We start from the raw sequence: 124,651 nt of genomic DNA, 5'->3' as shown, positions 1-124,651 counted from the left end.
ACTGTTTTGATGGTATAAGAAAGTGTAATTGTTAATTATATAAGAAAGTGTACTTGAGGGAATGTGGAAGTGTATCTGAGCATAGAAACAGAGGAAGCATTTACAGAGGAAAAAGGGTTAAAGCAAGTTTACCTGCACTGACATGAGAGCAACACCCTGCACCGCTGCCCTCTGAGCTGAGCAGAGCAGAGCAGAGACACAGTCCCCGTGTATCAGGTAGTGTTATTCTGCTTACCAAATGAATGAGTTCACTACAGAAGAGGCAAATCTTCCCCTCTGCTCCATCTGTGGCATACTCTGGAGTTCAAGGCATTGCAAAGCTATGGCACATCTACTTTCTTTCAATGATGACCCCTTAGTGTGCTCTGGGCTCTCATTTCAATTGCATCTATAGAAGTCTAGGGTCATGCCAGCTGACAGGAAGCTGGCAAATGTTGTCTCATTGTAAGGAAGAGCAAGAAAGATGACATGGGAAATTATGGACCTGTCAGTCTCACTCCAGTGCCTGGTAAAATTATGGAGAAAATGATGGTGGGAGTTATGGAAAAACAGCTGAAGGACAATTCTGTCATTGGTCGCAGCCAACACAAGTTTGTGAGGCGAAGGTCCTGTTTAATTTAAGCTCATTCTGTGACACAGTTATCCGTTTAGTTGACCAAGGGAAGCCAGTTGATGTAATCCTTGAGGATTTCAGTGGAAATTTTGATACTGTTTCTCACAACAACCTTCTGGACAGAATGTTCTGCATACGGCTAGACCGAAACACAATGTGGTGGGTGAGCAGTTGGCCAGTAGGTCAGTCCCAAAGGATTATAGTCAGTGGGTTCCATCAGGCTGGTAGATGGTCACTGTCGGGGTCCCCAGGGTTCCATTTTGGGGCCACTTTCCTTTCATGTTTATGCAGATGACTTGAATGCAGGACTAGAAGACGTTCTGAGCAAGTTTGCTGATGAGACCAGATGAGGAGGTGCTGTTGCCTCCACTGAGGGTGGAGAGGACTTGCACAGAGATATGTGGACAAGTCAGAGAAGTGGGTACCAGTTGGTACTAAGCACCAAGTGCATAAAGTCTAACAAGTGCCTGATTGTGCACCTGGGTAGGGGCAACGCTGGACATACACACTGACTGGATATGGGACACTGGAGAGGAGTCTGACTGGAAAGGATTGGGGTGCTGGTCAGCATCACACTGAATGTGAGTCAGCAGTGTGCCAAGGCAGCCAGGAAAGCCAACAGTCCCCTGGAGTGCATGAAGCAACTTATTGCCAGCTGGGTGAGGGAAAGGATCATCCCTCTCTGCTCTGCATTGCTACTGCCTCACTAGCAGCACTAGGTGCACTTCTGGGCACCGCAGAACATAAAGGACATCAAACTCTGGGAGAATGTGCAAACGAGGGCACTGGAACTGAGAGATCTGAAGTTCAGAGTTTCACAGAGATTGACTGCTTGTTCACACTGGGCCCTTCTCACATCCCTTCTCACATCCTGCAATGAAACATAGGTCTCACATGGGACATGAACATCACAGCGTCTTTGCACCACATGTAGAGCCTGGGATCTTCTGTCCCCACGTCTTTCATTTAACATCATACAGACCTCCAACCCATTTCTTTAGGAGAGCTGAAAAAACTTGGAGGATGAGGCACATCAAAGAGGCAGCAGGGAAGAGTAGTGCTGGGCACCGGGCTATAGTCACAGGGCATTGGCACTGGCACCGCTGTCTGTGTCTCTGAATCTGAAGACATTTGTGTCCAGCGAACACAGTTCTGGAAAACATTGTAGTTTCAGTAAAAGAAAAAAAAAGACATCAAATCACCTCAAAGATTCATATTTACAACTTAAAATGGAACAAGACTCATGGGAATTTTTCATGTTGAGAAGGGTTAACACATTTTCATTGATTTCCATCTTTGTCTTCAATTATTTGTTTCAGTTTTATTGACATTTATGATCAACTATTAAGCTTACAGCCTCAAAATAAATAAAAAGAGATACATTTGCATCTTGCACATGGCCTGATGCCCCTTTGACCTTCACAGTTCCCACAAGTCCTTCAATGCCGGTGAGTATGAGATCCAGCAGAGCACCTCTCCTCTTTGGTTCCTCCACTGCTTGGTCAAGAAGCTGCCATCTGTGCTCTCCACAGATCTGCTGGATGCCACATGCCCTGCTGTGCTGTCCCTGCTGCAGATAATGGAGTGACAAAGGCCACCAAATGGGACAAGGGACAGACAACATCAGATTCCCATCTGTCTGCAGAGGGCTCCTTCCATTGACTGTCCCTGATCAGGAAGCCAGGTACAGACACTGTTGGTCTCCTCTGTTGGCCATTTCCATTAGCTCTGACCTGACTGCTCTGCCATCCCCAGGCAGAGCTCAGTGCACTCTCACAGAGGGCAGTCGCCCTTCTTTATCTCCTCGCCCATCCATCCTAAAGACTCGGTATCCCCCTTGTGCTACAGTGCAGTTGTGGAAGCCATTAAACTTTGTCCCCATGGTCCAAACAGGAGCTCAGGCCAGCAGCTCTACCAAGATTTCTAGCTTCTTGTGTGTTGGTGTTTGCATTAGTGCAAAAGCACAGAAGTAAACATCCTAATTGAAAAGCATCACTGGACATAGCCTGACTGGATAGCTCATCTATGGTATCAGTGTGCAGAAGGTGGCACACAAACATTAGACAGATCGTTGGTCTTGGAGCTGACGTAGCAGCATGGACACACCATGGGCATGGATTTCCAGAAGGCCCTGTGCTGCTTTTGAAGCTGCATGTGAATTCATTAGACAGCCAGTGCTATCCCCTGTCTGGCCCTCAGCTGATGCCCAGGAAGGAGCTGTCTATCTCAGGGACTTCCCACATGGTTTACAAGCTCTGGCACACATCAGGAGCAGCCCAGGCACCTTGGGCATCACCCAGTGTCTGTGTGTGAGCAGCTGCCTCCCCGCTGAAGGACCGAGGACTCAGAGCAGGAGCTCACATGCAGGCAACTCCTTGTGCACTTCTGAACTGAACCAGAGGAATCCCAGCTCCTGTGGGTGTGTAGGGAGCTGAATCCCATTTCAGCTCCAGGATTTCTGTCAAGGGATGAGACTCCTGCACTGCCTCAGCTGGATCACTGTCCTGCACAGGGAAAGTCCAAACCTCGCCTTCCTTGTCTGGGTGCCCTTTGTGCTTCATCAAATGAACTCTGGGAGCACTCCCCATATGTCTCCAATCAGTCACTGACCACTGGACATGTGGTGGTTAATTGAGCGAATTTCAACTCACAGTCATGATGCTGTTGTCTTTTAGTAGCTATTGGCCATGAGGACCCAGGGACATCTCAGGGGAGATGAGTGGGAAGGATAAAAATGACATAATCTGTTGCTGAGCTGGGACAGGCTCCTGGGACACAGAGAGCTCATAAATGAGGGCAGAGCTGCAGAGAGACAGCTGTGCCCAGGAGCAGCTCTTGTGCACAGCACAGCCTGCAGGTGACAGAAGAAGAGAAGAGAAAGGGGAGAGAGCTTCCAGGATGTGTGTGGTGTGAGTGGGCTGTGAGCTTGCTGCAGGAGCATTGCTCACAGACCATGACACGGTAAGTCTCACTGCAGACCGTGAGCTGCTTTTCATAGAGGGACAACTTAATTTGGGACATCCTATAGGAGATCTGACTGCAGGCACTGCATGTTTCTTTACTGTGGAAAAAGCTTTCTGCTCCAGCTGAGGGCTTCCATACTGCAGAGTCAGAGCACAGCCCTGAGGGCTGCGTGTCCCAGCATGGCTCCAGGCGGGTGCCCAGGGCTGTCCTGCAGAGCAGGGTCCCTGCTGTGCCCCAGGGGCTGTGTGCCGGGTATGGGACTCTGCCGCCTGCCAGGCTCAGCACTCAGCCTGCCCGGGGAGCTGCCCAGGGCGCTGCGGGGAGACGGGTGGGGGGAAGGAGCCCCCCGGCAGGGCTTGTGCTGCCACAGCTGCTGCCTGGGGCAGGGGATCACAGCTCCACTGCACAACAGGATGTTTGTGAGGGCACTTTGCAAGAGGAGAGCCAAGGCAGGGGGTTTCCATTTCCTGTTCTGAGGCAAAGAGGTTTGGAGTCAGAAATCTAAAAGGGGCAATAAGAGTTCTGAGAATTTTTCGTCAATCAATTGCTTGTTTTGTGAACAGTCACACATGATGTGCTTTCAGTCTCCCCTTTCTCGAAAGATGGAATTATCATCATTTTCTGTAGGCATGAATAATTCACTTATCCTACAAACAGGCAGCATTTTCTAACTGAAACTGAATGCCACAGAAGCTGGGGTAAAGGGCTCTAAGAGCACTTGGGGTAAAGATATGAGACATGAAACAGATGAAAATATCCAGGGAGAAGGGATAAGAAAATAAGAGTAAGGTTAGAGCTCCATATGCTGCTTCTGCTTAAGGAATGTTGAAATACATGAAATTAAATGCAAGTAATGGTGCTAAATGTACACTGTCGTAAGAGAATAAAAACATTTCATAGTATAGCAGGAGGAGTGTCTCTGAGAATAGTCTGGACTTGTCATTATCTTCTGCACTCTGAGCAGGACTCCAAGCAAAACTACAGCAGATGTCCAACAGCAGCTCCATCAGCGAGTTCCTCCTGCTGCCGTTGGCAGACACGCGGCAGCTGCAGCTCCTGCACTTCTGGCTCTTCCTGGGCATCTACCTGGCTGCCCTCCTGGGCAACGGCCTCATCAGCACAGCCGTAGCCTGCGACCGCCGCCTGCACACCCCCATGTACTTCTTCCTCCTCAACCTGGCCCTCCTCAACCTGGGCTGCATCTCCACCACTCTCCCCAAAGCCATGGCCAACGCCCTCTGGGACACCAGGGCCATCTCCTACACAGGATGTGCTGCACAGCCATTTGTCTTCTTCATGTCAGCAGAGTATTCCCTTCTCACCATCATGTCCAATGACCGCTACGTTGCCATCTGCAAGCCCCTGCACTATGGGACCTTGATGGACAGCAGAGCTTGTGCCACCATGGCAGCAGCTGCCTGGGGCACTGGGGTTCTCTATTCCCTGCTGCACACTGCCAGTACGTTTTCACTGCCTCTCTGCCATGGGAATGTTGTGAATCAGTTTTTCTGTGAAATCCCCCAGATCCTCAAGCTCTGCTGCTCAGAATCAAATCTCATGGAAGTTGTGTTTCTCATTTTTAGTGCCAGTTTAGTCTTTGGATGCTTTGTTTTCATAGCTGTGTCCTATGTGCAGATCTTCATGACTGTGCTGCGGATGCCCTCTGAGCAGGGACGGCACAAAGCCTTCTCCACGTGCCTCCCTCACCTGGCTGTGGTCTCCTTATTTGTCAGCACTGGCATTTTTTCCTACCTGAAGCCCCCCTCCATCTCCTCCCCATCCATGGACCTGGTGGTGGCACTTTTGTACTCAGTAGTGCCTTCATCACTGAACCCTCTTATCTACAGTATGAGGAACAGAGAGATCAAGCAGGCTCTCTGGAAGGTGTTGCAATAAGCACTATTCCAGCTTCAATAATGTGCACATCTTCCTCACATAGTTCCCAGTGATGGTTCTTTATGTTTTATTGATACATCATTGTTTGATTGTGAATGGTACAGCAATCTGTAGGAAAAAAAATTTGCAAATTATTTCACTTCTTTCCTACCCACTTTCTTTTTTCTCACTCCAAGAGCTCATGTAAACAGATCTCCTGAATAGGTTAAAAGATACCTAAAAAGCTTTCAAAATTTACTATTCCTTAGCCCTTCTCTCTTGCTACCTTGTTTGGGTCTTAGGGAGGTACAGCCGCAGACAGCAGAACATAGTGCTCTTTTAAATCCTGCTCTATTTACACTACCACAATGCTCTGAAGTCCTCTCATTTGTGCAGGCCTGAAGGTCCTATGTATCTCAAAACAGTCCAGTTGTCTCTACAGCAGCACTCCGGGGCTGCAGTCAGTAGCCAGCAATATGAACGACTGTGTCAGAGCTGGTCTCCTTGCTGGTACTGCCATAACAACAGGGCCCCTTCAGAGAAGGACCAGAGAACTGGAGGCCTCTTCCAATGCTGGTGTAAGGAATATATTTCAGGAGCTGCTCCCTGAAAATGCTTCGAGATGTTTTGGTGCTCTTTACTGCGTGACTAGGTCAGATTGAAGAGTCCAAAGGAGATCTGTAAGGGACTCAGGGCAGTGCTGTGGTTTAAAGTTTATGGGTTGAGATAAAAAGAAAATGATAATAATTATGACAAATGTATTTATATATACATAATATATTTAGAATATTTTCTCATATATACAACATATGAATTAGCAAACATATATGCACAGATAATAATACGTATGCAAAGCTGTTTGCAAGTCCAGGACTTGTTGCAGGGGTTTTAACAGCCACAGGGTTCACTGTAGGAGCTTAAGCAGCTGTCGGGGTATTGCAGGAACTGGAACAAGTGCAGAGCTCATTGCCAAAGCTGCAATCACCACAGGACCTGTGACTGAATTGGAGCAGCCATTGGGCTCTTTGGAGGGGTTGGAGTGACCACAGGGCTGAACCTCCTGGCACAGTTCACCTCCCTTTGGAGGAATTTGTTTCATTTCCTTATCACAATACTTGGAACAGCTACAGGACCTGTATCAGGAGTGACTGCAGAGCTCATTATGAGGGGTGGAGTGACAGCGGGAGCTGTCCAGAGCATGGAGCAACTGCAGAACATGTAGCAAAAACATGCATCTACTGCCTATGAATATGTAGATGAGTTCCCGTAGATTTGTTGAATATGTATGAGCTTGGTTTTGAAATATATAATGATTCTGCATGCTTGTGTGCAAGACAGGAGGAGTGATTCCCCTTTGTACCCTGCTCTGAATAAACACATCCCTGCTTTATAACCTAACTCTGGGTTTCAGAGTTTGATTCCACAAGTCAGTTTGGTGACCCAGATGGGACCTGCTCTGTTCGGCTGCTGGACCAGCTGAGAGGGGGAACACTTTCGGCTCACCCCAAGATTTCTCTGCCCAACTGGAACGAAAGCAGTGTGCAAACTGCAGTGGGACACTGGTGGAGAAATCCTACCAAGCTAAGTGAGAGGGAACCTTCTCTGATTTCAAAGTTTACCCTAGCAGATCCACTGGTGAAACTGTAGCTAGGGAAGCAGGATAAGGTGGTTTATTTCCTGGTGGATATGGGTGCTTCTTACTATGCATAAATGGCTTTTTAACAGCAGCAGAAACTATTGCCCCAAAGTGAAAAGTCTTGCTTTCTTAAGAATTTACAATTTATTCTAGGTAAACAGGTAGGAATACACAAAGGTTTGTAGATGCCACATTCACCAAAGCCTTTGCTAGGGCAAGAATTACTAGAAAAAATGGAAGTTGAAATAAAGTCTAAAGGAAAACTGGAGTCTGAAGTAAAAGAAGAACAGTTAATAGAACTGCTTAGTTTTGCACTGATCACTACCCCTGCAGGGACTGGGATTTCAGATGAAGTAAGTGATCATGTTCACCCTGGGGTGTTTGTTGTGCAAACTCAAGGAAGGGCTAAGGCTGCAGCACCAATGGCATTCAGAATAAAGCAGGGAGCTCAGCCAGTTTGGATTAAACAGTTCTTCCTCATATTCAAAGACAGGAAAGAAATCCAGCCAATAATTGATCATTTTCAGAAACTCTGGATGTTGGTGGAGTGAGTCAAAAATACAACTCACCCATCCTCATGATTAGAAAAATGTACAGGAACTACCAGATACTACAAGATTCAAGGGTTATCAACAGAATTGTGGAGGATTTATATCCATTGGTAGCATATCCCTATACACCGCTTACAAAATCATCAGGGGAATTGGCATGGTCCCTCTTGTACCATCCCATGGCACCCAGACTGTGTTGCTGCAAGGGTTGGACTGAGGCACCAGCTCTGTCAGCCTCATCTCAAGTTTGTTGTATGACAGCAGCGTCTCCCGGTGGTGGGTGATGAGGTCGTAGAGGCTGTCAAATTCTCAGCTGTCAGTCAGAAAGAAACTGTGGATGCTGGTGTCCTGCCGCCTGTGGATGTGACAATGCTGCACTTTCCTATTACGCCAGATGGACAGAATGCATTCCCCAATGAGTTTTTAGTTCTTCCTGACAAGAAAGGAGACATCAGGTGCCCCCATCTCAGTGCAGTACTCTGTCAGCAGCCACTCAGCAATGTGCCGCCCACCGCACCCTGCTCCCAGCCTGCCATGGAACCATTCCCATGGGAGATGCAGCTCTATGTTCAAGCTCACCTTCTTTTTGCACAGCTCATCTCCCCCAGACATCTCCCCCTGTTGTCCTGACCAGTACAATATAGAGTGGGTTCCATGCACAAGTGATGGGGTCTTAAACCATTTGGCAATCCACCTTCTGCTCATCTGCCACCATTTGTCTCCTGTATCAGGAGAAAGCCGCTTAGGGAAACAGAGCCTGTAAATTGCTATCTTTACTGCTCTCTCCAATGCCTGAGGTGGATGCCAAAACCCCTCCTGCATTCCCCATGGCCTTGGGTAACCATACAGTTTGCCTCTCAAGACAGGGTGTAAGAGCTACCAGGACTACAGGGAATATCTCCCTATGCAGTGAGACCTTGAATGTCATGGAAGATTCAGCAGGAAACTATTTGAGATTGGGAATCTGTAGAGCAGATCTCTGGTGCTGTTGCGGCCTGTGGGAAGATCTTACAGTCCACTCTCCCATCTTACTGGGGAGGTACCTGTGTGCTTGCTCAACGAGCTCTACCATTCACCCTGGCATTCACGAAGGGGATGTCACACACCCCCAGAAGGAACAAAAGGAGCTTAGGGTTCTCATTTGATAATGCTGTATATAGATATAGATTTGATGGGAATGCTCAGAGGTGTCTGTGATAAATTTAAGGCAAGAAATCCAATTGCTGCAGGGTTTGAATCACTGTTCTGGTGGGTGACAATTAACAACAACGTGGACTGGATTAACTACATCTCTTAAAACAACAGAAGAGAGAATCTGGTCTCCAGGCAATATGGGAACATACTAAACTACTTCATCAAGTATCGATAGATGATACTTTATTTGGATTTACCAAATTGTGTGAAAAACTCACTGCTTGGCTACCACAGTTTGCATGGCTGAAGCAGCTCTTTGTTGCTTTGTATTACTGCAGTCATCTTGCTTGTTTTAATGTATGTTGAAATGAGGTGTGCATTACGGCAGTGTAAAACCAGTGGGAATAGCTGTGAAGAATAGAAAAAGCACAAGCTAAGACAGAAAGTGGAGAGCGGAAGTTATTTGAAATCTTCCCTTTCCCAGAATGTAGTAATCTAGCAAAAGTATTTGCAAAGTCTAAGAAAAGGGGGATTGAGTTTGAACAAGGGGACAATCTAAGGCTTAACTATTGCAGAGGGGCTTGGGTAAGCAGGATGTCAGATCAGATAAGAAAAGAATATTTTGAAACTCCATTGTCAGCGTTATGGGGAACACTGGGCAAGGGACCAGCTGGAAACTGTTGCAGGCTGAAGTCACCACACAATTTGATGAACAGCTGTGCGCTTCCTGCTGGATTGTGGGCTTCTGAGAACATCCGACCCCAACAGCTCCAGAAATGTCTCACAAGAAGGAGGACAGACAGAGTAACTGCACGTCCTTTATTCTTTTAAGGTTCACAGAGAGCCTGGTTCATTATGCACAGTGTATTTGGGCTACAATACAAAGGTAAAGGCTGAATAAGAATTGGTTTTAATAATGAGGTTTTAGTGAAAAACATTACAGTATTTAAAAACATCATAATAAGCAGAATAAATTACACATACTAAGTGGCATGAAACAAACAAACAATGAGAGAGAGAGCGATTCTGTAAAAAGCTGCATTACAAGTCATAAATTCCAAAAGACAGGCAATTCACTGCATTTGAAAAACATCTGGTAATCACTTTCCTCACAGCATCCTTGACCTCCCTGTTCCTCATGCTGTAGATGAGGGGGTTTACTGCTGGTGGCACAGCTGAGTACAGAACTGCCACCATCAGGTCCATGGATGGAGAGGAGACAGAGGGTGGCTTCAGGTAGGCATAAAACCCAGTGATGGTAAGTAGGGAGACCACAGCCAGGTGAGGGAGGCACGTGGAGAAGGCTTTGTGCCTTCCCTGCTCAGAGGGCATCCGCAGCACGACCATGAAGATTTGCACATAGGACACAAATATGAAAACAAAGCACCCAAAAACTAAACCGATACTAAAATTGAGGAACACAACTTCCCTGAGATTTGATTCTGAGCAGGAGAGCTTGAGGATCTGGGGGATTTCACAGAAAAACTGGTTGACAACATTGCCTTGGCAGAGAGGCAGTGAAAACGTATTGACAGTGTGCAGCAGGGAAAAGAGAACCCCAGTGCCCCAGGCAGCTGCTGCCATGGTGGCACAAGCTCTGCTGTCCATCAAGGTCCCGTAGTGCAGGGGCTTGCAGATGGCAACGTAGCGGTCATAGGACATGACGGTGAGAAGGGAATACTCTGCTGAGAGGAAGAAGGAGAAGAAAAAGAGCTGTGCAGCACATCCTGTGTAGGAGATGGCCCTGGTGTCCCAGAGGGCGTTGGCCATGGCTTTGGGGAGAGTGGTGGAGATGCAGCCCAGGTCGAGGAGGGCCAGGTTGAGGAGGAAGAAGTACATGGGGGTGTGCAGGCGGCGGTCGCAGGCTACGGCTGTGCTGATGAGGCCGTTGCCCAGGAGGGCAGCCAGGTAGATGCCCAGCAAGAGCCAGAAGTGCAGGAGCTGCAGCTGCCGCGTGTCTGCCAACGGCAGCAGGAGGAACTCGCTGATGGAGCTGCTGTTGGGCATCTGCTGTTGCTGGGCTTGGAGTCCTGTTCAGAGTGCAGAAGATAATGACAAGTCCAGACCATTCTCAGAGACACTCCTCCCGCTGTACTGTGAAATGTTTTCATTTACCTTTGGGTAATTTTCATTTAACTCCATAACTTGAATTTATATTCATGAGCTTCACCATCCCTAAAGAAATAGAAGATTAAGGAGCTCTTACTTTTTCTCATTTCATAATCATATCCTGAGCTTCTGAATATTTTCCTCTTTGGAGCTGTTTACATGTCTCATATCTTCACTCCAACTGTTCTTAGTGCCCCCAACCCCAGCCTCTTTGCACTTCAATATGTTTTAGTCAAATATGCCTGTTTGCAGGATAAGTGCACTATTCAAGTCTGCAGAAAACAAGAAAAACATGAACTGATTCTTTCCTTTTAGAAACGAGAGGCTGAAAGCACAACCTGTTTGGCTGTTCACAAAACAAGCAATTGATTAAAGAAATATTTGGGAGTAACATAGCTGTGTTTTAAATTTTACAGCCTCTATAAGATTTCCACCTCCAGTCCTTTCTGCCTTCGCTCAGATCAAGATATGGAAAATCCCTTCCTTGGCTCTCCTCTTGCAAAGGGCCTTCACAAACATTCAGTAGTGCAGTGGAGCTGTGATCCCCTGCCCCAGGCAGCAGCTGTGGCAGCACAAGCCCTGCCGGGGGGCTCCTTCCCCCCACACGTCTTCCCGCAGCGCCCTGGGCAGCTCCCCGGGCAGGCTGAGTGCAGACACTCAGGGCTGTGCTCTGACACTGCAGTATGGAAGCCCTCGGGTGGAGCAGAAGGCTTTTTCCACAGTAAAGAAACATGCAGTGCCTGCAGCAAGATCTTCTACGGGATGTCCCTGGTTTGGTTAACCCTCTATGAAAAGCAGCTGCATGGTCAGCAGTGAGACTTACCGTGTCATGGTCTGTGAGCAATGTTCCTGCTGTGTGCTCACAGCCTGCTCACACTGTACACATCCTGGAAACTCTCTCCCCTTTCTTTCCTCTCCTTCTGTCACCTGCAGGCTGTGCTGTGCACCAGAGCTGCTCCTGGGCACAACTGTCTGTCTGCAGCACTGCCCACTTGTATGAGCTCCCTGTGTCCCAGGAGCCCGGCCCAGCTCAGCAGCAGAGGATGTCATACTTTATCCTTCCCACTTGTCTCCTCTGAGATGTCCCTGTGTCCTCTTGGCCAACAGATCCTGAAAAACAGCCACATCATGATTGTATTTTGAAATCTGATGAATTAAACACCAAATGTACAGTGGTCAGTGACTGATTCCAGACCTGATAACTGAGATCCTGTGATGAAACAAAATGGGCATACAGGCAAGGACAGAGTGAGGTGGACTTCCCCTGTGCAGGGCAGTGATTTAACTGAGGCAGTGCAGGAGTCTCATCCCTAATGGGAAACCCTGGGGCTGAAATGGGATTCAACTCCCCATGGACACACAGTATCATTAGGATTCCTCTGGTTCAGTTCAGAAGTGCACAAGGACTTGCCTGCATGTGAGCTCCTGCTCTGAGTCCTCGGTCCTTCAGCAGGGAGGCAGTTGCTCACACACAGACTCTGGGTGATGCCCAAGGTGCCTGGGCTGCTCCTGGATGTGTTCCAGTGCTTATAAACTGTGTGGGAAATCCCTGAGACAGACACCTCCTTCCTGGGCATCAGCTGCGGAGCAGAAAGGGAACAGAGGTATTATCGACCATCCTGAATGACAACAGACCCCAGCGTTTAGGGCACTTCATGGTGCCTTTGTCTCCACCTCCACTGAGAATGCAGAGTTACACAGCTGACTAAATGGATGAGCTCACAAAAGAAGAGCCAGATCTTTCTCTGTTCTCCATCTGCGGCATATTCTGGAGCTCAAGGGAATACAAAGATAACATACATCTTTATTCTTCAACAGATATAACCTCAGTTTTCAGTAGGCTCTCAAGTGAATGGCTTCAGAAGCAGCCTAGTGTCTCTGGGCTCTCCCACACACTCACATGCAACTGTAAATGCAGCACAGGGCCTTCAGGAAAGCCATGCCCATGGTGTGTCTGTGCTGCTGTGTCAACTTCAAGACCCACAATGGATCTAATGTCTGTGTGCCACCTTCTTCACAGTAATACCATAGATGAGCTATCCAGTCAGGCTATGTCCAGTGATGCTTTCCAATGAGTATGTTTACTTCTGTATTATTGCACTAATGAGAACAACAAGACTTGAGGAGCTAGAAATCTTTGTAGAGTTACATGCCTCCTGAGCTCTTGTTTGGACCACAGTGGCACAGTTGAATGGCTTCCACAACTGCACTGTAGCACAAGGGGGATACAGATTCTTTATGATGGGTTGGCGAGGAGATAAGGAAGGGCGACTGTCCTCTGTGAGAGTGCACAGAGCTCTGTCTGAGGATGGTAGAGCAGCCAGGTCAGAGCTAATGGAAATGGCCAACAGAGGAGACCAACAGTGTCTGTTCCTGTCTTCCTGATCAGGGAGAGCAAGTAGAAAGTGCCCTCTGCAAACACATGGGAGTACTCATGTTGTCAGGCCATTGTCCTATTTGGGAGCCTTTTTCACTCCATTATCTGCAGCAGGGACAGCACAGCAGGGCATGTGCCATCTAGCAGATCCATAGAGAGCACAGATGGCAGCTTCTTGACCAAGCAGTGGAGGAACCAAAGAGGAGAGGTGCTCTGCTGGATCTCATACTCTCTGGCAATGAAGGTCTAGTGGGAATTGTGAAGGTGAGAGGGGCATCAGGCCACGTGCAAAAGACAAATTGATCTAATTTTTTTTATTTGTTTGTTTGTTTGTTTGTTTGTTTTGAGGCTGTAAGATTAAAAGATGAACATACATGTCAATAAAACTGAAACAAAGAACCGAGGACAAAGAAATCAATGAAAATGTGTTAAGCCTTTTTATCATGAGAAATTCTCATGAGTCTTGATCCATTTTTAGTTGTAAATATGATAATTTGTAGGTATTTTGTGTCTTTTTTTTTCTTTGGTTTTTTTTTTTTTTCCCTATAATTCAAATGCCTTCAGGTACAGAGACACAGACAGTGGTGCCATTGCCATTGCCCTGCGACTAAAGCCTGGTGTCTGCCGCTGCTCTTCCCTGCTGCCTATTTGATGTCCCTCATTTTTCAGGTGTCTGGAGCTGTCCTGAATAAATGGCCGTGGTTAAGGGCATGTTTTCAGCAGACCATTTGGACTCACGCTCCTCCCACTGCCTGCATATTTCCCCATCCTTGTTCAGTCAGATACCTCCCAATTATCTGTCTGATTTCTGACTTTCAAGGAGATTACTTGAATTTGCTCTGTCTCTCCAAAGTCTGATTGACTGTGTTGTCAAATCCTTCACCATAATTCTATCTATCCCTTCCTATCTTTTCTTTTTCTCTTTCTTTCTCTCTTTCTCTTTCTATTTTTCCCTTTCTTTTTCTTTTTCCTTTTCTTTTTCTCTTTCTCTTTCTTTTTCCTTTTCCTCTTCCTTTCTCTTTTTCTTTTTTTCTGTTTCTTTTACTTTTTTTTTCTTTTTCTTTATCTTCTTTTTTCTTTTCCTTCTTTTGCTTCTTTTTCTCATTGTCTTTCTTTTTAATTTTTTTAAAGCACAATGTCTAAAAGATGTTCATTAATGTCAGTAAAAGTTAAAAATATGAGTTGAAGACAAAGATATAAATAAATGAGAATGTGTTAAGCATTCTCAATGTGTGAAATACTCACAAGTCCTGTTCAGTTTTAAGTTGATACCTCTCAACTACCTGGCTTATCTACCCCAGGGAGATTACTGGAATTTGCTCCATCTCCCAGAGTCTGATGGCCTCTGTTGTCAACTCCTTCACTGTGATTCAATCTATCCTATGCTACCTCAGTCTAAATCATTTCTTTTAAAAACATTCCATATGAAATACAAACTTCAATAGATGCCGCTTGAACATGGCATGCAGTTGATCACTGTGTTTTACTGTTCATTCAATTGCATCACCTTTCCTTCCGTTTGCTGGCCAGATAAAAAAGAGAAATCTTTCCTTTTCCATGTGCAGCTGGTTCTCTGAGGAAAGCCAGTGGGAGTTGGTGCAAAGCAGTTTTAACACTGAGGAGATGAATGCAGAGGAGAAGAGTGATGTGAAGAAAAGTGATGCAAGTCCCATAGGTCCATTGTGAGCAGAAATTGTGTGGGGAGGTTGAGAAGGACCTTTGTCAACACAGTAACAGTACAGAACTCATTGGGACATCCTGGATTGGTATCAGTTGCACAGTGCTGCTTTAAACCCAGCTATAAATAAAGAGACAATAAATTTATAATGGATTCTTTCTCTTTAAGCTCTCTCCAGATATCCCTCCTTTTTGCTGAACAAGTTCTGATAACCTGAAGAAGATAACAAGATGGCATAAGGCACAGGAGATTATTTAGGTTATAATGGGCCCCAGGGCACATTTGATGCTGAGTTCATCAGCCTCCAGTGCAGAGAGAAGTTTGCACAAAGTGCTCAACAAGACAAAGTCAGAAGTAAGAGTGAAGTTTCTTGGAGTATTAATGGGCCCACTGAGGAACATTAACAACAAGCTTCCCAAGGGACTTGTTAGAGAAGATAACTGGAAGCCATGACTACAGGCAGGCAAAGGCACTGGCATGCTAAGAAACCTCTCCTTTGCCTTACGAAGCAGACAGGTCAAGCCCTGATTACAAGACCAGTGGTAGAGAGGTCCTGTATCTCATGTTGGCTCCGGGCATTTCCTGGGGCAATGGGTTGGAGGTCTGTATGATGTTAAATGAAAGACATGGGGACAGAAGATCCCAGGCTCTACATGTGGTGCAAGGACGCTGTGAGTATCATGTCCCATATGAGACCTATGTTTCATTGCAGGATGTGAGAAGGGATGTGAGAAGGGCCCAGTGTGAACAAGCAGTCAATCCCTGTGAAACTCTGAACTTCAGATCTCTCAGTTCCAGTGCCCTCCTTTGCACATTCTCCCAGAGTTTGAAGTCCTTTATGTTCTGCGGTGCCCAGAAGTGCACCTAGTGCTGCTAGTGAGGCAGTAGCAATGCAGAGCAGAGAGGGACGATCCTTTCCCTCACCCAGCTGGCAATAAGTTGCTTCATGCACTCCAGGGGACTGTTGTCTTTCCTGGCTGCCTTGTCACACTGCTGACTCACATTCAGTGTGATGCTGACCAGCACCCCAATCCTTTCCAGTCAGACTCCTCTCCAGTGTCCCATATCCAGTCAGTGTGTATGTCCTGCATTGCCCCTACCCAGGTGCACAATCAGGCACTTGTTCTTGTTATACTTTATGCACTTGGTGCTTAGTACCAACTGGTACCCACTTCTCTGACTTGTCCACATATCTCTGTGCAAGTCCTCTCCACCCTCAGTGGAGGCAACAGCACCTCCTCATCTGGTCTTATCAGCAAACTTGCTCAGAACATCTTCTAGTCCTGCATTCAAGTCATCTGCATAAACACGAAAGGAAAGTGGCCCCCAAATGGAACCCTGGGGACCCCGACAGGGATCATCTACCAGCCTGATGGAACCCACTGACTATAATCCATTGGGACTGACCTACTGGCCAACTGCTCACCCACCACATTGTGTTTCTGTCTAGCCATATGCAGAACATTCTGTCCAGAAGGTTGTTGTGAGAAACAGTGTCAAAATCTCCACTGAAATCCTCAAGGATTACATCAACTGGCTTCCCTTGGTCAACTAAACGAATAACTGTGTCACAGAATGAGCTTAAATTAAACAGGACCTTTGCCTCACAAACTTGTGTTGGCTGCCACCAATGACAGAATTGTCCTTCAGCTGTTTTTCCATAACTCCCACCATCATTTTCTCCATAATTTTACCAGGCTCTGGACTGGCAGGTCCATAATTGCCCGTGTCATCTTTCTTGCTCTTCCTTACAATGAGACAACATTTGCCAGCTTCCTGTCAGCTGGTATGACCCTAGACTTCTATAGATGCAATTGAAATGAGAGCCCAGAGCACACTAAGGTGTCATCATTGAAAGAAAGTAGACGTGCCATAGCTTTGCAATGCCTTGAACTCCAGAGTATGCCACAGATGGAGCAGAGGGGAAGATTTACCTCTTCTGTAGTGAACTCATTCATTTGGTAAGCAGAATAACACTACCTGATACATGGGGACTGTGTCTCTGCTCTGCTCTGCTCAGCTCAGAGGGCAGCGGTGCAGGGTGTTGCTCTCATGTCAGTGCAGGTAAACTTGCTTTAACCCTTTTTCCTCTGTAAATGCTTCCTCTGTTTCTATGCTCAGATACACTTCCACATTCCCTCAAGTACACTTTCATATATCATTAACAATTACACTTTCTTATACCATCAAAACAGTTTGTCAAACAGTACAGTTCTTCAGTGCACATAAACTCCCTTAATACAGTCTGTATTCTTCAGCTATAAACACTGTGCCACAGAACCAGCACTGACTGAACCACCTCCCTCACACACTTCCTCACAAGCAGTACATAGTATTACATAAATGGGTTGACACTCATTGGTGGTGGAATGTACACCTCTCCTGAGGACAATCTTACTAATCTACAGAGTACAAACTCCCGTCTTCTTACATACAAGCAGAAAGTACATATGAGTGGACAGACAACACAGTCTTTCACTTTGTCCGTGTCTGGCCATTTCCCTCACAGGAGGAAGGAAACACGGGTCGGGACTCGGCACTCACCCTGCAGCTGTTCTGTGTCTCACTCACACCACACTCACTCTGACATTTAGATCAAAAACCATGGTTTATTCATACTACACAACGCTGACAATGTTTTCTAGCTGGAATCTTAATAACACTCATACTCTGGTCGACCAGTTGCAAACGTTAATGTTTTTCCGAGAGTCGGCTTGACACACGGTACCAAACACTTAAAGCAGATGATAATATTGAACATACAACCTATAAGCCCCATGATTACACCTTGGAGAACCCAGGCTACCATTTGACAGGCTATCCACTATATCCCATACCCGTAGGAGACACCAACCTAGGTCCCTCCTATTGCCAACCACATAGGAGAGAGTATTTGTTCTTGTTTCCATTCATATGATATACAGTTCCCTTTCATAGGAACTCACCCAAGGAGTCTTCCTACCCCAGCTGGCAACCAAAGCCATGAGCTCACCTCCCTGTGAGCAGCACGTATGGCTGTAAACTGTGTAGGATGTCTCCTCAAGACATATGGGCTCCACTTACCATACACATACCTGGTCCACCTATGGGTGGTCCTTGTCTGTCCCTGCAGTGATCAGGTGAGGAAGGGAGTCCTTCAGAGAAATCTCAGGGTGCGCCAAAAGTGTCTCCCTCTCAGCTGGTCCTGCAGCGAACAGAGCTGGTCCCACCTGGGCCGCCAAATTGACTACAGGAATTGAACTCTATAACCTCTATAACTGATACAGTCTCCCATGACATACTTATACCAAAGTTGAGGAAGTATGGGATAGCTGAGTGGACAGTGAAGTGGGTCGAGAATTGGCTGACTGGCAGAGTACAGAGGGTTGTCGTTGGCGATGCAGTGTCTGGCTGCAGGGCTGTAACTAGCGGCGTCCCCCAGGGGTCTGTGCTGGGTCCGGTCTTGTTCAACATCTTCATCAATGACCACCCTCAGCAAGTTTGCTAAAGACACGAAGTTGGGAGGATTGGCTGACACTTCTGAAGGCTGTGATGCCATTCAGCGAGACCTGGACAGGCTGGAGAGCTGGGCAGTAAGAAACCGGATGAGGTTTAACAAAAGCAAGTGTAGAGTCTTGCACCTGGGTAGAAATAATTGCATGCACCGGTACAGGCTGGGGGAAGACCTGCTGGAGAGGAGCTCTGCTGAGAGGGACCTGGGCGTCCTGGTGGATGACAGATTGACCATGAGCCAGCAGTGTGCCCTTGTAGCCAAAAAAGCCAATGGCATCCTGGGGTGCATTAAAAAGAGCGTGTCCAGCAGGTCAAAAGAGGTGATCCTCCCCCTCTACTCTGCCCTGGTGAGGCCTCATCTGGAATATTGTGTCCATTTCTGGGCTCCCCAGTACAAAAAAGACAGGGATCTCTTGGAAAGAGTTTAGCGGAGGGCCACAAAGATGGTGAAGGGCCTGGAGCATCTCCCCTATGAGGAGAGACTAAGTGAACTGGGTCTGTTTAGCATTGAAAAAAGAAGGCTGAGAGGGGACTTGATCCAGGTTTATAAATACCTGAAGTGTGGGAGCCATAGTGGTGAGTTTGGTCTCTTTTCAGTAGTGCGTGGGGACAGGACTAAGAGTAACGGGCTGAAACTTCAGCATAGGAAGTTCCGCATTAATGTGTGCAAGAACTTCTTTACGGTGAGGGTGACAGAGCACTGGAACAGGCTGCCCAGGGTGGTTGTGGAATCTCCTTCTCTGGAGATATTCAAGACCCGCCTGGATGCCGAGCTGTGCAACGTGGTGTAGGGAGCCTGCTTTGGCAGGGGGACTGGACTCAATGGTCTCTGGAGGTCCCTTCCAACCCCTACAATTCTGTGATTCTGTGAATATCATGGGGTGGTTTGGATGGGGAAAGACTACCCCTTTGAATGACCTTTTGTCAGGGCATGTCCTGGGATTCCTAGGATCCTCAAAATGCAGCATTGCTTCTGTCACTGAAAAATGGGGCCCTGTGTGGGACGGAGGGAGGGTCCATGAGTCCCTGGCCCACCTGACTGAGTATTTCCATGGTCTTAGCAAAGACATACTTACAACTTGAGAATGAGAGTTAGCTGTGTTCATGGTGGCATGGCCACTGCTGATGGCCTTGAACTGTCTGAACATAACTGAAGAGGCTCAGGCTGATGCAAATCAGCTATTGAATGATAGTGTTGAAAAACTGGAAAGACAGGTGGCAGTTTTGATGGGGAAAAAACCTAATTCAATCATTCTCCTATGGAAGATCAGGAACATCTCTCTGGAAGACCATGGGGACCCTGTACAAGGGAATCTGTATAAAATGGACTCTGTAAATGAAGGCACTAAAAGGTCAGATTTTGAGGTTCCATTTGGACTAGATCTATTTGAGATCTGACTGATTGTAACCCAAAAATGAAAAAAAAAAAATTACAGGATAGGCTGGTGGGAGTGCCCTGACCAGTGTCCAACCCCCCAAACCCTGCTGCCCATAATACAGCAGCTGAACTGATGGATATAGTACAGTGGTTTAGACAGGAACCAAGAGAGCATGCCAGCATAGCTGCTCTGGTTATGGGACATGGGGGCAGAAAGCGCTGTGGTGAATGGACTGGAAATTTCAAAACTGATATCCATTACTACTCACCCTGCCTTCAGGCAAAGACTGTATGCTCAGTCCAACATAATGAGGATAGATGTGTGTCATATAACATGACCAAATAAGAATGACATACCATTAAATATCAGCCTGTGGTCCTCTATGGAGGACTAACAAAATTATATTAGAGAATTAGGCATGAAAGAGGCAATCTATGAAGATGATTTTGAGAGCCCAGTCAATAAATTTTTCATCAGGAACGAGGGATCTCATCCTACAGCCATCACCTTTACATCAGGATGGGTCTATGTTATCCATACTGAACCCCCCAGTGGCCCTCAGATGCTGTAATACAACAGGCTGCCCAATTGATGGGGAGACAAGAGTGCCGATGGCCAGATGCAGGCTCTGAATGGTGATAACTCCTCAAGGAGTTAGGAGAAATCTGTGCCTGTTGCGTGTTCGAGTGCATGCGCAATGCCATGTGGAGGGCTTATCACAATAAAGATTGGCGGATTTGCTGCGTAGACCGGTCAGAACTCAGATCTGCGTTGTGCTTCCTGCGGCACCAAACGCCCAACAGTGGCAGTTCCGTGTATTGGCCAGCAGGTGGCAGCAGAGACCACGGAAAGAACGTCTGCGGGACAGACCCTGGGGATCCGTTCTCTTTTGATTATAGGGGAAGAACACAAAGATGGAAGAGGAGGGAAGGGGGAAAAAAAAAAAGAAAAAAAGAAAAAACCAAACCACAGCAAACAAATAAAAACTTCTCCAAACGTAGCAAACGTGAATCTCTGTCAATAAATAAATGAGTAATTGAATTGATGTCCCTTCCTCCTCCCCCCCCCCCCCCAACTTCTGAGATGAAAAAAAACACCTGGTATCAATTGGACAGATGCACACAGTGAAGCCAGGGATGGTCTGAAACGCAAAGCAGCTGAGCAGCTTTTAGAAGAAAACAGAGTAGTAACAACTTCTGTACCTACATTCACCACTCTGAGATCCTGTCTGGGTCACCCAAGGCTTGTAAATAACCACTGGGTCGGTTCTGATGTCGAGTGATTTGTTGTCAGTTCTCTCATGGTTCTCCGGTCAGTTCTCCGGTGCCAGGATCTGCCACAGGGCATTCTGACCACGGGCATCATGTTTCTACGCTGCCGCCTGCATTTAACAGGCAATGGGACTGCCCAGCATGTGCAAGGCAGCACCTCTTTCACACCACCAGAATGTTTAAGGCTGTTGGGATTGTTGTTAGCGTCCCATTAACACTGAGGCTAGAGATACCCTTAGGATTGACATTACTATTAGCATTACTTTGATGGTGCCCTATCTGGGTCATTTCCAGGGGATGTCAGGAGTAAGGCACAGTGTCAGGAGAAAAAGAACAGACTCTGTTACTTTATAAACGTGATAATAGAGAGAGTTCATTGGAAAAAATACAACTCTTACATAATGCAAAGCATGCTTCTGATTGGCTGCAGGCATCATCTGGGCTCTGATTAATATTACTTTTCAGGTAAAGATTATTGTTACCATAATGATTTTTTTTTTGATTATGATCAGGGTTAAGGTTCCTTTTGCTACAAACTTCTAGCATCATTTTTGTTGTTGCATTTGGAGTTAGAGACGATTTTAGAATCAGGGTAAGGGTTAGGATTAGAGTTACATTGTGGGTTAATGCTGTTATCCTCACAGCTCCTGTGAGGGTTGGGGTCTGGGTCAGGTGTTTAAAAAATGAAATGCAAAAAGAATTAAAAAATATATTGAAAGCTTCAGATTTCCTTAATCTCTGTGGGAATCATATAATGTGCAACTCAGATCTACCTCTTCGTGCAGTGACTGCCTGTAAATTTGCTAGAGCCTAATATAATATGGCCTTGTGCTTTCCGCTAACTCACCTTCATTTCATTTTCATTAAATTTGCTTGGTAGTCAGATTTTGGTGTGTGGATATTTTAAAACAATCTAACTGACATTGGCAAAAAATTAAAAATAAATAAATTAAAAAAAAAATGCACGACAGCATCAATTGTATCAATTTTTATAGATAAGAAGAGCAGTTTCCCTTAGTTTTCTGTGCCTCTTTACTTTCTTACCCTCTCCCCTTGTGTGAGAAACTCTCAAAGTCAAAGATTTCTAGTTAGGCAAAGCTGGCAGCGATAGCAGCAGTGCTTATTCATTATTGCAATACTGCGCGCACATCCCCCATTGGCAAGGGAGAAACTGCACACCAGTCAGAGAAATCAATTCTGTTCTATGCCCTAAACCCAATGCAGGTGATGCTCTCATGGCTCTCATTGGTTGAGCATCTCAGGCTCACAGACTCCTCGAGACTGTTGCTAGGATTCATTTCCATATAAGGTCAATTACCAACCTCTTGTTTTTAGGTCTGCCTTGTACTTTTCTACGGACAGAGAAGGGCAATGTTTCCAAAAGTCAGTACATTCATTCTGTCCTGTGCTGGGCTCTACCCACCCTGTGTATTTATCTTGTGCTTGTCTCAATTCTACCCATGTCAGAATGCCCCCAGTCTGAACTTAACTCTGTTCAGCAACTTTCTTGGTGCAAAAACTACTTATACAGCTGTTTTACAAGAGGGTTATACATTCAGTTAGGGCCTACACTATGTACTGAAAATACTGGAAACTTCCACTGCAAAAACACAATCTACCTCTCCCATCTGTGCAGCCTTGCAGACCCAGAGCATGCCAGGTTATTTCTGCTTTCATAGCATTTGCATGCTTTAGGGTGAGCAAAAGGTTCTGCTGCTTGATTCTTCTGCAAGAGCTGCCTACCGGCAAATGGTTGCAGGGATGGAGGATGTGACAGAAAGCATTTGTCTCCACAAGAGCAGAGTTACATTCAGTGCAGAGAGTGTGAGAGTCAGGTTGGTGTGGAAAAGCACTGACACGCTGGGGATGATGCAGTGCTCACATGTCTAACACTCACAGACATTACTGTCAGAAGGATGGTGCTGTGTTGTGCTTCTACCTTTGGCAGCCCCTCTTGGTTTCCCTTCTGAATTCTGCTAGGTTGCAGACCAAATCCAGAGGAGCACGACTGCATCTAACTGCCCTGAGAAAAACTACTGTAGCTGAAGAGATGAGGAGGCAGCTGCTCATCTGCAGAACAAGCAGCACTGCCAGACATTGGGCCAGGTGAGCACCTCCTGCTGCAGCGTGATGATGACAGGGCTGGAGATGATCTGCAAAGCCAGCTTAAAAGTGGGAGACATGAGTCAACATGGCAGGAGGACAGAGGTGTTAGGGAGCAGCCAAGGCATCAAAGAGTATCAAAAGGCTTTGAAAAGTATCACAAAGCAACAGCCAGGAAGACTGGGATTATCATGAGCAGCAACCTGAATGCTAGAGATTATTTGCTCCCATACAAAATGGTAGAGATCTTGCTGCAGACATCCCAAAGCCAGGCAAAATGGGAACCCAGAGCTCTGCCTGCACGAACCCCACAGCCATAGCGTTGCAAGCTGAGCTGCCTTGCTGTTTGTTGCATTCATCCCAATCCCTGTGAATGAAGACTCGGAATGCAGTCAAGGCGATGATTGAGCATGAGAGTGACTTTATTCAATAAAAGACAGGAGGGCTTGAGAGGTCAAGGGTGAAGATGGGACTCCTCTTGTCAAGATGAGAGTGGCTCAGAGCTGGTGCTGCTGCCTGGTGCCTGGGACTGGCAGCCTGACTCTAAGTCCCCATCTAAGATGCTCAGCTTCACCTCACTGATGCTGCCCTGCTCCTGCATGGTGGTGCTGCTGCTGGGGCACTCGGGCTGTGCTTGGGACGGGCAGCACTGCAAAGGCACTGGGTCACAATCCAGGCAGGTGACTGCTGTGTTGGCAGGCTCAGGTCAGCATCTTCAGCAGAGCCAGGAGATATGAGAGCATGAACGTGGATGAGCCCCTGGTGTCCATCACTGTTACCATGTGGAAGGCTGTCATCCGAATTGCAGCGATTCGTGCTTAATAAGAACTCTCCATTGATGGAAACACACTGCACATCACTACTTGGTTTGGATCTCTGGGGTTGACAAGGGCTCGAATCACCTAGGAAGGCATAGAAACACAAGGGTTAGTGTCAAACGTTTGCAAGTTGAATCATGAAAGGTTGTTGATACTTGGTAATAGAGTGGCGGCAGGAAGAAACAAATAGGCTTCAAGCAACAGAGCCACTGTCTTGAAAGTGATCCTCATGCAGGTCCAGCTCGTGTGTTGTTTCACTGTAATCTGCTTCTTTGGGTCTACCTAGTGGGCAGCAACAGTCGAGCTGTTACTGATATCATTGAAAAGAACTGGAGACAATCGTTCTATTCCTAAGAGCTTCAAGGTGCCTAGAAGCACAAATAGAAACCAGCAGTATTTCATCACTTCACCAAAAGGAAGGTCAAACACCTGAGCTGTGAAGAGCAGTTACAGAACCTATGCATAAGATCACACCAGACATACTTTGTTCTAACAACAGTTATGGCACATAGTCCATTTCCTTCAATATTCCCAAAATGAAATGATGTGGAGCATTACAGGGAAAGAAACACTGCACACAGGCACTATGACCCTGATTATACTCAAGCAACAGACTTAAAACAAGTCAGAGTTTTAGATTCCAGGATATTTCAGGACCTATCATGTGTGAAATTCAGTTACACAACAGTGCCTAGGTGCCTGCGTTTCAAGCAACTTTCAGATCACAGCCATGTAAAATAAAAACAAATTCAGTGCAGAAATAGCAATCCTGTACCTTAATACTCATGAGATTATCCATTTTTTACAGCACTCTGACTAAGTTCTAAAACTTGCTCATCCCAGTTCACTTCAGCAAGTTCCACCAATTCAAGCAACGCAGTTCTGAGATCCTGTGTATGTTAGGCAGATAGAATTGAACAGTGCAGAAATAGTCTCTGACAGCTTTAAGAGCTCTGTTCTGCTTACAAACTCTCAGTCCAAAACTATTCTCAGTTTTAAGGCAATGAACACCTGAAGCAGTTGGATCATCTGCCACATTCTGCTTCTTGGCATCATGATTAGCACAAAGGGTTTTCTGCTGTCCTGCAGAGATGGACAAAATCCTGCTTACAAATGGACCAAGTTTCAGTGTACAGTAGAGTTTGTACCAGACTAAAAAGCCACGTCATTCAATTCATGTGCTCAGGTTGTTATGCACTCAGAAAGGAAACAGAACCAACTGTTGAATTCTGAAGGCAATCTGTGGGGTCCTACATTACCTCCTGATTCTGGAAGAGGAAATTCTAATAGCAAATGCAGAACTTTGCTCTTCGTAGACATGAGAAGAGATGGCATTTAGCAACATTCCTTTCTGGGAAATCAAATGATGTGTCTCTATTTTTACTACAGATAGTATAGGGAGCAGCCAGTTGAAGAACCAGATACAAAAAAATCCAGCCCATTGGCAGGAAAATACTTCTCCTTAAATTCTGTATGCTATTATGGTATAGAATCAGGCTACAGCGCCACATAGGCCAACCAAGCGTAGAACCAAATCCACAAAATACTGGTAAACAAAGCAGCAAAAACAGGGACAATATTCAACAGACAGGCCTTTCTACCCACAGCTCAGCATGTTCTGCCATCCGAAAAGTAAGGCCTCTTGTCAAGCTCAGCTATTTCCCTTCTCAGTGTATTCTAGCACCACTGATACCCACTAGTATCCTCCTGTAGAGTGCCATCATATTGTCATCATCCAAAGGAAAATCCCACACAGCAGAGCATACAGCACTACACCCATGCTCCAAATATCCGCCTGAAAAACAAAAAGACAAGCTTACAAACCTGAAGCACCTCAAATGGCTTCCTGACAGACTGGATTGTCTGCCCTTGCCAAAGCCCACATATAGCCCATGAAAAGCTGGCTCTTTCCCTCAGGAAAAAAAAACCTTATCGTCCCAGAGAAAGCATATAACCCTAATTCAATTGTTCTTCCACTCAGCTTAGAGCACTATTAAAGCCTGCATCTTCACCTTAGCTCATCACACTGCTGCAGTTCCTTTTACAAGGATTTCACTGGCAAAAATGAAGTCAAAGCCGTCACAAGGGATTTAGCACAGTTACGTGTTACTAGCTACGAGAGCTGTTAGCACAGTCACCTGTCTGGCTTTGCTGCTGTTCTATTTATGTAGAGGCACAACAAGGTTCAGACACCTCACAATGCAATTCTCACTTTGACTGTAAAGAAAAAGGAGGCTTGAAAAACAGTGTGTGGAAAACAAAGAAACAAGAATTAGAACAACAGTGGGGCCATGGCACTTGTAGGAATTGCTTCGCCTTTAACAGCAGAGCGATTCAAGAAGTACGAGGGCATCCCAGACCAGACCAGTTGGGACAGATTAACAACTGCAAGTAGTGGGTTCCAAAATTCCAGACATGAAATCAAAGCTGGAAAAACTCTTCACATTTTCATCTCTCAATTTTTAGTACATTGTGCATTACAACGGAAACAATTCTTCACATACAACTTGGAATCTAGAGACAAGTCTGACAAAACAGACTGCACAAAAATGATGGATAATTAACAGAGCAAATTGCTCTTTCAAAAACTTAGTAATAGAAAGAGATCTCTGAAGTTGCTGTTCTGTAGAGCCCCAAAGCAGTCGCTTGAGACAGTTCAGGATTAGCCAGAGACAAACCAGCCAGCTGTGTGAACTGAGACCAATTGCAATTTTCCAGTCTGTGGCCACTGACAGCTTCTGAGAGCTACCAAGCGATGCAACCTAGCAGAATTCAGAAGGGAAACCAAGAGAGCCTACCTGAGCTCCACTGCCTTTAAATACTCTGTGGAGACATTTGGGTGATTCTGCATGGCTGAAGCAACTCTTTATTGCTTTGTATTACTGCAATCATCTTGCTTGTTTTAATGTACATTGAAATGAGGTGTGTATTATGGCAGTGTAAAACCAGTGGGAATAGCTATGAAGAATACAAAATGAACAAGCTAAGACAGAAAGTGGAGAGCGGAAGTTATTTGAAATCTTCCCTTTCCCAGAATGTAGTAATCAAGCAAAAGTATTTACAAAGTCCAAGAAAAGGGGGATTGAGTTCGAACGAGGGGACAATCTAAGGCTTAACTATTGCAGAGGGGCTTGGGTAAGCAGGATGTCAGGTCAGATGAGAAAAGAATATTTTGAAACTCCATTGTCAGTGTTACGGGGAACACTGGGCAAGGGACCAGCTGGAAACGGTTGCAGGCTGAAGTCAACGCACAGTTTGATGAACAGCCGTGTGCTTCCTGCTGGATTGTGGGCTTCTGAGAACATCCGACCCCGACAGCTCCAGAAATGTCTTACAAGAAGGAGGACAGACAGAGTAACTGCATGTCCTCAATTCTTTTAAGGTTCACGGAGAGCCTAATTCATTATGTACAGTGCGTCTGGGCTACACTAAGAAGTTACAAGCTGAAGAGGAATTGATTTGAATAATGACATTTTAGTAAAGAGCATTACAGTATTTTTTAAAAAAAGAATAAGATTTAATACATTACACTTATAAAAATCGATTGAAACAAAACAAAGAGTTTGCAACAGTAAAAAGCTGCATTACATGTCATGAATTCCAATAGACAGGCAATTCACTGCATTTAAAACACATCTGGTCATAACTTCCCTCACAGCATTCTTGACTTCATGGTTCCTCATGCTGTAGATGAGGGGGTTTACTGCTGGAGGCACCACTGAGTACAGAAGTGCCACCATCAGGTCCATGGATGGGGAGGAAATGGACGGGGGCTTCAGGTAGGCAAAAAAGGCAGTGCTGAGAAACAGGGTGACCACGGCCAGGTGAGGGAGGCATGTGGAGAAGGCTTTGTGCCGTCCCTGCTCAGAGGGCATCCTCAGCACAGCAAGGAAGATCTGCACATAGGACACCACTATGAAAACAAAGCACCCAAAGGCTAAACTGGAACTAAAAATGAGAAACACAACTTCCCTGAGATTTGATTCTGAGCAGGAGAGCTTGAGGATCTGGGGGATTTCACAGAAAAACAGGTTGACAACATTGCCTTGGGAGAGAGGCAGTGAAAATGTACTGGCAGTGTGCAGCAGGGAATAGAGAACCCCAGTGCCCCAGGCAGCTGCTGCCATGGTGGCACAAGCTCTGCAGTCCATCAAGGTCCCGTAGTGCAGGGGCTTGCAGATGGCAACGTAGTGGTCATAGTACATGATGGTGAGAAGGGAATACTCTGCTGAGATGAAGAAGACAAAGAAAAAGAGCTGTGCAGCACATCCTGTGTAGGAGATGGCCCTGGTGTCCCAGAGGGCGTTGGCCATGGCTTTGGGGAGAGTGGTGGAGATGCAGCCCAGGTCGAGGAGGGCCAGGTTGAGGAGGAAGAAGTACATGGGGGTGTGCAGGCGGCGGTCGCAGGCTACGGCTGTGCTGATGAGGCCGTTGCCCAGGAGGGCAGCCAGGTAGATGCCCAGGAAGAGCCAGAAGTGCAGGAGCTGCAGCTGCCGCGTGTCTGCCAACGGCAGCAGGAGGAACTCGCTGATGGAGCTGCTGTTGGACATCTGCTGTAGTTTTGCTTGGAGTCCTGCTCAGAGTGCAGAAGATAATGACAAGTCCAGACTATTCTCAGAGACACTCCTCCTGCTATACTATGAAATGTTTTTATTCTCTTACGACAGTGTACATTTAGCACCATTACTTGCATTTAATTTCATGTATTTCAACATTCCTTAAGCAGAAGCAGCATATGGAGCTCTAACCTTACTCTTATTTTCTTATCCCTTCTCCCTGGATATTTTCATCTGTTTCATGTCTCATATCTTTACCCCAAGTGCTCTTAGAGCCCTTTACCCCAGCTTCTGTGGCATTCAGTTAGAAAATGCTGCCTCTTTGTAGGATAAGTGAATTATTCATGCCTACAGAAAATGATGATAATTCCATCCTTCGAGAAAGGGGAGAGTGAAAGCACATCATGTGTGAGTGTTCACAAAACAAGCAATTGATTGACGAAAAATTCTCAGAACTCTTATTGCCACTTTTAGATTTCTGACTCCAAACCTCTTTGCCTCAGAACAGGAAATGGAAACCCCCTGCCTTGGCTCTCCTCTTGCAAAGTGCCCTCACAAACATCCTGTTGTGCAGTGGAGCTGTGATCCCCTGCCCCAGGCAGCAGCTGTGGCAGCACAAGCCCTGCCGGGGGGCTCCTTCCCCCCACCCGTCTCCCCGCAGCGCCCTGGGCAGCTCCCCGGGCAGGCTGAGTGCTGAGCCTGGCAGGTGGCAGAGTCCCATACCCGGCACACAGCCCCTGGGGCACAGCAGGGACCCTGCTCTGCAGGACAGCCCTGGGCACCACGTTCTGTTTCTGTCTAGCCGTATGCAGGAATTTCTGTCCAGAAGGGTGCTGGAGAAATAGTATCAAAAGCTCTACTGAAATCCTCAAGGATTACATCAACTGCCTTCCCTTGTTCAGCTCAATGGATAAAGGTATCATAAAAAGACCTGAAATTAAATAGTAATTCCTCTCAGGATCTTGTGTTGTCTGTGACCAATGACAGAATTGTCCTTCAGCTGTTTTTCCATAACTCCCACCATCATTTTCTCCATAATTTTACCAGGCACTGGAGTGAGACTGACAGGTCCATAATTGCCCATGTCATCTTTCTTGTTCTTCCTTACAATGTGACAACATTTGCCAGCTTCTTGTCGACAGGTATGACCCTTGATTTATTAGATGCCATTGAAATGCGAGCCCAGAGCATGCTAAAGTGTCATCAGTGCAAGAACGTAGATGTGCCATAGCTTTGCAATGCCTTGAAATCCAGACTATGCCACAGATGGAGCAGAGAGGAAGATCTGCCTCTTCTGTTGTGAGCTCATCCTTTCAGTAAGCTGAATATCACTACATACTCCATGGGGTCAGGTGCAAAAGACACACTGGGTGACCTAAGCACGTGGCTGAGGTGGTATTTAGGATGGCCAAGAATACCTCCCTTCTGGCCCTCAGCTGATGCTCCAGAAGGAGCTGTCTATCTCATAGATTTTCCGTCACAGTTTACAAGCACTAGCACAAAACTAGGATCACCCAAGGCACCTTGGGCATCACCAAGAGTCTGTGTATAAGCAGTGCAGTCACTGTGGAATAAAAACCAAGGATTCAGATGAGGGACTCACACACAGACACCTCACTGTGCACATCTGAGCTCAGCTAGGTGAACTTGCAGCCCCTGTGGTTCTTTGAAAAACTGATCCCAATTCAGCCCCAGGGTTTCCATCTGAGGATGAGATGCCTAACGCTAGAATAAGGATGGGATGGTCTGATGATAACAGGACAAATGGAAATGGATTTAAATTAAAAAGGGGAGACATAGGTTAGATGTGAGGAACCTATTTTTTTACACAGCAACACTGGAAAAAGTTGCCCTTAGAGGCTGTGCATGCCTGATGGATGGGATCCTGGGTTTACTCTGGGTTTACCCTCATGTCAATCCAGGTTTCTACTCATACTTTTCTCTAGGTGAACTCTCACTTTACTCAAGGTTTTACTCACAATTTACCATCAGGGTGTGTGATCGGGAGATGGGCTGGTGGAGTGACTTGCTGGCATCCCCGAGGGAAGGCTGCCAGGCAGATACCCCCAGAAAAGTGGTTGACTCCCTGCCCTGTCACAGTCGGACAGACATGACTGATGAGGAGGGTTGGAAGAGAGTCCCAACTCAACATCACAGGAGCCCCCCCATGCCTGCCTAGCCCTCAACACCTGCTCCCTCTAAGCAACAGGTTTGACACTGAAATCTGAAGGAGATAAGAATGGGGAGGCAATGGAGAATCTGCCTAGGAGGGAGCCTAATGCAAGGCGGTCACTACCAAGCCTTGTGACTTCCTCTGCCATGAAAGAAAGAAGGGTGGCCGTGGTGGGTGACTGCCTTCTCAGAGGAATAGAGGGCCCCATTTGCAGACTGGACCCGAGTTGTCAGGAAGTCTGCTGCCTTCTTGGCTTCAGGTCAGGGACATAACAAGGAAACTCCCAATGCTGGTTAGGTCCACTGATTATTTTCCACTACTCATAGTTTAGGTGGGCAGTGATGAAATTTCTTAGAGAAGCCTACAAACTATGAAAAGAGATTTCAGGAATTTAGGCCATTTAGTTCACAGAGTGTGAGATCAAGTGATATTTTGTTCTGTACCTTCAGGGGCAGTGAGGGACACGGAGCAGGCTTGGAAAGCAAAGCAATGAACAATTGTCTCAGAGGTTGGTACTGAGCCAGAAACTTTGAGTTCTTTGATCACAGGGCAGTTTACTTGGCCCATGGCCTGTTATCCATGAATGGAACCCAACTGTCTCAAAGGGGGAAACAAATCCTAGCACAGAAGGTAGTGGGGCTTATCGAAAGAGCTTTAAACTAGCTACGATGGGGGAGGGGACAAAACAGAGCTCACCAGAGATGACCCTAGGGGAACGCTGCTTGTGTTGGGAGAGAGGCAGATGCCTCAGCTGAAGTGTCTACACCAACACAAGGAGCTTGGTCAACAAGCAGGAGGAGCTGGAAGCAACTGTGCATCTGACAAACCATAACCTAGTTGCTATTACCGACCCATGGTGGGACCACTGCCATGACTGGAGTGCTGTGATGGATGGTTACAAGTTCTTCAGAAGCGATAGATGAGGAAGGAAGGGTGGTGGTGTGTCCCTTTATATTAAAGAGAGTTTTGATGTTGAAGAGCTTGGGCTTCAGAACCATCAAGATGCGTGCATGTTTGTAAGGATCAGGGGAAAGACCTGTAGGTGTGACATCTTGCTAAAAGTCTCCTATAGACTGCCTAATCAATTCTATGAGCAGCTTACTGAAGTTGCACGATCGCCAGCACGCATTCTCTTGGGAGACTTCAACTTCCCTGATATATGCTGGGAATATAATAAAGAGCAGAGGAATCAGTCCAAGAGGTTTATAGATTGCATGCAAGACAGCTTCCTTACGCAGCTGGTATGAAGTCCTACCAGGGGTGGTTCCTTGCTTGACCTGCTCTTCACTAACAATGAAGGACTGGTAGGAGTTGAGAAGGTTGGGGACTGTCTTGGGCAGAGCAACCATGAAATGGTAGAATTCTCTATTCTTGGAGATATCAGAAGGGTGACTAGCAAAACTACTATCCTGAACTTCTAGAGGGCGGACTTTGACCTGTTCAGGACACTTGTAGCACAGGTCCCTTGGGAGTCGCTCCTTATGGGTAAAGGGGTCCAGGAAGCCTGGACACGCCTCAAGATGGAAATCTTAAAGGCACGAGATCAGGCTGTCCCTGAATGCCATAAGGTGAGCCATAGGGGAAGAAGACCAGTGCAGATGAACTGGGAACAATTGTTGAGACTCAGGAAGAAAAAGAGAATCTACGCCCTCTGGAAGAAGGGGCTGGGTACTTGGGGAGATTACAAGGAAGTTGCTAAGGTATGCAGGGAGGAAGTTAGGAAGGCACATTACTTCCCTGTCCCTTAATCCATGCCCAGAGCTTCTCAGCCATGTCACTGCCAACTGTAAGCTCCATGCAGAGTTCAAGTGGGACACAGAGGGCACAGCCTTCTGCTGGGTGGATACAAGTGTTGGTGGAACCAGATGGGACAAAGCCCTCCCACCATGCCCTTCTGGGAAAATGGCCACCCCAAGAATGGCAGTCTGCCTCCTCCATGACCCCATCTGAAATGCTCCTGCACTGATTGATTAAAGGGCTTTAAACCAGGTCCAAAGGGGGAAGGGTGGGGAATTGGATGTGACAGAGAAGGGCTGAGGGATGTTGTTGCTGTTGGAGATTGAATGGAAAGCCTCTGAGTTGTTCTATAGGATTGTGTGAGGATTCCTCAGAGAAAGTCTTGTTGCCAATACCTCGTCCTAAATCTTACTGTGTACCCTCTGGGGGTAACCCCAACCTGCTGCTGCCCTAAAGTGCCTGTAGACCAGTGCAGGTAGCATGGGAAATAAACGGGACAAATCAAGAGAAAACCACAGAGCTTTTCCTTTCATGAAGGCTGCTGCTTCTGAGCAAGGCCCTGAACATCAGTACCACAGTGTAGATGCAAGACCCAGACAGGCTAAATCAAAGCATTCTTCTGGAAGGGGATGCTTTCTGAAGAATCCTTACACTAATGAGAGGACCATAAACATTCACTCAGCGAACTCCAAATCTCTGTGCATTTGCAGGCCTAGGGTCTTGTTTGTCTCACAGAGACATGGTGGGATGGTTCCCACCTCTGAACAGTAGCAAAGTAGGTACAGTCTCTTCATTACGATTAGGCAATGAAGATGAAGAAAGGCTGCTGCTCTCTGTGAGAGTGCACTGAGCTCTGCCTGGGGATGGCAGAGGAGCCACCTGAATACTGGTGGAAAGGTTTCAAAAAGAGCAGCAGATTCTGTTCCTTGCTTCCTGATCAGGAAGAACAAGATGAGGGGGACAGGCAGGAATCTGAGTTACAGCTCAGATGAATTTTTTTTCTTCAGACTGTCTGCTATGGTGCAGTGTTTTGGTTCTAGGAGAAAATCATTGATAACACTCTGATGTTTACAGCTGCTGCTAAGCAGTGTTGTACGGAGCCAAGGCCATGGTCAGTGGAGGGCACATGGAGCTGGGAGGGAACAGAGTGAGGACAGCTGACTGATAGTGGCCAAAGGGACGTTCTCTATCAGCTGACAGCAAGCAGAAATTGTATTGAAAGGGGTGGGAGTTCATCTCAGTCTCTTCACTGCCCAGGGTCCAGCTGAGCATCAGTCTGGTGGTGCTGAGCAAGTGCTTGTGCATCAGTTGTTACATACAACCCAGAAGTTGTACTTTTTTTCCCAGTTCTCATCCCCATCCCACTGGGAATGGGGCAGTGCACAAAGCACTGTGTGCTGCTGAGCCACATGTTGGGTTCAACAACCACCATCATTTTGGTGCCTGATGTGAGGCTCCAAGGGTTGTGGTAACAGCACATCTATCCAGAGTGGACAGGGCTTTGTGGGAGCTGGAGATGTGCAGGCCATGGTGCTGATAGTTTCCCTATTTGTGAAGCTTGCTGAGTCTTCTCATGAAGCTGCATTGCACATCTCCTTGCTTGCTGCTTGTTTTCCCTGCTGCATTATTTGTCAACTCTGGATGCTGGATTAGGGTATTTATTTTGCTATGCTGTTTGACCTTGGTTTGTACCACGATAAAATTGGCAAAGTGACGTTTTGTGCACATTCAGCTCTTTGGACATCTTTGGGTTTTCGAAGTAATATTGCTGGTATGATTAGGAATTACACATTTTACACTGTCGTCTCTGGGAGCCCAGGGGTATTCAAGGACAGACTGGATATTGTGTTGAGGGACATGGTTTAGTGGGAGCTATAGGTAATAGGTGAACGGTTGGAATGGATGGTCTTTTAGGCCTTTTCCAACATTGGTGATTCTATGATTCTAGGACTGAGGTTAAACAATTATTCAGGAATATAACTGAGAGATCTGCCCCAAGGTGAGAAGGCTCTGCATGGCAGATGGTGTGGGATGGTCTGGGCAGCTGCCTGGAGCAGTGGGCACCCCCAGGGCTTTGGAACTTCATCTCCGAGCAACTGCAGGATCCTGAGAAACTGGTAGAATATTGGGCGCAGGTCTGCTGTGGCACTGGTAACCCCCAAGAAACACACATGACTGCAGTGTGCCAGATCCAGAGAGCTGGATCTGCTGACAGTGCTGCAGCCTCTGCAACTCCTGGCACAGACCCTGCAGCAGCTCCAAGGTTTTGCTACACGTCCTGCAGTTGCTCCAAGCTCTGGGACAGATCCCGCTGTCACTCCACCCCTCATAATGAGCTCTGCAGTCAATCCTGCTACAGATCCTGTAGCTGTTCCAAGTATGGTAATAAGAAAATGCAACAAGTGTCACCCAAGGGAGGTGCACTGTGCCAGGAGGTTCAGCCCTGTGGTCACTCCAACCCCTCCAATGAGCCCAGTGGCTGCTCCAACATAGTCACAGGTCCTGTGGTGGTTCCAGCTCTGGCAATGAACTCTGAGGTCACTTCAACTCCTGCAACAGCCCGAAAGCCACTTCAGCTCCTACAGTGAACCTTGTGGCTGTTAAAACCCCTGCAACTTGTCCTGGACTTGTAAACAGATGCGCATAGGGATTAGTTCATATATATTTGCAACTGCATATGTTGTATATGTGTGAAAATACACTAAATATATTATATATGTATAAATACATTTGTCATAATTATTATCCTTTTCTTTTTCTCTTTGTCTCAACCCATAAACCTTAAACCACAGCACTGCCCTGAGACGCTTACGAATCTCCTTGGGACTATTCAATCTGATCTGGTCACACAGTGAAGAGCACCAGAAGATCTCGAGGTTTTCTCAGGGAGCAGCTCCTGAGGTATATTCCTTACACCAGCTTTGGAAGAGGCCTCCCTCCAGTTCTCTGGTCCTGCTCTAAAGGGGCCCTCTTGTTATGGCAGTGCCAGCAAGGAGACCAGCTCTGACAGACCTGTTCATATTGCTGGCTACTGACTGCAGCCCTGGATTGCTGCTGTAGAGGCAACAGGACTGTCGTGAGACACACAAGACCTTCAGGACTGCACAAATGAGAGGGCTTGAGAGCACTGTGGTGGTGTAGAGATCAGAAATGAAAAGAGCACGTTGAGCTGCTATCTGTGGCTGTACCTCCCCAAATCCAGACAAAGTAGGAAGAAAGAAAAGCTAAGTAAAATCTATTTTGAAACATTTTTAGGTATATTTTAACGTATTTGGGGAATCTGGATACATGTTTACATGAGCTCCTAAAGTGACAAAATGGAAATTAGGTAGGAAAGAAGTGAAATAAATTTTTATTTATAAGTCCAATAACAGTTTTTTTGCACGTTGCTATATCTCACATAATCAAACAATCAAAGATGCATAAAACATGAAGAACCACCACTGGGAATCCTATGAGGAAGTTGTGCATTTTATGGAAGTTAGAATAGTGCTTATTGCAACACCTTCCTGAGAGCGTGCTTGATCTCCCTGTTCCTCATGCTGTAGATAATAGGGTTCAGTGTTGGAGGAACCACTGAGTACAGAAGTGCCACTGTCAGATCCAGGAGTGGGGAGGAAATGGAGAGAGGCTTCAGGTGGGCAAAAAAGGCAGTGCTGAGAAACATGGAGACCACGGCCAGGTGAGGGAGGCACGTGGAGAAGGCTTTGTGCCGTCCCTGCTCAGAGGGCATCCTCAGCACAGCCAGGAAGATCTGCACATAGGACAACACTATGAAAACAAAGCAACCAAAGACTAAACTGGAACCAAAAATGAGAAGCACAATTTCCCTGAGATTTGATTCTGAGCAGGAGAGCTTGAGGATCTGTGGGATTTCACAGAAAATCTGGTTGACAACATTGCCTTTGCAGAGAGGCAGTGAAAACGTACTGGCAGTGTGCAGCAGGGAAAAGAGAACCCCAGTGCCCCAGGCAGCTGCTACCATGGTAGCACAAGCTCTGCTGTCCATCAAGGTCCCGTAGTGCAGGGGCTTGCAGATGGCAACGTAGCGGTCATAGCACATGATGGTGAGAAGGGAATACTCTGCTGAGAGGAAGAAGACAAAGAAAAAGAGCTGTGCAGCACATCCTGTGTAGGAGATGGCCCTGGTGTTCCAGAGGGCGTTGGCCAAGGCTTTGGGGAGAGTGGTGGAGATGCAGCCCAGGTCGAGGAGGGCCAGGTTGAGGAGGAAGAAGTACATGGGGGTGTGCAGGCGGCGGTCGCAGGCTACGGCTGTGCTGATGAGGCCGTTGCCCAGGAGGGCAGCCAGGTAGATGCCCAGGAAGAGCCAGAAGTGCAGGAGCTGCAGCTGCCGCGTGTCTGCCAACGGCAGCAGGAGGAACTCGCTGATGGAGCTGCTGTTGAGCATCTGCTGCTGTTGGGCTTGGAGTCCTGTTCAGAGTGCAGAAGGTAATGACAAGTCCAGACCATTCTCAAAGACACTCCTCCTGCTATAATATGAAATGTTTTTATTCTCCTACAACAGTGTACATTTAGCACCATTACTTGCATTTAATTTCATGTATTTCAACATTCCTTAAGCAGAAGCAGCATATGGAGCTCTAACCTTCCTCTTATTTTCTTACCCCTTCTCCCTGAATATTTTCATCTGTTTCATGTCTCATATCTTTACCCCAAGTGCTCTTAGAGCCCTTTACCCTAGCTTCTGTGGCATTCAGTTTCAGTTAGAAAATGCTGCCTCTTTGTAGGATAAGTGAATTATTCATGCCTACAGAAAATGATGATAATTCCATCCTTTGAGAAAGGGGAGACTGAAAGCACATCATGTGTGACTGTTCACAAAACAAGCAATTGATTGACGAAAAATTCTCAGAACTCTTATTGCCCCTTTTAGATTTCTGACTCCAAACCTCTTTGCCTCAGAACAGGAAATGGAAACCCCCCTGCCTTGGCTCTCCTCTTGCAAAGTGCCCTCATAAACATCCTGTTGTGCAGTGGAGCTGTGATCCCCTGCCCCAGGCAGCAGCTGTGGCAGCACAAGCCCTGCTGGGAGGCTCCTTCCCCCCACCCGTCTCCCCGCAGCGCCCTGGGCAGCTCCCCGGGCAGGCTGAGTGCTGAGCCTGGCAGGCGGCAGAGTCCCATACCCGGCACACAGCCCCTGGGGCACAGCAGGGACCCTGCTCTGCAGGACAGCCCTAGGCACCTGCCTGCAGCCCTGGTTGCACAGGCGTGCTGCCGTGCTGGGACACGCAGCCCTCAGAGCTGTGCTTTCATACTGCAGCATGGAAGACAGCTGGAGAAGAAGGCTTTTAACACAGTAAAGAAACATGCGGTGCCAGCAGCCAGATCTGCTATGGGATGTCCCACATTTAGATAACCCTCTCTTAAAATCACACCTATTAAAGCAACTGCATTACCTACTGCAAGATACTTACTGTGTTGTGTTCTGTGAGCAGTGCTCCTTCCGAGAGCTCTCAGCCTGCTCACACAGTGCACATCCTGTAAGCTTTCTCCCCTTTCTCTTTTCTCCTTTTGTCACTTGCAGGCTGTGCTGTGCACAAGAGCTGCTCCTGGGTGCAGCTGTCTCTCTACAGCACCGTTCACTTGTATGAGGTTCCTGTGTCCCAGGAGCCCTGCCCAGCTTAGTACACCAGAGGATATGAGGTTCTCTTCCTCACTGCTTCCCCTGGAGATTTCACTTGGGCTCCAGGGCTGAAACCTCTTGACAGACAGCAGGCTCATCTCTGCTAAATGCACTTGGATGTCAGATCAGTTATTCACCAGTGGACAGACTGATTCCAGAGGCATGGCTTTGAGTTACAGAATCAAACTCTATAACCCAGAGTTACGTTATTAAGTAGGAATATGTTTATTAGGCACTTGGTGTAAGGGGATCACTCTTACCTTGCATACCTGCAAGCAGAAGTGTTATATATTTGAAAGCCAAACTGATACATATCCAACAAATTTCCTGGAACTCCATATTCATTATTTTCCTGAAACTCATTTACATTCTGCCTGCGTGCACCAGGGGGCGGACACATGTGGGACACTTTGGTCACAGGTACTCGGTGCATGTGTCTGTTCTGTGTGCTCTGAGCTGTGGATGTCCAGAATGTAGGGGGTTAGCCTAGCTGGTTTGCCGTTCAATCAACACAGGTCTTTAGCATCGCGGCAACATTTGGTGACCACCATTTGATACAACTGGGTGCACACTCATGTGTTTATAGGCTGCTCATTATGGCTTCATTGAAGCAAGTGGTGAGTATGCTAACAGGGACAGGGCAGAATGTGGACTATCCAGTCCATGAAAAGGAACTGAAGCCGCTAATTCATTGGATGATGAAGAAGGGGTTTGGCTCAACCCCTGGGGAATGCATTAGCAAAAGTAATTTAGAGAAGGTGGGAGGATAACTATTCCAGAACTATTCTTGTGCTGGTAGTAAGGAAGCAGCAAATCTGCTTCCAGCCTTTGGGTCGTTAAAATGTCTTTTTTCCTGGGTGAAGAAATCACAGCAGCTATGCAAAGCAGCGCATGACTGCTTGTCTAATAAGCTTTGTCCCAAGTCTGAGTCTGACAACCTTGCCACCTCCTCAGACGCAGCACTGGACAAGGGGAATCAGATGGAGCCTGCGGCTGGTGAAATACAAAATACTGATGCCGAAGCGACTTTAGATCAGGAACCATCAACAGGGGTGGGAGGAGAGGAGTCAAAGAAGTCGGACAAGAACAGTTCAAGAAGGGCTGTGGTGGTTGCTGTAACCTCAGCCTTAATGGATCCTAAGTCCCCTGTGGCACAAGTTTTGATGAAACTGTGCAGCATTATGTCAAGGAGATCAGTGATTTGTTCAAGACTTCCCCATATTTTAGCCTGAATAGAAGGATACATCTGCTTTTCATTTATTGTTATTGTTATAGGCTTAGCTAGGATAGCAGTGACTCACTGATGCTTTGTATTGTCCTTGTGTTTACAGAATCAGACCAGATTGGACAGCCAGGGAGTCATATACTCCAGACAACGATATTTCAGTTCAAGACTAGATTTCTTAAATCCTGAAATACAATCTTCCATGAACTCTAGGGTAAGACCTCTACAGTGCCTGTCCTTGCTTCTTTCACTTCTGCTCAACCATGTGGCATGGGAATTTGTGAATGGGAATTTCCCCCTAGGGATGGAAAAAATGAAAAAAAAAACCAAAAAAAAAAAAACAACAATCTGAGAACAAGCGACATTTGAATGAACCCTGTGACACTAAACAGCAAAGAGAGAGTTTCAACAAGGAGAAAAACAAGTTGAAATCTCACCGATGGGCTGTGGGAGGTGGGAAGTTCCAACCACGCTGTCTCCTGCAGGGAACCGGCTTAGACCCCAACCCCTTCCTGACCTTACCTCCAGTGCCAATTCCCCCCCCCCCCCCCCCCCACATGCCCATTTAAGGCAGTCCACAGAAAAAGAAAAGAAAGAAAAAATTTGTCTCCTTAACTCCCATTATCCCACATGATGTTCTGATGTGGAATAGTAACCCCAACCAAATTACAAAACCACAACAGCGAGCTTTCCCGGCCTTGCTCACTAACCAACCGAAACCTGCCTTGTCGTATGGATGTGATCCCTCCGGGCAAAAGCTCTGCTGTATGAACCCTCAGGGTCAGGAGGAGAGGCTTGTCAAGTCCGAGCCTTACCCGGCCATGCTGCAGCCTGCTGGCCAGGCCATCCTTGTTGGGCCTCTTGGAGTCCATTTTGAGCTCCCACAGAGCACATGGGAACCCTGCCTTTGGAAGCAACCTCTTCAGGCCTGCCGAACATCTGTCATTGGTCGCAGCCAACACAAGTTCCAAAGGAGATGGTCCTTGTTTAATTATAGGTCCTTTTATGACATAGTTATCCATTTAGCTGAACAAGGGAAGCCAGTTGATGTTATCCTTGAAGATTTCAGTAGAGCTTTTGAGACTATTTCTCACAGTACTCTTCTGTACAGAATGTACTGAAGACGGCTAGACACAAAAATAACGTGGTAGGTGAACAGCTGGCCAATAGTTCAGGCCCAAAGGATTGTACTCGTTGGGTTCCATCAGGCTGGTAGATGGTCACTATCCGGGTTCCCCAGGGCTCCATTTTAGGGCCACCTCTCTTTCATGTTTCTCTGGATGACTTGAATGCAGGACTAGAAGATGTTCTGAGCAATTTTGCTGATGATAGCAGATGAGGAGGTGCTGTTGCCTCCACTGAGGGTGGAGAGGACTTGCAGAGATTTGTGGACAAGTCAGAGAACTGGGTACCAGTTGGTACTAAGCACCAAGTGCATAACGCATAACAAGTGCCTGATTGTGCACCTGAGTAGGGGCAACCATGAACATACACACTGGCTGGATATGGGACACATGAGAGAGGTCTGACTGAAAAGCATTGGAGGTCCTGGTCAGAATCAAATTGAACATGAGTCAGCAGTGTGCCCAGGCAGCCAGGAAAGCCAACAGTCCCCTGGAACGCATCAAGCAACTTATTGCCATCTGAGTGAGGGAATGGATTGTCCCTGTGTGCACTGCACTGCTGCAGCATCACCTGGAGCACTGGGTGCACTTCTGGGCAATGCAGAAAATAAAGTGAATCAAACTATGGGAGGGTGAGCACAGGAGGGCACTGGAACTGAGAGATCTGAAGTTCAGAGTTACATAGGGATTGACTGCTTGTTCAGACTGGGCCCTTCTCACATCCCACATCCTGTGATGAGACAAAGGGCACACACGGGACATGAACTTGACAGCATCCTTGCACCCCATGCAGAGCCTGGGATCTTCTGTCCCCATGTCTTTCATTAAACATCATACAGACTTCTGACTCACTGCCCCAGGAAGGATCCTTAGTCAGCATGAGGTTCTCCATGCAAAGGGTCTGGGAATCAGGGCTTTCTGCTTCATAAGACAAAGGAGGGGTTTCTCAGCATCAGAGCCACCATGCCAAAGCCTTTCGTTGCCTGTTGTCATATCTTCCAATTATCTGCTCTAACAAGTCCCTTGGGAAGCTTGCTTGATAATGGCCCTCATTGGGCCATTAATACTCCAAGAAACTTCACTGTTACTTCTGACTTTGTCTTGCTGAGTTCTTTGTGCAAACTTCTCTCTGCACTGGAGTCTGATGAACTCAGCATCAAATGCGCCCTGGGGCCCATTATAAACTTAAGAGCCTCTTGTGCCTTGTGCCTTCCTGTTCTCTTCTTCGGGTTTTCAGAACTTGTTCAGCAACATGGAGAGAGCTTAAAGAGCAAGAATCCAAAATGCATTTATTGTCTATTTATATTTGGGTTTATACAAGAAGTTAAAGAAGCACTTTGCAACTGATGTCGATCCAGGATGTCCCAGTGAGTTCTATTCTGTTTCTGTGTGGTCAAAGTTCCTCCTCCACCTCCCCACCCCTCTTCTACTCACATTGGCCCCATGGCACTTGCATCACTTTTCCTCACATCACTCTTCTCTTCTGCCATCACCCGCTCAGTATTAAACCTCCTTTGTACCAACTCCCACTGGCTTTCCACAGAGAACCAGCTGCACATCAGCAAGGAAAGAATTCTCTTTATTTATGGCCAACCAACAGAAGGAAAGGTGATGCAATTGAATGAACAGTAAAACACAGAGATCAACTGCATGCCATGTCCAAGCTGCTTCTATTGAGATTTATCTTTCATAGGGAATATTTGCACAAGAAATGAGTTAGACACAGATAGGATGTGATAGATAGAATCACCGTGAAGGAGTTGACAACAGACTTTTGAGGAATGGGGCAAATTCCAGTAATCTCCCTGGGATAGATCAGCCAGGGATTTGGGAGGTATCAACTTAAAATTGAACAGGACTAGTGAGTTTTTCACCCATTGAGACAGGTTAACACATTCTTATTGATTTCTATCTTTGTCTTCAACTCTTTATTCAGTTTTATAGACATAAATGAACATCTTACAGAATTCATGCATTTTTAAAGCATGAAAAAAGAGAGAAAGAGAAAAAGAAAAAAAATGAAAGAGAAAGAGAAGGAGAAGGCAAAGGCAAAGGCAAAGCATAAGGAAAAGAAAAAGGAAAAGGAAGAGGAAGAGGAAGAGGAAGAGGAAGAGGAAGAGGAAGAGGAAGACGAAGAGGAAGAGGAAGAGGAAGAGGAAGAGGAAGAGGAAAAGGAAAGAGAAAGAGGAAGAAATCAACATACTAACAGAAAAAGAAAGAGAAAAATAAAAAATAAAAAGGGATAGATAGAATCACGGTGAATGAGTTGACAACACAGTCCATCAGTCTTTAGCAAGATGAAGCAAATTTTAGTCATCCCCCTAAATGTCAGAAATCAGACAGATAATTGGGAGGTATCTGACTGAACAAACAGCATGGGATGGGGAAATCTGGCAGGCTGTGGCAGGAGCGTGTGTCTAAATGGCCTGCTGAAAACACGCCCTTAACCACGGCCATTTATTTAGGAGAGCTGGAGACACCTGGAGGACGAGGGACATCAAATAGGCATCAGTGAAGAGCAGCAGCAACACCAGGATTTAGTCTCAGGGCATTGGCACTGGCACCTCAGTCTGTGTCGGTGAACCTGAAGGCATTTGTGTCCAGCAAACACAGTTCTGGAAAACATCGTTCTTTCAGAAAAAGAATTAACAAAGAATTAAAAAAGAAAAAGAAAAAAAAAAAAAGGAAAAAAAAAAGACATCAAATCACCTCAAAGATTCATACATACAACTTAAAATGGAACAAGACTCATGAGAATTTCTCATGTTGAGAAGGGTTAACACATTTTCATTGATTTCGCTCTTTGTCTTCAATATTTTATCTCAATTTGATTGACACTAATGAACATCTTTTAAGCTTACGGCCTATAAATAAATAAATAAATAAATAAATAAATAAATAAATAAATAAATAGAGATCCATTTGCGTCTTGTACTTGCCCTGATGCCCCCTTTGACCTTCACAGATCCCACCAGACTTTCATTGACGGAGAGTATGAGATCCAGCAGAGCACCTCTCCTCTTTGGTTCCTCCATGGCTTGGTCAAGAATCTGCCATCTGTGCTTTCCACGGATCTGCTGGATGGCACATGCCCTGCTGTGCTGTCCCTGCAGTTGATACTAGAGTGAAAAAGGCTCCCAAACGGGACTTGAGTATGACAAAATGAGACTCCCATATGTCTGCAGAGGGCACCTTCCATTTGCTCTCCATGATCAAGAAGCCAGGAACAGACACTGATAGTCTCCTCTGTTGGCCATTTCCATTAGCTCTGACCTGGCTATTCTTCCATCCCCAGGCAGAGCTCAGTGCACTCTCACTGAGGGCAGTCACCCTTCTTTGACTCCTCGCTCAACCATTGTAAAATCTCTGTATTCCCCTTCTGTTACAGTGCAGTTGTGGAAGCCATTTAACTGTGTCGCTGTGGTCCAATCAGGAGCTCAGGCCCGCAGCTCATCAATGGTATCAGTGTGCAGAAGGTGGCACAAAGACATTAGACGGGTCTTGGAGTTGACAAAGCAACACGGACACTCCTAGGGCATGGCTTTCCTGAAGGTCCTGTGCTGCTCTTGCAGCTGCATGTGAATTCACCAGACAGCCGGTGCTATCCCCTCTCTGGCCCTCAGCTGATGTTCAGGAAGGAGCTGTCTGTCTCAGGGACTTCTCACACGGTTTACAAGCTCTGGCACACATCAGGAGCAGCCCAGGCACCTTGGGCATCACCCAGTGTCTGTGTGTGAGCAACTGCCTCCCTGCTGAAGAACCGAGGACTCAGAGCAGGAGCTCACATGCAGGCAACTCCTTGTGCACTTCTGAACTGAACCAGAGGAATCCCAGCTCCTGTGGGTGTGTAGGGAGCTGAATCCCATTTCAGCTCCAGGATTTCTGTCAAGGGATGAGACTCCTGCACTGCCTCAGCTGGATCACTGTCCTGCACAGGGAAAGTCCAAACCTCGCCTTCCTTGTCTGGGTGCCCTTATTGTTTCATCAAACAAACTCTGGAAGCACTCCACATATGTCTCCAATCAGTCACTGACCACTGGACATGTGGTGGTTAATTGAGTGGATTTCAAAGCACAGTCATGATGCTGTTGTCTTTCAGGAGCTGTTGGCCATGAGGACCCAGGGATGTGTCAGGGGAAAGAGTGGAAAGGATAAAAATGACATCATCTGCTGCTTGCTGGGCCAGGCTCCTGGGACACAGGGAGCTCATAAAAGTGTGCAGGGCTGCAGAGAGACAGCTGTGCTCAGGAGCAGCTCTTGTGCACAGCACAGCCTGCAGGTGACAGGAGGAGAGGAGAGAAACTGGAGAGAGCTTGCAGGATGTGTATGACGTGAGCGGGCTGTGAGCTCTCTGCAGGAGCATTGCTCACAGACCATGACAGGGTAAGTCTCACTGCAGACCGTGAGCTGCTTTTCATAGAGGGTCAACTTAATTTGGGATATCCCATAGCAGATCTGGATGCAGGCACTGCATGTTCCTTTACTGTGGAAAAAGCCTTCTGCTCCAGCTGAGGGCTTCCACACTGCAGTGTCAGAGCACAGCCCTGAGGCACTGCGTGTCCCAGCACGGCTGCAGGCTGTGCAACCAGGGCTGCAGGCGGGTGCCCAGGGCTGTCCTGCAGAGCAGGGTCCCTGCTGTGCCCCAGGGGCTGTGTGCCGGGTATGGGACTCTGCCGCCTGCCAGGCTCAGCACTCAGCCTGCCCGGGGAGCTGCCCAGGGCGCTGCGGGGAGACGGGTGGGGGGAAGGAGCCCCCGGCAGGGCTTGTGCTGCCACAGCTGCTGCCTGGGGCAGGGGATCACAGCTCCACTGCACAACTGAATGTTTCTGAGGGCACTTTGCAAGAGGAGAGCCAAGGCAGGGGGTTTCCATTTCCTGTTCTGAGGCAAAGAGGTTTGGAGTCAGAAATCTAAATGGGCCAATATGAGTTCTGAGAATTTTTCGTCAATCAATTGCTTGTTTTGTGAACGGTCTCACATGATGTGCTTTCAGTCTTCCCTTTCTCAAAGGATGGAATTATTATCATTTTCTGTAGGCATGAATAATTCACTTATCCTACAAACAGGCAGCATTTTATAACTGAAACTGAATGCCACAGATGCTGGGGTAGGGGGCTCTAAGAGCACTTGGGGTAAAGATATGTGACATGAAACAGATGAAAATATCCAGGGAGAAGGGAAAAGAAAATAAGAGGAAGGTTAGAGCTCCATATGCTGCTTCTGCTTAAGGAATGTTGAAATACATGAAATTAAATGCAAGTAATGGTGCTAAATGTACACTGTTGTAAGAGAATAAAAACATTTCATAGTATAGCAGGAGGAGTGTCTCTGAGAATGGTCTGGACTTGTCATTATCTTCCGCACTCTGAGCAGGACTCCAAGCCCAACAACAGCAGATGCCCAACAGCAGCTCCATAAGCGAGTTCCTCCTGCTGCTGTTGGCAGACACGCAGCACCTGCAGCTCCTGCACTTCTGGCTCTTCCTAGGCATCTACCTGGCTGCCCTCCTGGGCAACGGCCTCATCAGCACAGCCGTAGCCTGCGACCGCCGCCTGCACACCCCCATGTACTTCTTCCTCCTCAACCTGGCCCTCCTCGACCTGGGCTGCATCTCCACCACTCTCCCCAAAGCCATGGCCAGCGCCCTCTGGGACACCAGGGCCATCTCCTATACAGGATGTGCTGCACAGGTCTTTTCCTTTGTCTTCTTCATCTCAGCAGAGTATTCCCTTCTCACCATCATGTCCTATGACCGCTACGTTGCCATCTGCAAGCCCCTGCACTACGGGACCTTGATGGACAGCAGAGCTTGTGCCACCATGGCAGCAGCTGCGTGGGGCACTGGGGTTCTCAATTCCCTGCTGCACACTGCCAGTACGTTTTCACTGCCTCTCTGCCAAGGCAATGTTGTCAACCAGATTTTCTGTGAAATCCCACAGATCCTCAAGCTCTCCTGCTCAGAATCAAATCTCAGGGAAATTGTGTTTATAATTTTTAGTGCAAGTTTATTCTTTGGTTGCTTTGTTTTCATACTGGTGTCTTATGTGCAGATCTTCCTGGCTGTGCTGAGGATGCCCTCTGAGCAAGGACGGCACAAAGCCTTCTCCACATGCCTCCCTCACCTGGCCGTGGTCTCCCTGTTTCTCAGCACTGCTGCTTTTGCCTACCTGAAGCCCCCGTCCATTTCCTCCCCACTCCTGGATCTGACAGTGGCACTTCTGTACTCAGTGGTTCCTCCAACCCTGAACCCTGTTATCTACAGCATGAGGAACAGGGAGATCAAGCACGCTCTCAGGAAGGTGTTGCAATAAGCACTATTCCAGCTTCCATAAAATGCACAACTTCCTCATAGGGTTCCCAGTGATGGTTCTTCATGTTTTATGCAGCTTTGGTTGTTTGAATATGTGAGATATAGCAACGTGCAAAAAAAAATAAATAAATAAAAAATAAAAAATTATTGGACTTATAAATGAAAATGTATTACACTTCTTTCCTACCTGTTTTTCATATTTTCACTCCAAGAGCTCATGTAAACATGTATCCAGATTCCCTGAATACGTTAGAAGATACCTAAAAATTTTTCAAAATAGACATTTGCTTAGCTTTTCTTCCTTCCTACTTTGTCTGGATTTGGGGAGGTACAGCCACAGACAGCAGCTCAACGTGTTCTTTTCATTTCTTATCTCCTTACACCGCCACACTGCTCTCAAGCCCTCTCATTTGTGCAGTCCTGAAGGTCTTGTGTGTCTCATGACAGTCCTGTTGTCTCTACAGCCGCACTCCAGGGGTGCAGTCAGTAGCCGGCAATACGAACGGCTGTGTCAGGGCTGGTCTCCTTGCTGGCACTGCCATAACAAGAGGGCCCCTTTAGAGCAGGACCAGAGAACTGGAGGGAGGCCTCTTCCAAAGCTGGTGTAAGGAATATACCTCAGGAGCTGCTCCCTGAGAAAAACTCGAGATCTTCTGGTGCTCTTCACTGTGTGACCAGATTAGAATGAATAGTCCTAAGGAGATCCGTAAGCATCTCGGTGCAGTGCTGTGGTTTAAGGTTTATGGGTTGAGACAAAGAGAAAAAGAAAAGGATAATAATTATGACAAATGTATTTATACATATATAATATATTTATTTTCACACATATACAACATATGCAGTTGCAAACATATATGAACTAATCCCTATGCGCATCTGTTTACAAGTCCAGGACTAGTTTCAGGGGTTTTAACAGCCAGAGGTTCACTGTAGGAGCTGAATGACTGTCGGGCTGTTGCAGGAGTGTGAGCAGCTGCAGAGCTCATTGCCAGAGCTGGAATCACCACAGGACCTGTGTTTGAAGTTGGAGCAGCCACTGGGCTCATCGGAGGGGCTGGAGTGACCACATGGCTGTACCTGCTGGCACAGTGCATCTCCCTTGGGAAGCATTTGATTCATTTTCTTATTGCAATACTTGGAACAGCTGTGGGGAACTGAATCCCTTTTCAACCACAGGGTTTTACATCTGGAGATGAGATACCCGCACCGACTGCCTCAGATGAATGACAGCCCTGCAAAGGGGAATTCAGAGGGTCTCTTTCCTTGTCTGCATGTTTTTTTTTATTAAGGCCCAGGAGCAGAGCTTTCCAGATGAGACATTTGCATTTCTGCCAGGCAAACACGATCTGTTAGGGCAAACTGATTCAGTAGAACAGTTAATCTCAAAGTCAAAAGTTTGGTATGTGGGCCCATAAACAAGTAAGATGTGTAGTTGAAATAAAGGAAGAACATCCTGCATGCTAAAGGGAACACTGTCTTAGAAGCTGTCCAGGACCAGACTACTTGTATCAAACATGAAAGGGTAAAAAGGACAGAGGAAGGAAGACCTTGAGCCTTTGTGAGAAAGACGTCTGAGTTCATCCCCACAGCCACTGGAGGGAGACCCCCTGCTACAAACTGTGCATGTGCCAGAGGGAGAGGCAGTGTGTAAAATATCTACTGGAAACGATGAATAAGTAGTTGGGTTCCAGAAAATTTATTGAATTTATTGAATTAGTTTGATTTCTCAAGTTACTTTGGCAGCCCAGATGGGACCAGCTCTATTCGGTGGCAGGACCAGCTGAGAGGGAGACAATTTTGGCGCACCCTGAGATTTCTCTGAAGGACTCCCTTTCTCACCTGATCACTGCAGGGACAGACAAGACCACCTGTACGTGGACCAAGTATGTGTATGGTAAGGGGAGCCCATAAGTCCTGAGGAGACATCCTACACAGGCTATAGCCATCCGTGCTGCCCCTAGGGAGGTGAGCTCATGGCTTATGTAGCCAGCTGGGGTAGGGAGACTCCTTGGGGGAGTTCCTGTGAAGGGTACCTGCAAGTCATACGCATGGAATCAAGAGCGAGTTCTCTCTCCCAGGTGGTTGGCAGTAGGACAGACCTAGGTTGGTCTCTCCTACGGGCATGGGATATAGTGGATATCCTGTCAAATGGTAACCTGGGTTCTCCTTGCTGTAATCATGGGGCTTATAGGCTGTATGGCCATTATTATCATCTGCTGTAAGTGTTCAGTACTATGTATCTAATCATTAAAGGTCAAGCTGACTGGGAAGAATCTTAAAGTTTGCAACTGGTCGACCAGGGTATGAGCATTATTAAGATTCCAGCTAAAAGACGTTGTCAGCATTGTGTATTATGAGTAAACCATGGTTTTTGATCTAAATGTCAGAGTGAGTGTGGTGTGAGTGAGACACAGCATAGCTGCGTTGAGTGCTGAGTCCCATTCCGTGGTTCCTTCTTCCTGCGAGGGATATGGCCGGAAACAGATGAAGTGAAAGACTCTGTGTTGTCTGTCCATTCATATGTACTTTCTGCTTGTATGTAAGAAGATGGGAGTTTGTATTCTGTAGATTAGGAAGAGGGTCCTCAGGAGAGGTTTACATTCCACCTGACAAAAGAGTGTCCACCCATTTATGTAATACTATGTACTGCTTGCGAGGAAGTGTGCGAGGGAGGTGGTTCAATCAGTGCTGGTTCTGTGGAGAAGTGTTTATAACTGAACAATAGAGATTGTAAAGGGAAAGTTACATACTATTAAGCGTGTATATGGAAACTAAAAAACAGTATTGTATCACAAGCTATTTTGATGTTATAAGAAAGTGTAATTGTTAATGGCATATGGAAGTGTACTTGAGGGTATGTGGAAGTGTAACCGAGGGTACAAATAGCGGAATAGTGTACAGAGGAAAAAGGGTTAAAGAGAAAGTGAGCTAATCTTCACGGAAATGAGAGCAACCCCCCTGCACCATTCCCCTACGAGCTGAGCAGAGCAGAGCAGAGACACAGTCCCCATGTATCAGGTAGTGTTATTCTGCTTACCAAATAGAAGAGCTCACAACAGAAGAAGCAGATTTTTCTTCCTGCTCCATCTGTGACATACTCTGGAGTTTAAGGCATTGCAAAATGTCACAGGTTAACTGAAAATCTACCTGTGCCCATGACAGGGGGGAAGCTGGCGCGCAGGGCCGCTGGCCCAAAAAGGAAAGGGAAGAAGGGAAAGGGAAAAGAAAACAGCAGCAATGATCTAAGGAGGCTGGCTGCACTCCCCCAACGTGAAATTCCCTTGTGTTACACATCGGACATTCCCATCTTTGTGCATTACTCACCAAGTGCACCCAGGTCCCTGGGCAGAGACAGTACCTCGGAGAGGTTTGCCCTTTCCAGACACTGGAAGGACCCAAACTGCTTTTCCCAACACGCTCTTTATGTGTACTACAGGAACCTTATCTCCCTCCACGGTACGTAGGGAGCTGGATTGGTTAGGACCATTACAATTACTAGATCCTCGAGTTTTGACCAACCAGGTGGCTTCTGCTAAATGGTTTTCTCAATTTTTATATGTTCTGCCACCCATTGCTTTCAACATAGTTTTCAACAACCCGTTGAATCATTCAATCTTACCAGAAGCTGGTGCATGATAGGGAATATGGTAAATCCACTCAATGCCATGATCTTTGGCCCAAGTGGTTACAAGGGAATTCTTGAAATGAGTCCCATTATCTGATTCAGTTCTTTCCAGAATGCCATGACGCCACAGGACTTGTTTCTCAAGACCTAATTTGGTGTTTCGGGAGGTAGCATGGGGTACTGCGTATGTTTCGAGACACCCAGCGGTTGCCTCCACCATGGTGAGTACGTAACGCTTACCATTGTGAGATCGTGGCAAGGTGATATAATCAACCTGCCATGCCTCTCCATATCTATACTTCTGCCATCACCCTTCCCCCCAAAAAGTTTCATCCTCTTGACTTGTTTAATTATGGCGCATGTTTCGCAGTCATGAATAACTTGAGCAATAGCGTCCATAGTTAAGTCCACCCCTCGGTCTCTGGCCCACTTATATGTTGCATCCCTTCCTTGATGACCTGAAGTCTCATGGGCCCACCGAGCTAGGAATAATTCACCCTTGTTCTGCCAGTCCAAGTCTATTTGAGCCACCTCAGTTTTGGCAGATCAACCAACCTGATGGTTATTTTTATGTTCTTCTGTAGCCTTACTTTTAGGCATATGGGCATCTACATGGCGCACCTTTACAACAATGTTCCTTATTCGGGCAGCAATGTCTTTCCACAGTTCAGCAGCCCAAATAAATTTACCCTTTCGTTGCCAATTGTTTTGTTCCCGCTGTTGCAACCACCCCCATAAGGCATTTTCCACCATCCATGAATCAGTATAAAGATGAAGCATTGGCCACCTCTCCTGTTCAGCCACATCTAAAGCCAGCTGAACAGCCTTTACCTCTGCAAATTGACTAGATTATCCTTTACCTTCAGTGGCCTCTGCAACTTGTCGTGTGGGGCTCCATACAGCAGCTTTCCATCTGCAGTGCTTCCCTACAATACGACATGATCCGTCTGTGAATAGGGCAAATTTCTTTTCACTTTCTGGTAGCTCATTGTATGGAAGTGCTTCTTTAGCACGTGATACCTCTTCTGTAGGTGATATTTCAATTTTTTTACCTTCAGGCCAGTCCATGATCACTTCTAGAATTCCAGGACGGCTGAGTTTTCCCATTTGAGCTCATTGAGTAATTAATGAAATCCACTTACTCCAAGTGGCATCAGTAGCATGATGGGTGGAAGGAATTTGTCCTTTAAACATCCAGTTAATTACTGGCAAGCGAGGTGCTAGAAGAAGCTGAACCTCTGTCCCAACTACTTCAGAAGCAGCTCGAACCCCCTCATACACGGCTAAGATCTCCTTCTCAGTTGGAGTGTAGTGCTCTTCAGACCCTTATCCGCTCAACTCCAAAATCCTAGGGGTCGGCCTCGGGTCTCTCCTGAGGCTCTTTGCCACAAACTCCAGGTGGGACCTTCCTCTAAAGCAGCAGTGTAGAGGATGTTCTTCACATCCTGTCCCGTCCGTACTGGCCCCAAGGCCACGGCACGGGCTATCTCTTGTTTTATCTGCTCAAAAGCCTGCTGCTGCTCAGGACCCCATGAGAAATTATTCTTCTTCCGTGTTACCTGATAGAGGGGGCTCACTATGTGGCTGTAGTTTGGGACATGCATTCTCCAAAAGCCCACTACTCCCAGAAAAGATTGGGTCTCTGTCTTGTTGATGGGCGGAGACATAGCAGTGATTTTGTCAATCACATCTGCTGGGATGTGATGACGTCCATCTTGCCATTTTATACCTAAGAACTGGATTTCCTGGGCAGGCCCCTTCGCCTTGCTGCGCTTAATGGCAAAACCAGCTTGCAAAAGAATTTCGATTATCCGTTTCCCTTTCTTGAAAACCTCTGCTGCTGTATAGCCCTACACCACAATATCATCATTATAAGGCAAGTGCTCAGGAGCATTACCCTGTTCCAAGACAGCTTGGATCAACCCATGGAAATTGTTGGGATGTGCTTCCACCCTTGGGGTAAACGGTTCCAGGTATACTGAATACCTCTCCAAGTAAAAGCAAACTGTGGCCTGCATTTTGCAGCCAATGGGATGGAAAAGAAGGCATTAGCAATGTCAATGGTGGCATACCACCTGGCTTCTTTTGACTCCAATTCATACTGGAGTTCTAGCATGTCTGGTACAGCAGCACTCAATGGAGGTGTGATTTCATTTAGGCCACGGTAATCCACTGTCAACCTCCATTCTTCACTGGCTTTATGCACTGGCCATATGGGGCTGTTAAAAGGCGAGTGCGTTTTGCTAATCACTCCCTGATTTTCTAATTGGAGAATTAGCTTGTGAATGGGGAGCAATGAGTCCCTATTGGTGCGGTACTGCCGTCTGTGAACCACTCTGGTGGCAATTGGTACCTCTTGGACTTTTACCTGGAGCAACCCCACAGCAGAAGGATCATCTGACAGACCAGGTAAAGCTGACAGCAGATAAACACCATTTGTGTTAACAGCAGCTATCCCAAAGGCCCATCGATACCCCTTGGGATCCTTAAAATATCCCATCCTAAGGTAATCGATACCCAAAACACTTGGAGCCTCTGGACCAGTCACAATAGGGTGTCTCTGCCAGTTTTTACCAGTGAGGCTTATTTCGGCCTCCAACATAGTCAATTCTTGGGAACCCCCAGTCACTCCATGGATATATATTGGTTGTGTCCCTTGGTGACTTGAGGGCATTAGGGTGCATTGTGCACCAGTGTCCACCAAGGCTTTATATTTCTGTGGTTGAGATGTGCCAGGCCACTTAATCCACACAGTCCAGTATACTCTATTGTCCCTTTCCCCCCCCTGGCTGGGGGCAGGGCCCCTCTATTGTTTACCTCGGTGGCTTGCAGCAACTGGAACTTTCGCCTTTTTGGAAGAGTTCACCTTGGTGGTTGTTTCGCATTGTAATTCTTTCACTCATGCCTGAAGTGCAGAAGTGGATGAATTACACCGGTCTTCACTGATGGCCAGGATTCTAGTCTTTTTCACGTCCCTAAGTCTTGCACCCCCATACCTCTATGTGGGGACCAAGGAGGTAAATCCCTCATCACTGTAAGGGTAGAGCAAGTCCGAGAGTGCCTCCTTAGACTGAATGAGTACAAGTCTATGGGGCCAGATGGCGTGCATCCCAGGGTCCTGAAGGAGCTGGCTGAGGTGGTTGCTGAGCCGCTCTCCATCATATTTGAGAAGTCGTGGCTGTCAGGTGAGGTCCCGGATGATTGGAGGAAGGGTCACGTCACTCCCATTTACAAGAAGGGGAGTAGGGAGGACCCGGGTAACTACAGGCCGGTGAGTCTCACCTCTGTGCCTGGGAAGATTATGGAACAGATCCTCCTGGACAACATGCTCGATCACATAAAGAACGAGCATGTGATCTGAGACAGCCAGCATGGCTTCACCAGGGGAAGGTCATGCTTAACTAATCTTGTGGCCTTCTATGATGGAGTGACGGCGTTGGTGGACAAAGGGAAGGTGACTGATGTCATTTACCTGGACCTGAGCAAGGCCTTTGACATGGTCCCGCACCACATCCTCATCTCCAAATTGGAGGGAAGTGGATTTGATGGGTGGACAACTCGATGGATAAGCAATTGGTTGAAAGGCCGCAGACAGAGGGTGGTGATCAATGGCTCTATGTCCAGGTAGAGGCCGGTAACGAGCGGTGTCCCCCAAGGGTCTGTCTTGGGACTGGTGCTCTTTAACATCTTTATTAATGACATAGATGAGGGAATGGAGTGCACCCTCAGCAAGTTTGCTGATAACACCAAGCTGAGTGGTGTGGTCGATACGGTGGAGGGAACGGATGCCATTTAGAGGGACCTTGACAGGCTGGAAAGCTGGGCTCGGGTGAACCTAATGAGGTTCAACACGGCAAAGTGCAAGGTTTTGCACTTGGGCCGGAAGAACCCCAGGCACCTGTACAGGCTGGGAGGAGTTGTCCTTGAGAGCAGCTCAGCAGAGAAGGACCTGGGGGTCCTGATAGATGAGAAACTTAACATGAGCCAGCAGTGCGCTCTTGCAGCTCAGAAAGCAAATGGGATCCTGGGCTCCATCAGGAGAGGGGTGGTCAGCAGGGATAGGGAGGTGATCGTCCCTCTCTACTCTGCTCTTGTGAGGCCCCATCTGGAGTACTGTGTCCAGGTGTGGAGCCCTCAGTACAAAAAAGACATGGAGATTTTGGAAAGGGTCCAGAGGAGGGCCACAAAGATGATCAGGGGGCTGGAGCACCTCCCCTATGAGGACAGGCTGAGGGAGTTGGATTTGTTCAGCCTGGAGAAGAGAAGGTTGCGGGGTGACCTCATTGCAGCCTTTCAATACCTGAAGGGTAATTGTTTAGTTTGTGGAAGATTGTGGAATTTTAGTTTGTGGAAACTGAAAAATTGTACTGTTTGATACATGGGTTTTGAAGGGAATGGGACAAACTGCTTTGATGGTATAAGAAAGTGTAATTGCTATTGGTATACAGAAGTATAATTGAGGGTGTGTGGAAGTGTAACTGAAGGTACAAATAGTGAAATCGTGTACAAAGGAAAAAGAGTTAAAGAGAAAGTGAGTTTATGTGTGCTGGTATGAGAGCAACCCCCTGTATTGTTTCCCCCCCCTTGCAAGAACTCTTGGAGTGAGAGAGAGCCGGGTACAGAGACTGTTGCTGTAAGCAGCAAAGGGGGGAGGTGGGGAGGAGGGGGCAATGGAAGTGAGAATAGCCTTCATGTGCAGAGATGTAGGAAACCTGAAATCCCAGTGTTAGCACTGGACACCTGGAGAGAAGGAGGTGAAACTGAAATAGGATGTTAGTAGTTTTTGTAATGATGAGAGTTTGGAAAGTGAGAAAGTTTGGGACAGACACAGGCTGGAGGACTAAGGACTGGCAAGGTATAACAGGGATGTCAGGACTGAAAAGAGGTGAACGATATGAAAACAAAACAAAACTGCTTGACAAACAGATAGTAAGGGAATTGGTGATAATAACAGCTGTTACTGTTGTGGTGCCAGAATAGGGCCGTAGGACCCAGAGATCCCCTCAGGGAGAGGTGGGGGGAGTGGGGGCTTGAAGTGCCCAGGGAGGGCTCCGCCCCACTGAAAGGAAAGCAGTGTGCAAACTGCAACGGGAAATTGCATCTAGGGAAGCAGGATAAAGAGATTTATTTTCTGGTGGATATGGGTGCTTCTTACTACTCATAGATGGTTTTGTAACAGTAATAGAAGCTACTGCCCAACAAGAAAAGGTTTACGGTTTTTTTTGGATTAATTAAATATAAACTAAGTAGGAATACAGAAATTCTTGTACCTGCCAGGTTGCTCTGGCAAGAAATTTAATAAAACTGGAGCTAAGGGTCCAACAATATTGACTGTTTAAAAACTGTAAGTCTGACATTAGCACAAATGGGGAAAAACAATGTTGTACCCCAGGAGTCACAGCAATATCAAACATGATGCACTTAGGGGTGTGGGCATCAGGGCCAAACATGAAGCCCTGAATAGAAGTTAAAAGCAAGAGATTGCCCAGTCAGGGTAAAGTGGTACCCTATAAGGATACAGAACTGTAGAAGGATAGAAGACTTTCTGGAGTTTGGACTCCAATTTTGCAAAAATTTTTGATAGCAAGTGCTGTAGTTTGGTACAACACTTGAAGGCAAGTAATAGAATTGTTGAATGCATACACTCAGTGGTGGCAAATCCATGCACTTTATTAACCCAGTTAAGGAATGAATAGGTGGAGTTTACCTTCTGGATTTGAAGGATGTTTCTTCTGCCTGCTTTCTGTATCACGGCTTTACAAGTCGGTGTGCAGGTTTGGAGGAGCTCTCCCCCTTGCACCCGGCGCTGCGCAACGCTGGAATAAACATACCTGCTTTACAACCCATCTCTGGATTATAGAGTTTGATTCCGCAAGTCAGCTAAACATTTGTGGTTGGTTTTTCTTTTCCCTAAACAAAGCAACCTGTTTTCTGCACTTGCTGTGCCTTACGAAAATGCACAGAAATTAGGCAAGCCTGAGACTCACCAAACACCACATGTGACGTTTTGTAAAAGGTCAGTTTTGCAGCAGAGAACCACATATAATTATACCAAGTGTGCAACTACTTTTCCCATGCAGCAGCAGGCAGCAATGAGGCTGTTCTCATAATAAAAATACCATTTGAAAAGTAGTGTAATTAAGTGTATATCATGATGTACCCAGTAGCAACGAGAGCTCTATTAACAGCTTCTGGAACAAGTAGATCACTCCCATCCCCTGCAATGACTTTGCCTCCAATATCGCATGGCTGATAAAATGCAGTCTTCTGGATATGAAATATTTGCAAGTAATTTGCAAACTGCAGCTAATCAGAACCGTCTTCCATATTGTCACCAACCACTTCAGGCAGCATTGTTCCATTTTGACATCTGGCTATGAGGCATTCATGCACGGCATTCACATACGTAGGTCAATAAATAGGAGGGAGGGTGATTTCAAGTACTTATGCTTCCATCAGTTTCTTCTGTGTACCTGTGCAGTAGCTGCCCATCTCACCTGGTAGGTACGAATGCTGTTTTCTACTCCAGGTCAATAAAAGCCTCCATGTTGACATCCACATGCAGATTTGTCCAGCTAACACCATGGAGAAAAGCTTCTAAAAGTCAGTTCAAGTTTTTAATGAGATTGCTGAGCATAAAACCACACGATTCCCATGACTTTTCACAGATTGTTTTCTGCAAACCTGGATCTCACAAGCCTACAAGCAAGGAGAAAGCTTATCGGCACAGCAACAAATAGTACGATTGTGGGTTTTTTTAAATTCAATCAGTATATTGTTCTATCAACAGCTGCTTTTAAGGCAATTCACTCCCATCAAACTCTCAAATATTCACCCAAGTCGGCTTTCATCCATGTTTTTACCTCCTGAGCAATTGAATCTATAGGAACTATTGGACTTGGAGACAACACAAGGACATACTGCCAGCTGAGAACCTTTCAGCTAATTCATCCAACAGCATCTAAAGGTTCGAAGCTCACTGAGGGGGAGAACAGTATTTGGGATATTAGAATTCCCCCCAAATGTATTGGGTTTATTTTTCTAAGTTTATTAAGTTAAAGCTGAATTTGCACAAGTGAGGGAAAGCACCTTTCTTCCACACTGAGGAATTGGCACCATCTTCTCTCCAAAGAAAATTATTTAAAAAGGCCCAAAAATTAAGTATACATAAATATTAATGTGTATTCATGCTCTTCTCTCCCCCGGATTTCTGCTAAGTACACCAGTCACGTGAAAAAAGCAAGCCAGGCCATCCTGAACAAGTACAGTTATTACTGCACAATGGGTAAATAGCAATCAGTCCTAGAGATACTGTTCCTATACAGGGGAGGCAAGACAAAAATAAATAAACCCTTAACCACAATAAAATCCAAACACAGTTTAAGAAAGCTTGTATTTATTTCAGCCTCAATGGAGTCAGTTTGAAACTGTCAGAGAGACACTGTACACCTATATACAAATTTAAGAACACAACGGAGTAACTGTTACTGTTTATTAACAACCAGTTTTAATAATACGATAAAAGTATGTCCTGAGAAAGGGGAACAAACACGCTTCTTCAAGGTTTTTTAGCTGTTCTGGATCTCAGCCGTCGCTTGATGATCAGATGATCACTTTCCTTCTTTTGTTCCTCAGATTCCTGAAGAAAACATTTCAAAAGTTACTCATCTTTTCACACAAGACTGACAAGCTCTTCTTGACCCACGCAAACATATTTCTTCCCCTAAATGGATTTCAGAATGGCATTTGCTTATTATATTTTATTCAGAAAACTATGGGATACCGAGATCATTTTAATGTAGCTTAATCACAAGGAACAAATATGGAGAATGTACAAAATCCTGTTTATCTTAAAAAAGCACACACATCTGAGGAAAGCCTGAAGGCAGCTTTCATTTTGAAATACTTATTTTCAAAAGAGTATTATAATACTTGTTTTGTGAAACATGAAGCGTTCAGAAAACATTTTTAGCCTCAATCCCTGTAGCTATGACTTGCCCAGAATTTCAGTTCTCGGTTCAGTTCCATGTTCTCAGAACTACAGCGAGAAAAGAAATTCTCATCTTCTTCATCCTCTAACAAAAAAAATATAACATTTTGGTTTCTGCCCCTATCATTCGTCAAATCATCAAAAAATTCAGAGGGATATTACAGTATGGGCAAATGATCACTATGCTGAACAGAAAAAGGACTCTAATATAATTAAAAGATGCAGTTCCAACAGAGCAAGAATGTTCTTAGCACAATAGCTGCTGACAGAGTCATGAAATTGGCACATCAGATCCTTTGCAAGTTTGCTTAGACAGGAGATCATAGTTTAAGCATACCTAAAAAGCTGTCTAAGTTGTGCTCTAGAAAAGCGTGTAGTAGAATAATCCCACTCCGACACACTGAAATTATCTATGATTCCAAATTAGAAGACATCTCCGTGATTGCTACATCACCTACTTAGTAAACTGTAAGCCAGCCAAACACAGAGATCTTTGAGGACAAAATAAAACAGAACAGCAGGAAGACCAACAAGAATGACTTGGTAGAAAGAAATACCTCAGTATTTTCAACCTCCCCCTGCAAATAGATGAAACCTCCAGTCTGTTTGGACTCCTTAGTAGTTTATTTTAAGCCAAGACTACAGTATAATCGCTTACCAAAGAAGCAGGTATATCTAGAGGGCCAGAAACGACAGTGGAATACAGCTTCCTTTTGCATCGTTTTGGCTTGGTCTCTCCTTCTTCGAGACTTTCAGGTTCGTTTGATTTAGGAGAACTTACTACTGACATCAGCTTCTTGGCTAGAAGAAATTTGTTTTGATACATAAACCAATCAACTTACTGGTTTTGTGAGTCTTTAAATCACTGAATGCAAAAAAAGCTTCATAACAAACTTGGTTTATAAATGACACGTAAAATTTAAGTGAAAATACTCAGAAATTGTATTTGTTCATCGAGGTTCTTTATTGCTTCTATAGCTGAAACTGTTTATAGGTTCAGGTACGGCAGCTTAAAGCAGACATTAAAATGGAGCATGAAAGACAATCATGGCTCAGAAGTCGCTGGAAGTCAGAAACTTCAGCAGGAGTTAAACAACAGGCCTAACTTTCGTGCTGACAGAAGCACAAGACAGAACCAACTTTCTCTGTATACTTGTAGGTTTTCACAAATGTAATAATGAATCTCTGAAGAGACGAATAAATGCATTTACTTCATAAATCAAAGGACAACTTAACATGGCAGACAAGTTCTCTAAGAACACATACATTAATAGCCTACAGCAGAAACAAGCCATTCTACAATGTCTAGAAAACATGGAATAAAACTTATTCTACACCAACCTCTAGAGTGTATAATAGAAGGAGAGCTTTGAATAAAATCTCCAACTTTTTGCAGTGTTTCATCCTTCTTTTTAGTCAGTCTTGAAGCATGTACCCGCTTTCTCAGGAAGTAGTCTTTTCCGGATTTCTGTTCAACAGAGATGTGAACATGTGAAACAAGAGCATTGTTTAAACTTCATTTTAGTTCAACGTTATTTGAAGTTGACATTTTGAGCTTTACTACTGACACCTCTGTTCATTATGCTGATGATACCACAACGGCAAGTAATGTAGACAATTTTATACCCTTTAGGGAGTTGTCAAAATCTCAGCTATTTCAAGGCATACGTTTCTTAAAGTTTCTTAATAAGGCAGTAGTTTCTTTAAAAGTAGCTCCCAAGCTGTGGAGTTGTTTCTTACATAAGCTGTTCTAATTACATAAAACAAACAAACATACAAAACAGAAGACAACAGATGGGAAAAATCTACTACTCATACTCTGACCATGCCAAGGATACTGCTATCACATGTGAACATCTGTTTTTAATAACTGCCATGCATATTAATGATATGAACCTTAGTTTAATACAAGGGCTTCACTTACAAAAGCACACGATAATACACTAAAGCTTCTCTTCCCAACTATTCAGTGTGCAATATCCTTCCCTCCAAATCATTACACAGTACAGCCATTACACGCTCTGGGGACAGACTGACTTGCCCTTTGGTTAGCTTATGGAATTTAATAGGAAGAGCTCATAAGCATGTAAGATTCCCATTCAGGTATACACATAAGGATAAGACACTGCTTCTTTCGTGTGACCACACAAGTGGCTTACAGGAAGTCCCAAGCTAGCTTCAAAACTAGAACAAAAACCAACCATTTTCTCGTCACTTGCAGAGGGTGAATTAAAAGCCATGACAGATTTTGTATTTTTCGTGTTCTCACTTTTCACAAAATCCTGGGAAAATAAGACAAGTTTCAGCCATGATTCTTTTGGAAAGAACAATTGATGTCACAAAAGTGAACACTTTAAACACCTTTGCTAATAGTAGGGAAGTATTTGCTAGTGGTAACTATTCCACTGTAAACCAAATAATAAATAAGCATTCAATTATAAAAACAGGACATTAAGATATCAGTATTAGACATCTCATGATGTCTAAAAAGCTGATTTATGTCTACAGGTTTCAAAGAAAATACACAATGGAGTTAAGAGAAATTCCCTTCTCTTAAACCATTATCACTGAGCTTGGCTATTAGTTTTGTTCATTAAAGCAGTTCATTGATTAAATTCTTCAACTACTTTACTGAGGTAGAAATAGCATTTTTAATGCTTGTTTTTAATGCTTTTTTGAATTGTAGAAAGACAAAAAGTAGTCAGAGCCACTTTATCAGGCTCTGCTAAGAATCTGAATGGAGTATCACCACCCACTGTATTTCCAAGAATTACGTTGGTTAATAAATACTTTGTTTTTAAAATATATGTAACTGTTATTTTATGAAAGTTAGCAATTAAAAACTTATATAGGAATGATTAACATCATCTGCTAACAAAACAATATCCAGAAATCCTGCAGAGGAAGAAAATAAGTTCAATTTGCTGTGCCCATTTCAGTGGCTCCATGAATTTTTTCCAAGTAACTTATCTAATCATGAGCCACTTCATAAGCATTAACATGAGGAGAGTTTTCAACAGCACCTGACAAAAATTCATCACACAATTGTTTCAACAGCTTTTATTCCTATCAAAGGCTATAAAAACAGGTGATCTGATCACCTTGAAAGGGATAAATAAATTAAAACTTGGGAATTGTTCAGAGAACATGAGATCTTTTCCTACTCATTCCTTATCAAAAGCAATACAATCACAACATTTTCAGATCTGAAGTTTCATACTAACCTCAGATTCATTTAATGAAGTGAGGCTCCTAGTACATCGACGTGACAAATAATTGTCTTCAGCTTTGCGTCTTAATGGAATACTTTCTCCAGTTTTAGTTTTGCTTTGTTGTTTCCTAGGCTGTAAATATTTAAAAGGAGTAAAGATTAGGCTATGCATTAGACCTCCAAAATATCTCGAGTTTTCTAAAGTTACAGTGTAAAACCTCAAGCTCAGACGCCACATGAACACGTAAGCTGAAACACAGCACAAGTGTGGGAAGGTAGTAACATCTATTCATTGTGTGATCTTCAGATACACCCTACTGGGTCTCACTAACAGTCTCAGGCAGTATTCTGCCTCCAAAAGAGAGAAAGTGAGACATTATTTAGTGACAAAATCTGTAGCTCTGGTCGTTTTGTCATCCATTCCCCCCATACTCTGCACGCTCACAGCTGCTATGTTAGAACACCAAAGGCTAAACCTCTGCCTAATCTTCAGCATCCACATACGAATACATGGAAAACTGCATGGAAAAGTTCCATAATGTACACAGAGAGATGGTGTTCTAGTAAATAAAATATGAGAGCTCATGTTTGAGTGGAAGACAAAAAGAACCAACAAGTACTCATCACTGAATATGTAGTTAAAGGACTATATGCTAAGAAAAATGATACCAGCTCCAGTATCTCTTAGGAAAACAGAAGAACAAAAAGGGGTTAACAAGATGTTAAGTACTGACTTTCTATAAACATAATCATACCTTTTCATTTACAGAGTCATTCCTTCTACTTTGTCTTTCTTCAAGTAAAGGTATTTCTGGCAAACACTGAGGGCTACTGTGGTTAATGCGTTGTTTTAATTCCTTTATAAAGTCATCTTTGTCAGCCAGTTCTTTTCTTAACTCTTCTATCACAGTTGCATTATCCTAATAAACAGTAAAAACTGCTGAGTTGTGGGATTGGCAAAAGGAATTAACACACACAAGCAGTATTGCAATTACTTAGTAGCATCAGTTTTAGAATTGCAGGCTAGAACACTTAACTATTCAAGAACAGTAACATTTCACGGATTTGTACGGTCACTGTTACAAGTGCAGTAGTCACAGAATTGCCTGGGAAGTTGTAATACAATATATTTTGATTCTTCTATTTTACTTATGTGCTTCAGCCTTCATCTCTCTTAAGATATAATAACCCGAGCTTTTATTTGTTCCCAAATCCTCGGTACTGTGAGAAAGTCGGCAGTTGTAGGGGAAGTTTTGCTATGAGAACATCTTTCTTCTCAGAGAAAGTGAATCCAAACATTCTCAAAAGAGCACAACTCATTTAGTCTTCTGTTTAGCTTCTGAAATTCTATGCTACGGCTTAGATTGGCTATCCTGATTAAAAGCTGGATGTTGAAATAAGAAATGCAACTTCCAGAGATCATCCCCCCTCTGCTTTTTGATGCTTCCCTTAATCTCTCTCCACGTCCCCTTCTGTCTTTTCAAGCCATTGTAGATACTACCTGAGAGAAAGCAAATAAAGTAAGAAACCTGAGACAGAACTACTGTCTGAGTATTGAGCCTAGCTTGGGATCCGGAAATGCTGTGAATTATCAGAAAAAGCTACAGATGTCCAGTCTGATTGTAGGATCATAAGCATCAAACTGACATCTGCTTATCTGAACTACTGAAAAAATTGAAATTTTAGTAATTAACAGAAATTCTGGTTCTGAAGAACAAAAATAAAAGCTGGTGCTTTTTTTGGTTAGTTGCACATGATGTCAATACGACAGTGTTCAAGAACAGAACCACACCCAGAATACAAAGAGCAGTTACAGGAGTTTTACAGAATTTATGGGTAGCTAATCAGGTAGGAGGAAAGGAGAGCTGACCTTGCTTGAATCCTTTAAGGCAGATTGTCTCAGTTCTGCTATTTCTGTCTCTTTTTGTATGGCATTAGAAGCCAAAGTATTGAGCTGTTCTTCCAAAGCTTCTACTAACTGATCTCTCTCCTCATGCCACTTTTGAAGATTATGGTCGTTTTCCTCCAGCTCCTATATTTCATGTTGAAAGAAAAGCATACACAGTAGAAACAAGCAGAATCTTTAAGACAGCCTAGAATTAATAAGTTTTTCATATAGCATAAATAAGGACTCAAGCTGATAAAAAGAGTTTATGGTAAGACATTTCAATTAACATATCGTGATGTCACTCAACAAGATCAGGTTACATGCATGTATTACATATGTATTTACTATGCAGATTATTGTATTTAAAGCAATCTGCCAGTGCTCTGTAGTGACTAATTATTTGAATATCTTTCATGGTCTACCACTAATTTCAGTTGGCCACTTTCATTTTGCTCCATTTTTTTTTTTTTTTTTGACCTTTTTCCTGTTGCTTGGAAAACCTGCATCATTCATTTAATAAAAATTAAGAGCAAGAAAAATACCCGTTTAAGTTGTTGGATAGTATAGTCTTTATAATCCAGCTCATCCTTAAACTGGTTATTAATCCTTTCAAGTTCATCCATCCTGTTCCTGAGGGATTCCTCCACAGAACGCATCGTGGACACCTGTAATGTAAGCACAGCTCACGGTTCATTAAAAGACTTCTGTAATCCAACCTGGCCAAATACTTCTTTGTTAAATAAAGAGGAATTCACAAACAAGTGCTGAGTAGGAAAATGACAGCAAGTGCAAGGTTACCAAGGAAGACATGAATTCATTTTTAAGCTTCAATTTTCCACCCCAAGCACACCCAATAAACTTTCAGACTAAGATCCTGCAAAATGGGTTTTAAAATATCTACTTGTTTAATAATTAAATTTTAACTACTAACATCACTGAAGCTGAAACTGAAGAAAAAAAATATACATGCTTATATTAAAGAGCCTCTGGAAATTAGTCTATTTCTCTTCAAGTAAATAGCATTCTTCTTCCCAGTTATCAGCGTTTTTTCACAAGACTTAGGTTTTAGGCTTTGGAGTTACCACGGATACCAATGGTAAGTCACCAGTAACGTAGAGATAATAACAAGTCCCCTCCAGAGGCAGATTAACTATTCTCTTCACAAACCTTACTCCAGGCTACTAACCAACTTTACTTTCCTCTGTTCATTATCTATGCGAAACCATGTTTTAACTTCTGGTCCCCTCTAGAGCTTCAATGGCAACTTTACCTAAGATTTGCTGCTAGCCACACTAGTGTGAAATTTCCAGCTTCATAGTTAAAGTTTGAGAAGTTTTAACAGCAGAAAGCCAAGCATAATCTTACAGAAAAAAATATCTCAGTTGACTACAAACCTCGCTTTGTACTTGCTGAATTTGTTTCTTGGCATCAGAATGTTTGTCTTTTAGATCTGCATACTCTTCTTCTTTCCTCTGCAAATCTTTTTTCAAATTCAGTACAAGGGCAGAACTCTCAGAAAGAATATTTTCTAGCCTTATGTGAAAAATAAAGAGACAAAGAACATTACTGTTACACATCTCATGGAAACAGCAATTACAGCTTAATCCATGCCCTGCCTGTTGGTTTCTATTTGTAAATAGACTCTTAAATCTATCCAGACCAGTGACAAGATTTAAACAATTACTTTCGAATTTCAGCTTGCTTCTCATAATCAGATGCTGAAGCAATAAATTATTCAGATGCTATTCTGAGGTATATACAACAAAACCACCAGAAATCCCCATATTATTCTTTATTTCCTTGCACACTCCTGTTTTCCCTTGGAACTCAAGTAGCATACCAAAGCATCCTAAAGTAGTAGTTTGGCCATTGATAAGCATGCAGATGCATTAAGTCGAAGGGATGTTCCCATTAACTATTTTTAACTCTAGTTCATTCTCAAAGGGCTCTAAGTTAACTCAGTGGTTACTTACGATTCTATACGTTGCACTTTCTCCATTTCACTCTTTTCCTTTTCCCGAAGAGAGTGTTTCATCTGCTCCAAGCTGTTTTTCAGCTGTATAACTTCTTGAATCAGATTTGCTTCTTTGCTACTTAACTCTTCAAACTTTTTGTCTGCATTTGCAGACTTCTCCTGCAGAGTTGCTGTAACTGTCTCCAGATTAACAATAATAGATTCTTTTTCTTTAAGTAATTCATTGAGTTTTGACACATTGTCTTCCATTGTCTTGGAAGCCTCCAGGCGATATTCAAGCTCTCTTATTTTTACCTCACAGTTGGCAACTTCCTCCTGAAATTGTGCAATCACTCTCTGATCTTCTGCAGTCTTTTCTTCAAACTCCTGAGTTTTCTATTTGCTCATGTAACTGATTCACAAGATCATCTTCCTGACTAGTGTGAGTTGTAATCTCACATAGCTTCATTACAAGTTGACGATTATGATTTTCAGCATTATTCAGTCCCGCCTTTAGGTTTTCATTGTCTTGAAGCAGTGCTTTGATGTGCTGACTTTTTTGTGAGGAAACATCAACAATACTTCTGCATACTTCCCAAATCCTTTCAAGACTATAGTTAAAGGAGAGGTCCTGCACAAGATCTGAGATGGAAGAAGTCTGTGACTGAATGCATGCAGAACTAATTTGAGATGTCCCTGGCTCATCTTTTTCACAGTCTGAGGAATCCTTTACACTGACAAAGTCAGTACCGATGGCGTGAAACTCTAAGTGACATTTGTATAATTCATCTAATTTGGTCCGCATTTCTTTTACTTGTGACACTTTATCAATTATACATTCTTTGGCAACTTCTATGTTGTTAGTTAGTTGGCCATTTTTGTCTTCTAGTGTCATATTTATAGATTTCTGTTCATCCAGTTCAGAAGCAATTTCCCGATAGTCAGCTTGACCCTGCAGAATTTGTTCATGGAGGACATCAGCTGTTTCTTCAGAAAAAGAAAGCTCAATACGCAGGCTTGTTACCTGCTTACTGAAATCTTCTTTTTTATTTTTTTCTCTTCTGCATTGTTCTTCAAGCACAGCTAAATGACGTTCCAAGATTTCAGTTCTTTCCCTCAGTGCTAGTACTTCCTTTCGGTACGCGGAGCACTTTTGTTTCATATGTTCAATTTTCTTTTGCTCTACAGTGTTCTTTTTCTTTCTCTCATTTACAACTACTGTAAAACAAACAAACAAACAAAAAAAAAAAAAAGGGAAAAGGAATGTAGCTCAGATTGATTAAAATCATTATTACATAGCAGTTCACAACACCAAGTAGCAACTTCTAAGTGAAAAACTGTCGTAATATGCAAGCCATGCCCTCACATCACATAGTATTTGATACTAGTGAAGGAATTAAAAACCTCTGAACATGTAATCAGGTGCCTCAGATTTCTATACAGAATTAACAGCAAAAGGTTTTCAGTCTGGAAGAACACTTTTACCATGGCACTACTCAAACCTTCCACTCCACACCAGTAGAAAATCTTATTAGATCTAAGAAACATGGGAACGAGATAGATAATTCACAGCTATATTCTTTCTATCTTCCCTGCTTCAGCAATCCCTATAAGGCAGCCAGGAATCACTCCATCTACATCTAAATGGTAGATAAACAGTTCTCTAAGAAATTTCATTCCAACTCACAGTCCTCTTACTTTCAAAAGAAAGATAAAACTCTGGACAAGTTGATCACTTAAGTGTTGATATCTGTCTCTCTTATTCAGTTGATCTCTAAACAAAATATGAGGATTCCTACTTCTGTCCACACTTACTCTTTTGCATATAAAGTTCACGCATAAAGTTGTACAAATTTGCAGATTCAAGTTTCCATAAATATTCCATTAGCTTGGGGCTGTTTTTTTTCTTTAACTGGTGAGCAATTAGCTAAAATCACATGCATTTTCTTTCTATCAAAAGCGACTTCTGCTGTATTTCATCACTGCTTTAGAATCCAGTTATGTCCATTCCATAATATGCATACTTTAAGTATTAAAAAAAATAAGTCAAGACTTACTAGGGATTGTGTCACCACAACAATATATTCCATGGTGATTCTTGTACAGTCCTTTTATTACTACAACTACAGAAATGCAGAATTTTATAGCGCCCACGTGCAGCCTGCATTACATACAGATTCACATGTACTGCATGGAAACAGCCTCTTAACTCATCTAAGGAGTTTTATATACAGCCCTCAACTGATTTAGAAGTCATACTGAAGAAACAGCAGTGGCATATTCCACCCCAAACCAGGTTTTGGTTTTGATTGCAGCTCCCAGCAACACTAGTGAGGGGAATATGATTTATAAGTAATCTAAACACTTTATGCTGAAAACAACAAGCAAGCACTAAAGCAAGATAAATAAGACTAGGGAGAAGATGTGTAATGTTCAGTCTAGAAGCTCCTTACAGAGGAAGTAGGGAAAAAGCATTATTACAGAGCATAGGAAACAAGACCTAAAAGCTCAGAGAATGGTGTAAATACCCTGAACTTGAAGCTGAGATAACCTAGCATCTCCTAAAACACTTTTGCTCGTGCTACTTATATAACTAATTCTACAAAAGAACCAGCACAACATACCTGTGCTCATTGTTCTACTGTGTATATTTAACATAGCTAAAGAATATATATTAAGCAGTTTTTGAAATTGGATGCTATTAATACTCACAAATAGAATAAAATTTTAACATGATTGAATACTCAGTACTTCTAAACAGAAAACTTCATGCTGACATTGTGACTATCAGCTACCCATTTTAATTCCTATGTGGAGCATTGCTGTCATTAATTTTTAAATGAGAGCTTTGGTCATATGATTATAACAAACCCACTACTATTTGGAGTATGGAGGAGTCCACATCCCTCCCTCAGTCTCTGGTAAGATGCATATACGTGATGCCATTCAGTGGTCACATTAGGATTCAATATTAATGCCAAATAAAGGCAGCAGGGACAAATCATCCAAGAACAGCATCTCATCCAAAGAAGGCCTTGACTTTCTCCCTTGCACATATTTTGCAAGAGGAATACAAGAAAGGAAGGGACTACAGCTAAGTTTTAGATTTTCCCTTCTACATTGTATATGCCTTCCGTAATTCTAGGAACACTGATGCTCAGCTGTGCCCAGAAGTGAAGTTAAATGCAGCAGAGCTTATCCAAACCATTTTGCTCAAATATTGCCCATGAGCGAGCAATTAGCAGGTCGTCAACAATTTTGATAGTTGCTTCAGGAAAAACAAAACAAACAAACAAAAAAAAGCATTTGAACAGCTGATGCTACTCAGAAGATCAGCAACAGCAGTTGAAACAATCCTAAAGAAACTGCTTTAAAACTATTACCAAATCTGCAAGTGCATCAACAGATGAGGAAAAAGCAGCAAAAAGGAAAAAAATAGTGCAAAAAACTTTTATTCTTAAGCATTCAAAAATGAACAGCATAGGACCTTCTGAAAAAGGGATATTTACATAACAGTTACTTCTATTTACAGTTTAACAGAGTGGCTTTTCTCCTTATACCATAAGGTACGCGCTTCACAGCCTTTTGCTTCCTATCCGGAATAGGAAGCAATTTATTGTTTTGGAAGACACCCTGTTCAAGGATGGAAGAAACTGTACCTTTCTTTGGAGGTGGCTCTTCCACAGTAGGCTTATCTTCATCAGTACTGCGCTTTCTTCCCACTTCCAACTCAGTTTTCTCTTGTTTCAGTGCTTTAGCTGAAAGCACTGAAAATTGGCTGCTTTCAGTTCCTTTATTAGTGTTCTCTTCTGCCGGTTCTGCTTTAATGGTAGTTAAATGGTAGGTAGTCTTTTCCTGTATTGATATAAGATCAGTTACATTGAAGCTTAACAAAAGGAGCACTTAAGTCTCAGTAATCTTCTGTAGGCAAATATTTACACAAAACCATACAGCTAAAATATTTACCCGGTGACTCTATAGACATCAGTTACAAATCTCAATAGCAGACAGAACAAGTACACCTTCAGATAATGACAAGTGCAATACTCGGTAGAGTATACAAGGGAAAGCAAGAGCCTAGCAGGTTACAAAGTAAAAGACTTGCACACAATCAACAGTTTACCGGTTTATCAAAGAATTTCCTGTTTCCAATAAGTCAACAAAATTACAAACATGGTCAAAGAGCAAATGGTCAGCTCTCACACAAGTTCATCACATCACACTTCTGCTAAGCTGCTAAAATCACTTTCATCGTGACAGATATAATCCAACCTTAAAGCTTAGTCAGCTCTGTCACGCATATTTTAGATTGTGTCCTTGACCACAAGTGAAGCTTCCTTACTTACAAGATGACGATTGTTAAGCCATGCTGGCACTGCCAAGGACTGATTGTTCATCTTTAGTAGCTTATGAAAAGAAAAGCCTCAGAAGTGTTCAGGCCACACAATCTCACAGATAGAGTTGGAGCCTTGTTCTTGGAAGAAGTAATAGGCGAGGACATGACTACTCATCACAGTCAGCTTTAATACCATGGAAATACTAAGTTGCAGTGATGCAGACAGTCAAAGACTAAGAAGGGTCAAGTTGCTAAGCTTACAAGGTTAGAGATCCGAGTGACAGAATTAACTATAAATGTTTTCAGAGCTACTTCAGGCTACCAAACATCAAAAAATGAACAAAAACCACCAGAAGTGGTATGCACACATACTTAATCAAGCTAGTCTTCACATATTCAGTAGCTCGCAGTACATTAGTCAGGATAAAGTTTTATGGACTGCATAGAACGTGGAGATATCCTGACCATTCATACTCGTACTTCCAACTCTACTCAACATACTTTTACTGTTGCTCTTCCTCTGATGTAGGAGTGTGAGGCAGGAGATAGTGGAACACACTGATATTTTTGTTGTTTGTGTTAACAACAACTACCTTCAGATAAATTTGAATTGTTTACAATTTCAAGCGAGTACCAGCTACATACAGAAAATCAGTTTTCCAAAAATGTGTTGATTACAAGCATAGAATTAGTGTTTTCCTTTTTTTGTGTAAGGATACGGAGATGTGTAAAACTCACATAATCTTTTACTTTTTCTTCTAAATGAGATTTTAAGTCTTGTAGCTCTGTAATAATGTCATCTTTCTGCACCACAATGTCCATTAGCTCTCGAATCCTTTCATTTTGTGCATTCATTTTCTTGGAAATAAAAAAGTTTTAAGTAGTTTGGTGTTTTTCTCTGGTAGCTCTTCTTAGGTCTCCATCAGTTCAAAGTTAGTTTTCTCCAGCTGCTTTTCAAACCAGCCAGTATCTTCCTTCGGGTCCCCCAGGGATACAATGGAACTATGTGCTGCCTCAGCTTGCTCTTTAATATCCATGACATCATAATGCACAGAATCAAGAATGCCCTCAGGATCAACACAGGTGTCAGGCACTATGCTATGTTCTCCACCCTGAAACGTAATTTATAATCAGTTAAAACTGGTGAATAGCTGACTACATAATAGCTGTTATTTCTACAGATAGTCTGGATAGCCACTATGAAGACAGCCATACAAGAAGTTTTTAATTTCAGCTTCAAAACCGACCTCACAAATTCACATACAACATGACAGTGATTCGTATGGGGGGAAGACAAGTGGCATTCTAGTAACAGCTAATATATTTTATAGTATTTGATGACCACGCTCCCTTTTTTTTTTTTTTTTTTTTTTTTTTTTTTTTTTTTTTTTAAAATATTACCCCAGATTGATCTCCTTCAAATTTAACGTACAAGTTCGGACTCCCCTTTTCTTTGTATACAGCGTAAATTTTCATTTTGTGTTGCAGAAACAAGGAAAACGCCCAAATTCCCAAAGCTTTCTGAAACTGTTCTTAAGGCTCAGCAACTATTCCTGCTAGATGAAGAATAGATGTATCTTGCTCATCATACAGCAACACAGCATGCACTTCTTTGTAAACAGCCTTGTGTTTCTATAAGATGTGCCCATAACATTTAAATAGTAAAAAGGAAAATATTTAAGAAAAAAAAAAGGAAAATATTTAAGAAAAATAAAAGAAAAATACCAGGGTGTCATGGTTTAATAATTTTGTAATTTTGCTATCAGTATCACTCCTGTTAAGGAGCTATCTTAGGTTTGCGATTCTGCACCTGTGAGCTTGACCTTGAAAGTCCAGGCGGACTGCCAATACTCCGGTTTATTTTATAAACACTGCTGAGCTTTGGTTTTTTTTTTTTACTTTTTTTCCCTCTCTATTGAAAAAAAAAAAAAAAAATGTTCCCTCTACTAAGTGTGCTTTATAAGGTACTGCATTTCATTAGTTTCTCTTTTACGATGCTCCAAACATATTGGACCATGTTTAAGCTAGCCTATTTTTCCTATGAAGTTATAGGAATGTATAATAGATTGAAAGCATGGTTAGCAACGCTTATTTGGTATTTGCATGCAGCTCCAGAGGGAGCAACTAATGCAACTAATGCAACCAATAGTACGGATATGGAGGTTTTTGAGCGTGCTTTTCCTTTTTTCTTTGCATCTTTTAAGCAGTCTTCGACTGACCAGTTGTCCCAGTGGACCACATTGTCAATCGTATTAATCTCCCTCAATTTGCAGTTGGTTATTGTAGTGATCTCACTCGGTATCTGGATTTATAACCTCAGGAGGAAGTCTTCCCTAGAGTCAGAGAATACTGAGTGGCAGGGAGTGTGGAGAAACTTTGGAGAGACTTTTAGAGGACAGACATCTTTAGTGTCATGGAGCTTTACTCCTGAACACTTAAAGAATCCTGAGAGTTTGACTGCATATTTGAGACAGGAATGTTGTGGCTCAGGCAGATCTAAGGAGGCACAAATGACTTGGGGCCTAGCTAATGCTTACCAGGCCTTATTCAATATCATTCCTGAGAGGGAAGATTTTGAGGTTGAGAGAGTCTCAGGGCCGAGAGAGTATCCAATCCAAACTCGACACTCTCCAGTCCGAGTATAACGTCCTCCGGTTCGGGTACAACACTCTTCAGTCCAACTACGACAGCCTCCAGACTGAGTTCGGTGCTGTCCAGAAATATAAAGCCTTGGTGGACACTGGTGCACAATGCACCCTAATGCCCTCAAGTCACCAAGGGACACAACCAATATATATCCATGGAGTGACTGGGGGTTTACAAGAACTATGACTATGTTGGAGGCTGAAATAAGCCTCACTGGTAAAAACTGGCAAAAACACCCTATTGTGACTGGTCCAGAGGCTCCATGTATACTGGGAATCGATTACCTTAGGATTGGATATTTGTAGGATCCCAAGGGGTATCAATGGGCCTTTGGGATAGCTGCTGTTAACACAAATGGTGTTTATCTGCTGTCAGCTTTACCTGATCTGTCAGATGATCCTTCTGCTGTGGGGTTGCTCCAGGTAAAAGACCAAGAGGTACCAATTGCCACCAGAGTGGTTCACAGATGGCAGTACCGCACCAATAGGGACTCATTGCTCCCCATTCACAAGCTAATCTGCCAATTAGAGAATCAGGGAGCGATTAGCAAAACTGACTCGCCTTTTAACAGCCCCATATGGCCAGTGCATAAAGCCAGTGAAGAATGGAGGTTGACGTTGGATTACCGTGGCCTAAATGAAATCACACCTCCATTGAGTTCTGCTGTACCAGATATTCTAGAACTCCAGTATGAACTGGAGTCAAAAGAAGCTAGGTGGTATGCCACCACTGACATTGCTAATGCCTTCTTTTCCATCCCATTGGCTGCAAAATGAAGGCCACAGTTTCCTTTTTCCTGTAGAGCTGTTCAGTATACCTGGAACCGTTTAACTCAAGGGTGGAAGCACAGCCCAACAATTTGCCATGGGTTGATCCAAGCTGTCTTGGAACAGGGTAATGCTCCCGAACACTTGCAGTATATTGATGATACTGTCGTGTGGGGCCATACAGCAGCAGAGATTTTCAAGAAAAGAAAACAGATAATCCAAATTCTTTAGCAAGCTGGTTTTGCCATTAAGCGCAGCAAGGTGAAGGGGTCTGCCCAGGAAATCCAGTTCTTAGGTGTAAAATGGCAAGACGGGCATTGACACATCCCAGCAGATGTGATTGAAGAAATCACTGCTATGTCTCCGCCCACCAACAAGACAGAGACCCAATCTTTTCTGGGAGTAGTGGGCTTTTGGAGAATGCATGTCCCAAACTACAGCCACATAGTGAGCCCCCTCTATCAGGTAACACGGAAGAAGAATAATTTCTCATGGGGTCCTGAGCAGCAGCAGGCTTTTGAGCAGAGAAAACAAGAGATAGCCCGTGCCGTGGCCTTGGGGCCAGTACGGACAGGACAGGATGTAAAGAACATCCTCTACACTGCTGCTGGAGAGAAAGGTCCCACTTGGAGTTTGTGGCAAAGAGCTTTAGGAGAAACCCAAGGCCAACCCCCAAGACTTTGGAGTCGAGCATATAAAGGGTCTGAGGAGTGCTACACTCCAACTGAGAAGGAGATCTTAGCCGTGTACAAGGGGGTTTGGGCTGCTTCTGAAGTAGTTGGGACAGAGGTTCAGCTCCTTCTAGCACCTCGCTTGCCTGTGGCCCCCCTGTCACGGACACAGGTAGATTTTTGTTTAAACCATGACAACTACCCAGAATGCAGCATAAGGGAATTTTTGCCTAGAACTCTGGAGGACTATTTTTAACTCAGAAAGGTCAGAGATAGAAAGTTCACACTGATTTCTGGGTCACCAGCCTCACCGTACATCAGCATTTTTGGTTTTTAAATGATACATAAAGTTCTCAATGGCACTGCTCTAGTCGGTAGTTCTTTCCCTTTCCGTGCAGCTTGCTCTGTGCATGGCTTGTGAACCGCTATTCAGGCCAGACAGCTGCAGCCCCAAAGACCTGCCATAAATGTACAAATTCTACCAGGATAATGTCTTGGTAGTGGAGAAACAGGATGCGCAGTCATATGGCTCTCACACATACCTTGTACAACCAGCTTGGCTCTGGACTGGGCATCACCAATGTCACAGGTGTACACGTCACTGTCACTTTTCTCCAGATTTTTTATGCTCAGCTGCAGGTCTCGTCCTTTCTGTGCCCTCTTGTATTTCCTGCCAGGCCTGAGCTCAGCAATGCCTTTCCTCCATATGACGAAGGATGCGGCTTTCTCGCTCTGACATGTAAAAAGTGCACTTCCACTTTCTTCAATTTTCAGATCTGAAAGTTCCTTGATAAAGTAATTAGGTTTTTCTGGAAGGAAAAAAAAAAAGGATGAGGGTGTAGGACAAAGGGATTTGTTACCCCAACAAGTCCCAAGCATACAGAGGTGTCCTGAATCTCCTTTGCCCTCATTTCAGAATATCACATAGAGATGCAAAGAGTCTAAGACCACCACAGAGTCCACCCATTTACATAGGTTTGATAATTCCAGTAGATATCTGGAAAGTTCAATACCATTATACATGCGCTGGTAGGATCTCATCTGATCAACTGCATATAGTTTTGATTACACATATTCAATATAGACTAATTCAGATTGCCATCTATTCTTGGCTCACTAACACCCAAGATCATAGAATCATAGAATGATCACAGAATCATAGAGTGGCCTGAGTAGAAAAGGACCTCAAAGATCATCTAGTTTCAAACCCCCTCCAAGGGGTCACCAACCACCAGACCAGGCTGCCCAGATCCACATCACACTGGAGAATCATTCAGTTTCCAGATTATTTTAAGGAAAAGATTTTAATCCATCATATTTTCTGAAAACTAAGAATTGATCCTGCTCAAGGAAACAGAAGAGAAAAACATCACCCACAGGCTGCAGATATTTACCTCGACTTCTCTACATGCCATCCCCAGTGTGCTTTTCAACTCACCTTGCACAGTGACCCTGGCTTTTGTTATGGAGTCCTCTGTCTCACAGGGGTACTCCCCACTGTCCTTGGCAGTAGAGTCATGGATGATCAGAATGGCCCCAGTTCCCTCCTGCTGCAAGTCGTACTTCTGGCTTTTTCTGATTGCTTTGCCATCCTTGTACCACCTGATGTTCAAATCCGGTTTTGACAGCTCACAGCTCAGGCTGATGTCCTGCCCTGCTGCTGCTGTCTTATCCTCCAGCTGTTTTGAAACCTCAGTAGGTTTTCCTGGAAGAAAACATTGCTATTTGAGTTACATACACTTAGGGTAGGATGCCTCTCTCAAAATACATGCATCTACATGCTGGAGATAAGTTAGAGAGGCACTTGCAACAGACGCCATCCTACAGCCAGCAGTAATCTGCAAAGTACAGACAATAGAATTCCAGGCAGCATTTATTTTCTCTTAAATCTACCCAATTGAGGATGATGAACCATGTCTGAAAACTGCCTCTTTCTTCTCTCCACTCATCACACTGGGAGCCTTGGATGATGCTCTCAGATGCACATGTTCTAGATAGGAATTTGTTGTACAGCTAGATGATGTGAAGGCCATCCCTTCAGCTTATACTTAGAGGATATTTGCTCCCACAGTTCCCTCAACAGAGCATTCCTGATTTACTGTTAATGGAACAAGCTGCAGTGAGATGACCATTGCCAACACTACCCCAGTGCTTTGGGTAGTTCTCACATTTGTGTAAAATGTTTTGTCCTTTTACTTATTTTTAAGAGAAATTCTCAGTGCTTTGAGGTTCAAGTAGAAGGTTGCTATTCACTTTAACCATATTATGAGTTAGCTCTCACGACAATCTTATCAGAAGACAGTTGAAGGAATCAGGCCCCAGAATCTCTCCCATCTCATTACCTTTCACAGACAGAGAGGCTTTGGAGGTTAGACCACGGGCAGTAAAAACGACTTCCTCAGTGTCAGTAGGAGTCACACTTTTGATAATGAGAGTATATTTCCGACCCACGTTAGAAGCTTTAAATCGCCCACCACTTTCCACTCTGCTTCCATTCAGTGTCCACTTGAACTCATCAATGCTTTCATGGGACAGAATGCATTCAAAAGTACAATCTTCTCCCTCCTGGATTTCAGTGTTTTTCACCCGTTTGGTAATGCCACTATTCAGCTCTGGAAGGTAAGAGATACGTTAGTATGAGGTTTATATGGAGAAAAAACATTTGTGACTGACATGAGTAGCAGTACTGGTGTTTTAACTCAGGATTTGTAGAACATGGCTGCATTCCTTACTGATGTATTCTCTAAGACATTCTCCACTCAGAATTACCAGAAAGCTATAAAAAAAAAGAGACGTGAATCTCTTGTCTTTGCTCTGGAAGAACTACAAGTCGAGCAGCTCAGTCCACGGAGCAGAATGAAGATTCAATGAGCTACATAGGGAAAAACCTAACAGAGAGGACAGCTCTAGGATGCTGCGTGAGAAAAAGGGTTTTGCCTATGACAAGAAATTAAATGTTTCTATTAGCTAATTTGTTACCATCCTAACCCTACTGGTGTTCAAACCATTTCTCCATTTTAGGGATGTTTAGAAAGGAAATATTTCCAGGACATTCTTGATGTGTTTGGTGATTTTCATGGCAAAATGAGATACATTTACATTAAAAGAAATGGGAATTTTCCAGACATCACTGTGATAAATTGCAGTAATACACTTCTATTGTAGAAACTATTAAGGCTCGTGGGGGAATAGGTGTAAGACATAGTGACCACACTGAATGTGCTTTCAGCACTCCTTTACTTTCTACAGTACTTACCCTGAATGCCGACCTTTGATTTGGCAACATCAGTGCCAATATCACAGGTATATAAACCTGCATCTGACTTCTTGAGGTCATGGATAAGGAGACATAGGGTCTTCCCAGACTGTACCAGCTCATACTTGTTGCCAGAAGTGAGCACAACACCGTCCTTCTTCCACACTGGTTTGACCTTCTCTTTAGAGACTTCGCATTCCAATTTAATCACACCCCGCTCCTCACCAAAAACATCATCCAAGGACTTCATGAAGACAGCAGGCTTCTCTGCAATTAAAAGGGCAAAACAGAACAATGTGATACAGAAGTTGAGACATTTCCAGTTGCTTTCAGATTTTTAAAGAGAGATAAATAAATCTTTACCAGCACTGACGACACCAATATAGAACCTAAAGCGGTTTCATGTGTGTTGACTGAATGCACTTTATGGAATTCTGAACTAATCAGTAGGAGAATAGAGGGAACAGGAGGGACAGCCTGCATTGCCGTGGGTGGGACTGATATCATATGAAGTAATTGGGATGCAGCTCTTCTAAAGCTGGAGAGCTGGCATTGACCTCACATGGAGCAGAGCTCATACAGCAGGCCACAGGATTAAGAGGATAAGCTGCTGAACACTTTTGATTTTCCTGTTTTATTGACTCCTTTTATCTATCTTCTATTTCACACATCAGATGTTTATACTGGGGAAAAAACTTCCACCAAATGCAAAAGAAAGGAGAAAGAGGAAATCCTTCAAACTCTGAGCGCATAGAGTAAAAGAGCTTAATTGCTGGGGAGAGCAGATTAGAATCACAGTACCCTTAGAATTGGAAGAGACCCTTAAAGGCCATCTAGCCCAGCTCCCCTGCAATAAAAAGGGACATTCACAGCTAGATCAGGTTGCTCACAGCCTGGTCATTAGTCATCCCAGAGGCAAAACACACACTGAATGATCTGTCCCTGCAGTCATAAATCCTTGGAGACAACAGCATTGACACTGCATGTTACTGAAGCAGTAAAAGAAACTGCTCTTGTAACTCTCCTTGTGCTAAATAAAATGATGATAAAAAGCAATGGAATGCTTTGGCAGGACACCAAAACCATCCTCCTTCGTTGATATCTGCTGCAACGGAACCTTCCACTGGAAGAAAGCCTCTGATGACTTGTCACCCCAGAGAGGTGAGCTTTAGAAGCAGGATTGCTGCACAATAGAATGAACTGGAGCTCCTTAGCATCTCTTACATCCAGGAGGGGTGTGATCAGACCCACCTATCACCTTCAGGTGCACTTTCTGACACCTTGTCTGACTTCACTGTCACTGTGCCAGCATCCTCAGGCTTAACCTGCTTCATTGTCAGTGTGCAGCAGTTGCCAACGTTCTTGATGTCCTTGTAATTGTTGGTGTAAAGGAGGTTGCCATTCAGGAACCATTCCACGTCCTCGTCATTATGGGACAGCTCGCAGGAGAAGACAGCAGAGCTCTCTTCTTCAATTTCTACATCCTGCAGGTGCTTCGTTACTTCTACATTGCGGGCTGTGGGGAAACAAGGTGAACTGTTACCACTGTTACTATAAATCATACTGGGATGTGGTAGAATGGTTGGACTAGATGATCTTTGTGTAATCTTCTCAGTGAAGATTATACATTTATAAAGTTAGCAGGAGAGAATGGCAGAAATCAACCCCAAGAAGAGAAATCTGAGGTGAAATAGGACATGGAAGAGGCCACCCTCCCTGCTCATACCTTCAGCTGTCAGCGTGGCCTCAGTCTCTGCAATTCCTGCCTTGCACTTGTACACACCAGCATCATCGGGCTTCAGCATCAGAATCTTGAGCTCTGCTGAATGCTTATCCCTCTTGATCTTGTACTTCTCAGAGGGCTTGATGAGTGTGTGGCCTTTGAACCATTTCACAACCTTTGGAGAAGGCCTGAAGTCACAGGACAGGATGACAGAATGATGTTCCAAAGCTGTCTTGTCCTCCAACTTCCTGGTGATTTCTATATGGTAATCTGCAAAGCAGGGGTGGAAGAGAAGAAAGGATGAGGAGAATTGGAAGAAGAGGAAAGTCTCTTGTGTGCATTCCATTCCAATTAATGTCAAGTTCACAATGGTTCTTTGAACGACTCTAAAGATAAAACAAATGATTGTCTATAGGGAATGCCATTGACTACATTTCTATAAAGTAATACTGTATATTATCTACCAAATGCAAGGTCCAGCTCTTGTTCTGTGCTTATTAAATTGCTCCCATTTGTTGAGGCTTTTATTCAAATAAGAGTGAGTTGTTAAGAAAATATAACAAGTACTTTAGGATGTGAATGGAGACTCTTACGCTGGGGACAACAGCAGATAAAAAGCCTGCAAGTTTCTTTCAGATGAAATCAATGTCAAGCTCAGCTATTTCCCTTCTCAGTGTATTCTAGCACCACTGATACCCACTAGTATCCTCCTGTAGAGTGCCATCATATTGTCATCATCCAAAGGAAAATCCCACACAGCAGAGCATACAGCACTACACCCATGGTCCAAATATCCGCCTGAAAAACAAAAAGACAAGCTTACAATCCTGAAGCACCTCAAATGGCTTCCTGACAGACTGGATTGTCTGTCCTTGCCAAAGCCCACATATAGCCCATGAAAAGCTGGCTCTTTCTCTCAGGAAAAAAAGCCTTATCGTCCCAGAGAAAGCATATAACCCTCATTCAATTGCCCTTCCACTCAGCTTAGAGCACTACTAAAACCAGCATCTTCACCTTAGCTCATCACACTGCTGCAGTTCCTTTTACAAGGATTTCACTGGCAAAAATGAAATCAAAGCAGTCACAAGGGATTTAGCACAGTTACGTGTTACTGGCTACGAGAGCTGTCAGCACAGTCACCTGTCAGGCTTTGCTGCTGTTCTATTTATGTAGAGGCACAACAAGGTTCAGACACCTCACAGTGCAGTTCTCACTTTGACTGTAAAGAAAAAGGAGGCTTGAAAAGCAGTGTGTGGAAAACAAAGAAATAAGAATTAGAACAACAGTGGGGCCATGGCACTTGTAGGAATTGCTCCGCCTTTAACAGCGATTCAAGGATGAGGGCATTCCAAACCAGACCAGTTTGGACAGATTAACAACTGCAAGTAGTGGGTTCCAAAATTCCAGACATGAAATCAAAGCTGGAAAAACTCTTCACATTTTCATCTCTCAATTTTTAGTACATTGTGCATTACAACGGAAACAATTCTTCACATACAACTTGGAAGCTAAAGACAAGTCTGACAAAACAGACTGCACAGAAATGATGGATAATTAACAGAGCAAATTGCTCTTTCAAACACTTAGTAATAGAAAGAGATCTCTGAAGTTGCTGTTCTGTAGAGACCCAAAGCAGACGCTTGAGGCAGTTCAGGATTAGCCTGAGACAAACCAGCCAGCTGTGTGAACTGAGACCAATTGCACTTCTTCTATTTTACTTTCATTCTATGTGACCTCACTAAGCAAATATTGTCTAAGACCATGAGTATCACATAAATGTGCAGATCTCAAGCTGCTCACTTATCTAGTACCCTTGGCATGATGCTTTATTTTCCTCAGCTATTCATCTAGATTGTGTCTGTTGATTGTGCAACAACAGCCTGTTGGTCTCGATTACCTGTGAGAGGCTCTAAATTTGGCCAGGAAAAATCATTTGAGGATAAGTAATTATCTGGGACTCAGTAAGGCAGTCTTCCCATGCTTTCATAACAGCCGAGATACACACACACACAAACTCATGGAACCCCACTGCTTTGCACAATGCTGTGCACACTCACATGTGTCATGCACTGATTTCCCAGCCAGTCCTCATGGGGTCTATTACTTAGGACAGGAGTGCAGGGGAGCAGCCAGAAGCTGTTTGCATTCCCTGCTGTCTGCTGGGCAGCTTTGCTGGAGATGCTTGGGTTGCTTTGCTTTTCCTTGGGAGGTGGGAAGGAGCTTTGGGTTGGAGGCACATCCCGTGCCAGAGCATCTCGATGGCACATGTGGGGCACTGATGTGCAGCAGAGGAAGGGGAGGAGGTCCCAGCACAGCCCTGCACCATGCTCTGCCACACTGGGCAGCTTGTTCCTGGCTCAGCAGCGCCATCAGACAAGGAGCAGGGAAGGAAATCAAGGATGGGGGGTAACATCAAACGCAGTTAGTGCATGCCTTTGCAAGACAAACAGACCCAGAGCTTGCGGGTTATTCCTGCTTTTGTAGCATTTGTGTGCTGTAGCTGAGCAAAAGGTTCTGCTGCTTGAATCTTCTTCTGCAAGAGCCACCTACCGGTAAATGTCTGCAGGGATGGAGGATGTGACAGAAAGCATTTGTCTCCACGACAGCGTAGTTACACTTGGTCTAGAGAGTGTGAGAGGCAGGCAGCACTGCCTGATGTTGGTCAGGGTGAGCTCCTCCTGCCACAGCGCGATGATGGCAGGGCTAGAGATGATCTGCAGGGACAGCTCACAGGTGAGAGCCAGGAATGGACACGGCGGGAGGACAGAGGTGTTAGGGAGCAGCCACGGCATCAAAGAGCATCAAAAGGCCCTGAAAAGCATCACAGCCACAGCCAGGAAGCTTGGGGTTTTCATGAGCAGCATCCAGGATGCTAGAGACTATTTGCTGCCATACACAACGGCAGCAGAGCTCTCGCTGCAGGCATCCCAAAGTCAGGCAAAATGGGAACACACCCAGAGCTCGGCCGCACAAACCCCACAGCCAGAGTGTTGTAAGCTGAGCTGCCTTGCAGTTTCTTGCACTCATCCCAATCTCTGCGAATGATAACTCGGAATTCGGTCAAGGCGTTGATTGAGCACGAGCGTGCCTTTATTCAATAGGAGAAAGGAGGGGGTGTGAGGTCTGGAGGAAAGATGGGACTCATCCTCTCCTGTAATCATGAGAGCTGCTCAGAGACCGTGCTGTTGCCCGGAGCCTGGGACTCGTGTCCTGATTCTGTGCCCCCCTGCGAGATGCTCAGCTTCTCCTCGGTGATGCTGACCTGAGCCTGCATGGTGGTGCTGCTGTCGGGGCACTCGGGCTGTGCTTGGGCTGGGCTGCACTGCAGAGACATTGGGTCCAGGCTGGTGCCTGAGGTGTCTGGCGGGCTCAGGTCAGCAGCTTCAGTAGGGATAGGATGAATGAAGGCTTCAACGATGATGACCTTCTTCTCTTGATAGCTGATGTTATACGGAAGGCTTTCATCTGAACTGCTGCATCCTGTGCTTAGTAACAACTCTTCATTGATGGAAGATGCGTCATCGTAACATGCCCTGCGTCTTGGGGATATACAAGGGCTCGGGTCACCTAGGAAGGAGCAGATGTACAGCAGTTAGTGTCGAACGTTCGCAAGATGAACCATGGAGATTCTTGACATTTGGCTATGTAGTGGTGGTGGGCAGAAGCAAATAGGCTGCTAGCAACAGTGTCACTGTCTTGAAAGTGATCCACGTGCAGGTCCAGCTCTTGTGTTGACAAGAGACTCATTTGGGAAAGACAGGTGTCAACTGAAGATGTCAGGCACGGACTTGAACGCCAGAAGGAGGTACAAGCCCACTGAAAGCATGAATTCTACCTGTGTTGCTGACAAGCAGTGTTTTGTAAGCTGGACTTGCACCCTTACCTGCCAGGACAAAGACTTCAGCTTCAGAGGGCTCCCTGGCACTGCTCTGCAGTTGGTGTTTGGCCACAGGGGATGGTTTGCCCAGGCAGAAGCAGGAACACCAACTGCCAGCTGCTGACTCTGCCCTCTTACTGGGAGAACTCAGTCTGCAGAGAAAACAGAGCATGCTGTCAGACGTGGTGCAGGGTGATGGAAGAGCTGCACCGAGCCCTGGCCAAAAGTTGCCTGTTCTGGGCACTGCCTGCTTTCTGCTGAAACACAGCTTAGAAACGCCCTCTGTTTCAAACAGCAGAGGATGCTTCCATTCCTACAGCTCAGCCCTCAAGTCCTGAAGGCTAAATACCTCTCAACGATGTCAAGCAAGGACATGGATCCGGAGAATGTCGGAGGCTCAGGCTGCTTTGCTCTCCCGGGGCTGGCCTTCACCAGGGAACAAAGGCCGTTGATGAGCTTGCCCCATTTCTTTGGCTCTGTGCAACAAAACAAAGAAACCAGTTCATTTCAGGCCTGGCTCGGTTGGACAAAGCTGAGCGCAATGCATTCGACAGAGCATGTAACAATGGGAAGAACATTCCCAACAAGGACACACAAGAATGGATTTTCCCCATCCCTGGAGGTGCCCAAGGAGATTACTGTAGTTCTCTTTCTAAGCTTGCTGAACTTGGGCATAAACAAACCCCCTGAAAGTAACGTTCTGACCCTATTTGACTAACTCGCGTTGTCAAATGTAAATTATGCACCTGGCTTTGGCAATGAATTGAGGAGGGAATCGGGAACTTTTCCGCTGATGAGTTCCATGCACTCACCAGGGAAAAGCCCAACCTGTAATTAGAACAAAAAGACAGGTGAGCATTAGCCCGAGCCCAGAGCCAAAGGGAAGGTCCACTGACAGTGACACAGGGCAACTGTTTGCATCCAGCAGCCATCCTGTGCAGGCAGAGCAGCTCCAAGCTGAGATTCCCAACTCTACTGAAGTTGTGCTCTCTAGTCAAAAACGTGTGCCTACCTCAAAGCCACGCTTGCCTCTCCACCAGGGGCTCAGCCTGTTGATATGTCCTCATATCAACAATGCTCACCAGATCTCCGACCTGCAAGAGATTGAAACATCAATCCCAGATTCAGCAAATCTGGTAGGAAAACAAAGCAGAAAGGACTGCCCTCTTCTATGCATGACAACACGGAACGCCTGGAACTGCTTACCTCCAGAGAGAGCTCATCTGGCCCCTGGGCGACGTGGCTCCTAATAACATGGGCTGCCGCAAACGCTGGTACGTTTAAAGATGACATAGCATGCACCAGCTGTGGCTTCTGAATGTTATCAGCCTGCAAAACAGAGCACAGGCCGTGGTCAGGAGCTGAGGACAAACCAGGAGGATTTCAAGGTGAGGAGCACATCTGCAGAGAAAGCTGCAGCAAATGCGCTCCGTCCTTATCAGGAGCACTTCAGAAGGAGCTGCACGTCTCATAGCTCTGGAGCAGCACTTCTTCCCCACCCTTCACTACTCCAAGCAGCTCCAACAAACTTCTCAGAAGAAATCCAGGCCAGCACAGACCTGGCAGACAAGTGCAGCTGGTGGGACGGCAGTGCCCACTCCTTGCTTCCACCCTGCTCCAGCAGGTTAAGGAGTCTGAGCCTCACTGGCCTTTGACAACTCAAGACTTCCAGCACCTCATGCCAACATTTCTCACTAAGATACACCTCAGGCATTGAATTCTCTTCTCACTACCTCCTCCCAGTCCTCCCCTAGGAACAGAAACCATTTAGATTCTACAGCAAACTACAGCATCTACCCTGCAAGAGCACACTGAACCACCTGCAACAATGAAACATCGTTTTGGAGAGTGGGTCTGAAAACACACCTTTAGACAGCTGTCTCCCTGTAGCCAAAAGGAAACCAAGTAGCAAAAGTAGAGTCCAGCCTGAAACATGCCCATGCTACTAGCCCAGGTTTCTCACAGTCAGTGCAGAATCCATCCAGTTCTTGAGGTAACAAATGACCAGTGGGTCTCCTCTTGCTCCACCCCTTCTCCTTCAAAGCCAGAAAAACAGGTAGAAGAAAACCCAGACGTACCTTTCCACACAAAGAGCAGAAAGTGGAACAGCAGTTGTCTCCTTCCTGAGACATGGTGGGGAGCATCCCAGAGGAAGCCCAAGTTCTTTGCTTCTCTCCACAGGGACTTCAAGCACTCTTGGCAAGAGCTGCTTTGGTTCTTTCTTCAACTGCTTCCATCACCAGAATCTCCTTTGGAAAAGGAACCCGAATGAAAGAATCAGCAAATGAAAAAGAATGACCAATAACCACTTTCCCAGCTTTCTCCTGACATGCAATTTAGACCCCCAATTCGGGCAAGGTCTTAAAATCAGCTGGTTACAATAACTGTCCCAAAATATATCCAGCTTCTGTACAGCTGCCGTTATTTCTGACAGCGAGTGTAATCACAGAATCATAGAATGGCCCGGGTTGGAAGGGACCTCAAGGATCATGAAGATCAATCACCTCCCTGTCCCTGCTGGCCATCCCCTCTTCTGATGGAGCCCAGGGGACCGTTTGCTCTCTGAGCTGCAAGAGCACGCTGATGGCTCACGTTCTGTTTTTCATCCACCAGGACCCCCAGGTCCTTCTCTGCGGGGCTTCTCTTAAGGACTGCTCCTCCCAGTCTGTAGAAATGCCTGGGATTCCTCCAGCCCAAGTGCAAAACCTTGCACTTTGCTGTGTTGAACCTCATTAGATTCACGTAGGCCAACCTCTCGGTTGAGCTCCCTCTGAATGGCATCCCTTCCTTCCACTGCGTCAGCCGCACCACTCAGCAAACAGCAGAGGGTGCACTCCATTGCATCATTGGTGTCTCTGATAACCATGTAAAAAAGCACTGGTCCCAAGACAGACTCCTGGATGACACCACTTGTTATCGGCCTCCACCTGGACATCAAACCATGAATCACCACCCTCTGTCCTCTACAAAACCTCTTTGTCTTCTACTCCTGCTGCAGCTGCAATGGCTGCACCAGCATGACTCACGTGTTTGACAATCCTCCAGCTCTGGCCTAGCCATGCACAGCAGCAGTCCGTCTCCCTCCCAGCTCACTCACCAGTGTGCTGCTGTGCCCCAAATTCAGTGCAGCAGCACTGAGAGCAGGCAGCACCCATCACCCTCCTCTAACTCTCTCTGCCAGCTGCGATGAGGACTGACATAGCATGCCCACCCCAGCCCAGCTTTTCTGCTGAGACACCTCCCAGCAACCACCCAGCACCAATCCCAGTTGCTGCAAACTGTCTGAGAGCCTGCTGGAGTGCACTGACAATAACTTTGTGGGCCAAGCATTAAGCACACCAAGCAGAAGGGAAGCATTACTGGACATGGTGCACAGCAGGGGTTAAGACTGGAGGTGGTCAGGGCTGTAGTGACCATGCCCTCCTAGAGTTCCTCATCTCAAGGAATGCGGGCCTGGCAAAAAGCAAAGTCAGGACCCTGAGCTTCAGGAGAGTCAGCTGCAGGCTGTTCAAAGAATTCTTGCATGAGAGACACTGGAAAACTGTTTTTAGGGGTAAAGGAATGGAAAAGAGATGGTAACTTTCTCAGAAAACCTTTCTCAGAGCTGGAGCTTTGAGCTCCATCCCGACCACACGAAACACAGCAGAGGAGGCAGGAAAGCAGCATGGCTGAACCTGCTGGTTACAGGGAGCAACAAGAAGGAAATGGAGAAACAGCGGAAATGGAGACATGCAGCCTGGTCGCTTTGGTGGCCTTCTACAGTGGAGTGACAGCATCAGTAGGGAAAGGAAAAGCAACTGACATCACTCAGCCAGACTTTTGCAAGGCCTTCGATGTTGAGCAAGTTTCCTGTTAGAGCTCAGTGTGAACAAATCTACCACTAAGCAACACCCTGAGCCCCCACTCACCTCAGCAGAGGTCAGCCTGCACCCCAGCCTTCCGCCTATTCTGCTCCATTGATGGAAGCACACCGGGCATCATTGCTACTCACCCGACCAATGATGATAGGGGCAGAAAAGGGAATTCCTCTTTACCTTTCAGATGAAAAATTGATGACTGTGTGGAATCTTCCCAGTACAGCTGCGGGGCCTTCCTTTACTTGTATCCTGCTTCTCCGTGTCACAGTGGGAGAGCTGCTCTGGCCTCTCCTCTCAGCCTGTGCCTCCTGCAGTGTGAGCAGCTTTGTGGATAGAGGAGACACCCACACAGACTTGGGCCTGGATAGAGAACTGTGCCCTACAACATAGAATAGCCCTTGGTACAATAACATCATGCTCTTTTCCTTGTGTGTGAGCAATCCTTGCTCTTTTCAGATGGTACTATGAGCGTGTGACACCCCAAACACATATTTAGCATCTGTCCATATCATTAAGGCTCTCGTCAAGGCAGTTATTTCAGCCTTCTGAGGGGTAGTCCCCACGGCTGATGGTTGTGCTTCCATTCCCTGCTCAGTAGCAGTTACTGCATGTCCTGCCTTACAGCCTCCTTGTCTCACAAAACTGCAGCTGCTGGTAAACCAGGCGTCTTCTGCATCTTCTAAGGGTTCGTCCTTCAGCTCCGACCAACTGGATGTAATGTGCAGCATCAGTTGTTTCAAAGCAGTGATGTCATCCTGGTTCTCCACCAGGGGAGTTCCGCTAAGGAAAGATACTGGGTTGGCAATAGTAGTTACAATTATTTCTATATCACCATGCTCTACCAGGATGGCCTGGTATTTCGGGAATCTTTGGGGTGAAAGCCAATGTCCCCCTTTTGCCTCCAATACAGTAAACACTGCATGAGATATTAAAACTGGTATCCTTTGGCCCAGTGTAGATTGATGGGCTTCTTGAATATTGAGCACCAGTGCACCCTGGATATCCCTTACTCACTTCAAGCTGTTTCAAGTTTACCATCAGTCCGTAGCTGTGTATCCATGGTCGGCACCCTCCTGTCATTCCTGGCAACGTATGGAGTTCCTTGGCAGTTTGCAGCTCAGGGGTTGAGCAGATGGCTTCTTTCTTGGCAGTCCTTAAGGTTCAAAGTCCAGCTGTCATCTCCTATCCCAAATACGTCACTTGCTGCTGAGTTAGTTGTGCTTTCTGTCAACCAAGAAACTCAGCAAACTCTCAGTCTATTGTACACAGTCCTTTTGTTGCTGTGGCACCCACGTGCTCCAGTAAAGTTCCACCCTAGGATGGAGGATCCCAGGTCTCAGGCTTACGAGTTGACCAGTTCTCAACAATCATTCAGCTGTTCTCACAACCCTGGGTAACACTGTCCAGGTTCACTGAGTCTCTTCTCCCTCTATTAGGGAGAACAGATACACGCAAGTACTCGTATGCTATCATGAGGAATCCAGTAGGTTACATTTAATTTAGAAGCATGATGCAATCAAAAGCTCGCTTAAATAAAAGCATACCCTTTTCTTTCACTCAAAATAATAGCCCAGAAAAAAATAAAAACAAAACAAAACCCTCATCATAATTGTTAAAGAAATTATCTACTAGATCTCGACGGAGAGTGGGGACACATGCTAGTTTTAGTAACACAGCGCTTATCTCATTATCTGAATGCATCTCAAGGCATGCTCCTTGTGAAACTGTGAGAACTTCTATCATTAACAGACGTGTACCGTGCCCTGATAGATGGTTAAACCGCTTGCAGTACACTGTCAGATGTACAGGCTGGCAGCTGTATGTGCTGTGACCAAATAAACCCCACACTGAAACCTTTCAGAATTTTAGGACCTACAAGTATTGCATTCATATTTAAAGTAAAAAATTCCTAAGCTACACATGTTCTAGGTTTCCATTTGTTAGATACAACATACCTTTGGAAGTAGGTGCCTGAAAGGATACGCCTTCTACTTGCTTCTCTGTCTGGCTCTTCGAAAAGAAGGCCTTTGGAGCAGGAAATGCAAAGGGCAGCTCATTTCTTAACGCTGACTCTGCATCAACATTCTCTGTGTTTGCACGCTTCTTAGATGCCACTTTTCTTGTCACTGGAGTTGACAGTGTGAATTCCATATCACCCAGTTGAGTATCATGCCTCGAATGCTGCCAGAGACGGAACAAAAGGTTTTCTGATCACAGCCGGAGAAGTTACTGTCAAAGAAATTCTAACAGCTGAGAAGGTCAGGCACAATGCTTATAAAAATATCATACATTATTTGGCTATTGAACAAAACAGTTGAAAACTCTGATTCTCTCCTAGAATAAGTTCGTTTCTTATAGACTGTCAAACGCCATTTTTTGATTTGTTCATCTCAATTCTCCATTGAGGATTAACCCTCACCAGCTTATCTAAACATAAATATGAATTATCACTTGGTTTAGTTAAAAATTTGAATAATATCACAGTGGATTTTTGTGTCCAACACAGTAAGATTGAATTTCTTTCGGTACCTTTCAACCTCTGCCTACCTCCAGCCTAACTCCAGAATCTTATTAACTGTGCCTTATCTCTTCCCATTGTGTTTTAAAATCCTCACTGACTCCTTTACTTGTTCCCTTGCTTGCTGTTTCTGTGCAAACCAAACACTGGAGTTAGGGATCACGTCAAACCAACCATGGCCTACAGGTAGAAGGCAACAAAATTTATGCTTAACATACTTCTTTGCTCTATCTTTATCTTCCTTTGGTCAAGGTCCACTAGATACTTAAATATGGAGTAAGCACTAGATACAATGAGAAGCAGATTTCTAGATTAAGAGCTGTATTTTTTCTGTAAGAAACTAGCTGTACATCTTCACACACCTGCTTTGTTTTCTGAGTATTTAGATCTAGTGGAGATTCTTCAAACACTGAAGCTACATCAGAAAATTCCATGGATCCAAACGCATCTGGCACATGGCTGCAGTCTGGCACATCTTCATATGCCAGAGCCTTTTCAGACAGAAATGTTCCATCAAGATTCTTTTGCAGAATTAGAAGGAGGATTTCATCAGAATATTTCATCACTAAAGTCTAAATAAGATTGCTTTGCAAGTTCCAAACTATGGCTAACAGCTAATGGAAGTCCACAGGCCAGCAGCAACAACTTTTATATTATGTTCTTAATATTCTAATTGTTGATATGACGTTCATATCAAGAGCAGAAGGGAAATTACTCTTAGAGCTCAAGTCATCTTTCACAGCCTGTGTCAACAAGAGCAGCACCTCATAGCCTTTGGTTTCAAGACCCGGACCACAAGCTAGCTAATGATTTTACACAGAATTCCAGAGTTCAAGTCACTGTTTACATTAGGGCTGAAATTGTACTGAAAGCCTTCAAGTTCATCACAATTATCACTGGCACCACACATAACTCCACGTTACATATGTGATCACACGCAACCTGGCAACTTCAGACAATTCCAAAGCACTCCACTTGCACTTGGCTACTAAAGTACAGAAAAAGGAATTAACATCAGAAATAGCTGCAGTCAAAACCATCTAAGAATCCAAGTCTCCAGGAAACAAGGAAAGCAAATCCTCTCCAGGACTGTGTTCTAAAAGGAAACAGATCAGAAAGGTGATTTCTTCCCCCCTTTGACCACCCACTCATGTAACATCCATGTCATTTCTAAGTATGCTGCCCAGACCAAGACTGAGGATGCTTCAGAAGAAGACCTTCCCTGCTAAGCCAAACAGAACAAGTAAGGTACCAAAATATGTAGAGCCAAACGAGGAAAGGTGCTCTAAGAAGGTAAGCATCACAAGAGACCAACAGGAATACTTACACAATCCAAACAATGCACAGTTTCTGTTCCACAAGCTGCCAAGAGGAATGTGTGCAGTACTCACAGCGCACCATGTACACTGCTTACTGCAGTCATACTGCTTCGTAGGACCAGCCCAACTTACTAAAACATTTTAATGAGCAGTCCGAACTGTCTGGATCAGCACGGTTCACTTGGAAGGGACCTTCACAGATAAACCTGAAGAGGTGAGGCGACTGCACTATCTAAACCTTAAAGCATATAGGACCTTAAAGCATAAGCTTAAAGCACAGAAGCATGACCAGCAGGTCGAGGGAGGTGGTGCTGCCCCTCCACACTCCTCTCATTGAAACCCCATCTGGAGCACTGCACGCAGTTCTGGAGCCCTCAACACAAGAAGGACTTGGAGATGTTCAGGCAGGTCCAGAGGAGGGCCATGAAGGTGATCAGAGAGGGCTGAAAGCACCTCTACTATGTGCACAGGCTGAGAGAGATGGGGCTCTTCAGCCTGGAGAAGACTCCAAGGAGACCTTAGAGTGGCCTTCCAGTATCTGAAGAGGGCCTACAGGGAAGGCTGGGGAGGGACTTTTCATAAGGGCAGGTAGCAACAGAATGAGGGGAAATGGCTTTACATGGGAAGAAGGTAGATTAGGATTGGATATTAGGAAGAAATGCTTTACTGTGGGTGTGGTGAGACACTGGAGCAGGTTGCCCAGCAAGGCTCCAATATGATTGCTTTGCAAGTTCCAAACTATGGCTAACAGCTAATGGAAGTCCTCAGTCCAGCAGCACAAAATTTTATATTATCTTCTTAATATTCTAATTGTGGATTTGACATTCATATAAAGAGCAGAAGGGAAATTACTCTTAGAGCTCAAGTCATCTTTCACAGCCTGTGTCAACAAGAGCAGCACCTCACAGCCTTTGGTTTGAAGACCTGGACCACAAGCTAGCTAATGATTTTACACAGAATTCCAGAGTTCAAGTCATTGTTTATGTTAGGGCTGCAATTCTACTGAAAGCCTTCCAGTTCATCACACTTCATTATCAATGGCACCACAGATACCTCACAAAGAAGCATTATGACATCACAAAGGGGCATTATGACATCACAAAGGGCATTATGACATCACAAAGGGCATTATGAATCACAAAGAAGCATTATGACATCACAAAGGAGCATTGTGACGTCTCAAAGGGCGTTATGACGTCACAAAGGGTGTTATGATGTCACAAAGGGCGTTATGACATCACAAAGTAGCATTATGACATCACAAAGAAGCATTATGACATCACAAAGGGGAATTATGACGTCACAAAGGGGCATTAAGACATCACAATGGGTCATTATGACGTCAGAAAGGGGCATTATGACATCAGAAAGGTGCATTATGATATCACAAAGGGGTGTTATGATGTCACAAAGGGGCATTATGACGTCACAAAGGGGCACTGGGAAAGGATCTCTGTGTGGAGATTGCTTCTACTAGAGGTAGTTCTATAAGACTGTTATATAGAGCTGTGCAGGGGCTGTAAATCTGTCTGCAGAGGGTGATGATCAGTTCCGAGTGTCTGCAGTCAATGCTCATGGACAGAGCCCATCCAACCTGGCCTTGAATGCCTGCAGGCCTTGAATAGGGCATCCACAACCTCCTTGGGCAACCTGTTCCAGTGCGTCACCACCCTCTGAGCAAAAAACATCTACCTAAGATCCAACCTATACCTCCCCAGTCTCAGTTTTAAACCATTCCCCCTTGTCCTATCATTATCCACCCTCATAAACAGCCATTCCCCCTCCTGTTTATACGCTCCCTTCAAGTACTGAAAGGCCACAATGAGGTCTCCCCACAGCCTTCCATTCTCCAGGCTAAACAAGCCCAGATCCCTCCACCTTTCCTCATAGGAGAGCTGCTCCAGCCCTCTGATCATCACAGTGGCCCTCCTCTGGACCCCCCCCAACAGCTCCACATCATTCCCAGGCCTGGACACAGTGCTGCAAATAGGGCCTCAAAAGAGCTGAGCAGGAGGGGACAATCACCTCCCTCTCCTGCTGGCCACCCCTTTTTCAGTGCAGCCCAGAACACACATGGATCTATCTTTTCCATACGGATATTCCCATCTGTGTACATATATATACCACACCTACACCCCCACAATCTGCTACAACTCCATAGAATTTTCAAGGTTGGAAAAGACCTGGATGATCTTATGATCTTATGATCTGGATGATCTTATGATCATCCAGTCCAACCATCACCAATACTTCCCAGTTAAATCACATCCCTCAACACAACACCCAAACTTTTTGTGAACTTCCCAGGGTTGGTGACTCTACATGAGAGAAAAGGGCACTCAGATAAGGGATTCTGCATTTGCTATTAGCAGAGGTGGGATGAGACCGAGCACTGCCCCAGCTCCTGGGATAACGCAGAAGGGCTGAGACCTTCCAGCTGCTTCCACCCAGGGTCACACAGCAAAGCCGACCCTGCAGGAGTCTGCATCATTCTTTGCATGGCATTGCTAAGAGGAAGATCCCCCCCCTACCCTTGGCTCTACACTCCAGCTGCTGTCTGCCATCTGTAAAGCCACCACAGCTCTCCTACTGGAGTTCCCATCTGCACAGTGACAGCTTGGTTTCTTCTTACTGTCAAAGCAGCCACAGCCTCAGTGCTTCTCAAATCTCCCCTTTTCAGCTGATTTCCTCTTTCTAGTGGCTGGGCAATTCCTCCCTCTCACAGTCATCCCTCTGCCCCACTCTGTGCCCACAGACCCACAGAGGGCACACAGAGCCAGCCCTGTCCCAGCTGCTGCTGCTTCACATCTGACAGTCTCAGGAGCTGAGATCCAGGCCGAGACAGCAATGCCCAGACATGGTTTGTAGGACGTTTGTGATAGGAAATAGGGAGGTCTGTGATTAAACCTGCCCCCTAAGGAGGAAGGCAATGCTGCCTGCAGCCCCAGCAGGCATTACAAAACATCCCCATTTACAGGAGGGTTTTAAATAGCACAATTCAGGAACTACAACTGCACAAATTCCCGCATGCCCTGGAATAAGTTTGGGAATGGACAAGGTTCTACCACCTGTGCAATGCCATAGAAATAACAACCATCCACCTGTAAACCTCCATCCTCTCCCCTGCTGCACAAAGGGAAGCTCAACAGCAGTGCACAAATGTCCCAGCAATGTCTGAGCACTGCTCTGTGCATCCCAACCTGCTCATCCCATCCACTCCTGGCTGGGCAGCAGGATTGGGGTGGCACACTGCAATGGGCACAGAGGAACATGGAAGCCCCACACATGTGAGGAAGGGGCTGGCTGTGCTCCACACTCACGTTATCAGACGTGATTTGCCCTTCTGTGGGGAGCCTCTGCTCTTTCCCAGCTCATCCTCCAGCGTCTGGGACTCCAGGATCTCATTCAGGCTGTTGTTGGCTGCGGGGCAGCTCCATGAAGAGCCGCCCCTCCACCGACCGGCACACAACAGCCGCTCCCGCGCACTGCGGCTCAGCCAATCGGAGCCGGCGGAGCTGCCGCTGCCCGATGGGACCCCCCCCCCCACATATTGACCCCCCAGACGAGGAAGAGGAGGAGGAGAGCGACGAGGAGCTGCCGCAGGAGCTGACGTTGGGGCGGGGGGGCAACGCGGGGGGGGGGTCGGCAGTGGGGGGTGTTGGAGGGGGTGGGGCAGCATTACCCCCGGACCCCGTGGACCCCCCTCAGCCAAAGTGCTGCTCTCCGACCCCCGCGGGCTCTTTGTGCAGCCGCTGCCCTCCAGTTATAGGACCCCCCCCCCCCCCTATATTGTGCTTTGCTCACCCCCACCCCCCAACTCCAGAACCCCCCCCCCACTCACCTCATCGCCCCCTCCCCCCCCGGGTGGGGTTATGGGGGGTGGGGGTGGGGTCGACGATGTGCCGTAAGCCGCGCCGGGGTCGTGTGACAAACCCCCCCCCCACCATCAAGATGAATCGGGAGCTGTCGGGGGGGGGCTCAGCCGTGGGGATAAAGCGGGGGGGTTAATGACGGGGGTGGCGGTGCTATAGGGAACGCAACTAATCTAAGCCCCCCCCCCCACATTAACACCCCATTGTCTGTGGGGGTGGTGGGGGTGGAGCACACAATAACCCCCTCAAAGGCCAAACAGCCCCAACCCCCCCCTCAAAGCCGCTGCCTTACGCTGTGCTCCCCCTGCATGAAGGGGCCCCCCCATCGATTGAGCCCCCCCCAATCCCATCTATAGTTGAGAGCTGTGCTTTTTGTAAACCCCCCCTTTTAAAGCCCCCCCCCCCCAATGTTGTGCACGTTGTGCTGCCCCCCATGAGCCCCTGACCCCCCCCTTAAAAGATGGGGTGTGGGGGTGTGGTCTCGGACCCCCCCTCCTTTAAACGATGGGGTGGGGGGGAGATTGTCACTGCCCCCCCCCCACCAAAATGGACACCCCCCTTTTAAGGGATGGGGGGGGGGGGTGAAGGTGGTCTCGGCCCCCCCCCATTAAAACGGACCCCCCACCCCTTTAAAGGATGGGTGGGGGTCGGTTACGGGCCCCCCCCGGCGCTGTGTGTGTATGTGCCCCCCCCGTTTTGCTCCCCCCCGTGTCGGAGTGTGCTGGAAAAGGATCTCTGTGTGGAGATTGCTTCTACTAGAGGTAGTTCTATAAGACTGTTATATAGAGCTGTGCAGGGGCTGTAAATCTGTCTGCAGAGGCTGATGATCAGTTCCAAGTGTCTGCAGTCAATGCGCATGGACAGAGCCCGTCTCTGGAATTCCCAGGGAGCGTGCACCTTGGTAAGCACAAAAACCCCATGAGCAGCTGTGTTAGTTCCCTAAAGATGTTTCCTTTGACTTTAAGGATAGTAGTGCATTAACACACCAAAGGCTTTCCTTTATTCCTAGTTCTCCTATCTCCTATCAACTTCCAGCTACCACTGAAGTGATACAAGTTCTGTTTCTGTGACAGAGACATGAATATCCTTATCTTTTGATATCTCACATGTGCAAGAGGCAGAACTTTCTGTAACAGATCTTAAGCACAGAAGTGCTTCTTCCAGCACTCATGCAAAGGGAGAAGTAGAAATGTACCTATGATTTAATCTTCCATTTCTAATTGAGATACCAGACTTGCATCTAAAGAGCATTAAGACATACATGTTGTTCTTCCTCAGACCCAGTCCTGGCTGTGAAATCCCCCCTAACAACTGGTGAAGCTGTACCTGGATGGGATGCCATGTTTACTATTGACCTTACAACAATGTGTTGCGGCACTTGCTACCTCAGTGGTAAAGTCTTACAGGAAAGCGAGACCTGCATCATCAAGAGAACCCAAACTACTCACAGCCTAATCATAAAGAACGTCACCAAGAACGATGATGGAGCAGAAGTGAAATTTGTTGCCCAAAATGTTGATGTCAGCAGCAAGATGAGAGTGAGAGGTATTTGCTTTGATCCTTCTCCTTTCCTCTTACAGTCAAAGCATAGTTGCTGTGATCTGATGATTAGAACTGGGGCTGCAGGCATTCACTGACTGTACCAAATACCTGAAATTGCATCCCATGGACTGACGTGAGTCCTGGTAATGACCTAAACATGATAGCACTGAGTGTAGGGTAAGCCAATCTACCCAGCTGCTTGGTATCTGAACCAGATTGCTTCATGCCAGCTGATGAATGTCTGCAGTTCACAGCTATTGGCCAGTGCATTCAGTCAGCAGGTTTACCACTGCATCACCATAGAGCAGTACTTTCAGCTCCAGGTTCAGACAGCCTTTCTGATTGCACTGGAATAGTTTAGAAGTAGGGGAGCAATCATTCCAATAATATCTCTATCAATCAGCTTTGCATGACAAAATATTACAAATAAACATTCATTATGGGAGGACTTGTTTGTCATTGGGTGGAAACCTCTGCAGAAGCATGTTTAGAGCATTATTAATCAGTAGAAGGAGATGTTTGGTTGATTTTTACTTAGTAAATCCGGCAAGAAGACCAAATGAAATATCTTGAATTGCTCAGCACTGACCCAATTATGAGTGCAGGAACAGAAGGTGATACTTTTTCAGAGATCTTGCAGCAAACATTGACCACGTTAGCCTGATATCAATTGAAATAACGAGGCCTTTGCTCCTGACAGGTGCTGAAGTGAGATTTACCAATAAGAGCAAAGATGTAGAAAAGATCTCCGCTCGGCTGCGTGAGGAAGCCAAACTGCAGGCTGAGCTTTCAGACACAGGCGCTACTGTGGAGTGGATGAAGGATGGGAAGGAGCTCAAGGCCAGTGAAAAATATGAACTGCAAATTGTGGGGAAGAAACACACCCTGAAAATTCACAACAACTCAATGGATGATGCTGCAAGTTATCAGTGCATCTGTGAGGGGGATAAAATGCTCTATCAGCTTTCAGTGAAAGGTATGTGACAGTCTGGGCTGTGCTCTTCCGGCCCAGGGCCAGCAGACTGCATTCACCTGACTCCCCGACAGTCCAGCTGTTGTCAGGCAGCATCTGGGGTGTTTTCAATGGCTGTTTTGACTTGAACTGGCCAATCTGCTTTGTAGAGCCATTTGATTTCTGTGTTCTGTCCTGTGATTCGTCCCTAAGATATAGAGGAAATGAAGGGAAAGATAGGAAAAAGAGCATCCCAGCCTTCCTGCTCTTCTGTCAGGGTGGCCACAAGAGATGATGTCAACAGCTCTTTTTGTAGCAGTGATCCAAAATGTAGAAAACACCTGTGAAGAGTCACAGGGACTAAATTGATGGAGAGCAGAACTTCCTGCCAAGGCTTGTCAGCTAGTCTTAATTTTGCTTTTCTTCTCTCTCTTTGTCATGTTAGCATAATATTTCATACTGGCAGGTCTGCCCACAGAATTAACTGGCACAGGCTGCCCAGGGAGGTGGTGGGATCCCTGGAGGTGTTCAGGAGCTGTCGAGATGTGGCCCTGATGGATGTTATCAGGGGGGATGGTGGGGTGGGTTGGGGTTGGAATCAAAGGAGGACCCCCATGTATTTCATCAGGAAGCATTACTGGTAATAAGACCTTTGGAGCAAATCCTGGTAGGGCCACGCTCAGCTGGTCCAGTCCGGAGGCTGTTTCTCCTTACTGCAGTATCTGCAGTGAAAACCAGCAGCTGCTTTTGTGTGGTTGGGCTCACATCCAGCAGTGGTGATGGGACTACAATGATAAGAGACAGTTCCTGAAAAAATGAATGAAATTTGACTGTATGATAGGATGGAGTTAAATGTATTGACAGGATCTCAGTCATCCCAGTGTACATCAGCTGGCTCTCGAGCTCCTAAATACAGGCATTCTGTAGAACGTTGTTGAATTTGTATTATACACGCGTGTTCTTGGAACTGCAGAACAAATGCATGCATAATCCAGACTTTGATTTTAGCAGCTCTGACTGCACTTTCTCAACAGACCCAACTCAGTTGTGTGCGCTGTTTTGAAATGATATGTTAACAAGAAGTTGGAAAACAAGCTCAATTACCCTCAGTAAAATAGGACCGTGGACTTAGGCTTAAACTTTTGGCTAAGACAGTGGTGAGATTTTGAATCTTTGAAGTCAATTATTCCACTGTGTGTTAATAGGGGCCAGTTTTATCATCTAACTTTTGCGCTCCATTTAATTTCCATAAAGGAATTCTGTTTTTCTTTTCAGTCCTAAGTGATATCTCTATCTTTTAGGCTCGATTTGTTTGCCAGGGTGTTACAGTGCAGTAATAGATACCCCCTCCATTGATTTCCTTCTAGTTTGCTTGTTCCAATTCTTTCCTCAGTTTTCCTATTTTAGACATTTTCTTGAAGCCTTGGGCTTCTTCCTTTGGCTCTGTCCCCTGTACAGTGTATGTCCTTCAACTTGTGGAGATAAGGTAATCTGGTACGTGGTTTATAAAAGCTGCCAATTTGCCAGCTTCTGAATTTAGAATCTAGCAATTAGAACTAGGATTAAACGTGCACGTTTGATCTTATGATAAATGAATGCCTCATGGTCACAAATGTCCCTGCAGTTCTTTACCATCATATGTATTTTTTGTCTTCATATTTTGTTTCAGCACTGGCAAACTTCGTAATCAAAGAGACAACTGGAGGAGTAATCAGGGCCGTTGCTGGAAAACAAGCTGAATTTGTTTCTGAGACCTCTGAAGCCAATGTCATGGTGAAGTGGTACAAAAATGGCAAAGAAATCACAACCAGTAAGAAATTCACAATGGAAGATAAAGGGAAACTGCATAAGCTTGTGGCTTCAGCTGTAAAGAAAGAAGACGAGGGAACATCTGCAAAATTGGAGATGACACTCTGATTTTTGATTGGAAGGTCTCAGGTAAGTTTGTGAGGCAAACATGGGATCACAATCCATGTAAAGCACTTCAGACTTAATTCATTTTATTTGTCCAGCCCTGTGGGTTTCCAGTATTTAGGACAAAGATTGCATAGCTCTATTGAAGCAATTCTGACCTTACTGTTGTCCCTATGCAAATCCACAGGATGAGCAAATAATGTAACTGTGTTGTGATGAATTCAGGACAGCCTTAGGTCCAACTGACGCTGGAGTCATGACTTGAGCCCTCACATCTGGGCTTCATTCTTCTAGTTCATGAATTGCCTCAGCGCTTACATCATCTTTAAACCACTGACTGAAATGATCCTAAGTTCTTAGCATTGGAATCCTGTATCCTCTTTGGACAAATTAAACCCCATATTTGGAGAGTTCAGTGTCTCCTGCTGTACCCGAAGGATGTTGTGATCTCTGAGGTGTCTCCCTGAGGTGCTGTAAGCACAGCCATTAGCTCATAGTACAAGTAAAGCACTGTCAGGTCAAGCCTGGAGGAGTAATGCTTGTCACTGACATGTTCCTGTTCAGGGTGGAGCTGGAGGGTAAAATAACACAAGAAATTGTCATTGAAATTCAATATCTGTGAAATTCAGCTGGCTGCATTCACAGAACCTGGCGTTAAGATCTGTTTTCTGGTTTCTATCTTGAGCCTATTTTCCATAACCCAGTTTTCATTTATGAACTGAAGCTCTACTGAAAGCCTTTCGCTGTGTATGCTCATGCTGCAGCGCAGCGCTTGTGACCTCTAACAGCACATTCACGTTCCTCTGATCACAGGATCCTTAAGGTTGATTAAGACCCTCTAGTCCGACTGCTCACCCATCACCACCAAGATGCTCACCATCAGCTAGCTAAAAACTCAGCAGAGATGATAGATCAAGCACAACACTGGATTTGGGATGGCTAGAGATTTCTAAGATATTGAAGGATTCTTGCAGGTGGTGTTGGCTCAGGTATTCACCCTGCATCCCACCTCCCGTTCTGTTTGGTTGAGAATCATGCATTCTGCAATTTCACTTTGTAATTCAAAGACCCTGGCTTTATCTGTTGAAAAACTGATCTAAAACAAGCCAAGAAGACTCCTTTGGAACTGGTTGATGCAGAACAAAGGCATCCCCAAAGGACAAATTGCACTGTTTGATGAACATTATTGGATGAGAGCTAAGCTAAGATTTAAAAAGTTCTGGGGCTGTCTCTGAGCATCAAATACAGAGGAAGCCTGCATGATTCCCTGAGAATGGATACCTCCTACTTTGGTGTAGGGTTAAGGGAACACTAGCAGTAACTCCTATCACAAAATGTCACATGGCTCAGACAAAATGCCATCAAGAGGGCTTAATTAGGAGCACCAAATGGTCACAAGATGGTCTTAGGGCAGGGAAGTAATCTATCTATGTGATATTGGTTGGTGCTATTAGTTCTTAACAGCTTGACTCTAGAGGGACTGTTCTTCTTTGGTCACCTAGTTTTAAAAGAATAGATGTCTCCTGTCTATTACAATTTTTAACGAATTATTTGTTCACTGACGCCATAAATGTGCCTGGCATAGCAATTGGCCTTGGTATATTCAGTGAATGAAAGCGACAGTTGTTGCTCTAAGAAATGCAGTACTAAGCTAGGTCTGCCTGTAGCTGACAGCCATCAGCTTGCTCCTCAGGCAGGTTCTGTCTGGATGGAATGAAGGGCATGAAATACTGATGTGCTCATCAAACGCTGCTTGTTAGCTTAGAGACAAGGTGTTGAATAGGTTTGTTCATGTATTGCAAACACGTTACTTAGCTGCCTTCATTTTAGCTTCAGAAGAACATGTGCAGAATACAGAATTGATTAAAAGAAATAAGAACTGTCTGCATAGAACTTACTCTTTCCTTACACAGGAGAATCAAACAGACATTTGTATGTGTACCTCCAGAGGTGAAACTCGATCACCCAAATGTAATGAGCAGAGACATTACAATCAGCTCTAACTGTATCTTAATGCTGTGCTGAATAAGCCTGAGTCAGGATGTAAACCACTTTCTCTTTTTTTCTTCAGATGAAGCCATTAATTTTGTCAACAAGCCCAAAACGACTCCAGAAATATCAGTCAGTCCTTCTGAAGGCCTGGAGCTGGTGTGTGAGGTGTCAGCTGCAAGCGGAGCTGTCGTATGGAAGAAAGATCAAACAGAGGTGAAGCAGGACCAGAGGACAACCATCATCTCCCAGGGGACGCACCGCAAGCTCATGGTCAGAAATGTTACCCTGAAAGACCAAGGGAGCTACAGCTGTGAAACAAAAGATGACAAAGCGACATTCCAAGTGAAAGTCAGAGGTGAGAAAATGCTTGGAATCCCAGAGATAAAGGAACGCTTCATTTTGTGTGTCTTGCATTTGGACGATCAACTGACAGCCTCTCTGGTGCAAAACATTTTGGCTTTAGGACTTTCTTTGTCATCTAGTGTCATAGCTACACTTTTCTACATGTGCTTTTCCATCCAGGAATGAATTACTGCAACAAACCATAGGCAAGGAGGGTAACTTGTGCACCTCTTGTAGTCAGCTGGTGCCTGCAGGGTTACAGTGCAAGAGAACACCAGGCATGCAAGGAGTGAGAAAAGGGGAGGTGTTTGAAGAGATCTGGTTACAAAATTTGAATGACACAATTAGGTGGAAAATGCCACTAATCAGACTCATAAATGGCCTGGGTTGCAAAGGCCCACAGTGCTCATCCAGTTCCAACCCCCTTCTTCCTATGTGCAGGGTTGCCAAGCAGCAGCCCAGGCTGCCCAGAACCACATCCAGCCTGGCCTTGAATGCCTGCAGGGATGGAGCATCCACAGTCTCCTTGGGCAACCTGTTCTAGAGGGCCGTTCCCTTCTGATTTACTGGAAATGTAGAGAGACATGAGAAGAAAAAAAGAGAAGGGAGGAGGTTCAGCAGTGCATGCAGGTGTTCTAAATCTCATGTCCAAATCTGCTATCAGACTGAGAAATGTTTAGCTTTGTGATATGATGTGATATGATATGATATGATATGATATGATATGATATGATATGCCTATCATTTCCCAAGGCAAAATAGAGGGGAAAGTATTTTCCTGTCTTAATGAGGCATCATGATGGTCCCTGTGAAGGGCAAGTATAGTGAAAATGGGGAACTGGAGTTAGCTCTGCAGCAGACTACAGCAAAACGGTGTGACTGTTGTGATGTCCCTGCAGAGAAAGAAGACGTGTTTACAAACAAGGACAAGGTACAAAAGGAGGTGAAGGCTGTACTGACTCAAAATGCCACGCTGAGCTGCGAGGTGGCCCAGGAGAAGACGGAGGTGAAGTGGTACAAGGAGGGGAAACTGATCACCTCGAGCAAGAAGTTCAGGGTGGAGTCAGAGGGCAAACAGCGTCGGCTGGTGGTGAGCCAGGTGGAGAAGAAAGATGCAGGGGAGTACAGCTGCGAGGCTGCTGGCCAGAAACTCACCTTCAAGATTCAAGTCACAGGTAAGACAGGTGTTGTCTGAAATACAGCAGAGAACAGTAAAGTAATATCTAGTTTCTATTATGCAGTGCAGTAGTCTGCGCTGAGGTTTTTTCCCTAGGCTTGATTGCCTGGGTTTGTAGAAAGTATTTGGTTTCAGTATGACACAAAGACCTGTTTCAGTCTGTCTGTAGAACAATAATTAGTAATATATGTACAGTGGATACAATATTCAAGATATTATTCAAATCTCTCCAGTGCCTGAGATCCCAAACTGTAATTCTTGTTCACCGAAACATTTGACTAAGATAAGTATGTGCAGTGAGGCTGGAGTGCATGTTCTACGTGCAGCCTTTCGTGGCAGGAGAAGCAGGAACTTCTCCTAGTAGTACACTGTCTTTTTACTATGCCTTTATGTTGGAGGCTGCATCTGGATAGGTGAGTCTGCTACTCACAGTAAGAGACCTGGTAGAGCTGACTATTCCCAGAGCTCAAAGTAAGATAGATATCTGCAAATCACACACAAAGAACAAAGGACTGCGTTGGTGAGCATATTTCCTTTGTGCCTTTGACAGTCACAGTTGTGGCAATGGTAGAGGCCATGAGGAGTCTGTTCAGGAAGCCAGGAGTACTGTTCTGGGTCATGAAAAGGCAGCCAGTGGTTTGACTATCACATGTTTATGTGTTTTGATGTTTCACAGTGGGTCTTAAGTAAAAGGAACTCAGGTTTTGGTTGCCTGCAGGACAGATGTTCTTTTGGGTTCAATATGTTTGCATAGTGACTTGCAACCATGGGACTGGTGTTCAAGGACCCTCTTGGTTCCTTCAGTTCCTAGGTTCTTTCTTGCCTAGATTTGACACTTTGTTTCAACAGAAGAGCTGATATTCTCTAGTGAAGGCTATTAGTTTGGGCACAAGTGGTAATCTAAACCTGTTCCAAGCTGTACATACAGACCTGCAAGATGGTCTCATTTCAGTCCCTCAGTCAATACTTTTTCTTTTCTTCCCTCAGAGCCAAAACCTGTGTTTATAAACCAGGAGAAGGTGCAGAAAGAGGTGAGTGCTGCCCTGGCAGCAAGTGCCTCCCTCAGCTGTGAAGTAGCACAGGATCCAACCGAAGTAAAATGGTACAAGGATGGAAGACTGCTTGCCTCCTCCAGAAAGTTCAAACTGGAATCTGTGGGCAAAACACGGCGTCTGGTTGTGGAGCAGCTGGAGAAGAAAGATGCTGGAGAATACATCTGCGAGGCTGCTGGCCAGAAGATGACCTTCAAGTTGGAAACAACTGGTGAGCATTCGCTTTGGGAGCACTAAGCAGCTGTTTATGTGGCTTAGAGGAAGACTGGCTGTCTTCTACCCTGTGGGCATGGAACAGCCACAATTCCCCCTGGAAACACATAAATGACCCACACCACAAATTGGATTCTCATTTTTAATGTAGTGGTAGCGAGGTGAAAACCTGGATGTGGAATATTTTTGACTAAGGTACTTCTACTTGAATTTCTAGATGCACTGAATTACCCTCTAGAGTGTCTTTCTGAATACATAAGCAACCACAGCTGACTATGATCCTGATTTATATCTGGGTTCAGGCTTACTGTTTCAGTTAGGTTAGATGAATAGCACTAGAGAAGATAGGGAAATACAGCAGTTCATTGATAGCACGTGTCGGAAGAATGCAGCTCAGTGCTGTGCAGTTTGCTGCTTCATTCCCTCTTACAAGTTGCACCCAAGGCTGGAAAAGACCACTGAGATAGCTGAGTCCAACCCCTGCCCACCCTCACTGTACTTACACAGCTTATTGTTGCTATAGAAAACAGCTTCTCTGTAGACAAATTGAGTTAGTTCCATTAAGTGGCTGAAGCCCTAAGTGATCCAAGGTGAAGCATGATCCAAACTGGAATTTAGCTAATTGTATTAGGGAATCCAAGCCTTAATGAGATAAATTATTTAAAATATGAGTCCTCCATCTAAAACGGCATTGAACTCTTACCCTGGTTGATGATAGAAGTGAGAGTTGAACAGCAGAAGTCTGAAGTTATGCTCCATATTTCTCATCACTCAAGAGAATATTTGAGTATATTAATTCCTTTGGCTATGTTAGAGCTCATAATGAGGTCAGCTGATGTTCTTTAAATGCTCGGAGTCTAGCAATGTGGGGAAGTAGACTGCTATTTGCTGTTGAGCTTTAGGCTAAGAAGCCTGATTTTAGAGGACTGTGGACTTCCCCTTTCCCTTCCCCTCTCCTCCCCTTCTCCCTGGATCGATCTCGCATGGTTTGAGAATGAGTTCAGAGCAAGGTAAATGAGGAATAGCCATGTGAAAACCTGTTGTTTACTGCACTATAAAAGACATTTAGTCAAAAGACAAGTGTGTGTTCCATGCTTAAGATTACAGGAGATCCTAGAAACAACTCAGCTGTTCAAACCTGTAGTTTGGCTGAATATTTTATTGTCAGTTATGGTCAGGAGGAGATGCTTGAGTAAGACAAATAAAAGGTCATGGGTAAGTTGGTCCTTCTTGTGATATACTTCTAGGGTTTCATCAAGGAAAAGCTTAATTAATCCAAATAATTATTGCAGAAACCACACCAAGAACATGAGAGTGAAATTTCAAATTTCTTGACGTGATGGTAAACTTTACCTGGTTCTGCCATTCCCCAAATGTTTGTTTCCTTATGACAAGAAGAACTTTGCAAAACTAATTCTTTTTTCAGTCTTGTGTGCAACACAAAAAGAGGTAAATTCTAGGAGGCCACCTGAAATGTTTTTTCCATCTGGAAAGATCCATTTAAGAGCACCCATGGACCTGGTTATGAACAAGTTTTCTTCTTTGCAAAGGCTGTTGCTTAATTAGCAGATACTGTACCTGGGAGAGGAAGAGGGAAGTAACTTGTTTTGGAAGTCATGATGCTATTCAAGCAATCAAGGCCAGGCTGGATGGGGCTTTGTGCAATCTGGTGTAGAGGGAAGCATCCCTGCCTACAGCAGAGGGGGGTTGGATCTGGATGATCTCAAAGGTCCCTTCCAACCTAAACCTTTCTCTGATTCCTTTGATGATTCTATTTCTCAGCTGCTGGTGTGAGATCTCCAACCTGTCCCCGTTGTCTTTCAGTGCGGCAGATGAAGCTGGTGAAAGGTCTGCAGCCCCTGGAATTCCCTGAGAAGGGAACTGTCACCTTTACGGTGGAGGTGTCCCATGAGGATGTGGAAGGGACTTGGCAGAAGGACGGCGTGCGGCTGAAGCCTGCACCAAATATCACAATGGGTGTCCAGGGGAAGAAACATTCCTTGACACTTTCTTCTGTGACCCTTGAAGATGCAGGACTCATTTCCTTTAAAGCAGAAGGCATGAATTCATCGGGGAGGCTCACTGTGACAGGTATTGGTTGGTGCAAGGTGTCATTATCTGCTCCTGTCCCAGATTACTTGAACAGCAGAACCAGCTTTCCTTCCAGCTGCAAAGAATGTTATGCACTGGGCCATTGCCACCAGAGTATCCCTCAGATATCAAGAGGATTGTTGTAACATGATTGTCCCTAGCACAAGTAATGATAATGTGCTCAAAACAATAGTTTTCTTTGTTGTTAATTACAAGTTCTAGTACGCATGGAGAGTAGGCACTGCCTTTCATTATTCCTTATGCCAGATGCTCCTAGAGACCTCATTCCCAACTAAATCCACATCCTTCTTTCTCCTTCTCAGAATTGCCTGTGAAAATCAGCAAACCATTGGCAGACATTAGCGTCACTCAGAAGGACAAGGTCACATTTGAGTGTGAGCTGTCCAGGCCCAAGGTGGACATCAAGTGGTTCAAGGTATGGCATGTAATGGTATTTTCCTTTCTGACTTCTCTGGAAATGAATGAGAGCCTTTAATTTCACTTCCAAGGGATGCGAGTCTAAGATTTTGCTTGATAGCTTTTGCATTGCTCTCTTTTCTTTATGCTCTTTTATTTGCCCAGATCAGCACTCTTTGTTATTATGTCCTGAGTTCATTTATCAAGTTGAAATTGAAGTTTTTTTTGGTTTTATTGTGAACTTTTTAGGTCATGCTGCACAAAATATTGTTGATTGCACTACAGTACAGTCTTGAGCTTCAAGTCTAACACAGAAATTCTCATCCAGGATTTTGTAGCCTTGTTGTGAACTGGGTTTTTGGGGTGAAATCTGAGTTTTCTTTGAACCTGACAGTGTGAGAATTTGCTCTGGCACTTTGTGTACCTCCCCGGTGCTCCGCTGTTCCTTCCCTTACTTGGGGATAACATAATTTATTCAAGGTGATGTCCAAACGGGCTTGTTAACAGTCCTCTGCAGTGCTTTAAGCTGTCATATGTCAGACAGAATTTATGCAAGTTCTATAGCCATTCCTACATGTTGAAAACAGTGCACTGTGCTTAAGCTTCAGCATATGTTCCAGTAAGCACAGTTCCATTAATTCTAGGGGAGTGGGTGAATTAAGCATAGATCTGAAGGCTCCCTTTGCTCAGTGCAGAGATGGAAGGACTAATGGAGATCTGACTTGATATTTTCCCTCCTAGGATTGGAAGGAGCTCTGTCAAAGTAAAAAAGTGGGCATTACTTCCCAGGGAAATAAGAGAAGTCTCATTATTCACAAGTGTGAATATGAAAATCAGGGAACATGCACATGCTGAGCAGCCTAAGGCAAGACATCAGCTACCCTAAAGGTTCATTTTATGTTTAACTGAAAGAGCAAATAAATCCTATTGTGGTATTTTGCACCACAGGAAGAAATGCTTCATGGGCAGTTTGGGCATTTCTTGGTTAGTCCTTTTGGATACCTTTCTCTTTCTTCTTTATGCTCAAGACAGATTTTCCCTCCATGTGTTGCATTGGTTAAACCCCAGTTTGTATCTCATCATCGGGCTCTGAAGCATCAGACTGGTTACTGAACACACGGGTCTGCTTTGCCCTGGTAGATTCCACCTTCCCAAGGGACGTCTGAAAGGATGCTTTTTTCTGATTTCCTACTAGATGCTGTACTCATGTGGCCACTTGGGTTCAGTGTTAGCATGAACATGAACATCTGTCCTGTCCCATGACTTTGGTGAACTCTCATTTTCTCTCTCAGTCTGCAACCAGGTTGGGTTGCTGTTTCAGTACTGGCTGTTTTATGCAGGAACTCTGCTCCTGAGGTTAATCTAAGTTATATCCAGGCCCTTCAGAAGGAAAGGGAAATAGCAGCACAGAAATATGGTCTGATTCTGACATAAATAAGTGCAGACCTGGAGAGTTAAAAGGGATTGTGTGATGTTCAAGGGACTTTGAAGCAAAGATGTCCCCTAGGTAAGATTTGTGGCTGACATTCCCCATACATTGTTTGTGGGCACACAAGCTAAGGAGAGACTAGTGATGAGCATGCAGAGAAGCCAATGATTCAGACAGGTTTGTAGTGACACGACATTGTAGAGTTCTGTCTAGTTCTCCTTGGCATAGTTTGGAAAATGAAGATGAGGAGATTGGTGGTAACCAATATGGCTTCCTCAAAGTCAAGCCATGCCTGACAAACTTGGTGGCCTTTCATGATGGAGTAACAGCATCAGTGGATAATGGGAGAGCAACTGACATCATCTACTTGGACTTGTGCAGAGCATTTGATCCTGTCCTGCATGCCATCCTGGTCACCAAACTGGAGAAAAATGGTTTTGATGGATGGACCAGTTGCAGGATAGGGAACTGTCTGGATGGTCACACTCAGAGAGCTGCTGTCAATAGCTCAGTGTCCAGGTGGAGGGTGGTGTTGGGACCAGTGTTATTTAACATTTTTGTAGGCAACATGGACAGTGGAATAAAATGCAGCCTCAGCAAGTTTGCAGATGACACCAAGCTGAGCAGTGCTGTTGATGTGCTAGAGGGAAGGGATGCTACCCAGAGGGACCTGGACAGGCTGGAGAGGTGGGCCCTTGGCAGCCTCATGAACTTGAGTGTGGCCAAGTACAAGGCCCTGCACCTGGGTCAGGGCAATCCCAAGCACAGGCACAGGCTTAGAGGAGAATGATTTGAGAGAAGCCTTGACCCTGAGGAGAAGAGTTGGTCTGGAGGGAGGTGTCCCTGCCTATAGCAGGGGGACTGGAACTAAATGACCTTAAAGATTCAGTCAGTTCTATTGTTTTTCTACCCTTAATTTTGCTTGAAATGTTTTAGAATAAATGAGATTCTGGTTTCCATGAAAACTGTTTGCAGGGAGCTCCATTGTAGCTAGTAAGTCTATCTTTAAGTTCAAGGGCAATAATGCATTGACTGTGTTGAAGAGAGAAATGACTCAGGAATGGATGATGGTTTAGAATAAAACATAATCCTACTTATTTCTATGCAAATATGTGTAAGGAAAAGATGCTGCACTCAGTTCTGGAAATACCCTGACAAATATATCTCTACTGTTTCACAGCTGGAGATATCAAGATTGTTAAACCACTGGAAGATGTGGAAGTGAATGAATATGGGAGTGCATCTTTTGTCTGTGAGATTTCACACGATGAGGTTCAGAGCCAGTGGTACAAAGATGACAACAAGCTGAAGGCTGATGACAACATCAGAATGCGGCAAGATGGTAGGGTGTAAGAGGGGGATCTTTCTCCTGAGTGGGGGGTGGGTTGGAGATCAAGCATATAAGACATCTGAAATGAAGAAGGTTCAGAAGGGAGTTCCCCTTTTGCTAAGTAAAACGGATTATTTTCTTAGGAGGTTGATTTTCTACGTTTAGACTTCAGATTTGTGTTTGAACGTTGAGGGATAAAAAACATAGCTTGACTTTTTCTTCATTTTCTCTTGCTGTTTGAAAAGAACACAGGGTTTTTGTTTTGTTTTTTAATATATACAATGTTAGGGTATATATATGATGTTAAGTGTGATAAAGAAAAGGGAGACATTTGAGTTAGCACACTACTCAAGAGTTCAGTCCCCAGCTTTGCCACTGTTACCATTATAAGGGCATGAACTTCCTGGAAAATGAATTTCTCCTAAGTAGAGTCATTACATTTGAGCTACAGAGACCTTTACTAGGAGAAAACTTGTTGTTCAGAGCTAAGTTGCTGTATTTAACCAAAGTAATTATCAATGTCCGTGTTTCATTGAACCTCTTTTCCATTTCGTAATGTGAGGAGTTTGATATTGGGATGGGTGGGGGTCGGTTACGGGCCCCCCCCGGCGCTGTGTGTGTATGTGCCCCCCCCGTTTTGCTCCCCCCCGTGTCGGAGTGTGCTGGAAAAGGATCTCTGTGTGGAGATTGCTTCTACTAGAGGTAGTTCTATAAGACTGTTATATAGAGCTGTGCAGGGGCTGTAAATCTGTCTGCAGAGGCTGATGATCAGTTCCAAGTGTCTGCAGTCAATGCGCATGGACAGAGCCCGTCTCTGGAATTCCCAGGGAGCGTGCACCTTGGTAAGCACAAAAACCCCATGAGCAGCTGTGTTAGTTCCCTAAAGATGTTTCCTTTGACTTTAAGGATAGTAGTGCATTAACACACCAAAGGCTTTCCTTTATTCCTAGTTCTCCTATCTCCTATCAACTTCCAGCTACCACTGAAGTGATACAAGTTCTGTTTCTGTGACAGAGACATGAATATCCTTATCTTTTGATATCTCACATGTGCAAGAGGCAGAACTTTCTGTAACAGATCTTAAGCACAGAAGTGCTTCTTCCAGCACTCATGCAAAGGGAGAAGTAGAAATGTACCTATGATTTAATCTTCCATTTCTAATTGAGATACCAGACTTGCATCTAAAGAGCATTAAGACATACATGTTGTTCTTCCTCAGACCCAGTCCTGGCTGTGAAATCCCCCCTAACAACTGGTGAAGCTGTACCTGGATGGGATGCCATGTTTACTATTGACCTTACAACAATGTGTTGCGGCACTTGCTACCTCAGTGGTAAAGTCTTACAGGAAAGCGAGACCTGCATCATCAAGAGAACCCAAACTACTCACAGCCTAATCATAAAGAACGTCACCAAGAACGATGATGGAGCAGAAGTGAAATTTGTTGCCCAAAATGTTGATGTCAGCAGCAAGATGAGAGTGAGAGGTATTTGCTTTGATCCTTCTCCTTTCCTCTTACAGTCAAAGCATAGTTGCTGTGATCTGATGATTAGAACTGGGGCTGCAGGCATTCACTGACTGTACCAAATACCTGAAATTGCATCCCATGGACTGACGTGAGTCCTGGTAATGACCTAAACATGATAGCACTGAGTGTAGGGTAAGCCAATCTACCCAGCTGCTTGGTATCTGAACCAGATTGCTTCATGCCAGCTGATGAATGTCTGCAGTTCACAGCTATTGGCCAGTGCATTCAGTCAGCAGGTTTACCACTGCATCACCATAGAGCAGTACTTTCAGCTCCAGGTTCAGACAGCCTTTCTGATTGCACTGGAATAGTTTAGAAGTAGGGGAGCAATCATTCCAATAATATCTCTATCAATCAGCTTTGCATGACAAAATATTACAAATAAACATTCATTATGGGAGGACTTGTTTGTCATTGGGTGGAAACCTCTGCAGAAGCATGTTTAGAGCATTATTAATCAGTAGAAGGAGATGTTTGGTTGATTTTTACTTAGTAAATCCGGCAAGAAGACCAAATGAAATATCTTGAATTGCTCAGCACTGACCCAATTATGAGTGCAGGAACAGAAGGTGATACTTTTTCAGAGATCTTGCAGCAAACATTGACCACGTTAGCCTGATATCAATTGAAATAACGAGGCCTTTGCTCCTGACAGGTGCTGAAGTGAGATTTACCAATAAGAGCAAAGATGTAGAAAAGATCTCCGCTCGGCTGCGTGAGGAAGCCAAACTGCAGGCTGAGCTTTCAGACACAGGCGCTACTGTGGAGTGGATGAAGGATGGGAAGGAGCTCAAGGCCAGTGAAAAATATGAACTGCAAATTGTGGGGAAGAAACACACCCTGAAAATTCACAACAACTCAATGGATGATGCTGCAAGTTATCAGTGCATCTGTGAGGGGGATAAAATGCTCTATCAGCTTTCAGTGAAAGGTATGTGACAGTCTGGGCTGTGCTCTTCCGGCCCAGGGCCAGCAGACTGCATTCACCTGACTCCCCGACAGTCCAGCTGTTGTCAGGCAGCATCTGGGGTGTTTTCAATGGCTGTTTTGACTTGAACTGGCCAATCTGCTTTGTAGAGCCATTTGATTTCTGTGTTCTGTCCTGTGATTCGTCCCTAAGATATAGAGGAAATGAAGGGAAAGATAGGAAAAAGAGCATCCCAGCCTTCCTGCTCTTCTGTCAGGGTGGCCACAAGAGATGATGTCAACAGCTCTTTTTGTAGCAGTGATCCAAAATGTAGAAAACACCTGTGAAGAGTCACAGGGACTAAATTGATGGAGAGCAGAACTTCCTGCCAAGGCTTGTCAGCTAGTCTTAATTTTGCTTTTCTTCTCTCTCTTTGTCATGTTAGCATAATATTTCATACTGGCAGGTCTGCCCACAGAATTAACTGGCACAGGCTGCCCAGGGAGGTGGTGGGATCCCTGGAGGTGTTCAGGAGCTGTCGAGATGTGGCCCTGATGGATGTTATCAGGGGGGATGGTGGGGTGGGTTGGGGTTGGAATCAAAGGAGGACCCCCATGTATTTCATCAGGAAGCATTACTGGTAATAAGACCTTTGGAGCAAATCCTGGTAGGGCCACGCTCAGCTGGTCCAGTCCGGAGGCTGTTTCTCCTTACTGCAGTATCTGCAGTGAAAACCAGCAGCTGCTTTTGTGTGGTTGGGCTCACATCCAGCAGTGGTGATGGGACTACAATGATAAGAGACAGTTCCTGAAAAAATGAATGAAATTTGACTGTATGATAGGATGGAGTTAAATGTATTGACAGGATCTCAGTCATCCCAGTGTACATCAGCTGGCTCTCGAGCTCCTAAATACAGGCATTCTGTAGAACGTTGTTGAATTTGTATTATACACGCGTGTTCTTGGAACTGCAGAACAAATGCATGCATAATCCAGACTTTGATTTTAGCAGCTCTGACTGCACTTTCTCAACAGACCCAACTCAGTTGTGTGCGCTGTTTTGAAATGATATGTTAACAAGAAGTTGGAAAACAAGCTCAATTACCCTCAGTAAAATAGGACCGTGGACTTAGGCTTAAACTTTTGGCTAAGACAGTGGTGAGATTTTGAATCTTTGAAGTCAATTATTCCACTGTGTGTTAATAGGGGCCAGTTTTATCATCTAACTTTTGCGCTCCATTTAATTTCCATAAAGGAATTCTGTTTTTCTTTTCAGTCCTAAGTGATATCTCTATCTTTTAGGCTCGATTTGTTTGCCAGGGTGTTACAGTGCAGTAATAGATACCCCCTCCATTGATTTCCTTCTAGTTTGCTTGTTCCAATTCTTTCCTCAGTTTTCCTATTTTAGACATTTTCTTGAAGCCTTGGGCTTCTTCCTTTGGCTCTGTCCCCTGTACAGTGTATGTCCTTCAACTTGTGGAGATAAGGTAATCTGGTACGTGGTTTATAAAAGCTGCCAATTTGCCAGCTTCTGAATTTAGAATCTAGCAATTAGAACTAGGATTAAACGTGCACGTTTGATCTTATGATAAATGAATGCCTCATGGTCACAAATGTCCCTGCAGTTCTTTACCATCATATGTATTTTTTGTCTTCATATTTTGTTTCAGCACTGGCAAACTTCGTAATCAAAGAGACAACTGGAGGAGTAATCAGGGCCGTTGCTGGAAAACAAGCTGAATTTGTTTCTGAGACCTCTGAAGCCAATGTCATGGTGAAGTGGTACAAAAATGGCAAAGAAATCACAACCAGTAAGAAATTCACAATGGAAGATAAAGGGAAACTGCATAAGCTTGTGGCTTCAGCTGTAAAGAAAGAAGACGAGGGAACATCTGCAAAATTGGAGATGACACTCTGATTTTTGATTGGAAGGTCTCAGGTAAGTTTGTGAGGCAAACATGGGATCACAATCCATGTAAAGCACTTCAGACTTAATTCATTTTATTTGTCCAGCCCTGTGGGTTTCCAGTATTTAGGACAAAGATTGCATAGCTCTATTGAAGCAATTCTGACCTTACTGTTGTCCCTATGCAAATCCACAGGATGAGCAAATAATGTAACTGTGTTGTGATGAATTCAGGACAGCCTTAGGTCCAACTGACGCTGGAGTCATGACTTGAGCCCTCACATCTGGGCTTCATTCTTCTAGTTCATGAATTGCCTCAGCGCTTACATCATCTTTAAACCACTGACTGAAATGATCCTAAGTTCTTAGCATTGGAATCCTGTATCCTCTTTGGACAAATTAAACCCCATATTTGGAGAGTTCAGTGTCTCCTGCTGTACCCGAAGGATGTTGTGATCTCTGAGGTGTCTCCCTGAGGTGCTGTAAGCACAGCCATTAGCTCATAGTACAAGTAAAGCACTGTCAGGTCAAGCCTGGAGGAGTAATGCTTGTCACTGACATGTTCCTGTTCAGGGTGGAGCTGGAGGGTAAAATAACACAAGAAATTGTCATTGAAATTCAATATCTGTGAAATTCAGCTGGCTGCATTCACAGAACCTGGCGTTAAGATCTGTTTTCTGGTTTCTATCTTGAGCCTATTTTCCATAACCCAGTTTTCATTTATGAACTGAAGCTCTACTGAAAGCCTTTCGCTGTGTATGCTCATGCTGCAGCGCAGCGCTTGTGACCTCTAACAGCACATTCACGTTCCTCTGATCACAGGATCCTTAAGGTTGATTAAGACCCTCTAGTCCGACTGCTCACCCATCACCACCAAGATGCTCACCATCAGCTAGCTAAAAACTCAGCAGAGATGATAGATCAAGCACAACACTGGATTTGGGATGGCTAGAGATTTCTAAGATATTGAAGGATTCTTGCAGGTGGTGTTGGCTCAGGTATTCACCCTGCATCCCACCTCCCGTTCTGTTTGGTTGAGAATCATGCATTCTGCAATTTCACTTTGTAATTCAAAGACCCTGGCTTTATCTGTTGAAAAACTGATCTAAAACAAGCCAAGAAGACTCCTTTGGAACTGGTTGATGCAGAACAAAGGCATCCCCAAAGGACAAATTGCACTGTTTGATGAACATTATTGGATGAGAGCTAAGCTAAGATTTAAAAAGTTCTGGGGCTGTCTCTGAGCATCAAATACAGAGGAAGCCTGCATGATTCCCTGAGAATGGATACCTCCTACTTTGGTGTAGGGTTAAGGGAACACTAGCAGTAACTCCTATCACAAAATGTCACATGGCTCAGACAAAATGCCATCAAGAGGGCTTAATTAGGAGCACCAAATGGTCACAAGATGGTCTTAGGGCAGGGAAGTAATCTATCTATGTGATATTGGTTGGTGCTATTAGTTCTTAACAGCTTGACTCTAGAGGGACTGTTCTTCTTTGGTCACCTAGTTTTAAAAGAATAGATGTCTCCTGTCTATTACAATTTTTAACGAATTATTTGTTCACTGACGCCATAAATGTGCCTGGCATAGCAATTGGCCTTGGTATATTCAGTGAATGAAAGCGACAGTTGTTGCTCTAAGAAATGCAATACTAAGCTAGGTCTGCCTGTAGCTGACAGCCATCAGCTTGCTCCTCAGGCAGGTTCTGTCTGGATGGAATGAAGGGCATGAAATACTGATGTGCTCATCAAACGCTGCTTGTTAGCTTAGAGACAAGGTGTTGAATAGGTTTGTTCATGTATTGCAAACACGTTACTTAGCTGCCTTCATTTTAGCTTCAGAAGAACATGTGCAGAATACAGAATTGATTAAAAGAAATAAGAACTGTCTGCATAGAACTTACTCTTTCCTTACACAGGAGAATCAAACAGACATTTGTATGTGTACCTCCAGAGGTGAAACTCGATCACCCAAATGTAATGAGCAGAGACATTACAATCAGCTCTAACTGTATCTTAATGCTGTGCTGAATAAGCCTGAGTCAGGATGTAAACCACTTTCTCTTTTTTTCTTCAGATGAAGCCATTAATTTTGTCAACAAGCCCAAAACGACTCCAGAAATATCAGTCAGTCCTTCTGAAGGCCTGGAGCTGGTGTGTGAGGTGTCAGCTGCAAGCGGAGCTGTCGTATGGAAGAAAGATCAAACAGAGGTGAAGCAGGACCAGAGGACAACCATCATCTCCCAGGGGACGCACCGCAAGCTCATGGTCAGAAATGTTACCCTGAAAGACCAAGGGAGCTACAGCTGTGAAACAAAAGATGACAAAGTGACATTCCAAGTGAAAGTCAGAGGTGAGAAAATGCTTGGAATCCCAGAGATAAAGGAGTGCTTCATTTGGTGTGTCTTGCATTTGGACGATCAACTGACAGCCTCTCTGGTGCAAAACATTTTGGCTTTAGGACTTTCTTTGTCATCTAGTGTCATAGCTACACTTTTCTACATGTGCTTTTCCATCCAGGAATGAATTACTGCAACAAACCATAGGCAAGGAGGGTAACTTGTGCACCTCTTGTAGTCAGCTGGTGCCTGCAGGGTTACAGTGCAAGAGAACACCAGGCATGCAAGGAGTGAGAAAAGGGGAGGTGCTGAAAGGGAACTGGTTACAAAATTTGAATGACACAATTAGGTGGAAAATGCCACTAATCAGACTCATAAATGGCCTGGGTTGCAAAGGCCCACAGTGCTCATCCAGTTCCAACCCCCTTCTTCCTATGTGCAGGGTTGCCAAGCAGCAGCCCAGGCTGCCCAGAACCACATCCAGCCTGGCCTTGAATGCCTGCAGGGATGGAGCATCCACAGTCTCCTTGGGCAACCTGTTCTAGAGGGCCGTTCCCTTCTGATTTACTGGAAATGTAGAGAGACATGAGAAGAAAAAAAGAGAAGGGAGGAGGTTCAGCAGTGCATGCAGGTGTTCTAAATCTCATGTCCAAATCTGCTATCAGACTGAGAAATGTTTAGCTTTGTGATATGATGTGATATGATATGATATGATATGATATGATATGATATGATATGATATGATATGATATGATATGATATGATATGATATGATATGATATGATATGATATGCCTATCATTTCCCAAGGCAAAATAGAGGGGAAAGTATTTTCCTGTCTTAATGAGGCATCATGGTGGTCCCTGTGAAGGGCAAGTATAGTGAAAATGGGGAACTGGAGTTAGCTCTGCAGCAGACTACAGCAAAACGGTGTGACTGTTGTGATGTCCCTGCAGAGAAAGAAGACGTGTTTACAAACAAGGACAAGGTACAAAAGGAGGTGAAGGCTGTACTGACTCAAAATGCCACGCTGAGCTGCGAGGTGGCCCAGGAGAAGACGGAGGTGAAGTGGTACAAGGAGGGGAAACTGATCACCTCGAGCAAGAAGTTCAGGGTGGAGTCAGAGGGCAAACAGCGTCGGCTGGTGGTGAGCCAGGTGGAGAAGAAAGATGCAGGGGAGTACAGCTGCGAGGCTGCTGGCCAGAAACTCACCTTCAAGATTCAAGTCACAGGTAAGACAGGTGTTGTCTGAAATACAGCAGAGAACAGTAAAGTAATATCTAGTTTCTATTATGCAGTGCAGTAGTCTGCGCTGAGGTTTTTTCCCTAGGCTTGATTGCCTGGGTTTGTAGAAAGTATTTGGTTTCAGTATGACACAAAGACCTGTTTCAGTCTGTCTGTAGAACAATAATTAGTAATATATGTACAGTGGATACAATATTCAAGATATTATTCAAATCTCTCCAGTGCCTGAGATCCCAAACTGTAATTCTTGTTCACCGAAACATTTGACTAAGATAAGTATGTGCAGTGAGGCTGGAGTGCATGTTCTACGTGCAGCCTTTCGTGGCAGGAGAAGCAGGAACTTCTCCTAGTAGTACACTGTCTTTTTACTATGCCTTTATGTTGGAGGCTGCATCTGGATAGGTGAGTCTGCTACTCACAGTAAGAGACCTGGTAGAGCTGACTATTCCCAGAGCTCAAAGTAAGATAGATATCTGCAAATCACACACAAAGAACAAAGGACTGCGTTGGTGAGCATATTTCCTTTGTGCCTTTGACAGTCACAGTTGTGGCAATGGTAGAGGCCATGAGGAGTCTGTTCAGGAAGCCAGGAGTACTGTTCTGGGTCATGAAAAGGCAGCCAGTGGTTTGACTATCACATGTTTATGTGTTTTGATGTTTCACAGTGGGTCTTAAGTAAAAGGAACTCAGGTTTTGGTTGCCTGCAGGACAGATGTTCTTTTGGGTTCAATATGTTTGCATAGTGACTTGCAACCATGGGACTGGTGTTCAAGGACCCTCTTGGTTCCTTCAGTTCCTAGGTTCTTTCTTGCCTAGATTTGACACTTTGTTTCAACAGAAGAGCTGATATTCTCTAGTGAAGGCTATTAGTTTGGGCACAAGTGGTAATCTAAACCTGTTCCAAGCTGTACATACAGACCTGCAAGATGGTCTCATTTCAGTCCCTCAGTCAATACTTTTTCTTTTCTTCCCTCAGAGCCAAAACCTGTGTTTATAAACCAGGAGAAGGTGCAGAAAGAGGTGAGTGCTGCCCTGGCAGCAAGTGCCTCCCTCAGCTGTGAAGTAGCACAGGATCCAACCGAAGTAAAATGGTACAAGGATGGAAGACTGCTTGCCTCCTCCAGAAAGTTCAAACTGGAATCTGTGGGCAAAACACGGCGTCTGGTTGTGGAGCAGCTGGAGAAGAAAGATGCTGGAGAATACATCTGCGAGGCTGCTGGCCAGAAGATGACCTTCAAGTTGGAAACAACTGGTGAGCATTCGCTTTGGGAGCACTAAGCAGCTGTTTATGTGGCTTAGAGGAAGACTGGCTGTCTTCTACCCTGTGGGCATGGAACAGCCACAATTCCCCCTGGAAACACATAAATGACCCACACCACAAATTGGATTCTCATTTTTAATGTAGTGGTAGCGAGGTGAAAACCTGGATGTGGAATATTTTTGACTAAGGTACTTCTACTTGAATTTCTAGATGCACTGAATTACCCTCTAGAGTGTCTTTCTGAATACATAAGCAACCACAGCTGACTATGATCCTGATTTATATCTGGGTTCAGGCTTACTGTTTCAGTTAGGTTAGATGAATAGCACTAGAGAAGATAGGGAAATACAGCAGTTCATTGATAGCACGTGTCGGAAGAATGCAGCTCAGTGCTGTGCAGTTTGCTGCTTCATTCCCTCTTACAAGTTGCACCCAAGGCTGGAAAAGACCACTGAGATAGCTGAGTCCAACCCCTGCCCACCCTCACTGTACTTACACAGCTTATTGTTGCTATAGAAAACAGCTTCTCTGTAGACAAATTGAGTTAGTTCCATTAAGTGGCTGAAGCCCTAAGTGATCCAAGGTGAAGCATGATCCAAACTGGAATTTAGCTAATTGTATTAGGGAATCCAAGCCTTAATGAGATAAATTATTTAAAATATGAGTCCTCCATCTAAAACGGCATTGAACTCTTACCCTGGTTGATGATAGAAGTGAGAGTTGAACAGCAGAAGTCTGAAGTTATGCTCCATATTTCTCATCACTCAAGAGAATATTTGAGTATATTAATTCCTTTGGCTATGTTAGAGCTCATAATGAGGTCAGCTGATGTTCTTTAAATGCTCGGAGTCTAGCAATGTGGGGAAGTAGACTGCTATTTGCTGTTGAGCTTTAGGCTAAGAAGCCTGATTTTAGAGGACTGTGGACTTCCCCTTTCCCTTCCCCTCTCCTCCCCTTCTCCCTGGATCGATCTCGCATGGTTTGAGAATGAGTTCAGAGCAAGGTAAATGAGGAATAGCCATGTGAAAACCTGTTGTTTACTGCACTATAAAAGACATTTAGTCAAAAGACAAGTGTGTGTTCCATGCTTAAGATTACAGGAGATCCTAGAAACAACTCAGCTGTTCAAACCTGTAGTTTGGCTGAATATTTTATTGTCAGTTATGGTCAGGAGGAGATGCTTGAGTAAGACAAATAAAAGGTCATGGGTAAGTTGGTCCTTCTTGTGATATACTTCTAGGGTTTCATCAAGGAAAAGCTTAATTAATCCAAATAATTATTGCAGAAACCACACCAAGAACATGAGAGTGAAATTTCAAATTTCTTGACGTGATGGTAAACTTTACCTGGTTCTGCCATTCCCCAAATGTTTGTTTCCTTATGACAAGAAGAACTTTGCAAAACTAATTCTTTTTTCAGTCTTGTGTGCAACACAAAAAGAGGTAAATTCTAGGAGGCCACCTGAAATGTTTTTTCCATCTGGAAAGATCCATTTAAGAGCACCCATGGACCTGGTTATGAACAAGTTTTCTTCTTTGCAAAGGCTGTTGCTTAATTAGCAGATACTGTACCTGGGAGAGGAAGAGGGAAGTAACTTGTTTTGGAAGTCATGATGCTATTCAAGCAATCAAGGCCAGGCTGGATGGGGCTTTGTGCAATCTGGTGTAGAGGGAAGCATCCCTGCCTACAGCAGAGGGGGGTTGGATCTGGATGATCTCAAAGGTCCCTTCCAACCTAAACCTTTCTCTGATTCCTTTGATGATTCTATTTCTCAGCTGCTGGTGTGAGATCTCCAACCTGTCCCCGTTGTCTTTCAGTGCGGCAGATGAAGCTGGTGAAAGGTCTGCAGCCCCTGGAATTCCCTGAGAAGGGAACTGTCACCTTTACGGTGGAGGTGTCCCATGAGGATGTGGAAGGGACTTGGCAGAAGGACGGCGTGCGGCTGAAGCCTGCACCAAATATCACAATGGGTGTCCAGGGGAAGAAACGTTCCTTGACACTTTCTTCTGTGACCCTTGAAGATGCAGGACTCATTTCCTTTAAAGCAGAAGGCATGAATTCATCGGGGAGGCTCACTGTGACAGGTATTGGTTGGTGCAAGGTGTCATTATCTGCTCCTGTCCCAGATTACTTGAACAGCAGAACCAGCTTTCCTTCCAGCTGCAAAGAATGTTATGCACTGGGCCATTGCCACCAGAGTATCCCTCAGATATCAAGAGGATTGTTGTAACATGATTGTCCCTAGCACAAGTAATGATAATGTGCTCAAAACAATAGTTTTCTTTGTTGTTAATTACAAGTTCTAGTACGCATGGAGAGTAGGCACTGCCTTTCATTATTCCTTATGCCAGATGCTCCTAGAGACCTCATTCCCAACTAAATCCACATCCTTCTTTCTCCTTCTCAGAATTGCCTGTGAAAATCAGCAAACCATTGGCAGACATTAGCGTCACTCAGAAGGACAAGGTCACATTTGAGTGTGAGCTGTCCAGGCCCAAGGTGGACATCAAGTGGTTCAAGGTATGGCATGTAATGGTATTTTCCTTTCTGACTTCTCTGGAAATGAATGAGAGCCTTTAATTTCACTTCCAAGGGATGCGAGTCTAAGATTTTGCTTGATAGCTTTTGCATTGCTCTCTTTTCTTTATGCTCTTTTATTTGCCCAGATCAGCACTCTTTGTTATTATGTCCTGAGTTCATTTATCAAGTTGAAATTGAAGTTTTTTTTGGTTTTATTGTGAACTTTTTAGGTCATGCTGCACAAAATATTGTTGATTGCACTACAGTACAGTCTTGAGCTTCAAGTCTAACACAGAAATTCTCATCCAGGATTTTGTAGCCTTGTTGTGAACTGGGTTTTTGGGGTGAAATCTGAGTTTTCTTTGAACCTGACAGTGTGAGAATTTGCTCTGGCACTTTGTGTACCTCCCCGGTGCTCCGCTGTTCCTTCCCTTACTTGGGGATAACATAATTTATTCAAGGTGATGTCCAAACGGGCTTGTTAACAGTCCTCTGCAGTGCTTTAAGCTGTCATATGTCAGACAGAATTTATGCATGTTCTATAGCCATTCCTACATGTTGAAAACAGTGCACTGTGCTTAAGCTTCAGCATATGTTCCAGTAAGCACAGTTCCATTAATTCTAGGGGAGTGGGTGAATTAAGCATAGATCTGAAGGCTCCCTTTGCTCAGTGCAGAGATGGAAGGACTAATGGAGATCTGACTTGATATTTTCCCTCCTAGGATTGGAAGGAGCTCTGTCAAAGTAAAAAAGTGGGCATTACTTCCCAGGGAAATAAGAGAAGTCTCATTATTCACAAGTGTGAATATGAAAATCAGGGAACATGCACATGCTGAGCAGCCTAAGGCAAGACATCAGCTACCCTAAAGGTTCATTTTATGTTTAACTGAAAGAGCAAATAAATCCTATTGTGGTATTTTGCACCACAGGAAGAAATGCTTCATGGGCAGTTTGGGCATTTCTTGGTTAGTCCTTTTGGATACCTTTCTCTTTCTTCTTTATGCTCAAGACAGATTTTCCCTCCATGTGTTGCATTGGTTAAACCCCAGTTTGTATCTCATCATCGGGCTCTGAAGCATCAGACTGGTTACTGAACACACGGGTCTGCTTTGCCCTGGTAGATTCCACCTTCCCAAGGGACGTCTGAAAGGATGCTTTTTTCTGATTTCCTACTAGATGCTGTACTCATGTGGCCACTTGGGTTCAGTGTTAGCATGAACATGAACATCTGTCCTGTCCCATGACTTTGGTGAACTCTCATTTTCTCTCTCAGTCTGCAACCAGGTTGGGTTGCTGTTTCAGTACTGGCTGTTTTATGCAGGAACTCTGCTCCTGAGGTTAATCTAAGTTATATCCAGGCCCTTCAGAAGGAAAGGGAAATAGCAGCACAGAAATATGGTCTGATTCTGACATAAATAAGTGCAGACCTGGAGAGTTAAAAGGGATTGTGTGATGTTCAAGGGACTTTGAAGCAAAGATGTCCCCTAGGTAAGATTTGTGGCTGACATTCCCCATACATTGTTTGTGGGCACACAAGCTAAGGAGAGACTAGTGATGAGCATGCAGAGAAGCCAATGATTCAGACAGGTTTGTAGTGACACGACATTGTAGAGTTCTGTCTAGTTCTCCTTGGCATAGTTTGGAAAATGAAGATGAGGAGATTGGTGGTAACCAATATGGCTTCCTCAAAGTCAAGCCATGCCTGACAAACTTGGTGGCCTTTCATGATGGAGTAACAGCATCAGTGGATAATGGGAGAGCAACTGACATCATCTACTTGGACTTGTGCAGAGCATTTGATCCCGTCCTGCATGCCATCCTGGTCACCAAACTGGAGAAAAATGGTTTTGATGGATGGACCAGTTGCAGGATAGGGAACTGTCTGGATGGTCACACTCAGAGAGCTGCAGTCAATAGCTCAGTGTCCAGGTGGAGGGTGGTGTTGGGACCAGTGTTATTTAACATTTTTGTAGGCAACATGGACAGTGGAATAAAATGCAGCCTCAGCAAGTTTGCAGATGACACCAAGCTGAGCAGTGCTGTTGATGTGCTAGAGGGAAGGGATGCTACCCAGAGGGACCTGGACAGGCTGGAGAGGTGGGCCCTTGGCAGCCTCATGAACTTGAGTGTGGCCAAGTACAAGGCCCTGCACCTGGGTCAGGGCAATCCCAAGCACAGGCACAGGCTTAGAGGAGAATGATTTGAGAGAAGCCTTGACCCTGAGGAGAAGAGTTGGTCTGGAGGGAGGTGTCCCTGCCTATAGCAGGGGGACTGGAACTAAATGACCTTAAAGATTCAGTCAGTTCTATTGTTTTTCTACCCTTAATTTTGCTTGAAATGTTTTAGAATAAATGAGATTCTGGTTTCCATGAAAACTGTTTGCAGGGAGCTCCATTGTAGCTAGTAAGTCTATCTTTAAGTTCAAGGGCAATAATGCATTGACTGTGTTGAAGAGAGAAATGACTCAGGAATGGATGATGGTTTAGAATAAAACATAATCCTACTTATTTCTATGCAAATATGTGTAAGGAAAAGATGCTGCACTCAGTTCTGGAAATACCCTGACAAATATATCTCTACTGTTTCACAGCTGGAGATATCAAGATTGTTAAACCACTGGAAGATGTGGAAGTGAATGAATATGGGAGTGCATCTTTTGTCTGTGAGATTTCACACGATGAGGTTCAGAGCCAGTGGTACAAAGATGACAACAAGCTGAAGGCTGATGACAACATCAGAATGCGGCAAGATGGTAGGGTGTAAGAGGGGGATCTTTCTCCTGAGTGGGGGGTGGGTTGGAGATCAAGCATATAAGACATCTGAAATGAAGAAGGTTCAGAAGGGAGTTCCCCTTTTGCTAAGTAAAACGGATTATTTTCTTAGGAGGTTGATTTTCTACGTTTAGACTTCAGATTTGTGTTTGAACGTTGAGGGATAAAAAACATAGCTTGACTTTTTCTTCATTTTCTCTTGCTGTTTGAAAAGAACACAGGGTTTTTGTTTTGTTTTTTAATATATACAATGTTAGGGTATATATATGATGTTAAGTGTGATAAAGAAAAGGGAGACATTTGAGTTAGCACACTACTCAAGAGTTCAGTCCCCAGCTTTGCCACTGTTACCATTATAAGGGCATGAACTTCCTGGAAAATGAATTTCTCCTAAGTAGAGTCATTACATTTGAGCTACAGAGACCTTTACTAGGAGAAAACTTGTTGTTCAGAGCTAAGTTGCTGTATTTAACCAAAGTAATTATCAATGTCCGTGTTTCATTGAACCTCTTTTCCATTTCGTAATGTGAGGAGTTTGATATTGGGATGGGAAGGTCACGGTTTGATTTAGATGTTGGACTGGGAATCAGAAGATCTGGGCTCTCTTCAGGTTGTCAATCTTATTGTCTGACTTCTTAACAACATTCTTTGCTTTCTATTATTTTTAATGTAGTTTCAAGGCATTCTGAGCTGATAGGTGTAGTGTTCATGTGCAGTAATGCTGACGTGAGTAAGTGGGGTGATAATGTAAGGGTTTTTTACATTCCTTCTAAATCTCTGCTTTCTCTTGTTCCATCCTTCTTAAAGAGCAATCCATTAATCTAGTAAAGGAGCTGTGTGATGAGGATGTGACTGAGCCTGAAGAAGCCAAATTTGAATGCGAGATATCCGTTCCTTCTGTGAAACCTCCCAAGTGGTATCTACGTGGGAAGTCTAACAGGCTGGCAGAAACTTGATTATGCAGCAAGAAGGCACCATCCACCAGCTGACCATACCGAAAACCACCACCGATATGACAAGCACCATTCAGTTCTCAATTGGCAAATCAAAATCCACAGCCAATCTGCTTGTCAGAGGTAACATATCCAGGCTTGGTTTACATCATGAAGATGAAGAATTAATTAACGTACAGTCTTCCTTCACTGGGGTCTTTGAAATATTTTGTGTGTGTCTGGAGGGTCTGCTCCATTTCCATTTAAAAGTCGTTGGACACTAAATGAGACAGCTGCATCTCAATAAAAGATCTGTTTGAATAGCTGTGATGTGCTTACTATTCAGATGTACAGAGCTGAGGTTTTGTCCTTGGCTATACCAAAGAAGTCAGATCAGGTGAAATTAATTGTATTTCTGAACTAGACAAAGTTAAGTTTGGTAGCACCTAAATTTGATGCAGTTTGTCATTGATTTCATCTGAAAGAAACTTGCAGGCTTTTTATCTGCTGTTG

The 124,651-nt window shown here is 44.8% G+C and overlaps 6 protein-coding genes and 1 long non-coding RNA gene across 10 annotated transcripts; 3 read left to right on the top strand and 4 right to left on the bottom strand.

The window, feature by feature from the left end:
* Positions 1–4,564: 4,564 nt before the first annotated feature.
* On the top strand, positions 4,565–5,473 carry LOC146752863 (olfactory receptor 14J1-like). Its single transcript, XM_085531307.1, has one exon. It carries the CDS (start codon positions 4,565–4,567, stop codon positions 5,471–5,473), a length of 909 nt encoding a protein of 302 aa, XP_085387433.1.
* Positions 5,474–57,771: 52,298 nt separating this feature from the next.
* LOC146752862 (kinesin-like protein KIF20B) lies at positions 57,772–64,138 on the bottom strand. 3 transcript variants are annotated; one of them, XM_085531260.1, is made up of 8 exons: positions 64,024–64,138; positions 63,464–63,625; positions 62,349–62,513; positions 61,607–61,726; positions 60,584–60,664; positions 59,724–59,850; positions 59,041–59,183; positions 57,772–58,031 (listed from the first exon to the last, which is right to left on the bottom strand). In XM_085531260.1, exons 1-8 carry the CDS (start codon positions 64,135–64,137, stop codon positions 57,951–57,953), a joined length of 993 nt encoding a protein of 330 aa, XP_085387386.1. In that variant the 5' UTR covers position 64,138; the 3' UTR covers positions 57,772–57,950. The 3 variants fall into 3 exon arrangements, with proteins under 3 accessions (XP_085387386.1, XP_085387387.1, XP_085387388.1); XM_085531261.1 differs by lacking the exon at positions 60,584–60,664; XM_085531262.1 differs by lacking the exon at positions 62,349–62,513.
* Positions 64,139–65,452: 1,314 nt separating this feature from the next.
* Positions 65,453–70,625, bottom strand: LOC146752861 (kinesin-like protein KIF20B). The gene is made up of 3 exons (XM_085531264.1): positions 70,510–70,625; positions 69,095–69,290; positions 65,453–66,650 (listed from the first exon to the last, which is right to left on the bottom strand). Exons 1-3 carry the CDS (start codon positions 70,591–70,593, stop codon positions 65,815–65,817), a joined length of 1,116 nt encoding a protein of 371 aa, XP_085387390.1. The 5' UTR covers positions 70,594–70,625; the 3' UTR covers positions 65,453–65,814.
* A 61-nt stretch (positions 70,626–70,686) lies between these two features.
* LOC146752860 (uncharacterized) lies at positions 70,687–75,384 on the bottom strand. Of its 2 annotated transcripts, none has more exons than XR_014940362.1 (3): positions 75,294–75,384; positions 74,398–74,664; positions 70,687–70,883 (listed from the first exon to the last, which is right to left on the bottom strand). It is a non-coding gene; the product is annotated as an uncharacterized LOC146752860 (long non-coding RNA). The 2 variants fall into 2 exon arrangements; XR_014940361.1 differs by lacking the exon at positions 70,687–70,883 and adding an exon at positions 72,727–72,934.
* Positions 75,385–77,137: 1,753 nt separating this feature from the next.
* On the bottom strand, positions 77,138–104,827 carry LOC146752859 (obscurin-like). The gene is made up of 3 exons (XM_085531304.1): positions 104,815–104,827; positions 78,363–78,627; positions 77,138–77,378 (listed from the first exon to the last, which is right to left on the bottom strand). The coding sequence occupies exons 1-3, from the start codon at positions 104,825–104,827 to the stop codon at positions 77,345–77,347; spliced, it is 312 nt and encodes a 103-aa protein (XP_085387430.1). The 3' UTR covers positions 77,138–77,344.
* A 397-nt stretch (positions 104,828–105,224) lies between these two features.
* Positions 105,225–106,048, top strand: LOC146752858 (obscurin-like protein 1). Its single transcript, XM_085531303.1, has 2 exons — positions 105,225–105,552; positions 105,876–106,048. Exons 1-2 carry the CDS (start codon positions 105,294–105,296, stop codon positions 106,046–106,048), a joined length of 432 nt encoding a protein of 143 aa, XP_085387429.1. The 5' UTR covers positions 105,225–105,293.
* A 13,614-nt stretch (positions 106,049–119,662) lies between these two features.
* LOC146752857 (obscurin-like protein 1) lies at positions 119,663–120,495 on the top strand. The gene is made up of 2 exons (XM_085531302.1): positions 119,663–119,999; positions 120,323–120,495. Exons 1-2 carry the CDS (start codon positions 119,741–119,743, stop codon positions 120,493–120,495), a joined length of 432 nt encoding a protein of 143 aa, XP_085387428.1. The 5' UTR covers positions 119,663–119,740.
* The last annotated feature ends 4,156 nt before the right edge of the window (positions 120,496–124,651 follow it).

The sequence above is a fragment of the Coturnix japonica genome, unplaced genomic scaffold (assembly GCF_054131305.1).
Source record: "Coturnix japonica strain WE unplaced genomic scaffold, WE-NBRP24 Scf041, whole genome shotgun sequence".
In the NCBI taxonomy this organism is placed as follows: Eukaryota; Metazoa; Chordata; class Aves; order Galliformes; family Phasianidae; genus Coturnix; species Coturnix japonica.
Note: the sequence above shows the minus strand (reverse complement) of the source record. Positions and strands in the feature narration are given on the sequence as shown.

Excerpts from the sequence above, each read along its gene's own strand:
- LOC146752863 (XM_085531307.1), top strand. The coding sequence starts at position 4,565 with ATGTCCAACAGCAGCTCCATCAGCGAGTTCCTCCTGCTGCCGTTGGCA.
- LOC146752862 (XM_085531260.1), bottom strand. The coding sequence starts at position 64,137 with ATGCGTTCTGTGGAGGAATCCCTCAGGAACAGGATGGATGAACTTGAA. Across the intron at positions 63,626-64,023 it reads CTATCCAACAACTTAAACGG|GAGCTGGAGGAAAACGACCA; the intron begins GTATTTTTCTTG and ends CATGAAATATAG. Across the intron at positions 59,851-60,583 it reads CTGCAAGTGACGAGAAAATG|AAATCCGGAAAAGACTACTT; the intron begins GTTGGTTTTTGT and ends TCTGTTGAACAG.
- LOC146752861 (XM_085531264.1), bottom strand. The coding sequence starts at position 70,593 with ATGGACATTGTGGTGCAGAAAGATGACATTATTACAGAGCTACAAGAC. Across the intron at positions 69,291-70,509 it reads AAGAAAAAGTAAAAGATTAT|GAAAAGACTACCTACCATTT; the intron begins GTGAGTTTTACA and ends ATATCAATACAG. Across the intron at positions 66,651-69,094 it reads AGAGCCACCTCCAAAGAAAG|TTGTAAATGAGAGAAAGAAA; the intron begins GTACAGTTTCTT and ends GTTTTACAGTAG.
- LOC146752859 (XM_085531304.1), bottom strand. Across the intron at positions 77,379-78,362 it reads AGTGCACCTGAAGGTGATAG|AGAAGCCTGCTGTCTTCATG; the intron begins GTGGGTCTGATC and ends TTTTAATTGCAG.
- LOC146752858 (XM_085531303.1), top strand. The coding sequence starts at position 105,294 with ATGAAGCTGGTGAAAGGTCTGCAGCCCCTGGAATTCCCTGAGAAGGGA. Across the intron at positions 105,553-105,875 it reads GGGGAGGCTCACTGTGACAG|AATTGCCTGTGAAAATCAGC; the intron begins GTATTGGTTGGT and ends TCTCCTTCTCAG.
- LOC146752857 (XM_085531302.1), top strand. The coding sequence starts at position 119,741 with ATGAAGCTGGTGAAAGGTCTGCAGCCCCTGGAATTCCCTGAGAAGGGA. Across the intron at positions 120,000-120,322 it reads GGGGAGGCTCACTGTGACAG|AATTGCCTGTGAAAATCAGC; the intron begins GTATTGGTTGGT and ends TCTCCTTCTCAG.